The 129,103-nt window shown below is 48.2% G+C and overlaps 3 protein-coding genes across 5 annotated transcripts; 2 read left to right on the top strand and 1 right to left on the bottom strand.

Annotated features, from left to right (window-relative positions):
- Positions 1–15,226: 15,226 nt before the first annotated feature.
- On the top strand, positions 15,227–43,515 carry RNF185 (ring finger protein 185). Of its 2 annotated transcripts, XM_082853777.1 has the most exons (8): positions 15,227–15,332; positions 30,234–30,456; positions 33,240–33,258; positions 34,968–35,080; positions 36,511–36,565; positions 37,425–37,556; positions 39,087–39,204; positions 41,125–43,515. In XM_082853777.1, the coding sequence occupies exons 2-8, from the start codon at positions 30,281–30,283 to the stop codon at positions 41,220–41,222; spliced, it is 711 nt and encodes a 236-aa protein (XP_082709903.1). In that variant the 5' UTR covers positions 15,227–15,332; positions 30,234–30,280; the 3' UTR covers positions 41,223–43,515. The 2 variants fall into 2 exon arrangements, with proteins under 2 accessions (XP_082709903.1, XP_082709904.1); XM_082853778.1 differs by lacking the exon at positions 37,425–37,556.
- Positions 43,516–47,499: 3,984 nt separating this feature from the next.
- LIMK2 (LIM domain kinase 2) lies at positions 47,500–102,856 on the top strand. Of its 2 annotated transcripts, XM_082853765.1 has the most exons (16): positions 47,500–47,594; positions 60,044–60,143; positions 87,412–87,547; positions 88,075–88,184; positions 88,747–88,935; positions 90,119–90,224; positions 90,530–90,726; positions 91,725–91,911; positions 92,746–92,832; positions 93,480–93,611; positions 93,856–93,912; positions 96,023–96,088; positions 97,025–97,199; positions 97,936–97,991; positions 99,058–99,215; positions 101,388–102,856. In XM_082853765.1, the coding sequence occupies exons 1-16, from the start codon at positions 47,579–47,581 to the stop codon at positions 101,530–101,532; spliced, it is 1,917 nt and encodes a 638-aa protein (XP_082709891.1). In that variant the 5' UTR covers positions 47,500–47,578; the 3' UTR covers positions 101,533–102,856. The 2 variants fall into 2 exon arrangements, with proteins under 2 accessions (XP_082709891.1, XP_082709892.1); XM_082853766.1 differs by lacking the exons at positions 47,500–47,594; positions 60,044–60,143 and adding an exon at positions 78,548–78,751.
- A 2,935-nt stretch (positions 102,857–105,791) lies between these two features.
- On the bottom strand, positions 105,792–115,365 carry PIK3IP1 (phosphoinositide-3-kinase interacting protein 1; the record flags this gene model as incomplete). The annotated part of the gene is made up of 6 exons (XM_082852637.1): positions 114,959–115,365; positions 113,902–114,018; positions 113,692–113,811; positions 112,604–112,804; positions 112,425–112,503; positions 105,792–105,996 (listed from the first exon to the last, which is right to left on the bottom strand). Exons 1-6 carry the CDS (start codon positions 115,029–115,031, stop codon positions 105,792–105,794), a joined length of 795 nt encoding a protein of 264 aa, XP_082708763.1. The 5' UTR covers positions 115,032–115,365.
- Positions 115,366–129,103: the final 13,738 nt, after the last annotated feature.

The raw sequence follows: 129,103 nt of genomic DNA, 5'->3' as shown, positions 1-129,103 counted from the left end.
CCAGGAAAATCCCACATGCCGTGGAGCAACTAAGCCTGTGCACCTCAGCTACTGAGCCTGCGCTCTAGAGCCCACGTGCTGCAACTACTGAGCCTGCGTGCTGCAGGTACTGAAGCCTGTGCACCTAGAGCCTGTGCTCCGCAACAAAAGAAGCCACCGCAATGAGAAGCCTGCTCACTGCAACAAAGAGTAGCCCCCGCTCGCCGCAACTAGAGAAAGCCCGTGCACAGCAACGAAGACCCAACACAGCAAAAAATAAAAATAATTAATTAATTTTTAAAAAAGAAAGCAACACTGGGCAGGGCTGATGCTCTGGGCGTGAAGGGACTGTGGTCCCCAGAGGAGCAGAGGTGGCCTAGGGGGCTGTGTCTGCAGCCACCTCCATCCTTGGACTGCAGTCACCTGGGGGACACAGCAGGCACCATGTGTACCTCAAGAGACAGGGGTGGTCTGTCCAACAGGGAGGGGTTACACCCAGACACTTGTTCCTGTGTCTCAGAGCTGATGTATTACTCACCTTCCAACCATCTGGGGAAGCTGGGTACTTACAACTCAACTTCCCACCTCTGCCCTCCTTTTCCATATTACAGGGCCCTTTCCTGCTGGTGAACAACCCAGGGAGGCTGGGAGGTGCCACAGCAGGAACCCAACTTTCAAGGTCGGATGGACCTAGCTTGGGTCCTGGCACAGTGTGACTTCAGGCCTAGAAGTCTCAACTTCTCTGAGCCTCAGTCTCTTCATCTGTATAATGGGCATACTCACAGCAGCCACTTCACAGGACTCTCAGCACAGTGCCTGGCATTCGAAACACTGTTACGGCTCAGGACACCCCTGGGCAGGAAGCAATTTACGCAGAAGAAAGCAAGTCTCAAAGGTTTGGGGGCCATAGCATCTGTGACAGCAAGTCCTGGTTAGGCCACTGCCTGGCTGTGTGACTGCAGGTTTGTCCCTGCCTTTCTTGGAGCACGGTTTCCTCCTCTGTACAGTGAGGGGTACAGTGGAGCTGACCTTTGAGGTCTCTTCCTGCCTGGGCCCCAAAGGGAGGCAGGCTGGGGCCTGCCCGGGCCTCAGGGGAGGGTGTCACTGGGTTTTCCCTTCAGATTAACCAGTGGCCACGTCAGTGAGCCTACAGGACAGGCTCCAGAGCCCTGCCTCCCAGTGGGGTGCCCCTCAGCGGCCTCAGAACGGAGGATGTCGGGATCCAAACCAGCAGGACAGGACAGGGCCAGCTGAGCCCTACAGACAGAGGGGCCGAGGCTTTTCTCTGGGTCCCCACACGTCTGGGCTGGGGCAGGGTGCACAGTGGGTGACAGTGGGGAGTGCAGGGTCAGGGTCCATGGGAGAAGGCGTTCCCTTCTCACTCCTTCCCTGTCAGATTGTTTCTCCCTGTCTGTCTCCATCCGACCCCATAACCCTTTGTCTCCTGTCTCCTCACCCATCCCTCTCTGGCTGTTAGTTGTTTTCCCTCTCTGACACTGATTCTCATTTCTTTCTGTCTCCTCCATCCCCCTCTTCCATCTTTCTCTCTGTCTCTAACTCCCCATCTTATTTTCTCTCTCCATTTCTTTCTCTATCTTTCTCTCCTCTGTCTCTCTTTACAGTTTTTCACTGAAGCCCCCCTTTTATCGTCTCTCTCTCTCTCACTCGTTCCCTCTTTCTCTGTCTCTCGCATTTTTCTGTTCTTTGTTCCTGTGTGTGTGTGTGTGTGCGCGCGCGCGTGCACGTGTGTCTCCCTCTCTCCTAATCTTTTCTCTTCCTCCCTTCTCTGTCCCTCTCCCCCTCCACACCCTGACCCCAGGCCTAGGACCCAGCGAACCCCACTCTTTCCTGTTCACATTTTCCCAGCCATGATCTCATCTGATGCTCACAACCCCTGCCCCTCCCTGGGGAGACAGGCAAGGCAGGGCTTCTCATCCCATTGTCGAGATGGATGGAGTGAAGCCCCAGAAGAGAGGTGACTTGCCCATAGTCACTTAGTGGATTGGGGAGAAGCCAGGTCAGATGTCCTCTGGCCTGTGGGGAGGGCCTCTCCTGGCTCTGGGAGATTCCCAGCTCCACAAGAGCCTCTCCACCACACGGCCTTCCTCGCCACTGCCTGGAGGGCACCCTCCCTCTGCCCAGTGGAGCTGGCTTCCTGGCCCCACCTGGAGGGCTCTCTGAAGCTCTCTGTGCCAGGAGAATGGTGCAGGCAGTGCCTAGCTCCAGAGCATTCTGTATTCGTTCAAAAACAAATAGTAACTGAGAGTCTACTATGTGCCAGACACAGGGCAAGGCCCTGGACAGAGAGAGGAGGGGAGGGGGCACAGAGGATGCTAGTGTCGCGGGATGGAGATGGAAGGCATCCCTGGGGGTAAGGGGTCTGGCAGTTCGAAGGAGCCAGGGCCTGGGTGTCGGTTGTGTACTCTAGGAAGCTGCCACCATGATGGAGTTAGAAGTGCAAGGGATTTATGTCCATGGACATTTAGGTTGCTTCCATGTCTTGGCTATTGTAAATATTGCTGCTATGAACATTGGGGTACATGTATCTTTTTGAGTTAGAGTTCCCTCCAGATACAAGCCCGGGAGTGGAATTGCTGGATCATATGGCAACTCTATTTTTAGTTTTTTAATCAACAACTTAGTAAAATATGAATAAAAGAGAGAGGGGAGAGATGGGGACTCAGAGACACTATGGAAGCCATTCTACCTAATCAAGCAACATTAGAAACTGTGGTGGTTTGAAGATGTGCACAGTTTTTTTGATACTCTTCCCTTCACGTGGTGGAGCCTACCACCCCACCCCTCCGGTGTGAGCTGTACCTAGTCACTTGCCTCTAACAAAATGTGGCAGAAGTGACATTACTTCCTAGACTAAGTCACAAAAGACATTATGGCTCCCTCCTTGCTCTCTCCTGGACCACTCTCTCTGGGGAGGTGGGTGACATGTCATGAGGACATTAATGAAGAGGCCTACATGGTGAGGAACTGAGGCCTCCTGTCAATAGCCATATGAGCAAATCACTTGGAAGCAGATCCTTAGGCCCTAGTTAAGCCTTAGGATGAGTACACCCCCACCTGACCTTTTTCTTTTTTTGGTAACAGTTTATTGAGATATAATTCACATGCCATATAATCCACCCATTTAAAGCATACAATTTAATGGCTTTAAGTACATTCATAGTTGTACAACCATCACCACTACCTAATTCCAAACATTTTGATCATTCCAAAAAGCGATCCTATAACCAGTAACAGTCATTCCATCTTCCTCCCTCCCCCAGCCCCAAGTAGCCACTCATCTACTCTATGTCTCTATAGAGTCGTCTGTTCTGTACATGTCATATAAAAGGGATCATGCAATATATGGCTGTTTGTGACTAGCTTCTTTCTCTTAGCATAATGTTTTCAAGGTTCATCTGTGTTGTAGCATGTATCAGTACTTCATTCCTTTTTATGACTGGATAATATTCCATTGTATGGATAGACCACATTTTGTTTATCCATTGTTCAAGCTGAGGGACATTTGTACTGTTTCCACTTTTTAGCTATGATGAATAATGCTTCTATAAACATTCATGTAAAAGTTTTTCTGTGGACATATGTTTTCATTTCTCTTGGGCACACCTAAGAGTGGAATTGCTGGGTCATGTGATGACTCTAACCATTTGAGGAACTGCCAGACTGTTTCCAAAGTGGCTGCACCATTTCACATTCTCACCAGCAGTGTATGAGAATTCTGATTTCTCCACGTCCTTGCCATCCTAGTGGGTGTGAAGTGGTACCACATTGCAGTTTTTGTTTTTATTTCCCTGATGGCTAATGATGTTGAACATGTTTTCATGTGCTTATTGGCCATTTGCATATTTTCTTTGAAGAAATTGGCAGACATTTTTGCTGTAACCTGGTGAGACCCTGAGCCAGAACCACTCAATTAATAAGCTACTCTTGAATTTCTAACCTTCAGAAATTATGTGAGATAATAAATGTTTGTTGTTTTGAGACACTAAGTTTGAGGATATTTATTACACAGCAATACATAACTAACACAGAAGCACTCAGGAACATGTCATGAGTGGCTACTATTAATGGTACTGAAAGTCCCAGCCAATGCAATAACACAAGAAAAAGAAATACAAATTGTCAAGTTTGGAAAGGAAGAAACAAAACTGTCATTGTTTATAGATTGATTTTTCTACCTAGAATTTCCAGGTGTATCCAATACCTGGGGAAAGCAGTGTAGTGGAATATAATAAGCCCAAGCCAGACCCAGATTGGAGTCCTAGCTTTTCCCTTACTTTCTCTGTCATCTTGGGTAAGTCTTTTTCCTCTTTTGGCCTCACTGGTAAAATGGAGATAAGAATAGTACCTATGCCATGAGGATTAATGTGAGTGTATATAAAGTGTTTAGGGACTGACATATAATAGCCTTTGACAAGTGAGATCTCCATTTAGGAGGGGATTTGAAGGCAGGAGCCAGGCAGAATTGCAATGTGATTGATTTGATGCCCAGTTCTTAAGCTGCAGAATGTGGGCTCTTTCCATTCCCCCAACTGACTCCAGCCTGCTAGTAGGGTCCTAAGAGCCTCAGCAGGTCCTTATCCACACCCTGGGTTCAACCCCTGGTTCCACTTGCCCTCACTGGGCAGCTTTGGGCAAATCACTTACCTTGGCTGAATACCCATGACATCATCTACTGATTGGAATGCTCATGCATCCCTACTTACTCACCTTTCTTACTTCTCAGGGGGTGTGGTGAGGATCAGAGAATGGAAAAGGAGCTCACTGAGGGGAAAACCTCACAATAGGCTGCAAATAGCCCAAATGAGTCCTTCATGCAGCATGAGACCCCATCTCCAGAACTGTAGGGAAACCCGACAGCAACAAGGGGGTAGAATGGGCCCTGAAAGCCCTGTCTAGCTAGACATGGGGGCCACAACAGGCCTTGGGGTTTGAGAGAATGATGCTGAGTGCAAGAGTCACACCCTTCCTGTTCAGAATGTGCTTGACATTTATATTCTCACCAAGCCCAAGTGGTAGAATTGCCTAATAAATTGTAGATGCCCAGTTAAATATGAATTTTAGAAATCAGGGAATCATTTTTACTGTAAGTATGTGCCCCAAACACTGCAGTTATTTTTTTTTGGTTATCTGACATTCTAATTTAACTGGGTGTCTTGTGTTTTTACCTACTATACCTGGTAACCTTACCCAGCAGTGGGGTGAGGAGAAGCAGGGCAGCAATTCTTCACCCCACTTCACACTGGAGACACAGGGAGGCTCTGCTGATTACCCACCCTTCCATCCCACCCAGGGCTCTTTGGCTGAGGTTGAAACCTGGGTTGTTTGTTGGCTGTAACTCAGAGAACTTAGCTCACATCACCTCCTTCCGTTTTGGGACTGGCCTGGCCCTTGGGGCCTGGGGAGGCCCTGGGAGTCTAACTCACTCAACAGGATGAAGAGGGCAGGTCAAGAGGCCCAGAGGGAGGTCTGACAGAAGAATTTGGCCCCTGGTAGACTAAGTAATAAATCTCCATTTTTCCAGCCAAGAACCCAAGTTTTCAAGCACTGTTTTATTTATTTATTTATTTATCTAAAAATTTTGGCTATGTTGGGTCTCTGTTGCTGTGTGCTGGCTTTATCTAGCTGCAGTGAGCGGGGGCTGCTCTTTGTTGAGGTGCACGGGCTTCTCATTGTGGTGGCTTCTCTTGTTGCAGAGCACAGGCTCTAGGCGAACGGGCTTCGGCAGTTATGGCACGCGGGCTCAGTAGTTGTGGCTCGCGGGCTCTAGAGTGCAGGCTCACTAGTTGTGGCGCATGGGCTTAGTTGCTTTGCAGCATGTGGGATCCTCCTGGACCAGGGCTCAAACCCGTGTGCCCTGCATTGGCAGGCGGGTTCCTAACCACTGCACCACCAGGGAAGCCCTCAAGCACTGTTTTATATGTGAATTTGCCCAAGGACAGCAGCAGAGGGGAGTTAGAGCTAGGACCAGACCTTGAGCTTCTTGACACCAAGGCTCTCCTTGTTGGTCTGGGATCTGGACGAGAGGGCCCAGGGAGGAGCCCTCTCACGCCCAGACCAGAGAGATGGGAGCAGAAAGGCCTGTGGGACAGCAGAGAGGACGCTCCCAGAAGCCCCCGATTTTGGTCCCTCCACTGCTGTCACCTAGTGGGCATCTAAAGCCAGTGCCTCCTAGGGAAACTCCTCAACAAGGAAGGCTGTCTTTGTGCCTTTCCCGTCCCTTCTGGTACCTGCCTGGTCACACTCACTGTGTGATGCTGAAAAGCCCTTTGCCTCTCTGGCTTTCATTTTCTCTCTTAGAATAAGGATTCTCCAAATGGCAGCAGGCCTAATCTTTCTAAAACACAAGACTGGAATTCCCCAGGCGGGGGGTTGGGGGGGTCTCCATTAGTTAGGACTTGGCACTTTCACTGCCCAGGCCAGGGTTCAATCCCTAGTTGGGGAACTAAGATCCCGAAAGGGCACGACCAAAAAAGAAAACTGCACACAACCACATACAAGCCTGGCCAGGTCAGTCCCCTGACCCTCTCTGGCCTTCAAGTTGAAGCTTTTCATGACCTGCAGAATCTGGGCCTGGCTGACCTCACCAGATCCCCACTTCTCTGCTCCAGCCACACAGAACTACTTTCATTTCTTCAATCACCAGGCCCTCTTAGGACCTTTGCACATACTGTTCCCTTTACCTAAAATACTTCCCTCTTCTTCACCTGGGCTTGTTCCTACTCATCTTTCAAGTGTTGGTTTAATCACCTCCTCCAGGAAGCCCCTCCCTGACTCCCGCAACCCAGGATGGGTTCACAGCAGGGAGGGGGTATGCTGCTGGAGTCTGGGGCACCCAAACACTGCTCAACACCCCACAGCAGCACCCCCATTCAGGACAGGGGACTGGGGGGGCAGGCACTGTGGAAACTATGGGCTCAGGGTTCAAATTGACCCCATTTCCCATCCCACTCTGCCATGGTTAGGCAGTGTAAACATCAGCCAATGATTCCACCTCTCCAAATCCCAATTTTATTTTGTTTTATCTTATTTATTTATTGGCCGAGCCGCACCGCACACCACTGGACAGCCAGGTAAGTCTCGAAGAGTTGTATTTTCTTTTTTGGCCATGCCATGCAGTTTGCGGAATCTTAGTTCCCCGAACAGGGATTGAACCCCGGGCTCCCTGCAGTGGAAGCATGGATTCCTAACCACTAGATCATCAGGAAATTCCCTGAGTCCCAATTTTACAGGTGAATAAGTCAGATCTGTCTACACCAGTGCTGAACAATAAAACTCTAATGCAAGCGATGAATGTAATTTAAAATTTTCTAGCCACAGTTTAAAAAAATAAAAGAAACAGGTAAGCTTAATTTTAATGATACATTTTATGTAATCCATGTGCAAAATATTATTTCAGCATGTAATCAATACTTTTAAATTATTAACGAACTATTTTACATTCTTTGTTCATATTAAGTCTTTGAAATCAGTGTGTATTTTATATTTACAGCGCATCTAAATTTGGATTCCACATTTCAAGCGCTCAGTAGCCACATGTGGCTAGAGGGCTCTGAATTGGACAGCACGGCTCTGTCTTGATCTGTGTGGTGGTTACACAAGTGTGTTCATATGTAAACATTCTTGCAGGGAAACACTTAAGACTTTTAACCTTTTTTTGTATTCAAATTATATCTAGTCTTGAGAAAATAATAATTCCCGGGTTTCTGGCCTGATCGTGGATGGACAAAGGGTGGAGCGATTTCCTGGGGTGTGGGAGCCAAGGTGACAGATGGGGTGCAGGGTGGGGGAAAATGAGAGTCTGAGGATCTTGGTCCCTTTAGGTCTTTGTTGCTCCCGGGCCCTGGGAAAGTTTCCAGTCACCCAAGCAGGAGCTGTGCAAACTTCGGCTGCCCCCTGGTGGCCAGGTAGCAGGTGGCAGGCAATTGTTGACCTTGGTGCCTGGGCCTCCTCCCCACACCTGAGAGGGGGTCATGGTGTCACTCAAACTTCTCTCCTAGACCTCACAGTCCTGGCTATGGGCATCCCTTGTATCTAGGATTGCTTGATTAGCAAAAAATAAAAGTCACCATGTTAAATTTGTATTTCAGATAAATGACAAATAATTTTTTGTATAAATATGTACCATTCATTGTTTATGTAAAATTCAGATTTAACTGAGCATCCTGCATTTTATTTGGTCACCCAACTTCTAGCTCATCCTCCAGGACTCGGAAGCACAAAATACAGTTCTACTTTGCTGTGTAACATTCGTCATATTCCTTCAGTTTCCTCCTCTGTAAAATGGCCGATAATTCTTTCCTCAATGAACTATTAAGAGGACTCACTGAGATGGGAATTTCCTGGCTGTCCAGTGGTTAGGACTCGGCGCTTTCACTGCTGGGGAGCTGGGGTTCGATCCCTGGTCGGGGAACTAAGATCCCACAAGCCATGTGGCACAGCCAAAAAAAACCCCAAAACAAACAAACAAAAAAACAGGACTCACTGATAAAAATGTAAGAAAAAAAGTCTCCTCATAATGCCTGGCACATGGTACACCCTAAGTGAATATTCCTCCCTTCCTTCCTGGGCTCCCAGAGGTGCAGGTCAGAGATGGGCTGCCAGATGAGTACCCCACCTCCCTCCCCACACTGCCCAGGGTTTGGACCATGATTTCTTGGTGCCTTCTTGATTTTCCTCTCCTTCACTAGGAAACCTTCCTTGGTTTCCTAGACTTTTGTCCAAGCCTCATCTGTGTTGGGAATATTACAGAATCCTCTGGGAAGAGCCTAACTCCCAGGAATAGGGTCCTCCTTGCCCAGTTCTCAGAAGATTCCAGAATATAGTCCTGATACCATCTAGTGGCCATGTCCCTAAACAAATAATACCATCCAGACTTCAACCTGAGAAGTCAGGCTGGTTCACTCTGCCCTCGACCCAAGTGAGACGCTGTCCTCGGCCAGCAGGGCTGCCATGTTGCAGCACCCTAGGCCAGGCCTTGGCAGAAGGCAGAAGAAACAGACTGTGAGCTGTCCTGGGGCAGAAGTATTGATGGCAGGGGTGCAGTGGACTTCAGCCCAACCTTAGAACCCATGCACAGAGAATGAGAGGAGCCTGAGGCTCAAGGTTAGGTGACATGCCTGAAGGTACACAGCAAGGATTTGCACATTTGCTCTGGGTTGGGTAACCAATGAGGCCATGCTTCTAACAGGCCCACCTCCTCCGAGGAACGGTTGGAGTTGAGGAGGACTGGGGGTGCTTCCTCTGGCTTATTCTCCATTCTGTTTGCATACATGGTCTTTCTCTCTGAGTCTCCTGGACCCATGGCGGGAGACTAACCTGAGCCTGGGGTTTGGATGGGGATGGGCCAGGCTCAGGGAACCTTCTTTCCCATGTCAGGTGAGGAGACCAAAGGAAAAAGTGATGCCATTTCCTCACCACCTACCCAAGCTGGGCTGGTTCCTGGGATCCTGGAATCTTCTCTCCCTGCATTGAACAGAGGAAACACTGAGGCCCAGAGAAGGGCAGGGATCTGTGAGCCTTAACAGATCACATAGGTCAGAAGGTCCCCTAGAATCCTTGCCTCTCCTCACCTGGCAGTTATACACCTGTGAGGCCTCAGGTCCTGAATCACACTTTTCTCCTTCACAATAACTTGCCCTTCCCCACTATTCAACCTTCCTGGCCCCCCAAAACCCTTGACACAAGTCCCCACTCCCTCTGAGGCTCTGCAATGGCCTCCTACTTGTCTTGTGCTCCTAATCTCCACCCCTTCCCTCTGCACTCTGGAGAAGATCTGATTGCCTCTGCATGGACCCCCGCTCCCCCTTGCCCCTGCCCTTTCTTTCTTTCCAGGCCCATCCCTCCCTCTGTCGCTTCATAGACCCTACTCGCTGGCCCAGGGTGGCAAGGCAGCATTTTAACAGGAGGAGGTTTGTTGTCAGATTCCAAATGAACCTGATTCTTACCAGCTGTGTGGCCTTGGATATGCTGCTTAACTTCTCTGGGCCTCTAGCTCCTCTTGTGTAATAATACTTGTTTCGAAATTTGGGGGTAAGGATTAAACTGCATAAAGCCCTTAGCACTGTGTGTGACACATTAATAAACATTCAGTAAATATTAGCTGCCATTATTCGTATGTGTGTTATTATTAGTCGGAGGAATAACTGGAGAGGAGGTGAGGGGGCGGGGGAAGGTTAGGGCTATTAACATGAGAACCCTTGGGATGCTCAGAGCAAGCAGAGGAAGACATCAGAACATTTCTATTTATTTTATTCTTCCCAACAGGAATGAATATTTTTTATTTAGCACAGTTTGCTGTAGGCATCAAATACTATTAAATCCATGCTGGGTCCTAGCAGCATAAATGCAAACATCACCAACAGGGCTTCTGGGGTCTGTAAGTACCTTAATGTGATAAGCAGAGAAGATATTACTTGATATATTTTTGAAGCTGAAGTGCTTCCAAGTTTGGTAGTTCCAATTCTGTTATGTCTTGGGAACATTTTTAATAGCAAGAACATGAAGAAATAAACAGTGCTGGTTCCCTTACGTTAAAGTTTCAGGAACGTTTCCAGAAGAGACCATGAGAATGACCTCATTTCTGACAAAGGAAAAGTTGAACTCTCGCCTTTAGTCTGCCTCCTGAACCCAAGAAAAGAACAAAGGGGAATACAATCAGCACGCTGTCTTAATTGCAGCTGTTGGCTTCAATATCTTTTCATAATGATGGTGCTCTGTGACTTTTCAAAGGAGGTAGCAGCTCAAGCAGGAATTTTATTTTATTTTTATTGTAGTATAGTTGATTTACAATGTTGAGTTAATTTCTGCTGTACAGCAAAGTGATTCATTTATACATATATATTATTTTTCATATTCTTTTCCGTTATACTTTAGAACAGGGTATTGAATACAGTTCCCTGTGCTATATAGTAGGACCTTGTTGTTTATCTGTCCTATATATAATAGTTTGCATCTCAAGCAGGAATTTTTCAAAGTACACTGAGAGCTCTCAGTGCTCAGCCTGTTCCATATCCTCACAACAACCTTCTGAGGTAGGAATAAATCTTTGCATTTCAACAGGTGAGGAAATGGGGGCTTCTGTAGGTGAAACTGATGTCTGAATTCACATAGCTAGTGAGCAAGGGATCTTTGAATGCTCTCCAATCAGAGACCACCAGAAGCACACCCGTGGTTGAACAAGTTGAGTTTATTATTTGTTACAGCAAAGTGGGGGATGTGAACTAGGAGGAATGATAGGGCATCTCAGTAACAGAGGCTTAGGAAGGACATTTAGGATTTGGGCTTGTGTGTGATAATTTGGGGGTGGGCTTAAGGAAGCAGTGTTTCCAATTAAGAAATGGGCAGAAGACCTAAATAGACATTTCTCCAAAGAAGACATACAGATGGCCAAGTGGCACATGAAAAGATGCTCCACATCGCTAATTATTAGAGAAATGCCAATCAAAACTACAATGAGGTATCACCTCACATCAGTTAGAATGGCCATCATTAAACAGTCTACAAATAATACACGCTGGGGAGGGTGTGCAGAAAAGGGAACCCTCCTACACTGTTGGTGGGAATGTAAGTTGGTGCAGCCACTATGGAAGACAGTTTGGAGGTTCCTCAAAAACCTAAAAATAGAGTTACCATATAATCCAGAAATCCCACTCCTGGGCATATATCTGGAAAAGACAAAAACTCTAATTGAAAAGATATATGCACCTCAGTGTTCATGTCAGCACTATTCACAATAGCCAAGACATGGAAGCAACCTAAATGTCCATCAACAGATGAATGGATAAAGATGTGATATATATATATATATACACAATAGAATATTACTCAGACATTAAAAAGAATGAAATATTGCCATTTGCAGAAACATGGATGGACCTAGAGATTATTATATTAAGTGAAGTAAGTCAGGCAGAGAAAGACAAATATTATATGCTATCACTTATACCTGGAATCCAAACAAATAATACAGATCAACTTAATGAAACTGAAAGACTTACAGACAAAGAAAATAAACTTATGGTTACCAAAGGGGAAAGGGGAGGGCGAGGGATAAATTAGGAGTATGGGATTAATAGATACACACGACTATATATAAAATAGATAGGGAATTCCCTGGCAGTCCAGTGGTTAGGACTCCGTGCTTTCACTGCCGAGGGCCCGGGTTTGATTCCTGGTTGAGGAACTAAGATCCCACAAGCCTCGCAGTGCAGCCAAAAAAATAAATAAATTCTAAAGATTTTTAAAATAAAATAAAATAAACAAAAAGGATTTACTGTATAGCACATGGAACTATATTCAATACCTTGTAATAACCTATAATGGAAAAGAATCTAAAAATAAATTAATTAATTTTAAAAGAAAGAATCTGAAACTGTACATTTGAAACTAACACAATATGGTAAATCAACTATAGTTAAATAAATAAGGAAGCCGGGTTTTATCTGGATCAGATGCTGTCTATGACGGGTACCTTGGTAAATCTTATCTAGAACGAGGGAAGACTAGACTGAGACTAAAGCTGTAATTGGTGAAGAAGCAGCAATCTCTATATGAGCTAGGTTAGGGAAATACTTGGTCATTTTTGTGCTTTGGACAATGCTCTTGCTTTGTCTGGTTCATACATGATTATGGCGAGGTCTTTATATTGTCCTGATCCATCAGAGTCACAGAGCAGCCTTGTCTGATGTTGATGTTCTGTGTTTTGTTTTTATGCTCAACAGGAGAACACCAAGGCCTTCCTGTAAGTGCCAGGCTAGCTCCTGGGTATCAGGGGCTGCTTTTCTATTTCTCAGAGCCTGGACTCAAATCCAGGTTCATGTGACTAGAAACATCCCTGTGTCCACAGGAATTTGAAGAGAAGTCTGGCAGATGAGGAATTTCATCTATGAGTTTATTTCATCTACTACCTTCACCCCCTACTCAGACCCAACCCCTAAGACAGTCCCTGGGATAATTGCAGGTACTTAATAAATGCTTGTTGAATTCATGAAACAACGAAGATGGGTGTTAAGCACTCCAGAGAACGGGACTTCCCTGGTGGCACAGTGGTTAAGAATCTGCCTGCCAGTGCAGGGGACACGGGTTCGATCCCTGGTTGGGGAAGATCTCACATGCTGCGGAGCAATCAAGCCCGTGCACCACAACTACCGAACCTGCACTCTAGAGCCCACGAGCCACAACTACTGAAGCCTGTGCACCTGGATCCCATGCTCCGCAGCAAGAGAAGCCATTGCATTAAGAAGCCCGTGCACCACAATGAAGGGTAGCCCCCGCTCATCCCAACTAGGGAAAGCCCACGTGCAGCGACAAAGACACAGCCAAAAATAAATTAAAAAAAAAAAAAGAAGAACTCCAGAGAACAATGTCTGGGTGCAAATTGCAGCTCTTTCACCTATCAGTATGTCATCTGAAAACTGTTAATTAAAGGATAAAATTGCATAAAATTTTAAAAGTTTTCCTTTACCCATTTGTAAAGCAGAGGTAATGATCAAAACCATTTGCAGGGCTGCTGTGAGGATCAAATTAACCATTGTTTGGTGTGTGCTTAGGTACGCTCGGTAAATGTTAGCTATTAATATTTTTAAGCCAAGTAGCCCATTAGTTTTGTGATTGTATGTTTGATATTTCTCCTGCTAGGCATGAAAGCAAATATCTTGTCTCGTTTCCTACTGCATCACCAGTGCTCAGCACATAAATTAATGTTTGATAGGTAAATAAGTAAATTGGCTAGAACCAAGGCACTCCCCTCATTCTGGGGGTAAATTTTAATTTTTATATCATTGTCCACTGAAATAAAAATGCACAATGTGAGAGCTGTTTCAGTTTTATTTGGGGACTTACTGATGACTATAGCCCAGGGGGAAACAGCCTCTTAGATAGCTTTGAGGAACTGCTCCAAAGAGGTGGGTGAGGTTGGTTTATATGTGATTTTGGAGAATGGGTATGAGCAATCAAGCGCACATCTCAGTAGAAGGTTGCTGTGAGTCACGAGGAACACATATCTCAGTTAATGACATTAGTGTCTTTCTAGGTATGAAAATATGCAAGAAATTGGGCTCCTAAAATTTTCTCCTGAAAATATCTAACCATCTGAAGACCTGTTCTGCCAGTTTTCCCAGAACAGAGAGTGCCTCATTCCTGATCTTCGCCCCTGAACTCCTTTCATTGTGTGTTGAAGGTCAGAGACTACCGTGGCTAATGACTCAATCCTTGTAGAACCAGGTGTCAAGAGACCTTCTTTAGTTGGCATCTGAAACTTAAAGAAAAGTTGCAAAAATTATGTAAGGAACTTCCATATACCTTTCACCTAGATTCACCACTTGCTTACATTTTGCCTCATTTCCTTAAATCATGCTCTCAATTTTTATACACCTGAATTTTTTTCTGAATCATTTGAAATTAAGTTGGAGACATTGTGCCCTTTTACCCCTAAATACTTCAGTGAATATTTCCTAAGAACAAGGGTGTTCTCTTAACATAACCACAATAGAAATTTTAACATTGATACCCAACCCCTAAACCACGATCCATATCCAAATTTCATCCCTTCCAGGAGGCACATAATCTTTACTTGACCTATAACTGGTGATGTTAACTCTGATCATTTTGATTCACTTGTTCTGCGAGGTTACATCTCTGTGAAATTCCTATTTTCCCTTTGCAATCAATAAGTAATTTATGGGAGACCCTTTACTGTGTAACCATCCTGTTCCTCTAGCTTTACCGTCCATTACTGATTTTCTAACTCCGTCATATCTGCTAGTTGTCATTCTACTAAAAGGAAGAATTTCCCCTTCTCCCCCATTTATTAATCACTTCTTTATTTATATCAGTAAAGAGTCATTGGGTTATAATTTTATTCAGTTATATTCTGTTACTATCATTATGTATTTTGCTCAAATTGCCCAGATTTGGCCAGTGGGATCTCCTTCAAGTTAGCTCCTGTGTCCTATGACATATTCCCATCATTCTGATTCCCATCATCCTTACACTCTGTTCCAACAAAAATGTTCCAAGCACGTCTGGGGCTTTCCATGCCCGGACTTAGGCTTTTTAAAAAGCTGCTAAACGGTCCCTGTGTTTTTCCGCTTCCTGCCAGCAGGCGGAACCTTAGAGCCCAGTATCTGGGGCTGAAGCACAGCGGCGCGGACCAACCTTTTCCGGTTGTGGCCGGAAGTCCCCGGAGAGCGGCGGCTCTGAGTCAGCTGACCAGCGTACGCGTAGGAGGAATCTGAAGTCCGGCCGGCCGGACTGACCCACCTAAGGGGCTGGCTGGACGGCCGACGGACGGACAGGCTGGGGCGCCCTCGGCGGCGTTAGCTGAGCAGAGGCAGGTACATGAGGGGTTGGGGCGGCAGGTGGGGGCCGTCCAGGTTGAGGGACGCGGGCGGGGACCGGGTTCCGCCTTCAGCAGGCCCACGGGCTGCGACATCTGAGCCCAGCAGCACAGAGACAAGTCCAGCCCTGGCCCGGGCCATTCGCCCCAGAAGGGAGGTCAGGCTTGTATTGTGGTCTTTCGTCCAGTGATTACAGTTTGGGGAAACTGAGGCCCCAAGTAGGGAAAAGGCCCCCACAAGCTCTCCTTTCCAGGCAGAGACTCACTCTAACTCTGACTTCCAGTCGAGGCCGCCTCTCTCATGCGGAGGTGGTTTTAATGAGTTTGCCCCGAGTGGAGAGGCCGAGGCCCGGAAGCGCGCTGAATAGAGTTGGGCTTGGGAGTAAGAGGCCCGACTCTGAGACTTCGTCGCCGACAGCCAGTTGTGCTTCATGGGCCAAATCCTTTCCCTGTGTCGGGCCTCAGTTTCCTCATTTGTGAAACAAGGCAGTGTATCTCTAAATATGGTTCTCACAGCCTCTGCTTTGAAATACCCTACGGTGCATACTTCACAGTGCAGGACTCAAATAAGACTCATTTAGAATCTGGGTCGGAACCAGGGAAACTATATTTTGAACATGCCCCTCGGGGGTCCTCTGCATACCGATGTTTGAAGCCCACTGATCTTAAGTGTTTTCTTGCTGTGAATTCTAGATATGCATTCTTTGCTTTGAGGCAGCTGGAACTCTTTGGGGGGCGAGGGGGGTGGCTGGCGAGAATGTTTAGCCCAGAAAAGAGAGCAATGGAAGGGAAAATAAAACAATCTCATCAAAAACAGAAAAGATTGTTATGGTGAAGAGGGCTTCCACTTCATCTTTGCGGTTGAAAGAGGCAGAAACTAGGATCAATAGGTGGATTCTACAGGAAGACAAAATTTTGATTTAATAGAAGAACTTAATGCTGGCCACAGGTGACCAGCAATGGAATGGATTGCCTCCAGAGTTAGTGAACTCCCTGTCAAAGGAGTTATTAGATGGAGGTCCTTTTCAACTTGAAAGTGTCTAATTCTGAGTAGTTACTTTGAGTCTTTCTGGTGCTGTCTTCTTTTTCTGCCCTCTTTTCTTGACATCTCCATCCCCCCAGCCTACATCTCTAGAAGTGAGGCCAGTGGGTTTGAACTTTTGTCATCTCTTCCTTGTCCTGTGTACCATCCTTCTTTTCAAGGACTTTGGAATGGCCCATCTGATAAGGGCTCCTTAAATGTTTGTTGAATGAATAACTAAGCAGGGTCCCCACCCCATCAGTTTGTAGCTTACTTTCTTAGAATAACTTGGAAATGAATCTGAAGACTTTGATGAGGAGAAGCCAGTGAACTCTTTGGACTCACAGAGCTGAAGAGTATGGGTTGGAAGGAGGCTGTTCAAGCCAGCCTCCCCCAGCTCCAGGACATGAATCCCTCTTTAATCCTCTCTCCAGCAGTTTGTTGTTATAGATGTTGTGTCTACTGAGAGAGTTTTTGCAATCTGTTGGCTAATTTCATCAACATTTAAAACCAATCCTGTGATGGACTTGACTTGCCAGTTCATCCTCACATGTAATCTGCAGATAATGCTTCTAGCATATCTTTAGTTTTCTAATTAAACATCAGAGCTCCTTATTTTGTGATTTACAAAACTCCAAGCAGATCACTTTTTAGAAACCTGTTAGAATGCTTACATTGCCCTATAGAACAGAGGTTCCATATTGACCCAATCCTGCTGGAATGCCAAAAAAAGGTTGGGTTTGAGCCAAGACTTCCTGCCTGTGTTTATCTTCCTCCCTTTTTTGTTTGTGTTTCCTAGGTTGTAAAAAAAGTTGTGAAATGCTTATTCAGATATTATCCAGGCGTTGAGTAAAATGATTGTAATTTAATGGTGTCTTTAAAACTTCTCAATCTGAAATTTTCCTCTTAAAAAAGTACCTAAATCAGCATTTTAGGAAAATCGAACCAAGTAAATAAGGTTTTATTGGAACACAGCCACACCCTTTAATTTACGTACTGTTTTTGGCAACAGAGTTGCCCCAAAGACCATATGGTCTGCAAAGTCTAAGGTATTTAATGTACAGTGCTTTTCAGAAAAAAAATTGCCAACCCCCTGACCTGCTCCATGTACTTTCTTTTTTACTTTTTATTTTGAAATAATTTTAGACTTCCAGAAATAATACACAAACTTCCTGTATACTCTTTACCCAGCTTTCCCTAATGTTAACATTTACATAACCATAATAACATTGTCTAATAAATTTAACGTAAATACAGTACTACTAACTAAGCTATAGGCTTTATTTAAGTTTTGCCATTTGTCCCACTAATGTCCTTTTTCTGTTCCAGGATCCAGTCCAGTTTCCCGCATTGCATTTAGTATCAAGTCTCCTTAGTCTCTTAAATCTGAGACAGTTCCTCAGCCTTTTTTGTCTTTCATGACTAAACTTTTGAAGAGAACTGGCCAATCATTTTGTAGACTGTTGCTCAAATTTATTTTTTTGAGGTAGAATTCACATATCATAAAATTCACCATTTTAAAGTGTGAATGTTCACAAAGTTATGCAACCATCACCACTGTCTTAATTCCAGAACATTTTCATCTTCCGAAGAAGCCCTGTACATGTTAGCAGTTTCTCCCTAGTCTCCCCTCTTCCCATCCCCTGGCAACCACTAATCTGGAATCACATGTATGTGGCCTTTTATGTCTGGCTTCTTTCATTAAGTGTAATGTTTTTGGGGTTCATCCATGTCATAGCATGTGTCAGTACTTCAGTCCTTTTTATGGCTGAGTACTATTCCACTGTAGGGATATACTGTGTTTTGTTTATCCATTTGTCAGTTGATTGACATTTAAGTTGTTTCTGTCTTTTAGTTGTTATGACGTGCTGCTCTGAACATTCATGTACAAATTTTTGTTTGAACATATTTTCAGTTCTCTTAAATGTGTTTACGTAGGAGTGAACTTGCTGGGTCAATGGCAACTCTATTTTTAACTTTTTGCCTGCCGAACTGTTTTCCACAGCAGCTCACCATTTTACATTTTCTTTTAAAAAAAATTTATTTATTTTTGGCTGTGTTGGGTCTTTGTTGCAGAGCACTGGTTCTAGGTACGCGGGCTTCAGTAGTTGTGGCACACAGGCTTAATTGCTCCACGGCATGTGGGATCTTCCTGGACCAGGGATTGAACCCATGTCCCCTGCATTGGCAGGCGGATTCTTAACCACTGTGCTACCAGGGAAGTCCACCATTTTACATTTTCATTAGCAATAAATGAGGATTCCATTTTCTCCACACCCTCTTCAACATTTGTTATTGTCCTTTATTATTATTATTATTTTCCACCGTAGTGGGTGTGAAGTGGCATCTCATTGTAGTTTTATTTGCATTTCCCTAAGGCTAGATGGTGTTGAACAGCTTTTCACGTGCACGTTGGTCATTTCTTCTTTGGAGAAAATGTCTATTCAAATCCTTTGCCCTTTTGTAATTGAGTTACTTGTCATCATGTATAATTTTACATGTAAATATTCAGAGTTTGCAGATCCCCTGAAGCCCCTTGAAGTAATTCATTGAGAGCTGAACTGCAAAATCTGAGGCAGTGCCAGTAACTCCGTGACCTGATGGCAGTTGGATTTGGACATGTTGAAGTGCAGAGTGAGTTGTACGTCTGACCACTCAGAGGTTGGTTCAGCCCCAACCACTGCTGACCATGCAGAGCTGGGGCGGCCATGTCAAGTGAAAGGGGTAGTACAGCATCATCCCGGATGTGATAAGACCACTAGGAGATCCTGTAATTTGGGAGCTACTCTTGTGTTTGGTCACAGGCAGGGAGTCGAGGAGTCAGTGGTAGTTGGAAATGCTCAGGACTGGTGATGGCCTTGGGCAGCTGCCTGAGGTGGCAAAGCTACCAGTGCACCCACGCTTCTCTTGACCCCAGAGCATTTGGCTCTAACTAGACTATCTTGAAGACACACATAGTCAGACACACACACCCCAGTAATTCTAATTGTGAAAGTTATATGTGCTCATATTAGACATTTTGGAAAATACAGGAACTGCCCTAGAATTTTCTGCAGCAGCTGAATCATTTTACATTCCCACCAAAAGTGCACAAGGGTTCTGATTTTTCCACCTCCTCACCAACACTTGTTTTCTGTTTGTTTGTTTTTTAAATAGTAGCCATCCTAATGGGTATGAGATGGTATCTCATAGTTTTGATTTGCATTTCCCTAATAATTAGTGATGTTGAGCATCTTTTCATGTTGTTGGCCATTCGTATATGTTCTTTGGGGAAATGTCTATTCAAGTCCTTTGCCCGTTTTTGAATTGGATTGTTCATTTTTTTGTTGTTGAGTTTTTGTTGTTGAGTTCTCTATGTATTCAGGATATTGATCCCTCTGATATATGATTGGCAGATATTTTCTCCCATTCTGTGAGTTGCCTTCTTACTCTGTTCATAGTGTCTTTTTTTTTTGGCTGCGAGGCTTGCAGGATCTCAGTTCCCCAATCAGGGATTGAACCCGGGTCACAGCAGTGAAAGTGCCAAATCCTAACCGCTAGACCACCAGGGAACTCCGCTGGTCTATCTTATAAATGCTCTCTTGATGGTCCTCCTTGGGACCTCCTATTGAAAGGAGAAGTGAGATCACATTGTTTTTGTCAAGTATATGCTGATGTTATTAAAACTGTTAGAAAGTTTTCTCCTTAGTTGGTTAAACCTTGTCGACCTTATTCATTTTCTTGATACTCTACCTTTAGAGTATTTCAGAGGTCTTCAGCTCAGCCGCAAATAAAATTTGAATTAATAAGATTTTATAGAATCTGAATTTAATAAGAATTTACTGACTGTGTGAAAACAAAAGCAAAACTCTCACTTTGAAAATTTCTCTGATGACAAAGGAAGGACAGACACAATTACCCCATTTGCAGGTGAGGACCCTGGCTTAGTTGAGTTGGCAGAGCTGAGCATCAGACTAGGTCCTCTGGCTCCAGTTTTGTCCTCTCACTGTATTATACTCGAAATTTACAGCCCTTAACTAGGATCTGTCCAGTCTGAAGAGCTTCCTTTAATACAGTATTTTATCCAGTTATATTGGTTTGAATTGAAATTGGCAAATTCCCATCATTTATTGACATACATTTATTGAACATGTACTCTGTGTCAGGCACTGTGCATGTGACTCCAGGAGGTGTCTAACTAGAGTGAGCAAGACAGTTCAGTGAATAATTAATCCTCTGTGTGAGTAGCATAATCTCTAATACAGGTCGGTACTAATTTGGGGAAACCTGAACTTTTTCTGGTTGCATATCCCCGATCTTTTTTTTTCATTTGTTTAAGAGTTTTGGACAATACTTAAGAAAAAATTACTCTGAAACAGTTATGTAACATTTCCAGTTCTGAAAAACATCACTGAAGAATGTCTTGTTCTTTTAGGACACTGATTTTCTACAACTTTAGTTGGCTACATTGACTCATCTTGAGTTGTACGCTTCTAAGCACTCCTGGGCATCAGAGCCATCAGCCCATGCACATTTATGAGGTGTTCTTGAGGTGTCTAGCCCTGTGCTGAGCAAGGCACCTGGAAGCTGGGTCTGGGCTTGAGAAGATAGACACACAGACAGATCACTGAGGTACTTAAGCACATTGGCTTAGGAATTGAAAACTTTGCCTCTGACTGGCTCTGTGACCATGGGCAAGTGACCTAACTACTCTGCGCCTTAATCTAACATCCCAGGGGATGCTGAAGATGGTAAGCAGTGTTTACCTCAAAGGCAGGTTGTAACGATTAAATGAGATGATTCATGTAAAGGGCTGAGCAGAGTGTTAGCTGATGTTATTTATAGTGATAATAGATACAACAAGTGCCTCCTGATTTTGACACTTTTGGGGAAAATCTGATTTTGCCCAGATCAAACTGTGTCCTGTTCTGGATTTCCTCATACACAGTTCTGATGTCTCACCTACAATGCCTTCAAGGAGCGATGCTCATTCAGAAAGGGAGGTTGTGACTCATTCATTCAGCAAGTTAACCAAATACCTGCTGATTGCATAGCTCCCTGGGGAGTATAAAGAAGCAGTTACACCTTCATTGTACTCTGTGAGACCTCACAGTGGAGGAGCAATTAACATTTCTTGAACACTTAACTATGTGCCAGGCACTGTGCTAGTCCCTTACTGTTTTACTCTTTAATCCCTACAACTATCTTGTGAGGAAGGTAATTGCCCCATTTTAACAGATGAGTAAAAAAAGTCTTGGAGAGAAAATAATGACTGAAGTCACAGAGTAAGTAGTGGAGCTGAGATTTGAACCCAGAGCCATTATATTCGTCTGTGCCATGATAATTTTTTTTAATGTAGTTAATTAATTAATTTATTTTTGGCTGCATTGGATCTTCATTGCTGCACGCGGCTCTCTCTAGTTGCGGCGAGCAGGGGCTACTCTTCATTGCGGTGCGCATGCTCATTGCAGTGACTTCTGTTGTTGCCGAGCATGGGCTCTAGGCATGCAGGCTTCAGTAGTTGTGGCACGAGGGCTCAGTAGTTGTGGCTTGCGGGCTCTAGAGCGCAGGCTCAGTAGTTGTGGCACACAGGCTTAGTTGCTCCGCGGCACGTGGGATCTTCCCGGGCCAGGGATCAAACCTGTGTCCCCTCCATTGACCGGTGAATTCTTAACCACTGTGCCACCAGGGAAGTCCCTGTGCCATGATAATTTTTTTTTTAATGTTTATTTGTTTGCTTATTTTGGTTGCGCCAGGTCTTAGTTGCGGCAGGCGGGCTCCTTAGTTGCGGCTCCAAGATTCCTCATTTGTGGCTCCCTGGCTCCTTATTTGCGGCACATGGGCTCCTTAGTTGTGGCATGCAAACTCTTAGTTGTGGCACGCATGTGGGATCTAGTTCCCTGACCAGGGATCGAACGCAGGGCCCCTGCATTGGAAGCACAGTCTTATCCCCTGTGCCACCAGGGAAGTCCCTGTGCCATGATAATTTTTAAGGACAAAAGTCCATAAAAGGTTAAGGAACATTTTAAGACAGTGATACAAGGAATGACAGAAGGCAGCCTCTTGGATGACCCTTGAAAGTTTGTGCTGGGGTAATCCGAATCCTACTTCACCCTTACTTATGAAACCTGGTAAACTTTAAGAAAAATCATTGAAGCTTAAAACAAAAGAAACAAAAACACTTTTGATTTAGAAATAATGGAAAATGGGACTTCCCTGGTGGTCCAGTTGTTGAGATTCCGCACTTCCACTGCAAGGGGCTCGGGTTCCATCCCTGGTGAGGAAGTAAGATCCTGTGTGCTGCGTGCTCACGCGCACACACGCACACGCACACGCACACGCGCACACACACACACACACACACACACACACACACAAGAAAAAAGAAATAATGGAAGACAATGCGAAGAAGTAGGAACAGCTGAGCCTAGAATTCCCACTCAGATATGTGTTACGTTTGGAAATTGTTATCTCTAGGGCCTAGCATAGTGCATGGAACATAATGGATTTTAATAACTAATTAGCGAGTGAATTAGTGAATTTAAAATATCTTCCCAAACTGCCAAAATTACCCTATGTTTCTCATGCTACTTATGCGTTCTCTTTTGAAAACATACATATAATTGGCAAAGATGGGGGTAACAAGCACTCTTATGTATTTTTCATGGGACTAAAAATTGGCACATCCTTTTTGGAGGGTGTTTGATACAGAATTACAAATACAGATACCCTCTGACCCAGTAGTTCTACTTCTGGAATGTGTCCTAAAGATATAGTCTAGTACCATTGGTCTCCAAGGCAGGGAGCAGGATGACTAGGTTCCAGGGATGGGAGAGAGAGACTTCTCAGTCTATATCCTTTTGTACCTTTTGAATTGAGCCATGTGAATGTGTTACTTATTAAAAATATGACTCAATAAAATTTAAAAATGTGAAAATTTCTGAGAGAATTATTATACTAAGGTTCATCACACCTTAGTGTAGATTTCTTTAATCAGATTGCTTTCCTTTTTGTCCCCTACTGAGATCTGACGATCTGGGACCTTTAACATTGTCCCATATTTTTTCTGAATCTTAATAACATAGTACTTACTATGGAAAAAGTGGAAAGTACAGTTAAGTGTGAAAAAAAGCTTTAAAAATCTGCCCATGATTCCGTTATCCAAAGACCACTACAGTTAATATTTGGGCCCCTTCCAATTTTTTTCTGTATCTTTTAACCTGTTAATATCATACAGTATGTTCAATTTGGTATACAATTTTCTATCCTGCTATTTTCATTTAACATTATTTTATATAATTAAAATTCCCATATAGGCAAAATCCTTACAGAAGCATAATTTTTAGTGGCCTTGTAATCTGTCATGTGAATTTACTAGTTTACTTAGCAGGGGATGGGAACTGGATGGGGAGAGAAAGAGACATTGGAATCATGGAACCATTTGGACGGTTAGGCGGGTCTGGGTTAGGTGGTGCAGCAGGCAATGTGAGCCCGACAGGCAGGGGCTGAAGGCATGAGGATTTCCAGGCCTTTCTTCCTGCCTCAATTGCAGCCCTTGCTGCCCTACCACCCCCACATGTTCTCTGGGCTCCAGCCACACTGAACTTGGCAAATTGAGTTATCCACTTGTCCTGTGTGCTGTGTCTCTGTCCTCCCCAGCAAGCCCTGCCCTCAGGCACTCTGTACACACTACTGTCAGCACGCAGCACACTGGGCTGCCTTGTTGGTTTACTTACCTCTATCCCCCTTAGGCTGAAACCCTTTATATTTGTGTCTTGAATGCCTGGCAAATAGGGTCATTAATAAATCTTCGAAGGTAGGTGTGGGGTTAGTTGTACAGATAGAGAGATTAGAGGATACCAGAGAAAAAGACCAGTGCAGCCCTAAGGAAAAGAGGCCATTTGCTCAGCCTCTTCTGTCCTTCTGGACCTGAAAGGCTGTTCAGGTCCTTGGTCCTATACTTGAGGGCCAGGCCTCTGTGAGATATAGCCTAGGGACGGAAACTCCATTTAGACTCCAAAATTTTAGAGCCTGGGTTCTGTGTGTTCCAAGTTCCAATCAACTTACTCAGATTTCCTGCCACTCTAACCTTCTGTGAGTGTGATGTAGACATTCTTAGAATGCAAGTCCCATCTCTGCCTACTGTGATCAGTGAGCAGTGAAGACAGGCTGGGGCTCGCCACCGTTCCGGCAGAAAGCTTCTGTATGAACACGCATGTGCCCACAGGAACAAGACTTCTGCTGGGTCACCTCTCACATCATGCCAGTTATTTATCATCCAAATTTGTAATCTTTATAATTAGAATCACCATTTCCAGATGCCTCTATACACCCCGGTCCAGGAATTCTTAGAGCTGAAGGGGCAGAGAAGGCAGATTATGCATACCTGCGGTTCTCTAGAACCTGAGAACTGAACACAAGAATACTACAAAGAGATGTCCTCGTGAGATCACGTTCCCTGGTGATTCCTTGAGGAATATGCAAGTCTCATTTTCTCTCCCTTGCTCAGTTCCTGTGAGGTGGGCCAGGCTAGCTCTGGGAAGGTAATAGGAGTGTGGATGCTGGGTCAAGCAACTTCAGCTGCCAGGTTCTGTGTTCCTAAGGGATCATTAACTATCACAAATCTGCCAATCTGCCTTCGTTCCAGCACCAAATGTGCTGCCTTGGACATCTCAACTTTTTTTTTTTGCGGTACGCGGGCCTCTCACTGTTGTGGCCTCTCCCGTTGCGGAGCACAGGCTCCGGACGCACAGGCTCAGTGGCCATGGCTTACGGGCCCAGCCATTCCGCGGCATGTGGGATCTTCCCAGACCGGGGCACGAACCCGTGTCCCCTGCATCGGCAGGTGGACTCTCAACCACTGCACCACCAGGGAAGCCCTGAACATCTCAACTTTAGGGATGTTTTTCAAAACAAGCTGTGAACTTGTTTTATAAATGATCAGCTTTGTCCCAGATGGACCAGGTGCTGGGTGGTCTGAGATCTCAGCAGACTTGTCCCCCACCCCCCAAGTTTATCTGACCTCTTCATAGTCCCTGTGGGCTATAGTTGGGGGTTGGGTATTCTGAAGGACAAGACCTATGGTTACTGTCCCTCCCAAACTCTGTGCTGTGCTGTATTGCTTTGTGCTTGGTAGAGTCTCCCCTTAAGAGCTGATTTTCCAAAACTCTTCATCAGAGAATCTTCTGGAGTGGAAGGTGGGACACTTATTTAAAAATATAGATTCTTAGGCTGTAGCCAGTTACAGGTCCTATTTAAAACACCGAGGTGGTCTAGGAACCAGATCTCTGGGAGGGTGCCTTGTTTAGGAAAAACAGGCAAGTTTGATGGAGCTCCTTGTTAAGGATTCTTATAATTAGCTCCTATTCTAGACTCCAGGGGTTCAATGTGGTCTTGCTCTTTTTTACCCACTTCACCCCAGTTGGTAGCACCAGGCGTCAATTGTAGTTGGTACTAGAGATCCTTTGGTTTCACGCATAAATGGATGAGTGGTGAGTTTGCTTTGCACTCACTTCAAAGAACACAGAAGTTAAGAGCATTGCACTGTGAATTTGAGGGAAAACAAAGACCAGGTATTTAATTTTGTAAAGCTGCATGTTAAAGGGGTAACAGGTAAGAGTGAAAAGAGTGTTGATGTGTTGGAAAGTCTGAATTGGGCACAGAATTACATGTATGATGGCCTGGCCTTGGGTAAGTCCTCTAACATCCCTGGCCTGATGTCCTCTGTAAAATGGAGTGAGGGTCAGAAGTGGTAGTAGGTGTGAATGTGCTTTGAAAACTAGAAAGTGAATTCAGCTCAGGAGTGAAGAATGGTCAGGGTAGGGACAGGGGCACAGAACCAGCCACAAGAAGGCTACTGTGTGGTCAGGTCCAAATCTATAGGCCCTACGGGGAGCAGGAGAGCTTTTAACAGGATGGCAGCTCACATAGGCTCAGGGCCAGCTTCCTTTCTACTCTGTCCAGTTTCTGAGCCGACTAGGGCCCTCTGTTCTCTAGGGCAGTGTCCCAGTCCTACTGGGCCCATGAGGCTGTGTCCACATTTTGTTGTTCTGTAGGTGCTCAGTGGACAGTCCCCAGGGAAGGCTGCTCATTTCTGCCTTGCTGCCCTGGCGTGGTGAGGTTCCTGTGTGTGAGGGAAGGTAGGAGGTGAGGAGAGGAGGCTCCAGTGACAGGGCCCAGGATATGTAAAAGAGAGGTTATATGAGCAGCCGGCCTGGGAGTTGACCAAAACCAGTCACACATGCCTGCACCCACTCACTCAGAAAATATTTGCGTGCCTACCAGGATGAAGCTCTAGAGCTCGGGTAGGGACCACGTGGTCAGTCTGCTAAGAATTAGAATGAGAGTGATATGGTCTGCCTAGAGTTGGGACCTGCAGGCCTGTCCCAGTGCCTGGCCTGATGCATGACTGCTATTCCCTGCAAACTCTGAGTTGACCAATTACTGTCCCCTGGCCATTCCTACCCTGACACCTACCATGACCCTGATTGTCCCCTTAGGCCTGTGTGTAGGAAAATGCACTGTGCAGAGCCTTGTTGGGCCAGTGAGTGGAGAGGGCAGTGAACCAGGGTAAGTGCATGTATGTGCATCTCCCCTGCAGCAGTGGCCCCCTCCTACCTTGGTGGGTCCTCCAGGTCACTGTGTTATCGCATATGGCCACCTTAGCAGCCCTGTAGGAGGTATGACATTCTCATTTTTCAGGTGAGAAAAGATACTCAGGCCATTAAGGGATTTCCCAGAGCTACATGGCTAGTCAGTGGTGGAGCCAGGATTTCAATACAGAACCTTTCAGGATTGGGGAGAACTAGAACATCAGGGGAAAAAAGTTTTTAAATGTACTGTTACTCTTTTGTCTGATTTTAGAATTAATACAGGTAAAAATGTCAGCTTTATAAACAAGGAGGACCTCTGAGCCCCCAGAGATAGTACAGAGATAATCACTATTAATAGTTTGGTATGTTCTTCCACATTTTTTTTTTTTTTTTTTTTTTTTTTGTGGTACGCGGGCCCCTCACTGTTGTGGCCTCTCCCATTGCGGAGCACAGGCTCCGGACGTGCGGGCTCAGTGGCCATGGCTCACGGGCCCAGCCGCTCCACGGCATGTGGGATCTTCCTGGACCGGGGCACGAACCCGTGTCCCCTGCATTGGCAGGCGGACTCTCAACCACTGCGCCACCAGGGAAGCCCTTCCACATTTTAAAAGACATTTTCTAATATTTATATTCATTATTGTTGTAACAAATGTAATATTGTACATACATTTTACAGTTTACTTTTTCAAAAATGTTATTGTAAAAGTAATATCTATCTGCTTGTCATAAAACACTGAAACAGGATAGGAATATAAAATTCAAAGTTCCCCAGCCCTCCCAATCCCAAAAATAACTGTTGATAGTTTAGTGTGTGCCTTGTAGACATTTTCTTTGCAAAATATATACTCATTTGTGTACTTTATTCTCACCTAAATAAATTCATACACATACTGTTCTGCAACCTGACCTTTTTAAAAAGTATCTTTTATAATGGAAAATTTTCAAGCACACAAAAATAAACTGATGGAATGAACCTCCATTCATCATCCAGCTCCAACAACTATCAACTTCCTTGTTCTTGTTTCTTTTCTCTTTACTTTCACTTTTCCCCCTGGGGTATTTTAAAGCAGATCCCAAACATCTTATCATTCCTTCATAAATACTTAAGCATACATATATAACAGATGAAAAAATTTTAAATATGCCACTATCATACCCAATAAATCTAACAGTAATTCTTTAATATAAACTAATACCCAGGCTAAATCAGTTTTTGTCATTCATCTCACAAATGTCTTTTCCAGTTGGGTTGTGTGAATCTGGTTCCAGTGAGATCCACATACTGCCAGTGGTTGGTATGTCTCAAGTCTCAATTTGTAACTCCACACCCCACCCATGCTGTTTATTTTTTGGAGAATTTTGATTATTTGTCCCATAGAAAGTCCCACATTCTGGATTTGCTGATTGCATCTTCCTGGAGTTGTTTAATACATGGATCTATGCCCATATTTTCTGTAAATGGATAATTTGTTTTAGAGACTTGATTAGAGCTATGTTTTAGGGTGAGGATGCTTTGTTGTTGTTGCTGTATGCTTCCAAATCATGATATCAGGGGACTGTCATTAAGATCCATCAGTGAACCTGACTTATGGTTGTCTTTCCACATCTATACACATAGTCCTTAATTTAAAAAAAAAATTATTATTTTTTAAAAGAAACGTGTTGGGTTCTTGAGCTGGAATGACAAAGAAAGGCCATAATGTGGCCCTCACAAGCAGGCTCCACCCTACGAAGACAAGACCAGATGTATATGGAGAGGATGAAGCACTGGATCATGGGGAAGGTCTTGGAACTGAGGCCAACAAGGCACAGTGCTGCTGGCAGCCAGCTGCTCTTCTGGGACACTATGTAAAATGATGTAACTGAGTGAAAAAGTGGTGGTGAGCTGGCCTCCTCTCCCTGCTTATGTCACTGAGCTGCTGTCGTGGTGGGGGATGCTCATGAATCTAGAGTTCTGAGTCTGTTGTGTAGAGAGGCTTCTGGGTCTAAAAGGACTGTGGCTTTTTGGTCCTTATCTCCTGGTACTTTGGAAGCTGAAATCAGGGTGGTCTTCTGGTGCTCCACTGGTGAGTCCCAGACTTGTGGTGGGGCTGCCTGCTTTGGAGAGAGCAGGTGAGATGACCTGGTGCAGCCGCAGAGCTGGAAGGGGGCACCCGGAGACCATGGAGTCCAGTGCCTCAGTTTACAGATGAGAAAACTGTGGCCAGAGAGGAGAGAGGAGGTTTCCAAGACCAGCTAGCAAGCTGGAGGCTCAACTGTGACCAGCATCCAAGCCTCCGATTCTCTGACTGGTAGCCACCTAGCATTTCCCATTTGGAATCTCTGAGGTGGTGAGGGTGGCCAGATCAGGCTCTTGATAGATTCTTACTCTGCACCCAGAATTTCTGAGTATCTTTTGGTGGTGTTCTCGTGCTCGTTCTTGTTCAACTCCTGGTGGGTTCTTTGACCTGGAGGTGGTAGTGAACAGTGGTCTGTTTCAGTATTTGGTGACCAGCTTGGTCTGTGGTGGTACAATGGTGGTTTAACTACAAACTGTGTCACGAGTCCCAGCCTCAGCTCCACATTCATCAGTCAGCCGAGAGGTCTCGGGCTGCAGTTTCCTAAGGGATAAAAGCTCTTCCTTCATTATGTTTGTATTTATCTTTCACTTATGGTAGGTACTACTGGTTTTCTGTTTTCAGCGGTGATACAAGCCTCCTCTTAAATGTTGATAGATTTAGACAAAATCAGGTATGTAGTATTCTAACCTGGCAGAAGGGGAAATGCAAAAGATTGCAGTATGGAAGACGTTGGACCAGATGACCTTTCTGGTCCTTCCTAGCTTCCTGGGAAGCTTTCATGGTTACAGGGTTTTCTTTGTATTCTGGCGTGCACTGGTCACGACTTTCTGGCCTGAGCAGACTCGATCGCCAACATAGAGGCCGTCCAAAGTTAGAAGACAGCCTGTGAACTTTCATTCTGATTGAGCATGTATTTATTTATCACCTGGGCAGTTATCCTGGGAGAATGGAAAGACAGTGAGACAGGGTCCTAGTTCCTGTGGAGAGCTGTTCCGTGGAGGCTGCTCTCTATTTGTGCGGTTCGTTATTTGTGTGGTCTATTCTGGGCCATGTTCATGGGAAGTTTCTGAGTCGTTTCTCTCTGGGCAGTGCCCCACGACTGTCATCCTCTGCAGCCTCTGGGAAGTCTACTCAGAGGTTCAGTCATAGTCTGAACTTCCAGACCTGAGAGAATATGGGGGTATTGGCATGGAGACTGGGGGGAGTGGCCTGCAGAAATGGGCAGTCATGGGCTCTCTGCCTTTCAGGATTTCCCTGGGGAGAATCTTCACTCAGAGCTTGCTGACAGCCAAGGATGGCAAGCAAAGGGCCCTCGGCCTCTGCATCTCCTGAGAACTCTAGTGCAGGGGGGCCCAGTGGCAGCAGCAATGGCGCTGGTGAGAGCGGAGGGCAGGACAGCACCTTCGAGTGCAACATCTGCCTGGACACAGCCAAGGACGCCGTCATCAGCCTGTGTGGCCACCTCTTCTGGTCAGTACCCCTTCCACTGCCCCAGAGGACACATGCCATGTTTAGAAAGCTTGTGGCCCTGGACAGCTTTGGAGCAGGTTTTCCACCCATTTGGGGTCCTGATACACTCAGGTACAAAGGCAGGAGACCTGGGTTCTCATCCCAGCTCTGCTGCTGATAAGCTGAGTGAACTTGGGCAGATCCTGTCCCCACCTTGGGCTCCCTATCCCCATTTCTAAAGTGACAATACTCACCATTTAGTGAGCACTACTCCATGCCACTTGCTGCGCTGAGCCAAGAGGCAGTTACAGCACGATGGTTCTGAGCAAGGACTTGGCTCCAGACTGCCTTGCTCTGAATCCTGACTCTGCCACTTCCCCCCTGGATAACCTTGGGCAAGGTGCTTCCACACATAGTGCTTCATTTTTTAGGGTTGTTTGGGAGCATTAAATGACTCAGGATATGTAAGAGACTTAGAAGAGCACGTAGCACATAGCAAATGTTACATGAGCTATGATCCTAATATTTGTTACCATATTTTATATATATCAAAATGAAGGGGCTGAGTCAGTGTCCATTCCACCCTTGATGGTTACAGAAGCCCCTTCTGGCTCTGAAAACCTGGGTGAATGTTGAGATTTTTTTTTTTTCCCTCTTGATTTTGAGTTGGACCTTGAAGGGCAAATTGGGGTAACTAGAGGGATGAGAATGCCAGCTAGGTGAGGTGAAGAGTGTGTGCCACCCCAAGGCAGGCAATTTCTAGGGACAGGCAAATGTGCTGCTGGGTTCATCTGAGACCTGAAGCTGCTATATCCCTCTAACAGCACTCTGGATGGGTATTATGGGCTGGGGAGTATTAGGAAACAAGATTGTTAAAGGAGGATTGGGCCAGATTATCAAACCCAGATTTAACTGAGTAGAACATGGAGCTATTGAATATTTTTGAGCAGGGAAGCGGTGTGAAGAAAGGGTCATTTAAATAATATCTCAGGGAGTTTAAATTGGCAACAGTGAAAAAGATAAATTTATTGGTGAATGAGTAGAATGGGGCAGAGGTGTTTTTTTTTTTTCTGGAGGCTCTTGCCCTAATTTTGAAGTTTTGTGCAAAAACTGTTGTCATCAGGACTTCCCTGGTGGTCCAGTGGTTAAGACTCTGTGCTTCCATTGTAGGGGGCATGGGTTTGATCCCTGATAGGCCAAGTTCCACGTGCCGCGAGGTGCAGCCAAAAATAAAAATAAACAAAAACTGTTGTCATCAGCCCTCTCCTAGAAATTGGAAATACTCTAGTTTTGTGATTGAGGTATCATAAAACCAGGATTTGAAAGAATGAAGAATTCAGTCAGGGTACCATTGGAAAGAACACAGGTTCTAAAATGAAAGAGATGCTTCCAATCTGAGTGGTTTGTCCCTAAGCAAATCTACTTTCCTCTCTGAACCCCAGTTTCCTTATCTGTGAAACAGAGATAATTGCAGTTGCTCAAAGGTTAGTGTGATGACCATTATGTGACATTGACAAATGAAAAGCTATTTAGCCACAGCTCAGCACAGCACACAGTCATTGTTTAATGAATGGGAGTAACTGTCATCATTGTTATAATCCGGAACTTTTCCCAGAGGAAAAGCACCCCCACTTCTCCCCCATAGCTTTTGAGGGAAGTTGCCACTGGAGAGCTGCTGTGATTTGGAGTGACCTCTGCTCAGTTTAGAATGGAATTGCAAGGTTAATGTTGGCGGCAGGTGTCTGTTATGTCCAAGGAGATTGTGTGTCTGGATTGTGAGGCTAAACTGTGGTTCAGTAATTGGGAAAGGAATTATCCTCTGAGTCCAAATTTTACTCAGGTTGAGAAGATACATTATGTGAGCGTCAGAAGCCATGTCTACATTTTCCACTGTCCTGGCATTTGGTAGGCGTGCAGTAGATATTTGTTAGTTGAATGGATGAATGTAGAGAGAAAGAAAAAATTTAAATCTGGAGTTAGAGTAACTTTTCCTTCAATTCTGTAGATGTCATTTTTTGCACCCAGTGCTGGGTAATAGAGGGACAGTAAAATGGAAGTCAGAAGACTTCTGTTTTAGTCCTGGTGCTGCAGGCAAGTCGTTTGATGTTTCTGAGTTTTGTTTCCTCATTTGTAAAATGCGAAACTGAGCAGCAATCTCTGTAGTGTAAGTCACTAAGCTGGAGGTAGCCCTTTCTGCCAAGCAGCTTCCCCATCTTTCTATTACCTAAAGATGTTTTTACGGTAGACTTGAACTTTTAAGCTGCTTCCTGCCAGCAGAGCTCTCAGGGCTGAGGACAGCCTGAAGATTTTGTAAAACTGGATCTAGATCCACACCTTCCCTGTGAGCCTGAGGAGGCTGTGAACCCACTGAAGTTGAGTCTAAAATAGTGCGTGTGTGCATGTGCATGAGTATGCCCCTGTGAATTTATCTGCACAGAGGATCCTTAACTTTTATTGGATTCCTTGAGAGGCCATAACCCCTCAAAGGTCAAGTTGTAGAGTAGCTGGGTCTGGGATGGTCTGGGACCTGGGGGTCTTCACAAGTAGTGGGATCCTGGAGGTGGAGACTGGTGTCTTGTCTCCATTGCTTCATTTTTCCTGTGATTTTAGCTCAGTCTTTTCTAATTTCTGATAACAGTGATCCCCACAGACCCTCAGTGGGGTTGCAGTGCTCCACAGTTCAATCCTGTTTTCCCATTTTTCTCCTCCTACCTTACCCAGTGTTTCTGTTAATGAAATAATTTTTCTTCCTTTTCCCCTTTCTCTTTCTCCTTGATGACTGGTTGCCTTGGGGACTCTGGCAGTTGGCCATGTTTACATCAGGTAAGATGCATTTCATTTTACTTTGTCTTTCATCAGCTGTGGTTGCACAGGACACCCCTAGTCTCAGGAGACTACTGTCAGAAGCTGCAGTCTTCCCTGCTTGTGGACTCATTTGCTTGCTTTCCCCCCAATCCTCTTTATACACCTGCCCACTGATAGGCAGTTGATGAAACAAGAGGTCAGTGTTGTACCCAGGAGGGATGCTCCTGACTCTGCTGTTGATGGCCTTTGTGGCCTTGGCAAGCTACACCTCTCTGGGTCTCACTTCCTCATTTGTAAATTGGGTTGGATGTGATCGTATGTTAGGTTTTTATTGTTGAGACTGTGCCTCTATAAAAAGCACCTCCCATCATATCAACAATCCCCCCTACCCTTATAGGTCTTGAAAATGTTAGGCAGGGGGAAACTTTTTTGGTCTCAACAGAGAGCTTTTATGAGAGGGAAAAAGTCTGTTTTTCCAGCTTCTTATTATTATGAAAACTAGTTAGTAAGTTTTCTCCAAGACCTAGGCGCCTGCTTGGTGGGACAGAGCTGAGTCTGGCACTGACAATTGGCTGTTAATAATCGCTGCCAGCTGTCTCCATGGTTGTTGTCATTGGAGCCCCACACTTGTAGGTGGCTTGGAAATGTGGAGGGGAGGAGAAAAGTTCCAGGCTGCTAAAGCCTCAGAATCTTGATGGGAGAAAGAAGCAGAGAAAGTGAGAGGGGTTTCCACTACATTTCAGGGCGGTGCATTCTGACCCCAGTGGAACCTCTAGAACATGTCTGTTCTAAATCTGTAAAGAGCACATAATACTTAAGTTTTCAAGCTTTTGACAGTAAGATAAAGGAAATAGGATATAAAAATCATTAAATGCTGCCTTCTCCTTGGCCCTGAAGTCCTAGATTCACATATGATAAACTACATATCACTGGGTCTAAAGATATAATTTATGCTCTCAGATAAATGTTGAATGTGTGTGTGTGTATAAAATATTTATTTAATGTCTACAGGGACACTAAGGTAATATGTTTTTATCATTTTAATTTTGTTTTTAAGAAAGTTAAAATGATTTTAATACAACCAGTGAAAGGGCCTGAAAAACCCAAAGCAGGACTGTTGTTTTTAATTTTGAAAGAAATAGTTGAATGCAAAAATCATTGAAAGTACATAAAAAACACTAAACAAGTTTAGATAATAAGAAAAATCTATCCTTTAGCACATAGTAAATCACCAGAAAATGGTCAGCTTATTTCCAGATGGCTGATGTCTAAGACACGTAGTTGTTGAGGAAATACTGTAAAAATGAGAAACACAGAAAGAAAAATCTGACTGCCAGGGTCATACAATTGATCCGTCAGGGAAGATGGAGATTTAAAGTTTGTTCTACCTGCAGCCTGACCTGTGACTGGATCTGTCAGACCTCTTGACACAGCTGCAGGCCTGCAGTTCTTTCCTGCTGTATTGCTGGCAAGCCCCTGAGAGAACGAAGCATTAAGAAGCCTGTTTAATTTAATGACGGCATCTAAAGGCAATTTTGATTTCACCACTAGTAAATATTTATTGAGTGCCAGGAGCAAGAATCAGAGAGTTGGGTTCCTTGAGGTGTTCACTGCTGGTGCTGGTGTTTGCAGTTTGAGGGCGCTGGTCCCTGTAGTTCTCCTACTGGCTCTGACTGACCACCCTGATGGGCTTGTGCCATTCACGTGGTTTTCTCTCCTGCTTGCAGTGGTTGGAGACGAGACCTAACAGACAGGTGTGTCCAGTTTGCAAAGCTGGCATCAGCCGCGACAAGGTGATTCCCCTCTATGGCAGGGGCAGTACTGGGCAGCAGGACCCCAGGTGAGGCCATGGGGCCCCTCTCACACACACTCCTCCCCTTGGACACGAATTCACTTCTATTCAGCACCTCCTCACCCCACCCTTTAGTTAGTGTTTACAGACCCTCCGTTTCAAGGCACTTGGCATCCAGATGGGAGTCAGCCAGGAGGGGAGGGCAACCAGGTTGCCATTTGCGGGACTGTGATACAGATGTGCTGTGAGCATCTGCCAATGGGCAGGCACTATGCTAGGCAGCGCACAAGACACCACCATTGCAAGTATGCAGAGTGCTGTGAAGGAGCCTGGGAAGCAGGGTGTCCAGCAGGAGAGTCTGCAGGGTGGGAGGTGGGAGGTGGGTGCTGTAGCAGTGATGTCTAAAGTCTGGGGGGAGGAAATGGGGGTCTGGGAGGCTTTGTGGAGTTTGAGATTTCTGGAAATGGAGGCATTCTGTTGAGAACCTTCATGGTGTGGTGCTCGAGTGTGCACATAACACACCCACGCACACTTTTCCCAAACTCCCAACAGTGTCTCTTACCTTCTTCCACCCCACTCCAGCATACCCTGTACCCAGACATATTGGACTTCTCTTAAAGGGACTTATTTATGCTTTCACCTTCATGAGCCTTTGTATTTGTTGTCCATTTGCCTCTTCTGCCCTCTCCAGTCCTGCTCAACCCCCTTCTCCTCCTCTAACTTCTGCCGTCTTTTATGAGCAACCCTAAAGTTACCTCCTCCTTAAAGTGGCCTTTCTTCCCCACATTAGTTGCTTTCACCCATGCCCCCACTCCATTTAGTTGACACCTCTTTTAAAGAAGTCCCTTCCACGCTGTAGTGTGATTGGTTGTAGCCCCCTTTAAACCACGAGCACCTCAAGAGTAGGATCTATCTTCAGTCTTGGTAGCATCCTGCCTAGCGCCTGATGGATAACAAGCCCTCAGTCCAGTATTTGTGGGATGAGTGATGGAAGGGGCTAGGACCCAGAGGTCCTAGAGAGAAAGAATAGTGTAAAGTATTTGCTCAAGAGTAGTGGGAGGTAAACCTGAAGGTAATGGGGCAGAGCAGAGAGACCCTGAATCTCAGCCCTCTCTGCTGACAGGCTATCTTCTGTTTGAATTTGGATTTGGGGTTTTTGACATCTGTGACCCAGGTCCAGGAAGGTGCCTGGCTGACAGTTGTAACCAATCTGGGTATGGCTCTCTGTGAGAAGAATAAGCTGAGTGCAGTCTGATGAGCATCTTGTAACAAATGGATTTTCTCCCTAGTTTTCTACACACTAGGGAAAAGCAATTGCATGTAGAACAGAATTAGTATTTGGTTTAATTTGGCATAAGTTCATGTGCCGGGCATGAAAGGGGGCCATGGCCCTGACCCTGTTGGTGAAGAGCTCCCCCACTCAGGGAACAGGTCAAAGCATTTTGTAATAGACTTATTTTACACCGTTTCTGTTTCAGAGAGAAGACTCCTCCCCGTCCTCAAGGACAGAGGCCAGAACCGGAGAACAGAGGGGTGAGGAAAATTCTAGGAGAAGGCTTCTAGAACTGAGCCCATGGCTTTAGAAGTTTCCCTCTCGGCCCTACATTTTTTCTCCTTGATTATAAAAGTAAAGGAAAATTTGCAAAATACAGAAAGGAAAAGAGGGGAGAAAATAACTTATAATCACACCATCCAGAGATAACCAATGGAAACACATTGGTCTATTTTCTTTTCTATTTTTCTATGATTATCTATACACACACAAATTTTATAGATCTATTTGTGTGTGTGTGTTTTATAGATAGATGTTTGTGTATACATATATTTTTATTTTTACAATATTTAGCTCCTGTTTTGTAACTCTCTTTTAAGATTTTATTCTTTCTATATTTAGTGCCCTCTGTGTGCTGGGCCTCATTCTAAGCACTGGTAATATATCAGTGAACATAGTTAAAGATCCCTGCCCTTATGGAGTTCACAGGCAGACCTTGGAGATGCTTCAGGTTTAGTTCCAGACCGCCACAATAAAGCAAATATCACAGTAAAGCAAGTCACACAATTTTTTTGGTTTCTGAGTGCATATAAAAGTTATGTTTACGCTATAGTCTTATTAAATTAGCAATAAATAGCATTATGTCTAAAAAAAAGTGCATACTTTAATTAAAAAATACTTTATTGAGGACTTCCCTAGTGGTCCAATGGACAAGACTATGTACTTCCCAGGCTCTGGTTCCCAGTGGAGCATTAGCTCCTAACCCAGGAATCCGAGGCCCCAGGAAGCCAGAGGCCCTGACTGTGAAGACTGCACATCAGATGTACACGCCAGTGCACATCTCTGGCGTTTACAAGCACCCACAGCCACCGGTGATGTTTTTTGCCTACTCTGCCCCAGGAACATAAACCTACCAAATGTGAGGACTTGTGGGATTGTACAGGTGTTGCTGGAAGGGAGGCCGGAGGGCCAGTCCTCGGATTTGCACTGAATGAAGTGGTGGTTCCTGATGAAACAGTTGCACCTTCCTGGGTAAGGCAGCCTTGATCTCAGGAGCCCTCAGACTCAACCAGGCTAGCTCTTAGTTGGAGGCTTTTCTGCACTGAGGAGATGGAAACCAGTTTTCCTTCCCTGTAGGTCTGCCCTCTTAATAGCTGTTAGGCTTTATAGGTAGTGCTGCCCGTCAAGAAGTTTGGAGCTGGGTGCCAGGCTATGCTCAGTAGGGATAGGGAGCAGCCACTTGCATGATTTGCAAGAGACTCACAAATGAAGGCCTATCAGCTCTTCGTGGAGAGCAGTTAGCCCAATAATTTTTCTTTTCTTTAATTATTTTTTAATCAGTTGTTCTAAGGATCTACCCAGGGATGCAGAGGAGAAGAGGAATTTTTTTAAGATGTTCACAGTAATTAAGAGCATGGGTTTTCGGACCATACTGATCTAGTTCCAGATCTAAACTCTACCCCTTACCAGCTGTGTGACCTTGGTCAAGTTATTTCACCTCTCTGAGCCTTGGTTTGGTCATCTGTAAATGTGGGTGATCCTAATGTAAGAATTAAATGCGATTTGAGTGTACTAGTGCTTAGCACAGTGCCCAGCACAGAGTTGGCACTTAGAAAATAGGAGTTAACCTATTTACAATATTATGATTCCTTCCGAATCTTTTCATGTGAAAGATGATGCAGTGTAGAACATATTGGGCTGGCCAAAAAGTTCGTTTCCACCATCTTATGGGAAAATCTGAATGAACTTTTTGGCCAACCCAACATTATAGGGAAAAAAGGCTGAGGATGATACCAAACTGCTGACAGTGGTCATTGGAGGGAGGGGTTATGAGGTGGAGGGTGAACAAGGAGACCTCTGATTTTCTGTGTTATTTATTCCTGTAATGTGTTAATTTCTCATAGCAAGCATATATTACTTTTGTAATCAGGAAAGAAAGTGTTTTGAATTTTTAAAATTCTCTGTAACAATATTAAAAGAAAAATCTTAGGGAAAATACTTATCCATGTCTTTTCTACCTACATACATATTGTCACATACTTGTGACCATGGTGTTCAAACAATTTTGTCTGAAAGCTTGGTCATAAGAGTTTTTCTGTGTTGCTGCATAGTCAGCGTAATGTATCGAAATTTTGATCATGACCTCCATTGTTGGCCAATTAGAGTTCCACTTTTTTTGCTCTTATAGATAATGTGTAGCTTCTTCTATGTTCCCTTGTAATTGGGTATAAGAGTTGTTGACACTTTGGCTGTTATAAAGCATGTAGAAAGTTTTATTGGCTAGTGTGGGACTCTGGGAAGGAACCTGGAGCTCTGAGAACACTTACTTGCATCAGCAGAGAGTTTTACTTTGGGTCAGAGCCAGTCCTTTCTGGCATTCATAGCTCCTTAGCTGGGACCCCTGGATGACCAGGAGGGCGGAGGAGCCGCCAGGGTTCCTCTGCCTTGAGATCTAGATGGGAGGAAAAGCGGGTGGGGAAGAAATGCGGGTGCCACACCTAAGGTGACGTGTGACAGGTGAGGAGAAACCTGCCTGTTCTGAATTGCATTTCTTCTACACAGGGATTTCAAGGGTTTGGATTTGGAGATGGTGGCTTCCAGATGTCTTTTGGAATTGGGGCATTTCCCTTTGGCATATTTGCCACAGCATTTAACATAAACGATGGGCGGCCTCCTCCAGGTAAGACCCTATTCTCTTGGTGATTTTGCTTGAAGACTCCTAGGAATTCAGCAATATGTAGGATAATCAGCCTTTTCAAAATGTGCTAAACTCTTTTCCGATTACTGGTAGTCATGGTAATGATATTGCACACTTACCAAGTATTAGGCACAAGCAGGTTCAGAGTGCTTTCCATTATAAACCTGAGATCCCCACGATGAGTCTGTGGGATAGATGTGCAGTTAACTCCATTTTACAATTCAGAAAATGCTTAGTAATGTTTTCCAAGACATAACCCATGCCCATAAAATGAAAAAGTATATACTCTACCCAGCTGAGTAAAAGCCTAGTCCTGGGCATATACCCCTGACTTTGACCATTGGGGGCGGGGAGGGGCCAGGTGACTGCAAGGAGTCTGGGCCTCCCTATTTTCTGGCATCTCTGGCCAGCTTCCCTCAGGACACACGTAGGGCTGGTCCTAAGCCCCAGCCCTTTGGGAACCATGCCTAGGTCTGCCACCTGCTTCTACCTTTCTCCCTCCAGCCAGCTTGAGAGTGCTGGCTGCAGTTGGTGTAGGGCAGGGCAGTGAGGTAGGTGGCCTGGGCTCTATCGCAATCTGACGCCCAGGCCCAGATCCTGACCATGGAGCTGCAGAGCTGCTGAAGGCGGTTGAGCTCTGCTTGCACTCAATGGGGCCTCGTGTGCTGGGCACAGTGTGAGGTACAGAAGGGACCAGTGCGTGGCTCCTGGCCAGGAGCTTAGGCTCTAGGGACAGTAACCTCTCCTGAGCCATCCATTTGTCCCCTGTCCCCGGACCCAGGTGCTTGGCACATAGCAGACAATCGGTAAGTCTTTGTTGACTGCCGGCCTGCTTGATTCCATCAGTGCGCCTAACTGGGGCGTAATATAGCACCAAGCGATCTTGGGACTGCCCTTCCTTACTTCATCTGCCTCAAAAGTTTCTCCTCTGTTCGCATGCTGTTTTATCAGAGGAAAGAGACCCCAAAGGGCCAGGCGTGCTCTGCTCTGAAGGAGGGACAGGGCCCCGTGGAAGGAGCATGCACCTGCCTGCTAGTTTATTTCCATCCATCCTGGTCCAGGGCTCACCCGGGTTCCCCAGGTAAAGAGAGTTCACAGCCAGGCTGTGAACTCTCTTTATCCCCTTGGCACACTCAGACAGTTTTCCCTTGTTGTGTGTGTTTGGTACAGTTTGCCCATCTGGGATGTAGTTTCTCTTAACTCTCCTTGCCCCACAGTCAGGACAAGGAGCTCTATGGAGTAGCTTTTCTCAAAGCAGAGAGGAGTGGAGATCCAGGTTCTCAGCCCACTTCTGCCCCTAGTTTGCTATGGATTGAGGGAGACAGGTCGTTTTTGCCTCTCTGGGCTCTAGTTCTCATGTCTGGAAAAGGAAGGCACCTCACGCGGGGCTCCCTGAGACCCCTCTTGACTCATCAGTGCCAGAATCTAGAAACTCCATGACTCGAGAGGCAGTGTGTGGAGAGGCTGAGAGCACAACTGTGGGCTCTCCGCCAGCTCATGAACCTTGAGATCTTAGGCAGGTCACCTCATACCTGTGCTTCAGTTTCTTTTTACACAGAATGGGATAATAATGCCCAACAGGCAATAATGTGTATACACAACAGCACACACAAGATGCTTAACAAATAGTAGCTTTTATTTTTCCCTCCAAGACTTTCCTGGTTTATTTGCACCTGGAGACAAAACCCTCTTAGGACGAATTGGAGACTTTGTCCTCATTGTTAAATTTTTATAATTTGAATTTTGTTTTGCCTAATATTATTTGGGGTTTGGAAATATTTTTAGTGTGCAGGATTCTGTTGTAAAGAGATGAAGGTTGATGCTCTCGACTTCTGACTCCAGTGGGCAGGGTGTGCAGCTGCAGCATTCTCACAGCCTCCCTCCTCCCTCCTGTCCCTCCAGCTGTCCCCGGAACGCCCCAGTACGTGGACGAGCAGTTCCTGTCACGCCTGTTCCTGTTTGTGGCCCTGGTGATCATGTTCTGGCTATTGATTGCCTAATGCTGGGCTCCCGGCCTACATCCATGCAGGGCCTCTGGACTGGTGACATGCCACCCCCACTCTTGATGTTTGGCTTCCTGGCTAATCCTGACCTCTGGAATCAGTGGGGTCAGTGACACATCAAGGAGTTTTGCTTCTCCATCAGAGCTTTGGGACTCAAGACCAGTTGTTGAGGACCCTGGAGTGAGGCCACTGCTGTAAACACCTCAGGCCTTGGCATTGAGTCATCTCTTATGGATTACACCGTGAAATCCTGTCCCAGCCAGCTCAGCAGGTCCTGACTCTGCACAGGAAAGAGGCAGGAGAAGAGGAATTGTCAGTACAATTTCACCTGAATTTAATATTAAAAAAACAAAGGGACGAACCAAATATGGAAACTTTTTTACATCTCTTTAAATACCCCTTGGTAAGTGGCCTCTGAAGTCAGTGGGACTCCTCGTATAGAGAGGTTCCCCTTCCAGATCACAGTGCTATTCTGTCCTATTTCCTCTTCAGCAGAGATGCAAGAAATCGCTGTCCTATTAAGATCATAATTGCCGCAGCTGGAGCTGGAGTCAATTCATGAATTCACCAGGGACCCAAAGATCTGTTGCCTCTGGGCTGTGCTCAATGTCTTTGGCTCCAGAGTGGCTTGAATGACCTCCTGGTTTCCTGGCGTAGATTATCCCCAGAGACATGTGGTTTCCCATCAGTTTTCCCCCAAAACTATGCACATCTGCCTCCCTGCCAGAGGGTACCCATTCTAGATTACTGTTGAAGCCAGGACGGACTGCATGTTAGGAAAGACCTGCAGTTGGGACTCAGGTGGGATTCGGAGCTCAGATGCAGGAACGACTGAACAAGCAGCCTTGTCCCTAAGGCCGCAGAAGCTCCAGGTGCATCCTTTCCCAGACCCCACAAAGGAAACTGGGAGCCTTGTTGAGTCACCCCAGCTGCATGTTGAAGACCAGACCTCAGAAGCCAAATTGTCCTTAAAGAAGAGGCAGGGAAAGGGGAGACCCAGCATGTGACTCTGATTTTGGTATGGTTTGAAGACCTCTTGTGTGTGTGCTAAAACCAGAGAAGCACGCTACTCCAGAGCAGGCAACCCCTGGTGGTTTGTAAAGCCGGGCGCAGAGCCCAGGGAGCCTCAGCACAAAGATAGGATGTGGTCTGCCTGTGGAAGTCTTCCCCTGGAAACTTTCAGGGAAGTCATTCTTCCCAAGCCCTTGATTTGTTTTTCAACTTCACAAGCTGCTTCTTCCGAATTTGACTGAGGGAGTGTGTTGCCAGCAGGAGAACAGTTCACCTGGTGGAATGGTTCTCGCTCTGCCAGTCTGGCATCTTCCTAGAAATCCAGGCTCTTCCAGGAGACCCTTAGGGTAGGGGGAGATGGACTTACTCTGAGGGCCTCTCTGTCACTTCACCAGTCCACACTGCTCCTGAGTTTACCCGCAGCAATAGCCAACAAGTGGTTGAAAGCTCCACCTAGTGTTTGTTCCAGATATGGTTCTGCATAGCGTGTGGAAACCAAGACCTTGAGGAAGATGAGGGAAGCCCTTCTCCTCTCTCCATTGCACCCCCCGCTTCCCCTCTTACCTTTCAGTGCCAGAGTTCAGTGTTTAAACAGACAAAATACAAGTATTGAATATTGTATTGAGTATTGAGTATTGGTTCATTTGCCGAATCCATTTGGTAGGAATAAGCCACCTGCTTTACGGTGTGCCTGATGGATTTTAAAGATTCTCTGGGCACCCACTCAAAAGTGCTCATTTTATCACCTGGAAATCCCAGGTCTGACGGGCCTTGGTTTCTCAGTGCAATGGCCCCACCTAGTGATGGGAGAGAGGACTTCAGTCAGATGGATCGAACAGAAATGGGTTTCCAGAAGAAAGGTTAAAAAAAGAAGGGTTGTAGGTAGGAAGACAAATAACTTTGACCCTTTAACGAAGAGGAGTGAGCCCAGGAGAGCTCCACCAGCAAAGGCATCCCAGGAACCTGTTAGCAAAGCCAGGTTGGCCATGTGCCCTTTGATTTTGAACCTTGCAGGTCCCCACTCATGCTCTGCCAGGAGCTGGGGCAGGAGAGCCGACTTGGGACTGCTGGCCCAGCCCCGACAGGGAGGCCCCTTCCCAATGCCCCCGCAGGCTCACCACCTCACCCCTCTGCTGAGGCATTTTTCCTTTCTTTGTGTGTGTTTTCTATGTTCTTGGCCCCCAACCCCTCCTGCCACCTTTGTGGATTAGGACCAGGTCCCAACCACAGTCAGAAAATAATACTGTGTACACCTTGACCAGTCACTAATTTTCACAGTTGTAAAAGTGATTTGATTTAGAATTAAACAAATGGTTTTACATAACTGTGAGCTGTGGACTTACTGTGTCAGGGGAGTGGGGGGGAATGGGTTGAGGACTGGTCTGGCCTCCGCGAAGATTGAGGATGAAAGTCTTCAAACACCCATGGATAATTAGAAATGAGAAGCATAGGCTGGAGGCCTGGCTTCATACACAGCCCCACCCAAGGTGTGACCTGTCTGACAGGCAGACCCAGTCCTTATAAGTGTATGGAATTCTGAAGGTTGTGGGCTGCCACCCTGGAGCTTAGCTTGTGGCCAAAAAGAGCCTTGAGGAGAAGCAGGTTGTTCCGTGTCAGCATCTCTCCCCACGTTCTTTGACAAGGCAAGCTGGCCTCCAGCCAAGCCCTCTACCTGTAATGGGGCGTGCTGCTCCATAAGGTTCCGTGAGGTTCTCAGCAGAATGTGAGATGGAAGATGGTGATATTACAAACCTGGCCCAGCCTTGGGCTCCCCAGCACATCAGAGCTACAGGTCATCCGTCTGAAAGGAGTTCTTTTCTCCCTCTTAAACTTTGACCTAACAGTTATCAAATTGAATAGTGCCAAGACATAGTAGGAAATGCAAAGGTAAGGGAACTCCAGGAATTCATAAGCCCAGTAAGAAAAGGAAACAAGACACAGAAGTAGAACAGGACAATAAGGCCTCCATGTACCAGTTGTTCAACCCCAATAGCCATCAACTCAGGTCCAGTCTTGTTTCATCCCCACCCTGACACTGTTCCTTTCCCGTACCTGCACTGTTTTGAAGCAAATTCTAGTCATATCTCACCTATGAAGTATTTCAATATGCATCTCAAGGATTTTTAAAAATATAACCAAGATACTCTTTTATGTACCTTTAAAAATTGATGGTAATTTCTTAATATCATGTATCCAATCATTGTTCAAATTTTCCTAGTTGTCTCATAACTCTTGTACAGTTTGAGTTGAGATCCAGATTAGATCCATACGTTGCTATTGGATGTCTCTTAAGTCTGTTACATCTGTAGGATCCTCTTCTGTCTCTTTTCTTTCCCTTGCAGTTAGTTTGTCCTGTTCAGTTTCCTACAACTTCACTTTTGCTATTTGCATCACTGTGGTATTAACAAACTCTTCTCACTCTTATATTTCCTGTAAATTCGTTGTTAAATCTAGAGGCTTGGCCAGATTCAGGCTTGATTTTTTTTTTTTTTTTTTTTTTGGTAAGACTATGTCATGAGTGGTAGTGTATACTTCTTGTTGCATCATATCAGGAGACACAATGTCTGGTAGTCCCTCTTTGTGATGTTAGCAGCCCTTACTGATCATTGTTGAGAACAGCACTGTCCAATAGAATTTTCTGCAGTCGTGGAGATGTTCTCCGTCTGCACTGTGCAACACAGTAACCACTAGCCACATGGGGCTATCAGGCACCTGAAATGTGGCTAGAGTACTGAAGAACTGAATTTTTTGTTTTATCTCATTTTAATTTAAATAACCACATATGGCTAGTGGCTACCATATTGGACTATGCAGATTTAGGTTAGTTCACAGGGGTTGCAAAATGATATAATTGAAAATAACAATGTGTTAAGGGTTTAGAAACAAGACTGCACTTCTGGCAGAATGGGACAACAAAATTACAGAGAACATGGGGAGCAGTGGGGTTGTGGGGGACAGCTGGTGGTTGTAGGAATGGCAGAATGTTACAAGGGCAGAAGGTATTCAGGAAAAAGCAGAGTCCTGGAGCGAAGGGAGTAGGGAGAGAAGGCTGTAGGGTGAGATGTGGTTAGTTCTTGAGGGCCAGGTTTGGCTGTTATTTTGTAGGCAATAGGGAGCTATTCGTTTTTGAGCACAGAGGTGACAGAAACATAATTTTGGAAGATTAATCAGTCCATTTTAGGTAGGATGATTCAGGGAGAGGAGAAATTAGAGGTCCAAGACTGGCTTGGTCTGAGGCACATGGAAGTGACACTGGGAGTATCTGGCCGTGGACCAGTAGACCAGTTCCCTCAGGATGGCAGAGCCAGACCTTAAGGTGTTTGTCAGGGCCCAGGTCCTCATTTCTGTAGGCCCAGAGAGTTGATTGTGAGTCAGTCAGCAGGATCTGGCCTCAAGGACTGACCGAGCCATGGTCAGGTAATCAAACTGCAGACAGGTGACCTGGTACTAGAAACCCAGGAGGCTTTCTCCCTGCGCAGGCCTTTTCTGCCCTCCAGAACTCCCTTTGAGTTCACAAGCGATTTTGGAATGTTCTTTGTATCCATGTTGAAAAGGTATCTCTGGGTTTTATCATTTCTATAGACTGCTGTTCTCTTCCTTTACATTTCAACTTTTCATTTCTCAAAGTTACCTGAACTTCCCTGGGAGCAACTTGGGGGGAGTTGTTTATCCTCCCACTCCCTGCTGGTGAAGACCATGAGGCTGGAGGTGGGAAAGAAGTGTAGTGAGAGTGAGGAGGGAGAAGAGACAGACCTGGGTGCCTTGCTGTGGGGCAGAGGGAGAGGGAAGACTCCCAGGGGCCTTGGTTCCAAGGCTGCCAGTGTCTGGGAAAATACAGTGTAAGCTCTTTCCATGTGCAGGGCAAATAAAAGCCTCACCCCTTTTTGCTAGCCACTCTCCTTGTCAGGAGAGTCCCCTGGATCACCATCACTTTAATTCAATACACAGTTTTGTCTTTACTATAATCAGAGCAGAGATAGCCTCAGAAAGTAAAGCCGACTGCTGAAGAGGGTTCCCAGGAATGAACAGAAGTGAGGCACATTGCCCACACTGCCCCTCAGCACTTTCTTCACACTCAGGACTTCAGGGGCCACCTGCCACACCCAGAGGAGAAAAATCTGACCTGCATCTGGTTTGGAGTACACGGTCAGAGCAGGAAGGAAGAGGATTGTGCTCACCTTTGTGTACTTGAGTGCTGGGTTGAACTTCGTCCTTGGTGGGAGTGTTGTGATCCATTTCCTTGGGCCCCATCCCTGTCCCTTCCTGGTCATTTGTACACTTTTCTCATGACCTATATCTGATCTAAGGAAATAACAGTTGCCAAAGACCCAGCACAAGAGAATCAGATGGGAGGGACCTCAGGGACCGGCTGATGTGGCCGAACCTTAGTCACACAGAGGACCCAAAGCCCCTCCCAAACCAAGTGAGGGGAAGTGGTTCTCTCAAGGCCCCTCAGCCACCTAGCGGCTGCGAGAAACCAGTCTGCTGTCCTAAATCCTGGTCCAGGGCTCTTCTCTACAAAGAAGAGTCCGAAGGGCAAATCCAGACCACTGGTACATTTCCTTTGACCTACATGGCATTTTTAGAATTTGAATGTTACCAACATTTTTAAAAGAGGGAAATTTCACCTAAATACCTGGATTTTTGGCTTATCTTGAAAAATTGGAAGATCTGGTGTTCGGGGTTCATTTATATACCTACTTGGCCTGCTAAGGATCTGCCACTGAGTGTCAGCTTGCTTATAGTGGCACAGACAAGTGGCTTCTCTGAGCTGGAAGCTTCTAAGAAAAGCCCACCCTCAACCCTCCCGCCCAAAGCTATTTGTGGGTAAACCTGGTTTCTCCATATTCATATTCTTGATTCCAGACACTACTGGAAAGAGCTTTCGACTGGGGATTAAGAGCCAGCGTTCCCATCCCAGCTCATCTCCTAATAAGCTGAGCCATTTTGAGGTTCGAACTTGTCCCCTCTGGTCCTCAGCTGTCCCCATCGGTAAAATGGGCAGAGCGCCCCCTGTGTTGAGATCTCCAGCCTGCGCAGAATCACCCTCACCAGTTCGGGCACCCACAGAGGGCGCAGAGTCTAGCGGGCACCAGGGCCAACGCAGAGCCCGAACCAGGGGGCGGGGCTAGGCCCAGGGGCGGGGCCTTGCGTCGGCTGGGCGGGGCGTAGGCGGGCGGGCCCCCGTGCCAGGTGCGGTTTGGTCCTCCCCGGGCGCCGTAGGCGGCGCATCTCGCTCGCGCCCCGGGCAGAGGTCCTCGCGCGTCTGAGGCGGCGGCAGGAGCTGAGCGGAGACGGCGCTGTAGCGGCCTCCTCTTCCCCATTTCCGCGCTTCTGGGACCATGGCCGAGCAGGCGGGTAAGGAAGGGCTGCGCCGTCCTGTCCCGGCCCCGGGGCGCCTGAGGGGAGCTGGCGGCCTCTCGGGGGTTTCGGGCTGAGTGGACCCTCGTGGGTACCGGCTCCTTAGAGAGAGAATTTGGGGAGTGAGCACAGCGCTCCCCGAAGACTCGGAGGTTGTGGGGAGCGGGGATAGAGGGCTCGCGGGGAGGTGGGGCAGGCGGGGTTGGCGGCTTCCCGCGAGTCGAGGTCCTTGGGAGGAAGGGATGTTGGGGGGGCACCTTTTTTTGTGGACCTGGAGACTGCAGGTCCTCAAATTAAAACTCTAAGGAAGCTGAGGGGACCGGTTTCCGTTGGAGTCACAGTTTGGGGGAATATGGGGAGTACGGCATCCTCAGAGTTTGGGTAGGTTCTGAGGGTATGGAGAGTTACCCCGTGTTCTGGATTTTCTGTGGAAAATTGAGGAGAGTATGAGTTTCCCACGGGATCGAAGCCTTCTGGAGGGTATCTTGGTGCCTGCGGTCTCCTGGGTCTTGGGGTTCTTTGCAGGAAGTAGGGCATTGTGGGCTCCCTTGGGGTTTAGGACACGACTGGGGGTAGGGAGAGATTGGAGCTTCTTCCTGAGGCAGGTAGGGCCCCTGGGGCTCTGGGCCCTCCCATGGCCCCTCTGAGACCAGAAAGGAATGTGGCCAAACACCTCCTGGAAGGAAGAGTGTCTAAGGGTGAAGGGTAGCTTCAGGGTTAGGTTGGCTGGGCCTGTGGTCCCCTCCCTCCCAGTCATTTCACACCACCCTGCAGCTTCCTGCCCTCCTTGCCTGTCCCCCAGTACCAGGAACTTTCTGTTTCCCAGAAAGTTGTGGGAAACACCCACCTGTGTGGGTGGCCCAGCCTCTGGGTCGACCAGGGTCAGCGTCCAGAAGCTTTCTAGAGCTGGCAGGAGGGAATAGTGGAGGAGGGAGGCTGTCCTGGATATCTGCCCCCGCTTCCTGGCTTTCAGCCTGTGGACAGTCACTTCCTCCATCCTGAATAAAAGGACCAGGCCACCAGTGGGTCACTTCCTCACCATGGGAGCATGGGATTTTCTCCTCATTCTTAATAATAGGCTTTTAGAGAAAAAGGGTTAGGGGTAGACATTCTCCGTCCCTTCCTATTTTATTTTTTTTTTAGTTTCCAGAATTCTTTGTCTCAAATGATTTCTAATGATTTTTTCTAACCTTTGAGTAACATAGGTTCCCTGTCTTGAACCTTGATTCTCAGAAACTTGCGAAAGATCTTAGAGTGCAATAGTGTTTATTAGATCTTTCTCTGAGTGAACCAAAAAGCTGTCTAGAGGCATCAGTGCCTCTAGATGCATTCGTTTGTACATTCTTCCATAAGAATATTTGTTGGATACTTCTGGGCCACACGCTAAGCCAAGCGCTGAGGAGTATAATGATGAGCAAAACGACACAGTTCTTGGCCTTTGTGGTGCTTACAGCCCTAGCGATGTACAGTAAATAATTGAGGTGACAATTGAGATAAATGCCATAATAACTGAGATAAGCAGTTGAGATATGTGCCATAAGATTGCACCAGGGGCAACGGAAGTGGATAGGGAACACATTCCTTTATGAAGCAAGTTTATGCTGAGCCCTGAGGATAAGTAGAAGCTAGTCCAGCTAAGAAAGGGTGAAGAACTTTTCAGGCAGAGGGAACATAAAAAAGCCCTGAGGCAGAAAGGCATGTGGTGCCTTTGAAGACTGAGAGAAGGCCAGTACAGCTTTTTCATGGATGAGGAGACTAAGGTTCAGAAATTACTTGTTCAAGGTTCCATAGCCAAAAAAATAGCAGTGGTCAGAGTTCATATTTTCTAGCTTCAAATTTGGTGCATCATCCTCTCTGAATCACAAACACTAGAATGAGGTTGCCCGTGGAGTCAGAGAAGGAAGCGGGACTTAAACTTTTACTTGTTCTTGAACACAGTCAGAGCTGTGTTCCGAGACAACTCAGATTCCTGTGTAACAGAAGAATCAACAGAGAAATCAAATATTTGCTGAGTACCGGTGATGTCTAAGGCACTGGGCTGGGCCAAGTGTTACCTGTTATAAATTTTAACAGATGCTAGAGATAATGTAACTCTCCTCGTTTTACATGTTAAGAAACTGAGGACTAGGGAGGAAAATGGATTTGTCTAGGGTTACTCAACTAGCGGTAGAGCCAGGTCTAACCTAGAACTTGTTCAGTGCTCTTTCCAATATTTCAGGGTCCTTGAGGCATACAGGGTCTGGCACACAGTATTTGTGGAAATGAATAATATGTGGTTTGTGCCTTTGAGAAATTCACTATTTAGAGTAATTGAGGAAAAAATGAACAAATCAAGGCAAGCTATTATAAGGCCTATAGGTGATAACATAAGGGAATTTCAAAGATGAGGGAGAACTTTATTCATACATTTATCCCACAAGTATATATTGAGTTCCTGCTGTGTGCCAAGCACTTCTAGGCCCTGGGGGATACAACAGGGAGCAAAATAGATCAAATCCCTTCCCTCGTGGAGACAGACAATAAGTAAATACATGAATATCATATGTCAGGGATAAATGCTCTGAAGAGAGATGAAGTATGATAAGGGCATAGGTGCAGTGGGAGGTCAGGGGAACCTCTCTTCGATGACATCTGAGCAGAGAAATGAAGCAAGGGAGTGAGCCATTTGCATATCTGGGGGTAGAACATTCTGGACAAGGAATAAAAGAGAATGAGCAAAGACCCTGAGCCAGGAATGTGCTTGGCATGTTTGAAGAACAGCAGGGTGTCCAGGGTGGCTACCAGATTTGGTCAGGGAATGCTTGACGGAGGTAAGATTTGAGAGATCTCAGGTAGGTTAAAAAAAAGGGCAGGGGGGTTTAAGGGGTAAGGAATAAAACTGTGGGAGTAGGATTGCAAAGGCAGGTGAGTTTCAGGATCTTCACAAGGGGTGGGGAATTAATATGTGTGGTGGAGGCAAAGATTGGGAGGTGTGGGAAGTGGAAGATACGGCTGAGAGGGTGAGTGAAGCCAGACTGCAGAGGGTTTAATGCCAGGCTTGTAGACTTTTCTGATCTGCAGCAGAGACCATACGTTTAGAGGCAGGGAGAGTCATGATGTGGGCATTTTGTGTTTATGCTATCAATCTGGCTTTGGTGGGCAGGATGAATTGGACAAGGGTAAGGAAGAGCACCAGTCTGGAGGTGGGTACATACAATGGACCCTGAGCTGAGGTTGTTACTGATAGGAATGGAGAAGGAGGCACTGACCAGAGGAAAATGCCTCATGTCATGGGCAGGGTTGGGTGACTTGAATGGCTCTGGATATGGGATGGAGGGAGCAAGGTAGGGTCCAAGAAGACCACAAGGTTTTAGAGCTGAATAGAAACCCATCATGTTCAAGAGGCAGTATTAGGCTTTCCACATTCCTGGTGGGTTGTCTGCCTCTTCTGGAGACTATGCTGATTTCCAGCCCAGGGCTGGCCTCTGATCAGTGCAACCTGGGGTTGGGGGCTTGGGCTCAGGCATACTAGGGAGGGGTGGAGCCCACCCCCAGGTATCATTTCGGCATTTCAGTGAGAGGGTGTGGAGCTGTAGCAGTCTCTTACAAGTCTATATTCTTTCCCACTCTTGACGTTTCCTTATACAGTAGCAAGAATTAGATTCTTACCTATTAATTCACATCCAACAGTAGCTAAAACACGAAACCATTGCTTGGTTCTATTAAAGTACACCTTGAGCGTCCATCCTGGGATTCTATTTTGTCAGATCTCTCTACTTGTAATTTATTTTTCCAGTAAAGAAAGTCTAAAATGTAGTTGAAGACAGACTTTGGAGTAAGCAGACCTGTGGTCTAATCCCAGCTCTAACACTTGTTAGTTGAGCAGTTCAGTTTCCTTTTCATTAAAATGGGAACAATAATAGTCCTTTGATACTAGTCCTTATTTCATGGAATCTTTATATTCAATTAGTTCATGCTTGCCTAGTGCTTAGGACACTGCCTGGCATATAATAAGGACTCAAAGAATTTTTTCCCTGCCATTGACAATGGGTTGAGAACTGCCATCTGAGAATGTATGAATTGGTTAACCAGTTCTCTGATAAAGAGATTCTTTGTAGGCCTTCCCCTAGATAAGAAAATGCCTACTCATTCACAGCTAAGTAAACTTATGGTTGGAAGTGAGAACCTGAGTGCCTGAAAGCCGAAAGTGGCAAGAACCATCTGTCTTGTTTGTTTCTCTACCAAGTGTCTTATTACTCCACCAAGCTTGCCTTGCCCCCAGTACCTGGTTTGTCCCTCTCTGACATGTGTTAGTTTTTTACATATCCTTGCCCCTCATACCCATGAGCACTCGCCAAGGACCCCATAAGTTTGTGGCCTACTCTCTGTCTTGCACATGGACACATAGAAGACATTTGCTGAATTTGTTTTGAAAACATTCCCATCAGATTTTAGAGGCTAATGTATTTAATAGCTCAGCTTTTTCCCCAGCCAGTCCCCTAGATATACATGAAAGAAAGAAGAAAAGGTACTCACAATTCAGTTGCCAACTAAGTGCCAGGCACTGTGGGAGGTATTTTCAGGTAATATTATGTTATTTCTCTTAATCCTCTTGGTAATGCTGTAAGGTGAGTGATATTCTCTTTTTAAAGATTAAGAGACAAGGGGGTGAAATAGGTAAAGGGGATTAAGAGGTACAAACCTCCAGTTATAAATAAGCCACAGGGATATAATATACAGCATAAGGAATAAGGTCAATAATATTGTAATAACTTTGTATGGGGACAGGTGGTTACTAGACTTTTTGTGGTGATCATTTTATAATGTATGCAAACATCAAATCACTATGCAGTACACCTGAAACTAACATAAAGTATGTCAACTATATTTCAGTTATTAAAAATTACTGATAGGAGCTGGGGGAGAAAGTTATTTGTTTACTTTCTTAAAAAAAGTAAAGATTAATAGTCAGGCTCAGGGCTTCCCTGGTGGCGCAGTGGTTGACAGTCTGCCTGCTGATGCAAAAAAAAAAAAAAAAGTCAGGCTCAGAGAGGTTAAATAATTTGCACAAGGACACAGAGCCAGGTTTCAAACCCAGATCTAACTCCGGTTCTTCTGCTTGACCCTTACAAATTTTTCCTAATAAACTAAGGAGAGGCAGAAGAGAACAACAGCAAGAATAAAACCTCTGAGATGCCTGTGTCTGTGCCTTGACCTGAAAAATGAGAGGCCCCTGTTTTAGTGTCACAGACTCTCAGAGTTAGGAGTAATTTGATCCCTCCTTTTTTCTTTTTTTTTTTTTTTGTGGTACGTAGGCCTCTCACTGTTGTGGCTTCTCCCATTGCAGAGCACAGGCTCCAGACGCGCAGGCTCAGCGGCCATGGCTCACGGGCCCAGGCGCTCTGCGGCATGTGGGATCTTCCCAGACCGGGGAATGAACCCGTGTCCCCTGCATCAGCAGGCGGACTCTCAACCACTGTGCCACCAGGGAAGCCCATGATCCCTCCTTTTATGAAGGAAGAATCTAAGGTCCAGAGAAGTCCAGGAGCGCCTTTAAAAATCATCTAATCTTTCTTCCTTAGACACTCCTTTGGTAATATTTGATAAGCTAGTGAGGAGGAAAACTCTTTGGGATACAGGGGAGAATATCTAGAGGAATGTTAATCATTACTGTTAATCTTGTTAGTAGTCACTTCATTCAAATGTGATCTCTTCTCTCTTGGTTGTTCCATACCAGTTGCTGCCCTGCCCCTCTGCTTCCTGCTTTATCCTGGAACAAGTTGGATTTATATACCTGACCTGCCAGCTCCCAGGGGGCACAACAGTTACCATACTTGTTTTGTGCTGCACTGAATTGGCTGGGTTTTGTTCCAGGTTCTCATAGTCTAGTGGAACATGAGAAGCACCAACGATTTTTTTTCTCAAGTGAAAGGATAGGATCTGTGCATGTTGGTTCAGGCCAGGCTTTATGGTCTCACAAGCTCTCAGTGCTTGGGGATTTCGCACCACTTTGAAGTTGAAAAGGACTAGTTTGCAGAAACCAAGTTCTTAGACCAAGATTAAGGTGAATGTTAGTGTCTTGCGGGAAACTCACTGGCCCTGAGCTGGGGTACCAGGCTGAGCCCTTCCATGGAATAACTGAGCCCTTCCAAGTCTCAACTTGTCTGAGGCTGCTTAGGATCATAAAAATGCAACAGGTCTGGTAGTCTCAGAACTTGGGTTTGAGCCCCTTCTGGACCAGCTTTCTGATGGTTAGACAACTCAATTCTTCTCCAAGCCCATTTTTCTTTCAGAAAAATGAAAGGCTTAGGTTTGAGTAGATGATTTTTAAAGGCCCTTCCATCCTGCTACCCTAGTGCCTACCCCAGTAGTCACAGATTGTTTGAGGCTCATGTCACCAGTTATTAAGTTGGGAGAGAGAAGGGTATAGAAGCTGAATATATTTTATACCAGCATTCAAAAGATCCTGAAGGTGAGAAATGTTGTAATGGCCATTTGTTACAATTCTCACCTTGTTTGCATCGCACACTTAGCACTTCCTAAAAGCAACAAATCCCAGTAATAACCATGAAGGCATGGTTTTCTGATTATTAAACACCTGACAAGGGCTCCGTATTGTTTGAAGCTGCTGGGGATATTTACTTAGTCAAGCTCCCTTTCTGGACTCTGACAATCAGTAGCCACTGTTGATAAGTCTGCAAATAGGAGAGGTAAACACAGTTGAGGGAGAGGTGAACAGCCTGGTACAATGAGGTATTTTCCTAGAGGAAGACATTCCCAGCCGGACTGGACCCTAGATTGGTCTTCCACTAGGCCTCACAGAATCTCCAAGACTTTGTATTATTACATTTCTCTTACATTTCCTAGAATGAAGGTTGTAAGAGAGTTAGGATCATTGACTTTTAGGGCTGTGTAAGGGAGCTGAAGAGGCCAAGAGTATTTTTGAAGAAAGTCTGGGTTTGGGAGGCTGAAGGCTCTGCGTGAATAGCGTCCCTCGGGTACAGTGTGACAGACTGAGGCATGTGCGTCTACATGTGACTTTTCCTGGAGGTAGTCACGGGGGAGCCAGGACACATTCCAGGTGAATCATTGCTGCTGACCATTGGAGCTTATCTTTGGAAATTACCTTTATAGCTGAGAGTTGGGTCCAGTTTTTCAGTTGGATTTGCCACACAAAGGAGTGTCAGTTCTGCACCAGACTTCATGCTAGGCCCTGGAGATTTGAAGATGATCAAGATGCAGTCTTTGCCCCTTAGAGCTGGGGGCAGTGGTGCAGAGAGGAAGGGACTAAAGGAGACAGAAACATAATGAACTGTAGTTATAGAACAAATGATATAAAACAGGTAATACACCAAGTGAAACAAACACTTCCTGCCTTTGGGGGACCATCAAGGAAGGATGGAAGTCTGATTAAGGGAGGAAAAGGTGGGTAAATAAATTATCCTAAACACACAGAGTAGCTATAGGTGTGAATGTTAGGATACAAGACCATGCATTTGTGTGGCAGGAATAAAAGATAAATCAAGATGTGACTAGAGCATTCGTTTGTACAAGAGGTTGAAAGATAAAGGTTCTTTGGGGCCACCTTGTGGAGGGCCATCCCTTCTTTCTTTTTTTTTTTTTTTTTTTTTTTTTCGCGGTATGCGGGCCTCTCACTGCTGTGGCCTCTCCCGTTGTGGAGCGCAGGCTCGGGACGCGCAGGCTCAGCGGCCGTGGCTCACAGGCCCAGCCGCTCCGCGGCATGTGGGATCTTCCCGGACCTCACAGGCCCAGCCGCTCCGCGGCATGTGGGATCTTCCCGGACCGGGGAACGAACCCATGTCCCCTGCATCGGCAGGCGGACTCTCAACCACTGCGCCACCAGGGAAGCCCCTATCCCTTCTTTCAATAAATGTTTCTTGAGGGACTGTAGTAGGCCAGGGACTGGTCTTAGTTCCCTAGTCCTTAGGAGCTAACAAGAGCCAGCTTTAGTGATGAGTGAGGAGTTTGTGTTCCTGCCTCAGGACCTTTACACAGATCTCCCCGCCATCCCAGTCTCCAGTGTTACCCTTTCCTCCTCCTTTTGCCTGGTTAATTTCTATTCATCCTTTAGAGCTCAGCTTGGAAATTACTTCCTTAAGGAATATGTTCTTGTTTGCCCTACCCAGCCCCATTTGCTTAGTTATGAACTTGATATCTTCTTCCTACCACTTGCCCCAATTATAATGAAAATAATTATGTTATTGTTTAATATCTGCTGTATGTTTAATCTCTCTCTTGTTTGCTGCTCTTTCCCGAGCATGATGTTAGACACATAGTTGGCATGCAGTAAATACTTGCTAAAAGAATGACTGAAGCGTGTTCATTGAATTTAGCAATAAGCGGTCACTGTTGACCTTGGTGAGACAGTTTCAGAGAAATGGTGGGGGTGGAAGTCAAACTGCAGTGGATTGGGCAGTAAATAGGAAGTGAAGAAATGAAGGCAGTGATGTGTAGACGACTTTTTTTTTTTTAATTGAAGTATAGTTGATATACAATGTATCAGTTTCTGGTATACAACAAAGTGATTCAGTTATATATATATATATTCTTCATATTCTTTTCCATTGTGTTTTATTACAGGATATTGAATATAGTTCCCCATGCTGTACAGTAGCTCCTGTTGTTTATCTGTTTTATATATAGTAGTGTGTATCTGTTAATCCCAAACTCCTAATTTATCCCTCCCTGCCTTTTCTCCTTTGGTAGCCATAAGTTTGTTTTTTATTAGACAACATTTTTTTTTTTTTTTTTTTTTTGCTGCGCCGCATGTCTTGCAGGGTCTTAGTCCCCTGACCAGGGATTGAACCCGCGCCCTTGCAGTAAAAGTGCGGAGTCCTTACCACTGGACCGCCAGGGAATTCCCTGTTAGACAACTTTTAAATATGTGTGGCTGTGACATGGGGAAGCAAGGGTGGTAGCTAGAAGAGAAAGTGGGGTCCAGGTTTTTTTTTTTTTAATGGGAAAAGACTTGAATTTATTTAAATGACAGTTGGAAGGAGCCAGTGGAGAAGAGAGTGGTGGTGGAGACTGTCTTCTGAGAGGTGGGATGGGGTGGAGTCAACAGTTGAGTTCTGTAGACATTGGGGAGTCTGGGTAAGCCAGCTAAGACTGTGCAGCACATCAGGAAAAGAAGCCAAACACCTGAACTCGGGCAGTGCTGAAGGACAGAGAAGGATTGGAGGGACATTTCAAAGGTGGAACCAGGTGGCTATGAGAGGAGGGAGTAGAGGGTCTTGATTTTTGTGCCCCTAGTGCCTAGCACAGAGCACGTGTTACGTAAGTGTTGAATGGTGTTGAGTTTCTCAAGACTGGAGGGGGACTTCTCTGGTGGCGCAGTGGTTAAGAATCCACCTGCCAATGCAGGGGACATGGGTTTGAGCCCTGGTCTGGGAAGATCCCACATGCTGCGGAGCAGCTAAGCCCGTGTGCCACAACTACTGAGCCTGTGCTCTAGGGCCCGCAGGCCACAACTACTGAGCCCACATGCCACAGCTACTGGTGCACGGGCACCCAGAGCCTGCGCTCTGCAACAAGAGAAGCCACTCCAATGAGAAGCCCACACACCGCAACGAAGAGTAGCCCCCCACTCGCCGCAACTAGCGAAAGCCTTTGCGCATCAACAGAGCCCCAATGCAGCCAAAAATAAATAAATAAAATAAATAAATTTATATTAAAAAAAAAGACTGGAGGGCAGGGCAGGCTCTGGAGGGTGTGGCCATAACAAGTTATCTCGAATATCTTCACAGTGGAAAGTCCTGATTCTTTTTGAATTTTGGAAACAACCAGAGGTCACTCAGAGCCAAGATGTTGAATTGTTGAGTAAGTGGGTGGTCGGGTCAGAGACTATTCCTTGCTGGTTAAAAAGTAAAAGCAAGAAACAAGGTGCGGCTTAAAATAATGAGATTTGCTGGTGGCAGCCTGAAAGCCCTTTCATGTAAGAGTTCCCAAACTCTGGTACTTCCAGAATTTGGAAGATTCATTTGGATATCTGTATTCATTAAAAACCCTCTCACTAAAGGGAACCCTCTTGCACTGTTGGTGGGAATGTAAATTGATACAGCCACTATGGAAAACAGTATGGAGGTTCCTTTAAAAAACTAAAAACAGAACTACCATATGACCCAGCAATCCTACTACTGGGCATATACCCTGAGAAAACCATAATTCAAAAAGAGACATGTGCCACCACAGTGTTCACTGCAGTACTATTTACAACAGCCAGGACATGAAAGCAACCTAAGTGTCCATCGACAGGTGAATGGATAAAGAAGATGTGGCACATATATACAGTGGAATATTAGCCATAAAAAGAAACGAAATTGAGTTATTTGTAGTGAGGGAGATGGACCTAGAGTCTGTCATACATAGTGAAGTAAGTCAGAAAGAGAAAAACAAATACCGCACGCTAACACACATATATGGAATCTAAAAAAATGGTTCTGATGAACCTAGGGGCAGGACAGGAATAAAGATGCAGACATAGAGAATGGACTTGAGGACACGGGGAGGGTAAGCTGGGATGAAGTGAGAGAGTAACATTCACATATATACACTACCAAATGTAAAATAGATAGCTAGTGAGAAGTAGCTGCATAGCACAGGGAGATCAGCTCGGTGCTTTGTGACCACCTAGAGGGGTGGGATAGGGAGGGTGGGAGGGAGGCGCAAGAGGGAGGGGATATGGGGATATATGTATATGTGTAGCTGATTCACTTTGTTATACAGCAGAAACTAACACAACATTGTAAAGCAATTACACTCCAATAAAGATGTAAAAATAATAATAATATTTAAAAAAAAACCTCACTAATTCACTGTCTCACCCATAAACCAGTTTGAATGAGTGTCTCAGACTTTTCTGCCTTGGAGTTTGTGAGGTTGATGGTGCACTGTCCAACCACTACCACCCAAAACCACAAAGGCCCCTCCCTCTTGAGAGTCTAGGAAGTTTAGATCCAGGAGGTGATACATGTATGGGAGAGGAGCAGGTGGGTCGGGCTTTAAAGCCTTCTGCCAGCTCATTTAACTCTCCTCTGGGCTATGAGGACAGCTGTCTGTGCCCTGGCTGCCCCAGAATGCCGCCAAGCAATCCTGAAGTGCCCGAAGCCGTGCATTGTCTATTCATGGCCCCTGTGCCTGTAAAACAGGGTCCGGTGACTGTCACTGTGCCTGTGGCAGTCTGGAGTTACCCAGAGAGAACAAAGCCACACACACGGGGCGCACAAGGGAGTCTTGTAACAACCTTGTCCCGCTTTCTAGGGCTGAGTCAGGTACCACAACTTGATCTCAGCTGCCCTTTTATTTCAACAAGTTAACATCTGAGCCACACCAGGAGTATTGTGCTCTGTCCCTTTTGGAGGGATGTGGACTGACTCTGTGCTACTGCCCATGCTAATCTCTCAGCCTACACAGCTCTTCCCCATACTTTTTCAGCCTGTAGTAAATCTTGCCCATCTTTCAAGGCTCAGCTTCCCCTGCAAAGACTATCCTGGCTCCCCTGAGTGGAATGGGCAGGAACTAGAAAGAGCACAGGCTTTAGAATGGGGCAGACCTGAGTTGGGATGCTAACTCTGCCGCTTGGCCTTTCACCCCCGGCCCCAAGCTTCAGTTCTCTTATCCGTTAAATGAATATAATAATACCTGTCTCACAGGATTGTTTTGAGAATTAAATGAGATTGGGTCTGTGAAAGCATCTAGCACAGTTCTTGGCATATAGGAGGGATTAAATGTTTGTTCTTTCCCTTCTACCCTTGTAATTTCTTTCTCTGAACTAAGATAGCACTTTGCTTCTACCCCTGAAATAACATCTTAATGAAAGAGTACAATATGGAAGAATGTTTCTTTTCCAGTGGATTTCCTCTTTGAGGAGCAGGGGTAATTTATCCAACAGTCTCCAATGTAGAGCTTGGACCCATGGGTCCAACAAGAGGACCCATGATGTTGGTTGAATGAATGATGGAACCATTGGGGTGATGGAAAATCTGCACAACCAGGGCTTTTGAAGAGTAGGGAAAGGCAGCAACACGTGTAACCTAGAGAGGAGAAATTTCTGGGTGCTTGCTGGGGACCATTGTAGGAAAGGCTGACCCGAAAATAAAGAGACTTTGTTCATTTCATCTACTCAGAACTATAAGCAAGGGCTGAAGGAAAGGAGAAGGCAGGTTTTGTTTCAGTAGAAAAAGGAACAACCAGAACCGTTTTTTTAAAAGTCTCATTTTAAAAAATGAGGCTACTTTTGAGGCCAGGAATTCCCTGTGGTGGGGAGATGAACAACTGGATGAGCGCTCCCCAGGGATCTTGTGGAGGAGGGAACTGTGCATCTAGCAGAGCATCGCCCAGCCTTTTCAGTATGAGAGTCCGTTAACTTGGTCGTCTTCTACATGGTAGGAATCCCATCCCTGCACCCCTGCTTCTTTGGCCTCTGAGCCCCTTGGTTTTGTGTGCAGGTGAAGATGCCTGGAGGTGTCGGGGCTGTGGAGACCATGTCGCTCTGAACCAGAGGCTGTACAGGACTGTCAGCGAAGCCTGGCACAGCTCCTGCTTCCGGTAAGTGGGTCCACACCCCTGTCTTTGCCAGTGCGCTACAGGCCAGGCACTATTTCATCTTCTGGAAAATACAAAACAAGCTTCCTACTAGAGAGTTTCCATTTTGGGGGAGCTCAGGGAGCAAAGGGATATGCCCAGGAAGGGCATGTGAGCAAACACCAGGTGAAAGTGGAAGAGCCACACATGGGCCAGGTGCAGCTAGAGGTGGGGGGTTTGGGATGGGAGGAGACCTTTCCGGGGTGTCCCAGCACCCTCACTTTATAGGTGAGGAGACCAAGGCCGAGAAAGAGTGACTTTCCCACGCCTGCACTGCTGATTACACGGTTGCCTCAAGGGTTGTTTGTAGTGCAGCTGGCAGAGCCAGCTCTTCTTCACCACGGGATGCCTCCCTAGTTTCCTGCTTTTTGTTATTAACTTTATTATAGCTCTTAGATTATTGTTTGGAGGCAGCTCGGTTTCTTGAAAATAACAGACTTTAATGTCAGATTTGTTCCTCTTCTCTGAGACTCTGTTTCCTCATCAGGAAAATAAAGGTGTTAATCATCTCTGTCACAGACTTGTTGAAATTGAATGAAGTCATATATGCCAAGGGTCCAGCTCATGGTAGGCACCCACTGAATGGTTGGAATCCTTGAGAGTGGGAGCTTGTCTTTGTATTCTCCAGAGCATAACACAGCGCCTGACCTGCGGTCATTCCTCGTTGGAGGCTGGGTGGGCATTTGTGGTCCCCTGTGGTCTGAAGTGGCAGGGCTGTGCTGAGATCTGAGAATGAGACAGACCGTAGCCGGGCACCATGTGCTGTAAACTCCAGCTCCCGCACACAGCTCATGTTGCAAAGCATCCCCTGTGCTGATATCAAGAAATTTAATTGACCTTTAAGCACTTGTCTCCACCCAGGGAATTACGTGGGGGGTTGGCCTGGAGAGCTCTGGCCTCTGGAAGAGTTGGAACATTTTTCTGCCCTTTCAGCTCTAACTCAGAGCTCTCCAGTCTTCTCTGTGGATCTGATTGCTTTGGTTACTCCTCCTTGGTTACCCTCAGGGAATTTGATTCCACTTTTACTTTGCCTTTTAGTAAGATAGGAGCAGAGTATCATAGCTGCAGGGGCCTCTGGCTAGTCTTTTCATTTTACAACTGAGGCAAACGAGCATCATCAGAACCCAAAGAGTTCCCAGACTGAGGCTCTCCTTGGCCTCCAACCCATACGGTCTTATTTGTTCCTGCCGTTTTCCTATTTGTATGAATATCTTCTAACCAAAATAAGCAGGAATGGGTAGAACAAGCTAATCTTTGGGATTTCTGGATTCTCCTGTAACTAGAAGAACCACCTACTATATGATATAACTCCTTCATATCACAGATGCAAGGCCTGAAACCAAAAAGTTAGGCCATGGATGAAAAGAGCTGGCCCTAGAACTGAAGATGCTACTTGTTAGAGTGCACTGTGTGTGTGTGTGTGTGTGTATAAAAGAGACAGACACACAAATACATGCTCATAAAGAAGTAAGACACGTTATCCTTGTGGGAAAGAGTTCAGGCTATGGAAGAGACTGGTTTCAAATCCTGGCTTTGCAGTTTATTAACTGACCGTAGGTGACTTCCCTGAACTTCAGGTACCTCATCTGTAAAATAGGGATAAGAATAGTACTCATCCCACAAGGTTGTTCAGGAGGATTAAATGTGATAACCTATGTAAAGTCCCTAGCATAGCATCTGACACATAGAAAACCTTTAATAATCAGCAGTTGTCACTTTATGTTATATTGTGAATGTGTGTCTATATATACCTGCATGCATATGTGTATTTCTCTTAACACACTCATTGGTCATCTGATGTGGAGCCTTGGGGATTAAGGTTAACTTTGAACCACCCTGGCACAGTTAAGTCAAAGATCACGCCTGTGGGGGAAGCAGAGCATCTCGGTTCAGTCTCTTATTTGCAGCTTTGCCTCAAGGATGGAGTCTTTCTGATCCAGCTCTACTGAAAGGATGCATCTCCTGACTCCTGAGCTTTCCCACGAAAACTGGATGGCATGGAGCCCTCAGATGGAGCCTGGTGATTTGCCCTGGGGAGGTTGGCTGCTTTGGAGCCAATTCGATTTTTTCCCAAATTGGAGGAATATCTTCAGGGCTGGGAAGTATTGTACTTGTCTGGCCCCAGAAGCGACCTGGGTTATGAGGAGCCTGAGGCATTAGCCTGAATAGTCTTTTAAGGTCTCTTCTACCTCAGCTTATCTGTGATTCTCTGATGAATTCACAGTGTCTGGGTGCAGGCCTGCTAGAAGCAGGACCCTCCTTCCGTGCTACCCAAAGTAATTCATTCTTCCTGACTCCATTCCAGCCTCACTCTTACCCAGCTGGGCTCCAGTTACAATAAAGGAAATGACTTTTCTTCTACCCTTCCCCCATACCTTTGTTTTCCTAGTCACAGGGTGGGGCTGGATATTGAATGGAGAAATTGCTGGGGTTTGGTTCAAACTCCTCCCCTCGGGGCTTCCCTGGTGGCGCGGTGGTTGCGAGTCCGCCTGCTGATGCAGGGGACATGGGTTCGTGCCCTGGTCTGGGAAGATCCCACATGCCGCGGAGTGACTGGGCCCGTGAGCCATGGCCGCTGAGCCTGCGCGTCCGGAGCCTGTGCTCCACAATGGGAGAGGCCACAACAGTGAGAGGCCCACGTACCACAAAAAAACAAAACAAAACAAAAAAAACTCCTCCCCTTGCCTTCTCCTTACACTAGCCCATCCCCTGTCTGCAGCCACATACATAATCTTGCCTCTTGCCTCCGCCAGATTCTCAGGTGCCCAGACAATAGGAAACCACTTACGGCTGGGACCTGGGGCTGTACTTTGGAGGCCAGTTAACGTACTTCCTGGAAGTCCGTAATTGTGCTGCTGCAGTTGGGGCGCCCAGCCAGGATCTCTCTGATCTCTGGATGCTTGGCTGACCAGCCCTCCCGTTTCCTCTCCTCAGCCTTCGCAGCGGGCCTGTTTGGACTCCGTACCTCTGACCTTCCTTCTTGAGCAGTGCCATTGGTTCTAGAGCTGGGGACATTCTCTCTGAAGCTCTCAGGAACTGGCTCCCTCTCTCTGGGGGAGGCCAGGAAAGCAGCCAGACTGCACATTGTTTGTAGTTGAGGTTAAAATGAGAAGCTATGAATGGTGACCTGGTCTCTTGGCATGTTGGCAAACCAGGGAAACTTGAGTTTTCTGACGATTGTCCTTGATTGTCCTTTCCCCCTAGTCAGAGGTGTTTGGCCAAGGAGGAGAGATTGTGGGAGGAGGGAAAAACTGCCTCTTTATGGCCCCTACCTGGAACTCTGTTGTTTGACCCGATTCCTGACAGCATTATCACAGGGGAAACTCCACCATTCTTAAGGCTCCTGGGAACTTTCAGGGTCTCCTTTCTCAGGATCGCGAACAGCTTTCTCTTTGGAGAAGTGTTGCCTAATGGCGGTGCTCTGGAAAAGGGATGATGCAGATAGAAAGCTGTTGTCACTTCATCAAGCTACAGACCATTTCCTCTAAATTTGTGACTCCAGGAAAGGCCGGTGAAGAAATCACACATGTAGCGACCGAGACTGTGGTATAATGGGCTGGCTGACGACAGTGTTTTCTGCAGTGCTGAAAGCTGTGCTCATTTTCTCACCCACACCCCCATCCAAACAAGCGCAGTAGAATGATAGTTACAGTAACAGGTACCACTTATTGAGTGCTTACTCTGCACCAGACACTGTCCTAAGTGTATGTCACGTACATTATCTCATTTAATTCGTACAACAACCTAATGTGGTACTGGTCTTACTTATTTTACAAATATAGGGAAATGGAGGTTACTTGCTACAGTCACAGAGCTAGTAACTGGCATAGTTGGGATTTGAACCCAGGCACCCTGACTCCTTGCTTACCAGAGTCTTTGCATTCCTGACTAGGGCAGTCATTTACCCTCCCTGAGGCTCAGTTTCCTCTTCTGTGCCTTCAGGGTGAAAAGAAATCACCCTCCACACACTGGTGGTGTCAGATAGCACTGAAGGACATTGGTTCAAAGGCTTCATGAACTCTAGTGTCAGTAAAAGTGCTGTTAAATTTCTCCTGGGTCTCTGGCTCCTGGCGTGAGAGTCAGTGGGGCAACCCTGCCCTCTGCTGTTGTACTGTTGGTGTTGCTGTCCTGTTTATTGACCCAAAAGCCTTTGATTCTAGTTTGTCTAGTTTATCTCTAAGGAAACAGCCAGCCAGCAGGTCATTAAGGCTGGCTGCTGGATAGATGCCTGGGGCCTGGGGCTTGCCCCGCAGGGAAGGGGAAGGACAAACACCTGGGCCTTCTTCTGCCCCGACAAGGGACTCCAGCATGAACAGAGTGGGACTTCTAATATGTAGCAGCAGCTTGTGACCTTCAATGTGCCTTAATCCTGCTCTGTTCTTTGGAAAAACAAAAATAAGACCCCGTAGAAGCCCCACATTGGCTGTCCAGGGCAGAGATGGAGGGGGTGGGGGTGGGGCCAGGGATGGACGACTGATAATTTACTAAGCATTGTATTGGGAGTTTCACTTAGATTATCTGATTCAACCCTCATGGTAACCCTACAACCCCATTTTATACAGGAAGGCCCAGAAAGGTAGAGTAACTTGCCCAGGGTCACACAGAGCTGACACTCGAAGTTAGGTCTCTCTGGCTCCAAAGAAGGGTCTTCTTTCCACTGTGACTCCCACGAAAGAACATTAGACCTGGAGTCAGAAGACCTGGATTTGAGCCTTAGCTGAGCCAGGCCAGCTGTGTAACTGTGGGCAAGTTCCTTAGCTGTGATGAGTCTCAGTTTCCTATCTCTAAGATGTGGTGAAAGTAACCCACCTCATGAAGTCGTTGTGAGGATCACGGAGGTAACACATCAGAGAGCACTCGGAAAACATTAGGATGGGGTGATGTAAAGGGTCAGCAGCAGGACGTAGCAACACTGTGCTCCTGAGCCGTTCTCATTTCATTTTGAGCATCATCTACTGTATTAAAGCACCCAGTTAGCTGCTGTCAGGGACACAGATTGGACCTACTGGTCATATCTCCCAGTTGGTTCCCTCAGACAGCTGAAAAACAGGCCAAAACTTGGAGTGTTCCTAATAATGGGCTGTAGTCTGGCTTCCATCCTGTCTCTCCCTTGGAACATTCCCTTGGGGGTGTCCCAGAGGATAGACTCAGTGGTCCGTCTGCTGGCCACTCTTCAGTCCTCATCTTGTATGGCCTCCCGAGCTGCCCTGGAGGTAGTCAGGTGAATCAGAGTTTGCAGTCAGGCTGCTTGAGTTTCCATCCCAGCTCCTCATGAGTCACCGCCTTAACCTTTCTTTGCCACAGTTTCCTCATCTATAAAAGAGTGAAATGGTTCCCACCTCAAAAGGTTGTTGTGCAGACTAAATTTGAACATGTATTCAAAGCCCTCAGCAGAGTGCCTGGCTGTAATTAAGACTTAATATATGTTAGCGTTTATTATTAGTGTCTCGGTCACTCTTGAAACGTTTCCTTCCCTTGGCTTCCCTGACATTCCATGCCCCCTTTGTTTCCTCCCACTTCTCTGGTCATTCCAGTTTGCTTACCCCCCTCTATCCAGCTCTGAAACATTGCCGTTCCTCCAGGTGGGCTCACTGTTCCCTCCCTGGGCAGTCTTACCCACCCCCATGGCTCCTGTCCTCCACATGCTGATGACCACATACTCCACATACTGATGGAATCGGTGTGCAGTCCAGACCTCTCCACTGAGTTCTAGACTAGTATCCTGCTGTTAACTTCACGTGTCCATTCGGAGGTCTTGCAGGCATCTCAGACCCAGCTGGGCCTTCAGTCTTCCCCCCAGAACTGGCTCCTTTTCCATCGTAACCTGTCCTGTTGAATGGCACCACCATCCACCCACTGCCCAAGCCAGAACCCAGGTGTCCTTCACGATACCTCTTCTTTCTCATCCTTATATCCAAGCCTGTCAGTTTTATCTCCAGATTATACTTTGAATGCGTTCACGTCTTTCCATTTCTCCTATCACCACCGTGTTCCAGTTTACCATCATCCCTCACCTGATGACCACAGTAGCCTTCTAACTGTCCATGGTCACTCTGGACCCCCAATACATTCTCCACAGAGCCACCAGAGTGAGTGATCTTTAAAAAGAAAAAAAATCTGGGCTTCCCTGGTGGCGCAGTGGTTGAGAGTCCGCCTGCCGATGCAGGGGACACGGGTTTGTGCCCCGGTCCGGGAAGATCCCACATGCCGCGGAGCGCCTGGGCCCTTGAGCCATGGCCACTGAACCTGCGCGTCCGGAGCCTGTGCTCTGCAATGGGAGAGGCCACAACAGTGAGAGGCCCACGTGCCGCAAAAAAAAAGAAAAAGAAAAAAATCTGACCACGTCACACTCTGTCATCTCTCTGTCCTCATACACTTCAGCGACTCTCCAGCATTCTTGGATAAAGGCCAAAGTCCTTTCTGTGGCCTGTAGAGTTCCCCATGGTCTGGCCTCACCCCATAGCCTCCCGTTTCCTCTACTTTAGCCTTGCTGCTCTTCACAGGTCCAAAACTCACCCTTCTTCCTTTTGACAAGGCCTTTGATCCTGCTGCCTCTGCCTGGAATGCTCTCTCACCCTCTTTTCGCCTAGTTAACACCTGCTCATCCTTCAGGTCTTTACCTGGATGAGGAACGGATGTCTCAGGGAAACAGTTACAGAATAGGTTGTGGCCCCTGTTTTATGCTTTCATAGACCTTCCCTTGAAGCTTTTTTTGTGGGTTTAATCTCACATTTATTCATTTGCTCATCTCCTTAGTGACATCCTGAGGTCTCTAATATGCTAGCATAACTTGGTCAGGGACCACAGGGTTTTTTGCCCTTTATGTGTCACCACTGAGCACATGTTGGCATGGGAGGGATATTTGTTGAATGAATTGCCTGGGGTGGCCAAGTGATGTGATGAAAGTGAGGCCTTTCCCTGCCCTTCCCCTTCCCCACATACTTCCCTTAGCAGCCACCGTGGCTGCAGTTACTGTAAATGGCAGGGAGGAACTGGTTCCAGACATTGGGTTATTTGGGACAATTGCCTACAAGTGTCGAGTGAAAAGTGAATGATTTGTCTTCTGCCCCCAAAGGAGCCAAAGAGGCTGACCCAGGAGTCCTCCTGTCCAGCAGCAGGTCTTGAGCTGTACTCTGTAGGTACAGTCCAGACAAGAGCAAGCCCTGGAGAGAGAAAGAGAAATGTTCAACTATGGCCCAAACTAGTTATGAACTGTCCTGAAATCTGACAAATCCCAATTCTAATCGCAAGTTTTTTAATGTATTTGTTTTTCAAATTTTTAGAAATCTTTGAAGGATGGCATTAGCTAAAGATGCCCATTGAGTATAAAGTGGGGAAAAAAAGTATCTTTTACTTGTGGGTGATTTATGGCAGGGAGGGGGTGGATGGTTTGGCGATTCCCCAAGAACTTGGAAATGAAGTTTGTCCTCTGGGAGTTAAACTAGTTGGATCTGTGTGTAACAAGAGCAGTATTGTGTGGTAGTTAAGAAAGACTCTAGAACCAGATTGCTTGGGTTAGAATCCTGGTCCTGCCATTTATTAGCTGTGCACCTTTGGCAAGTTACTTACCCTTTCTGTGCTTTGTTTCCTCATCTATGAAATGGAGAAAGTAGCCTAGTGCCTGCCTCGTCATGTTATTGTGAGGGGTGAGTGAGTGAAGCCATGCGTGGCCCTGGTGGGACCAGGGCTTGCAGAGTGAGTGCCCATGACTGGTAGCCATTTGTTAGTAGCTCCCAGGGAGCCCAGTGTCTGCCAGGGCTGAATAGTACGTGAATTGGTGATTGTTACATATCTAAAGAAGTAATGATTTTTTTTCAATTAAAAATTAGTTTAAAAACCAGTAGAATAATGAGTGGCCAACAGTGAAACAGTAAGTGAAAAGTCCGGCAAAACTAGAAGTATGCAAAACTAGAAGTATGTCCACATAGAGATACTGAATCTGGGTTTAGTCACCAGAAGGGTGTTCTTTGTTGTAGGCGGGGCTGGTTTGGCTAGCTCATGGCTGCCAGAACGAAATTTCTCTCCATGGCTCCTCATTTCCCTGTATTTTAAGTCCATGCTCACAGTGCAGCCTTCTGATGCCTAACTCGGCTTCCTGGGATTCTTGATGACAGGAAGGATCAGGGAGCAGCACCTGTACAGGGGATGTGGTGTTCTGATTTCAAGGGCCAATTCATAAATGGACAGAGGTCAATAAATGGTTAGGATAGACACATCCTAGAATGTCTGCACCTCTCTGGATACTATGAAGTCCTGTTCCTGGACCTAAAAGGTCAAAAATGAGGCCTGAATTAGGGTCCTGGATTCACCAAGGTGACCCTAGCCTTGGAGAGGTCTCTGGGTGTTCAGCCAGTCAGCGTTTCTCTGACCACAGCCCTTCAGCATTGACCTACTGGTGTAGAATGTTTTGCTCACCTAACTCCTTCCTCTTACAGAGGAAGAAATGGAAGCCCAGAGATGTTTAATGGCTTGCCTTAGATCACACAGCAAGTTTGTTGTCAGCCAGGTTAGATTTTCAGGTCTTCTCTGCCAGACATTTCCCGGAGATTTGTCAAGGTATCCAAAGCACTCTTTCCCCGTGCAGTCAGGGGAAGAATGTGTAAACACAGCATTTGACACTGAATGTTAAACATTCAGCTTTCTAATATTAGTGTTACAGAGCAACAGTGGATAATTATCTACAAAGGGGTTGTGACCCTGTTCTTTTACAGCTCATGCAGGCAAATCTCAGGTGTTAAAAGGACCACCTCGGTGGAGACGTGGCCTGAGGATGAAGCCGTGGTCTGCTGTTAGAGAACACTGGTTGGCCAGCAGGCTTCAGTGGATGTACACACAGCCAGCTGTGGACTTGAGACAAATGCCTGTTCAGGGAGAGGAACTGGCAGCTAAGGACCAGCGCTCTCTTTGGTGTTTCAGGCTTTGTGTTTTCTTCATTGGGAGCCTCTGCTTGCTTAAATACCTCTGATAACTCCTCACCACCTGTGGGTGACCTGACTCTTGGTGGTCTGCCGTGCCCTCTTCCCCCATCCCAGCCTCCCCTCTGCTCGCTCTTCACATGCGCCCTGTGCTGCGGCGGATGGACCTTCCCCTGTTCCGCCTCAGTGCTTTTGCACATGTTGTTCCTTCAGGTGGAATGCCTCTTGTCTGCCTGGCGATCAGCCTGTTAGACTCAGCCGATGCAGCCAGTCCTCTGTGGAGGAGCCTCCCCGAATGCACCCACACTCCTCCCCACCAATCAGAGGAGCCTTTTTCTCTGTCTTTGTTACTCTCCTTGTATAACCTCAGTCGTGGCCCTGTCAGTATCTGTTTACACATCTAACATCAGTCTCGGAGTATGAAATTCTCTGAGTCCGGAGCCACATCCAGTTCATCTTTGTTTCCCAGAGCTCGGCAGAGTGCCAAGAACGCAGCGGGCACTCAGTGCTTGTTGGGCGAATCATGTTTTTATCGAACAACCATCTTTCTCTTTTGACACTTGGATAAAGCCCTTCCAGTGCACGTCATCCCCATATCTTTGTTCTGCAGTATTCTCCCAGGCAAGAGCTCTTCTTCTGAAATGGGGGCATAGAATAAGATCTCTGTCTATAAATGTCATTCTGGAGTCTAAAACCAGCAATGCTGCAGCCTTGAAGGATGGCATGCCTTCTGCACTGCCCAGCCCACTGTGCTAATTTGCCTTGTAGTTTTCCCGCAAGGGCTAGAATCCCTCCTCACTTGGGCAGTGCTGGAAGAGTGCTAACAAGCTCTCTGTCCACACTCCTCCCTATTACCAGGAAAAACCTCCCAGTACCTCAAGCCAGGTTTCAGGTTTGAATTAGGGTGGTTTTCTCTTACGTGTCAGTCACCTTCTGGTCCTGCCTCGCTGAGGCGGCCCGGTGGTGATCCTGGTTAGAACAGGGGGTGCCCCACTCCACTCCCATCAGTAGCACTGACTCTTGCAGCAGCACCGGCTGTTTTTGTTTTTGTCAGCCCTTGCGTTTTGTTTTGTTAACTTGTTTCAGTTCCAAAGGCTGCCTTTTCATGAGAAGACCCTATATTCTGGAGTCACCTTTTCCCACTGTACCTTGAGCAACACTGCGGTGTCAGTGAGGAAAAGACAGAGGCATGGGCTTCCCTGGTGGCGCAGTGGTTGAGAGTCCGCCTGCTGATGCAAGGGGACACAGGTTCGTGCCCCGGTCCGGGAAGATCCCACATGCCGCGGAGCGGCTAGGCCCGTGAGCCATGGCCACTGAGCCTGCATGTCCGGAGCCTGTGCTCTGCAACGGGAGAGGCCACAGCAGTGAGAGGCCCGCGTACCGCAAAAAAAAAAAAAAAAAGACAGAGGCAGCTACTGTGTGTTACACATGAGTAAGAACAGCGCCAGGAGGGTGGAAGTCCCCAGCAAGCCAAGGCTGTACAGAATGTCAACCACCAAACATTTCTGTACTTAAGCTGCATCCAGAACGAGAAGATGAACAAGCTGCCTTGCAGTCATTTCCTCATTTGTAACAAGGGGTTGCTAGTGATTTGTGCTGCCTGCTTCTCAGGGTTCGTGTGAGAGTAGAGTGGAATCAAGTGGAAGAGCACACAGGAAAGAGGAAAGCGGTGGTTTCAGCTTTCAGTCTGCATCAGAAACACCGGGGCTTCTATAAAATGCAATACTTGGGCTCGCTCTCAGCAATTATTATTATATCAGCCTGGGGTAGGTCCAGGAAACATCACTTTCAACAAGCTGCCCAGGGGTGTCCGATGCTGCAGTTCTTTCGACCAAACTTTAAAACACCACTGTAAATCAAATAGCAAGTATAAAATAGTTATTTGAGGCAACTTTAGTGTCTTGGACCTGGAATCCAAAGTCTTGGGTTAAATCCCAACTCTGCCAATTCCTAGACCTGTAACCTTGAATGACCTTCTATTAGGACTTCAGTTCTTCATACATAACAAGGAGATGACATCCCAACCTCACAGGGTTATGAGAATTAAATGAAAGTGTATGAGAACAAGCCCACCCCAGTGTGGGACTCATGGAGCTCGGTCAGTGTTTTACAGAAAGGGAGCCAAGTGTCCACGACTTCTGGAACGTGGTGTCGTGTTAACAAACACAGGGCAAAAGACAGTCCTTGGCATCCAGCTTAATCAGGTATCCTGGAAATCTGGAGAGAACCTTAGAGATATAGTCCAGTCCCTTGAAACTCGGAAGGGAGTATAGAAAGCCCAAGGTGTATGAGGGTACCCAGCCACATGAAATGTGTTTAGATTTTCAGACTGGAAAAATTATTTCCTAATATTTTGAAGGAAGAAAAAGCGGGGATACCTTATTGGCACAGCAACAGTTACTTTTGAAAAACCGTGGAGATCGGGTAATACCCCAAGTATAGTTTGTTCCATACCTGCCGTGTACCAGGCGTTGGGGATCTAATAGTGAAATAAGAATGGAGGTCGCTAACTGGCCCAGTTTTCAAAAAGGAGGAAAAAAGGAGATCCTGGAAAAAGTGAACTTAGAATTCTTCTGACTTGACTCCTTCACAGAATTCTGAATGGGATTTTGTGGACAAATTCTGGTGGAATTCTGTGGAATTTTGCAGATGATGGAATAGGTAGACAGTGAGCATTTAGGAAGGGGGCTGATCACGAGGATTCAGCAGTGGTGGATCAGTCATGACTTGTTAGACCTGACTTCATGTTTTCACTGGGTTGTTGGTCACAAGACCCTCTTGATTCCCACAAGGCAGTTGCTTTCATGATATCCTGACAATAAGAATGTGGGCAGAAAATCTAGAGAAATCAGATGGAGGAGTTCAGCATACCCAGCACTTCGGGGCCCTGGGTAGGTGTTGGAGAGGCTGGATTCCTGAATGCCTCATTAGGGTTCCTGTTGAGGAAGGGGCATGGGATTGGAGGTCAGCAAACCAGGCTTTTAATCTCAGTCCTGCACTTCCCCGCAGTAACCTTGGATGGATTACCTAACATCCCTCGGCTTCCCTTGCCCTGTCTGTGCTGTATGTACTCCTTTTGAGGTTATTGCAGGGACTAACCTGGATGATGAGCATAAAAGCCCTTTGTAAATTGAAAACGCATTGTAAACCTTAGTTATCACCACTCTAGAAGTTGCTCGTAATGGGGGTCCTGAATCATTTACTAGGCATCTGCAAATGTCAGGGGTGGGCCTCATGTATTCGATCTGGAGGTAAACAGGTATGGGCTCCGAGCCCCTCCTGTGTGTGACATGCTTGGGGATGTGTCAGGGAAACCCTTTCCAGAGGACACTGAGTGCTCTTTTGGAGGTGGGCCTGGAAAAAGGAGGAGACAGAGACTTCCCTGGTGGCGCAGTGGTTAAGAATCGCCTGCCAATACAGGGACACGAGTTTGAGCCCTGGTCCGGGAAGATCCCACATGCCGCGGGGCAACTAAGCCTATGTGCCACAACTACTGAGCCTGTGCTCTAGAGCCCGCGAGCCACAACTGCTGAGCCCATGCTCTGCAACAAGAGAAGCTACCGCAATGAGAAGCCCGCACACCACAACAAAGAGTAGCCCCCACTCACCGCAACTAGAGAAAGCCTGCGTTCAGCAACGAAGACCCAACGCAGCCAAAAATAAATTAATTAATTTTTAAAAAAAGGAGGAGACAGTCACCAGCTGGAGGTGGAAGAGGCTACAGGAGCTAAGGGAGCAAAGGCTTGGGACTGCCCAGGGAGAGCCTACGTGGCCAGGTCAGGAAGTAGAGTGGGGCAGGAGGTGGCCAGAGTGGTGACCCCAGGAGGGAAGCTGGAGAGACAGCCCTGGGGGTCCTGAGTGCAGGGCACCCAAGCAGCCTTTGCCTCTGGACAGGAGCACTAGGAAAAACACGTGAGAAGGTGTTTACTCTAAACCATGGGACTTTTGTGTTTTTTGGCTGCGCTGGGTCTTTGTTGTGGCACGTGGGTTTCTTTTCCTTGCGGTGAGCTGGCTTCTCTAGTTGCGGTTCACGGGCTTCTGTAGGTGTGGCGCACGGGCTCCAGAGTTCACGGGCTCAGTAGTTGCGGTGCACAGGCTTAGTTGCCCCACAGCATGTGGGATCTTAGTTCCCTGACCAGGGATCGAACCCGTATCCCCTGCATTGGAAGGTGGATTCTTTTTGTTTGCTTTTTTTTCTTCCCCTCTTCGTTGCTGTGCGCGGGCTTTCTCTAGTTGCGGTGAGCAGGGACTACTCTTCGTTGCAATGCACGGGCTTCTTATTGTTGTGGCTTCTCTTGTTGCAGAGCACAGGCTCTAGGCACGCAGGCTTCGTAGTTATGGCAAGTGGGCTCAGTAGTTGTGGCTTGCGGGCTCTAGAGCTCAGGCTCAGTAGTTGTGGCGCATGGGCTTAGTTGCTCCGCGGCATGTAGAATCTTCCTGGGCCAGGGCTCGAACGTGTGTCCCTTGCATTGGCAGGCAGGTTCTTAACCACTGCACCAGAGAAGCCCGGAAGGTGGATTCTTAATCACTGGACCACCAGGGAGGTCCCAGGACTCCTGTTTGTTTTTGTCCTTTATCGTTTTAAAAAGCAGCACTTAAGTGTAAGAAAAAATGTAAGCAGTATTAAAAGGTAGAAAATGAATGCTGTTTCCTCCGTGCTGCTTGTCTCACTACCCTGAAGAGAAACCAACAGCCACATGGTAGAGTCCGCCAGGTGGTCTCTAAGGATTACGCGCATAGACTTTTGAAATGGTGGGATCATACTGCACACTCTCTCTGATGCCTGGATTTTTCACGTAACCCTTTACCCAGGACAGTTTCTGTTTCAGGACCCTAGGATCTACCTCATTATTATTATTTTTTAAAACATTAATTAATTTATTTTTTGGCTGCATTGGGTCTTTGTTGCTGAATGAGGGCTTTCTCTAGTTGTGGCGAGCGGGGGCTACTCGTTGTTGCAGTGTGCGGGCTTCTCATTGCAGTGACTTCTGTTGTTGCGGAGCACAGGCTCTAGGCGTGGGCTTCAGTAGTTGTGGCACATGGGCTCGGTAGTTGTGGCTCATGAGCTCTAGAGCGCAGGCTCAGTAGTTGTGACACATGGGCTTAGTTGCTCCACAGCCTGTGGGGTCTTCCCAGACCAAGGCTTGAACCAGTATCCCCTGCATTGGCAGGCGGATTCTTAACCACTGCACCATGAGGGAGGCCCCTACCTCATTATTCTTAACATCTGTGTAGTATTCTGTCACGTGGAAGTGAGATTGCATGTAGCCCATCCCTGCTGATGGGCACATGGATTATTCCTCATCTTTCAGCATGAAACCATGCTGGACACAGGTCTTGGCACGTTTGTAGGAATATTTCTCTGGGCAAAATTTCTAGCAGTAGACTTGCTGGGACCCTCATCTGACTGCTGCTTTAGTATGGAAAGTGAACTGGAATTGAGGGGGAGCAGAGGCAAGAAAAACAGCAGATGAGGATGACGCCGCTCCCCTTCCAAGGTCTCCGAGCTCCCATCCCTGGATGGAGTCCTCCCGGCCAGTAGAGGGCCCCACACGGACACAGTTCCTTGGGCTTCAGGTTATCTGACCAGAGCTGCCTTCTGAGAAGAGGTTGGGGTGATTCATTCATTCACCACTGCTCCCTAGAGCACTCACTTGCGGCCACTGGCCCTGAAGGCTGTCCTTGCCAGCTTCGCAGCCGCCTTGAAGCCCAGTGTCTCAGCTGGTTCCGAGGAGTCAGTTTGCTGGGCTCTCCTCCAGGTTTCCAACTTGTGAAATGTGCAGGAGATTAGTACCTCCCCTGCCATCTTATCCCGTCCGTCACTGCCAGTCCAAGGATCCCTGCAGTTGCCTCTGGCAGCCGCAGCCTCTGAATCCTGTGCCAGCTGCTCTGGTACCTAGAAGAGCAGCTTTCCACCCAGAACCAGTATCCAGGGGCAGGGGGTGGAAGTACAGCCTCCATTGTGACCTCCCGCCTCCCAGTTCTGGGGGGGTTGGAGGCCTTTGAAGTTGGCCCTGAGGAGCCACACGCTTGGGTCTCATCAGCCAGCGGCTTCTCACGTCTGGTGGTTTCGCGTCCTTCATGGTTCCTCCTGCAGTCTGGATTTATAGGGGTCAAGTGGACTCCACCTTGGAGGGGCCTCCGCTTCAGGTCAGCACTGGGGGAGGCAGCCACACCTCTTCCAGGGGGAGGCAGTTTTATGGCATTGAGAGGTCCTTACACTAGTTCCCCACACACCCACCCACCCACTGAGTCCTTTGTGAGGGGAGTAGGGGGGATGGAGAGCGCCTGCAGCCTCCTGCTCGCATTCCTAGACACCGACTCACTGCACCCGCCGCCGCTGGAACAGCAGAGCTGTGTGAAATGTCAAGAGGAGTTATGCTCATGGGCTCCCTGGCCCCGTCTCTTTGTGGCTTGCATTTTCTTCCATCCGCACTCTGTTCATCAGATGGAAATCAGAGGGTGCAATTAGAAGATAATTTGCTAGTTCCAGACTTAATTTGGGGCCCCCTTCTTGCCTGATCGAATTACAGGGGAACATAATAGATTTTTGGTGAGAAATAGTTGGCTCTGTCACTGGAAGAAAGAGAGCTCCCAGCTCTCATCTGGGCCGGCCTTTTGGTATACTGTGTGTTGTTCCCCCCACCCTTCCACTCTGCCCCACCTCCTCTGTGGCTCTTGTGTGGCCCCCAGGCAAGGATCCTGATCCCCTCAGGGCCAGCTCAAGAGGTTTAAACTCAACTTGAGACCCAAGGAAAACAAGGAGCCCTCTGCAACCTCATAGGGCTGAAAAACATTGAAGCTGGCAGCTATTTAGAGACCTCACCAAGGCTGAGACAGGGGCAGCAACTTGCTGAAGGCCACATAGCTAGCCCATAGTGGTAGTAACAATAGTCTTAATGATATTAGCAGCTAACATTTATCAACCCTTAATGTGTTCCAGACTCTGTGCCAAGGGCTTATGTGCAGTGCCTTGTCGTACTCAAACCCAGACAGTCTGGCTGCGGGCCCAGGCTGGGCTCCAACATAGCAATGGTAGAGCTCAAGTTCGACAGCCTGGGTTCAAATCCTGGCTTCACCTCTCATGTGTACAACTGGGTGACCTCAGTCAAGGGATTTAAACTCTCTGTACCTCTGTTCCTTCCTCTGTAAAAAGGGGGCGATCACAGGACTGCCAGCTGGTGTGGGTTAAAATTCACTTATGCTTGTAAGTGCTGCACGTAGGGCTTGGGACAGGGTGAGTGAGGGTGAACCCTCGTCCAGTGCTCACTGCCTGCTGGCTGCCTCTGGGGCTGGAGTGTGGGGTCTGTGTGCCAGGAGATGGACGTGGCTGAGTTCTGCAATAATGCCAAAGGCTGGTCTTCATGATTAGAGGCCGGAAATGGTGTGGTTGAGTGTGCTGCCTGTGGAGCAGTGGTCAGCAGACTAGCCCACCGCCTGTTTTTGTATGGCCTGTGATTTTTACATTTTTAAGTGGTTATGGGGGGAAAGCAAAAGAATACTTTGTGGCACATGAAAGTAACATGAAATTCAAATTTCAGTGTCCATAAATAAAGTTTTATTGGAACAGAGCCACATCCATTTGTTTACATTTTATATATGGCCACTTTCGTGCTGCAGTGACAGTGTCTGTATTCGTGTAGGCCTGCAAAGCCTAAAATGTTTGCTGTCTGGCCCTTTACAGAAAAAGTGTCCTAACCCCGGCTCTTACTGGATTTGAAACCCAGCTCCCCCACTTACCAGCTGTTTGTCTTCAGGCTAGTGACACAACCATTCAAAACCTCAGTTCCATCATCTGTTAAGTGGGGGTGATAACATCTACCCTGTAGATTGGCCATTTAAGTATGATAGATAACAGATGCAGAGCACTTAACACAGGGCCTGGAACGTCCTAAGTGCTCGATAAATGCCAGCTTATAACAGGGTGCAAACACCCTCTCTTATCACACTCGTTATCTCTGTGCCCAGTCAGTAGAGGAATGGGAAAAGCCTCCCTTGACACACAGCCACCACCTTCGCCACAGGCTTTCCTGTCATAGTGACAGGGTGACTTCAGTGGAGAGGAGTGTGTGCCTGGTGGGAAGGAGCTGGTGTCGCTCCCTCAAGTCCAGCAATGAGTTCTGGACGTGCCTACGTCTTCTGGGGGCTCTCCCAGTGGTGGGCCCTCGTTTGGTCAGTCCTGCAGCTGGGGCTCTTGAGGCAGGCCCCACTCCAGATACCTGGCCAATCATCCCCACAGACACCATGGGCCTTGTCCTCCATCGTGCCCTGTTTTTCAGTTTGAGAAGCCTGGTTACCATGGTCACCGTGGAAGAAGCACCACTGCCTGCTGAGGCCGATGGCTGGCATTCTAGGAATGAATGAATGAAAGAAAGAAAGAAAGAAAGAGGGGACAGGTGACCTGGGATACAGGCTCTGTGCTCCTCCTACTTGCAGGAGGGCTTTGAAAGAGATCTTTCCCCTTGAAGAGGCAGAATGAAGCTCAGGGCTGAGACCTTCAGCTCTAGAGTCACATGAGTCTGCATTTAAATCCCAGCCCTGCCACTGACTAGTTTTTTGGCCTCGGGTAAGTTACCTAATCTCTCTGTACCTCACTTTCTTTGTGTATACCATGGAGATAACTCCCATGTCAGAGAAATAAGACAGTGTCATACAGGTGCTTGCCACACGGAGAAACAGCAGGCGTCAGTTAACACCCTGGGCCTTGTTTCCTCATCCACAGTGCAGCTCTGCCCAGAAGTGGAGTGGCAGTCTCCAGGCCAGGCAGAGGGAAGGAATGAATGGGGACCCTAGTGCCAGCACCAAGTAGATGCCAGTCCAGAGCAGACAGCCCAGAGGGCAGCTCTCTGGACCTGGGTCTCTGGACCAACCTCTCCTGCCAGAGGGCACCCCCCCCCCCCCCCCCCCGCTTTAGGGGGTGGGTGTGGCTTGGCCTGGAGCTGGTCTTCTGTGTTTTTCTTCACCTCCGAGCAGAGTTACCATCCTTTGGGCGGCTCTTCAGGTTGGGGACACTTGGGGCAGATGTGCTCACCCCCTCTCCTGCCCTGCCCTTCCCCGAGCTCAGGGACGGACACCCAGCCATTCCTGGTTATTGTCTGCGGCGCCAGCCTGCAGCCTCCCTCCCGCTCAGCTCCACCCCTTGCCTGCAAGGTCTGTTTCCTAATAGCTGCTCCAACCACACACCTCGTTCCGCGCGGAGCCCCTCCCCTTCCTCCCTCCTTCCCCCGGCAGGGGTGGGGCTGGAGAAGAAGGCTAACTTGACAGCAGCGCCTCTTTCCTGGCTAGTCACCGGCCCTTGCCCAAGAATCCTTGTGTGCGTGTAGCCTCCGCAGAGAGGTACTTCTCCCGAGTCCTGAGGGGCCATCCAGCCTCCAAGAACTGGGGGGCAGCATCCCAGCCATGAGCCCCTGCGGGTCTCTGCTGGGGGGCAAGGGGCCCAGAGCGCTCACACCTCTCCGGCCCTTCCAGAGGGAGAGGTGAGCCGGGCAGCCAGCCCACAGCCAGCGGTGCCGGAGCCCCGGGCCTGTCATGGTGGCCGTCTGCCGGCTAGAGGCCCTCCCAGACGGGTTTGCAGCTGAGCTTGTGTATCTGATGTGGGAAGAAGATGGGGAGTTACTTGTCCGTCCAGGCTTACTTCACCTCCAGAGACCCCTTCCGGTGAGTTGGGCTCCGAGTCCTCTTCCCATCTCCTCTTTGGGCCCCTTGTCCTGAGGGGAGGGCAGATGCCTCCCTGAATCTGCTTCTCAGATTTCACTTGTCCTTTGACCGTGTGTCAGGCAGAAGCCAGTGGAAGCTGCTTCCAAGCAGAACCAGGCTGGCGAAGGCTTCCCCCATGTGCTGGGAATGGGAGGTGAGGGGTGGGCCCAGAAGGCAGCTCCTGGGGAGCTCGGCCTCTCCTTCCTTCCCAGACACACCTGGAAGAGCCTCTGAAAGGTGCCGCCAACCCGGCCTGCTCTTGGTGTTACTGCTTCCAGGGGAAGAGCACAGCTAGGGTGCTGTTCTTCCAGCTCTCACACGTCTCACCTGCCTGCAGGCTGTGCCGCCTGCCCAGGAATTTGTCCCAACAAGCAGGATGGGCAGGTTTTGCCAAACAGCATGGAAGCTGGCGAGGCCTGGGTGTGGGCAGCCCGGTCCACGGTAGGCACTCTCATTATACACGTTTGTTCTCTTAATGGCAGGCACCTTTGCCTCTGGCCTTTAAGGGCTCCTGTGCTCCCTATGAGTACAGTTGCTGGGGAAAGGCCTGGGCAAGTGAGACTGGGGCAGCTGGCTTTGGAGTATCCTGAGCTGTGGGGCTGGCCCTCGTGCCTGCCAGGTCCCCAGGCCTGAGCTTCTGTGGGGCTTTTCAAAGGGAGATGTGGAAACTTCCTCTCTACCTCTGACCTGCCTTTCTCTGCTCTCTGCCCCACCCCCCCTCCAACAGAAACTCCCCAGGGGGGTTCTGGCCCTCTGGGTCCCTCCAGAATGGAGCCATTCCTGGCTGGGGTGGGGCTTGTTTTCATTCTTTGGGAGCAGCCTGTTGTTCCAAGGTCTGCCTCCCCCTCACCCATGGTCCTGGTCGTCTGGCTTCCCCAACCCAGCCCCTTGCCCCTAACTCGCTGCTGGGATACATAGTCAGGTGGCTGTGCCCTGGGCAGAAAAACAGAACACCATGCGGTTTCTGGGAATTACTAGACCCTGGTAGAGTGGTGGGAAACCCCTGGATTTGAGGGAGGGGGGAGGGAACTGGTCCTCAGGGCTAACTCTTCCAGGCATCCTGCTATGTACTTTATCCTTTGATCTCTCAACAGCCTCAAGACGTTTTGTATCCCCATTTTACAGATGTGGCAACTGGTTTCAACATAGTTAACTTGTGGGGTCTCTCTGGCCCGCCTCATCTGTCTTCCTGAGTTTCTTCTCTCATCCTCAGGAGGCTGCACCTCCCCCTACATGTATCCCCCACAGGATCGTTCTCAGGTTTGCTTTCCTCTTGAAGCAGAGAGATTCGAGCAGAAAAAGGGTCCCCATAGTGTGCCTGGCATATGAAGGGATGGCAGAGATTCTCCTCTGCAGAGCCAGTGGGAATTGATCTTGAGTTGTACCATGTGGAATCAAGATGCCAAGTGTTTGAAGTAGCCACTGGGTTAAGCCAGGGCCTTATTAATCCCTCTTACTCTTAATCCTGGATAGGCAGCTTGGGGGAGGGGTCGTTCCCTTAGAAGCAGGAACATGTGCCCCTTTTAATCTCCAGGGACAAGACACAACTTCTGAGGAGCTAGAGCAGATAATGAACTCTCATCCTGGACCTCTGAGGGCCAGGCCACTGAAACCACCCAGGTCTGCCTGTCCTTTATCTTTTTCTGCCCCAGCCCCTCTGGGCAACCTGACAGCCCTCCCCCCAACTCTGTTTGGCCAGCTGGAGCGGGGCGGGAACGACTGGCTGGCCATAGACCCTCTCCGCTGCCCCCTCCCCCAAATGGGAGGCCACATTCCTGAAGCCACTTCTGAAGAGCTAGCCACACATGGGGCTGTGTGCCCCACAGGAGGGACCACCCAGACCCTCCACTCTCCCAGGTAGCAGTCTCATCAGTCACCACTGTCCCTGCCTGGTCAGAAAGATGCTTCTGCCATCAGCCCTCTCCTTTACTACAGGATGTCCTCATGGCAGTCCTCTGACGCCTCCCTGGGCCTCAGTTTCCTCCTCTGCAGAGCATAGGGACTGGACTTCCTGGGCTCCTGAACACGACCCTTAGATAGATAGAAGATTCATGGAACAAATTAAGTCCTTGACCCTAGGCCTTGAACACACAGGAGTTCTGGGGCTCTGGTTGCAAGGAGAGTGACGCAACCAAATTCCACGGGGACATGATCTGGCGTGACAGTGCGCAGGGGAGGGAAGAGGGAGCCGGGGATGAAAGATGTGATTTCTGTACCCCCGGCACCCCTGCCTGGCAGGTCGCACTCAGCAGAGGGCACTGTCCTCCGCTGCCGGTGCCACCAGCTTGGGGGGTGAGATGCAGTTACAAGTGTCCTCCCAAGTAAGAAAACACCTCAAATTGGAATTTACAAAAGAGGTAAATTAGGGAGTGACTTTTGTCTGACATCTTTAAAGGATTTTTCTTTTTATAGCTTTTCTGTTTAATGCCCAACATTGATTTAATGGGTTTGGTTTACACATTGTCTCTTAAAGAAAACAAGTTCATCTTTGTATTCTAAAGCAACCCATGTTTAAAGGGAGAAACTGTTCTTAACCCAGCCCAGCTTAGCAGTAACATTTGGCAGCCACCTTGGGACTCTTTTTCTCCTCATCTGAAAAATGAAGGACTTGATGAGGTGAATGGTTCCCAACTCCGCAACCTATGTACCTCCTCAGAGACACACAAGCTCTTTTCCACTTTTTCCAAATACCGGAGGCTCTACCCTTAACTGCAGCACGACGGCACAAATTGCTTGAAACTATTACAGCCTTCCTGGCTTTTGGTTGGAACTGAATCAATGCACTCTGGCAGCACTTATTTCTTGCTGATCAGAGGCTCATTATGTGTTTGGTTAATTTTTTCAAACAGGATATCAACATATCCATAATAATTACAGCTTAATTGACAGCCTGTTTCAGTCTACAGGGTCTGCAGGAAGGAGGAGTAATAAAGGGGTCTGTGGTGGTAGAACACTGGGCTCTGATGGACCGGAGTCTATAGGCCCCTGTTCTCTCTGCAGCCCCTGGGCCTGGGGGAGGCGTAGCATCCCCAGTTGTGACTCTCAGGCAGGGGCAGAGAGAGTGCCCACTCTCCCGTCCACCCCGGTCACAGCTCAGAGGTAGGGGCTGGAAGAAGCTTCTTCCCAACAGTTTCCTGCTCATTCAGAGGCTAAGGATGAGCATCCAACCAGGCCCTCAACCAGGACATGGGAGGGCTTGTTCTTTAACCTATGTAAATCCACTGTAATTGTGGCTGTGTTCTGCTTTTACCACATAAGGTTGAAATTTTACCTGTAAACATTTGGTCTGGAGAATTTGCATGTGACTGAGGGCCAGGCCTCTGTCTTATCGCACTTGGCTTCTCCCAGCATCTTGCCTATTTGGTCTTGCACACCCTAGATGCACAGTAACTATTTCCTAATTGGTAGGAATTGATTATAATCAATTGATTTCTAATGGGCTAGATGAATAATTCATTTGGGAACCGTCTCTATTTCCAGAAATCTATTTGGTTCTGGGCCAAGAAACAGGTCCGTATTGCTTGGGTATGGCAGGGCAAGGGGTCTGTCTCCTTTTGCCCTTGGTGTTCTCAAATTAAAGATGGAGGTGGGGAAGTGAACGCTTCATGGGCACCAGCTGTGGGCCAGGCTCGTGCTAGGCATTTGTACGTGATTTAATTCTCATCATCACCGGTGTGCAAATGAGGACACTGAGGCTCAAGAGTCATGAAGTAACTGGCTTTATGTGACACAGATAGTAAATGGCAAAGAAGGAATATGGACCCAGATCTTGAAAAAAGTTATTTGTGAGACTCTAAGTATTATTTTTTTTAACTGGTGTGTTCCCTGCTGACTCAAAAGGCCTCAGCTTGGATCTGAGCTGCCCACTGAACTGACCATCAGGGTTTGGTCCACTTTGTACCCACCCAGGCTCTCCGTAGTGCTCGGGAAAAGTTCTGGAGGTCAAGGCGTGTGGGCGGGAGGGTTTCAGCTCCGCTCACTGACCGGGAGAGTGTGGTGGCTGATGCCTCCACCCCAGGTCTGGACTCCACCATCAACCCCACCACCTCTGAGATGGATGCCCTCTGGCCTGCAGCCAGGACAGATGTTAACTTTCACTTGAAACTTTAAAAAATTGAAAGCTGGGAAAAAGCCTTGGCTTTGGGGAGAGCATATTGTGGCCATAGCCCCTGAGAACCTGAGGTGGGATTCTTTTGAGTAGGACCTTACTTTCCCAGAGTGTGTTTTGGATTCTTTTCTTAAAAGGCAGAGTCTCCTGGGGACCAGCCTGCTGTGGACTCAGCGGAGGAGGAGAGTCGCTGTGCCATTTAACTGTTGGGTCCTTGGGCTTAAGGAGGAGTGTCAGCAAGTGTTAACACTAGAAGGAACGCGAGCTCTCAGGGCTCCAGCCTCTGTGTTTTCAAAGATGCAAACCCCGACGCCCAGCTTAGTGGACGTGCTGCATCGTCAGGTGCAAGTGCACATTGGTTCAGATCCCAGCTCCGTCATGTGTGTACCGGGCAACTTCGCAGAAGTGACTTGACCCTGCTTTTCAGTTTCCTAGTCTGTGAAACAGGGATAATCCTATCACCTTGCAGGGTGTGGTCAGGGTTAGAGATCATGTAAGGCACCTCATAATAGCACCCAGAGTATGGTTAGCATTCCTGTAACAGGTCACCATAGCTGCTGTTAATGTCTAAGCTAGGACTCTAAGTCTACCCTGGCAACTTCCCCGGTGGCCTGGAACCACTTGTGTTGTGTGACAAAGCAGCTTGGGGACCCACAACCAGTCCTCCTATCAGCTGTTCACCTTCCTGTTCTTCAGAGACACCTGTGGTGACTGACTTTGGCCATGCAGCTGGCTGTGCCCGTCAAAGGCATTCCTTGACACAGATGTATGCATCGGTGGTGTTGCTCTCTGGCCAGGTGTTCTTCCCAGGAGGCTGGCGTGGCTGTCTCCTGCGTGCCTGCACTCGCTTCTCTCCCTGCCTCCTCTCCTGGGCCTGGCCAGGGCTACTTGCGGCAAACAAAAGCAGGATATTGGCAATGGAGAGAAGGACGTGTCTGGTGCTCCTGTGCCCCGCGGCACACATACCATTGCGAGGGTGTGACAGGGCCCAGGCCTGCAGCTGGGTGCAAATTTGTCTGCACCAGCTTTTCTCCCCTGCAGACAGGAGAGTGGTAGGGCCTGGTGACCGTGAGCCCTGGAACTCTTGTGCTCCCACCTGGACTGCGGGTTCTTGCCACTCCCACCGTTTTCACTTTGGAAACATTTGCTAAGGGCTTACTCTGCCAGCCCTTTGCAAGGTGCTGAGTCTACCAGGAGTAAGTGGGACACTGTTCCTATCCAGTGAAGGAGGAAAGCAGATACCCAGAAACTTTACATCAGCAGGTGGCAGCAGGAAGGAAGCCCCTGCTTCTGGTGCTGGCCCTGTGCTAGGCACCTCACAGCCGTCCAGAACCTAGTTTAATCCTCACTGTTACCCCGAAAGTAGGTGGTGATGTTGCCATTTCACAAATGAGTCAAAGCAGCTGGCCCTAGGCCACTTAGGGGGAAAGTGGTGCTGAGACTTGAACCTTCAATCATCTAGGGAAAAGTCTAATCCCCTCATTTTACAGGTGGGGAAACTGAGCCCAGAGAGAGAAAGGGGCTTTTCCAAGGGCAGGTGGTCTCTCCTCCCAATTCAGAGCTCATCCAATGTGCCCTTTTTTTTTTTTTTTTGGCTGTGTTGGGTCTCCGTTGCTGCACGTCAGCTTTCTCTAGTTGTGGCGAGCGGGGGGCTACTTGTCGATGCAGTGCGCAGGCTTCAGTAGTTGCGGCATGCAGGCTCTAGAGCGCAGGCTCAGTAGTTGTGGCACACAGGCTTAGTTGCTCCGTGGCATGTGGGATCTTTCCAGGCCAGGGATCAAACCCATGTCCCCGGTATTGGCAGGTGGATTCTTAACCACTCCGCCACCAGGGAAGTCCCCCAGCATGCCTTTTACATTGAGAGGAGTTGGAGCTGCAAGCCCAGAACAGGGTCTTCTCCTTTACCTCCTGTAATTTGTGGTCCTCACTGAGCCATTCTGGGCACTTCATATCCTTACTGTTCACACCAGACCCAGCTCTCAGGACCCTGAAGTTCAGCATCCAAAGGACAAGTAGGAAATGCTGAAGGTGGGAATGGCTGGTGGCAGAAGCCCCCATCGTGGCCTCTCACCCTGCACTGTTAATCAAGTTTTGATTAGAATTTCTCTTCCCCAACTCATTATAAAGCTCTTGGAAAGCGGAGTAGGAAACCTTGTATATCTATCTTTTCTATCTACAGTGCTTGCCAATTTACTCCCAAGTTACTGTAATACACTTGCCTTGCCCTTCATAGTTTGCAAAAGGCTTTCCTGTTGCGTTAACTTATTTAGTCTTCATAGTGGGTCTCTGTAATAGTTGCCGTGAGTCACATTTTGTCAATGAGGAAAAGCTACTGAGAGAAGTTGTCCAAAAGCCACCCAGCTGATGGCAGTAAGGGGCTGATAACGTGAGCTTCCATTATCATCATTATCTTTAACAGCAGTGAACACTTACTGAGTTCCTACTGCACTAGACCTTTTATAGAAACTGTGTATACTTTATTTTTTTTTATTTTTTAATTTTATTTTTGGCCCTACCACGCAGCTTGCGGGATCCTAGTTCCCCACCGGGGATTGAACCCGTGCCCCCTGCAGTGGAAGCACGGAACCCCAACCACTGAACTGCCAGGGAAGTCCCAAACTGTCTACACTTTAATACAGATTATTTTATTTTCGCAGCAGTCTATTTTACAGATAAGGAAGCTGGGTCAGAGAAGTGAAGTCACTTGCCCAAGATGACATAACTAGTAAGCAGCAGGGTTAGGATTCAAACCAAGAGGCAGCTCCACCCTGCCTCTCAGAAAGCAAGGATGCGGCCAGTGTGGGTGGTGTGAGGCCTCCATGACAAGAACAGAGAGTCTATTAACTAGGGAGAAAGAGGTGGGGTGGGCTTGTCAGGCCGAGGGGCTCTTAGCACTGGGCGCCAGGATCAGACGTGAGGACGAGCATGTCTGTACAGACATGGCCCGAGAACACCCCCCCGGCCTGACCAAAGGTGGAATGTCACGGTGACTGGAGCAGAAAGGAGGCCTGGGGCTAACATGCATGTATTACACAGCGCCGATGGGGTTTTGGTTTTATCCCCCCAATATTTTATTTTGAAAATTTTCAAATATATAGAAAAGTTGGAAGAATAGTTCAAAGAACACTCATGTGTCCATCACCTAGACTCATCATTTGCTAACTTTTTTTTTTTTTTTTTTTTTTTTTTTGCGGTACGCGGGCCTCTCACTGTTGTGGCCTCTCCCATTGTGGAGCATAGGCTCCGGACGCGCAGGCTCAGCGGCCATGGCTCACAGGCCCAGCTGCTCCGCGGCATGTGGGATCCTCCCGGACCGGGGCACGAACCCGTGTCCCCTGCATTGGCAGGTGGACTCTCAACCACTGCGCCACCAGGGAAGCCCCATCATTTGCTAACTTTAAGCCACTTTATTTGTCTGTACACACACACAATGTTTTATTTATTTTTTTTTACTTAACTATTTAAAAGTCAGTTGAAGTTTCCCCTTAATTATTACTTTACTATTTTTTCTTCTACAAATTTTTCTATATAGCCAAAGTATCATCACATCTAAGAAAATTGACAGTAATTTTACAATATAATCTAATGTATAGTCCAAATTCAGATTTCCTCAGTTGTTCCAAAAATGTCACTCTCGTCTGTTTTCTTTTTCAGTCCAGATTCAAATACAAGGTTTAGGTATCACATTTGGTTTCTGTGTCTCTAGGCTTTTTTAATCCCTGGGCCTTAACTTTTTGGAAGAGTAAAGAGCAGTTGTCTTATAGAATGACCTCCCCTTTCTGGATTTGCCTGACTGTTTCTTTATGCTTAACATAATTTTCTCAAGCATGCTACATCATAAAGTGTTATATATAGGATGGATAAACAACAGGTTCCTACTGCATAGCACAGGGAACTATATTCGATATCCTGTGACAAACCATCATGGAAAAGAATATTTTTTTAAAAAATGTCTATATGTGTATAACTGAGTCACTTTGCTATACTGCAGAGATTGGCACAACATTGTAAATCAATTATACGTCAATTTAAAAAAATTTTTTAATTAAAAAAAGAATGCTACATCAGTGATGCTGTTGGTAATGGGTGGGTTTTTGAGCTTCTTTGATTTGTCGAGATAGCTGTCTAGACCAGAGGTTCTTAACAGGGTCCGTGAGTAGGCTTCAACCCTTGATACACATGTACCCCATACCTAAATTCTATGCACATTTTCCTCCTATGCGCATTTTGCCAGGAGAGGCTTCTTGGCTCTATCAGATTCTCCAAGGGCTTCAAGACCCAGAAAGGTTGAGGTCCCCCAGCGGAGGCAGGTCATACAGAGCTGGTTTCTGGGGTCCTGTTCACTCAGACTGGCTTCCGTTGGGAAGATAGCAGCAAACTGTAACATTCCCTTGTCCTGGCTCTGGATCAAAGAGGTCCCTCCATTTTGTTCTTACACCTGGGAGCCAGGGGCGGCCCGTGTAGCCTAGTTCCAAGGATCCGGGAGAGTTTCTGTTCTCATCTTGCCTTTCAGGTGTTCTGAATGCCAGGATTCCCTCACCAACTGGTACTACGAGAAGGATGGGAAGCTATACTGCCACAAGGACTACTGGGGGAAGTTTGGGGAGTTCTGCCATGGATGCTCTCTGCTGATGACGGGACCTGTCATGGTGCGTGAATCCCTCCATCTCTGCCCCTCTTGGTCATCAGAGTCCATTGTCAGTACCTCCAGTTCCCCGTGGCCATTCATCTTCTGGTCTTCCCATCAGCCAAGGCCTCTCCCTTTATTTATTCAGTCATTTAACAGATTTTTTTTTAGTACCCATTAAGTGCCAGGTAAGGTCCTTCCCTCAAAGACTTAACAGTCCAGTGTTGGGCAGGGAGGGAGGAGACACAGTATGATGGGATGAGGGCCTTAAAGGAGAATATGAGGCTTTCTAGTGGGGATGATTACTTCTGGGAACCTGTTCTCATGGCTGAGACCGAAAGAGTTTTTTGCAGTCTCCGAAATGACAGGGAGGCACCCATCTGACCCTTTCTCTGGAAGTGCGAGGGAGGGGAGTGCCAAGGTAGATTATGACTGGGGTCTGTAGATCCTTGATGGAAGGTCCCTCGCCCATCCCTACCTTCACTCCAGCAGCAGTGACAACTCACTTCCTCCCCATGTCTGTCTACCCTTTTCCCCACCTGCTAACAGGTGGCCGGGGAGTTCAAGTACCACCCAGAGTGCTTTGCCTGTATGAGCTGCAAGGTGATCATTGAGGATGGGGATGCGTACGCCCTGGTGCAGCATGCCACCCTCTACTGGTAAGATGATGGCCCCGTGTCCATCCTTCCCTACAAGAGTGGCCAAGAGAGAGGGACAAGTGGCACTGTGAGTTAGGCAGAAAGTTTACAGGGGTATCAGCATGCTGGATTCCTATCACAGCAATGCTCTTAACCAGGTCTGAAAGCTGTGAGCAAGATGATTAACGTCTCTGCCCTCTGTCCTTACCTACTGGGAGAATAACCACACTGCCCTGCAAGCCTCCCAGAGGAAGAGAGTGCCTGGGAGGGCGCTCTCGGAGAAGGATCCCAGAACATTAAAGGCAAAGACCCCTTAGAACTCACTCAGTCCAACTGCCTCTGTCGATAAAAGAAGTCAGGCTGAGGCCCAGTGCTTAATTTGAGTCAGAGGCAGAGTGAAGAGAACCCAGGCCGTCTCTCCCCCAGTCCCAGCCCACCCCAGAGAACCCAGGCTGCTTATTCTTGTCAGCTGGAATCGGGCAAGGGCAGTGAACATGGGGCTATGGATATTGTTACTTGAAGCCACGTGGGGGCTTCCAGGTGGGGCTGCGGGTCCTCAGCCCCCTTTCTGCTCCTCCCGCAGTGGGAAGTGCCACAACGAGGTGGTGCTGGCACCCATGTTTGAGAGGCTCTCCACAGAGTCTGTCCAGGACCAGCTGCCCTATTCCGTCACACACATCTCCATGCCGGCCACCACCGAGGGCAGGCGGGGCTTCTCCGTGTCCGTGGAGAGTGCCTGCTCCAACTACGCCACCACCGTGCAAGTAAAAGAGTGAGTGTCTGGGGCAGGGGTTCTTGAGCAGAGCCCACAGATGGGCCTTGAGGGGATCGGAACCCCAGAGTCATAGCAGAGCTCCCCACATCTTCATCTCGTCTCTTCCTCCTGGGCTCACTGTACTGTCACCGTGCCTGGGCCTTGGCAGTTACTGTTCTCCCTGCCTAGGTTCCTCCCCACCAGATACTTAACGCCAGAATTGCTCACCTTTCACGTGTCAAGTTTCAGATCATGTTTGCTCTTTGAAATTATCTGCCTTGGTTATGTTTGTTTATCATGTGTCCTCCTCACGAGTTCCTTCTGGAACTTAGTCTTGTTCAACGCTGCATGTCCAGGGCCTGGAACAGTGCCTGGCACATAGTGGGTGTGCATGGATTATTGTTTCGTTGGTTGAGTGAGTGAATGGAGGAAGGAGGAGAAAGAGGTTAAGACTCCATCCTAGGTCCAGGCCAGCGACCAGATGGGGGAAGAGTCTGTCTGCCTAATAACAGTAATGAGGCACTGTGTCTGCCAACCCTGCAGATGGTGACTGTGCACTTACTGTGTGCTGGGCACTGGGTGCTCACAGCAGAGGGGGGAGGTCCTGGGGTTGGGGGAGTGAGGTGAAGTCTGCTCTAAGCCTAGAACTGTGTTCAGGGCTGAGGTGGGAGTCTGTGGCTGTGTCTGGTGTAGATTGAGTGGTTGGGACTAGCCAGAGGGGGTCTGTTAAGTCATGGAGGGCCTGGATTATGGAGACTCAGCAGGTCTATTGAGGGATTTAAGCAACTAGGTGACACAACCAGGTGAGCATTTTAGAAGGATGGCTGCCGTGGAAGTGGGACGGGAGAGGAGCAGGCCTAGAGGTGCAGAGACCAGTTAGGAGGCTGGTGCAAGATCCAGGCAGGGGATGTTGGTCACTATGGTGATGGAGGATTCTTCAGGATGGTGAGGGTTGGAGGGCAGTGAGGGAACCCCACATGGGGAGGGTGCCGTCCAAGTTTCTGGCTTAGGCCTCTGGGTGAGTGGGGGTGCTCTTTACTGAGACGGGGCACCCTGTGAAAGGTGTGGCCTTTCGCTGTGAGTGGCCTGGGCCTTGGGGGCCAGTAGGGGCCTGGGGCCTGGTGAGCCATCCCTGCACAAGAGAAATTGGTCAGACACTTTAAAGATGCCTTCACCCCATCTCAACTCTTGTCTGGCCCAGGGTCAACCGGATGCACATCAGTCCCAACAACCGCAATGCCATCCACCCTGGGGACCGCATCCTGGAGATCAATGGGACCCCCGTCCGCACACTCCGAGTGGAAGAGGTACAGTGTGTCCTGTGGGAGTGGGACATGGAACAGACCCTCCGGGAGACCAGGCCATGGCCTTTACCTTTTCCTACCCCCAGTCTATCTCTTTGTCTTGCCAGTGAGCCTGTGACCACTAGTGACCTCCTGTGTCAGCCTGGCACGTTACCAGGGCAGCAGGGATGGCCTGCCAGACTGTCAGAGGGCACTGTGTGGCTAGTGGCAGCTGGAGGCCACACTGGGCTTGGGTCATCTGGGCTGACAGTGGGTGGCCTGCAGTGGGACAGCCTGTGGAGCCAGCCTTACACTGCTCTTGGCCACAGGTAGAAGATGCAATTAGCCAGACGAGCGAGACGCTTCAGCTTTTGATTGAACATGACCCTGTCTCCCAGCGCCTGGACCAGCTGCGGCTGGATGCACGGCTCTCTCCCCACATGCAGAATGCCAGACACTCGGACACCCTCATCCCCCTGGACACCAAGGAGAATCTGGAAGGGACACTGAGGAGACGCTCCCTGAGGTGCCACTTCCCGCCCCGGCTCTGCGCTGTCCCATGCCGGCCCTCAGACGAGGTGGAGCCGGCTCTCAGAGGCCAGCAGAGTTAGGAAGGGAACCAGCTGGCCAGGGACGGGCTATGAGGATTGTGCTGACCCAGTTCCCCCGCCTCAGGGATCACAGTTCATAGCCGGGACCCAGCTGTCTGCCAGGTTTCCCTAGAAACCAGAGGGTCAGGCTCTGTCCACTGAACTGAGCTGGACAGGAGGCAGCAGTGCTGGACCCCAAAGGATAGCATGGCCTGTGGGGGAAGCGTGGGGCTCAGAGGCTGGAGAAGGGGCACAGATAGGGTTAATAAGTGTAAAGACGTTGAAAACTAGAAAGCAAAAGGTGAATTAAAGTTGTTTTAGGTTTTCAAGAAGGGACAGGGAACCCTGGCGGTCCAGTGATTAGGACTCCGAGCTTTCACTGCTGAGGGCCCGGGTTCAATCCCTGGTTGGTGAACTAAGATCCCACAAGCTGCGAGGCGTGGCCAAAAAAAAAAAATGTCATAAACATAGTGGCTTTATTGCTCTAAAAATCATACACACTTATTATTTTAAAATTCGGGAAATGCAAACGGGTACTACAAAGATGTGCAAAATATCCGAAATCCCGTTTGCTTGTTTGGGGTGGTACTAGGCTGTTGCTCTAAGCCAGTCAGGGCTTAAATCAGGCAGGCATGGAAGGCGGTGGACTTCCATCAACAGTGCTGTCAGCTAGTAGAGTCTAATCCATCGTTCCAGGTGAGAGATACTTAGGATTCCCACTTTGAATGTGATTTTACCATGCTTAAATGGGCTGCAGATGTCTGCAGCCCCTAGATGACACATCTGTCTGATGTTAGAGTCCCCTCCCGCATCACAGCACCCTAACTACAGACATTGGAACGGACAGGGCGGACCTGAGGTTCCTGCCTCTAGGCTTTCCTGGCGGGTCTCTGAGGACTGCCCTGTCCCTACCCTCATCCTTCCTCATCCTCAGGCGCAGTAACAGCATCTCCAAGTCCCCTGGCCCCAGCTCCCCAAAGGAGCCCCTCTTGCTCAGCCGTGACATCAGCCGCTCAGAATCCCTCCGCTGTTCCAGCAGCTACTCGCAGCAGATCTTCCGGCCATGTGACCTGATCCACGGGGAGGTCCTGGGAAAGGGCTTCTTTGGGCAGGCCATCAAGGTGAGCACTGGTGGCAGCTGTGCCACCTCTCTGCCCCCCAGCCCTCTCACCTTCTTTTGGGGATTTCTTATCACATGGCCTCCCTGATGCCCTGCAGGATACCAGACCTCACTCCTGGCTGGAGGTGATGGTGTGAGGGCCGCACCCCTTCCCTCCCAGGCCACCGAAGAGCAGCATTGCTGCTGAAGTGAGCTTGGTGGACCTGGAGCCCCGGGTGGGGACGAGCTCTCCCGTGGCCCTCCTGCCTCCAGTCAGTGGGTGTCTTTAGGTGCCCAGAGGCCTCGGTGCTGGGAGTGGCTCCTGCCTCCCTGCTGAACAGTCTCGGGGACTAACCTCTCTTTCTCTCCTCCTCCTCTGCTGAGAGCTGGGAGGGGGGGGTCAGGTAAGCCATGTGTCTCAGCCTTCGGGGCATTGGGGCTGGAGAGCTCACTCCCAACCCACCCAGCTCCCTGGTGCATGTCTGTGGCACTGACCCTCCTGCCCCTAGACTCCTTTTCCCCCAGGGGACATGCTTCTGTGTCAGGTGACCAGAGACCCTGCTTGGCTTGGCAGCAGCCCCCACCCCCCACCCCACCCCGCCGCCTCCTCCTACATGTCCCTTTTCTGGATTCTTGCTTCTCCTTTGTGCATGCCCAGCTCTCCAGGGAGGAGGGTGTGCTCCCCTCTTTGTCCCCCGGGGCCCATGCTGTGTGTTCTACACATGAGCTCTGTCAGTTTTATCCGGTTACTTCAGTGTGTCCTCCAGGGGATGGGATGGCCAGTTACATCGATTTTCACACAGTTCCCCAGAACCACCTCTGGTCTCTGCACCAGTAACAGTCACCCTCCTTTTAGGTGACACACAAAGCCACTGGCAAAGTGATGGTCATGAAGGAGTTGATTCGGTGTGACGAGGAGACACAGAAGACTTTTCTGACTGAGGTAAGAAGGGGAGTGTGGGGGTTAGGAGTTTGATGTCAGTGTTGGAAGACGGAAGTTGTTACTAAATAATGATTTCAATCCCGGCTTTTGGCACCAAAAAAAAAAAAAAAAAAAAGATTTCAAGAGGAAACTTAGTTTGGAATCACTTTCTTAAGGCAGAAAAAATCATTTAGAGGAACGTCCCTGCCCCCTCTAAATTACAGCATAATTATTTGTGCAACAAACACTAAAGACAGCATGAGCTGGGTACCGCGAGATGTGGTTCAGAGGAGCTCGTGGAGTGTGGGGTGATGGACATGAACACAGACCAGTTCACTGCAGCTCGATGCTGTGACCCCACCTGAACGCCGTGCCCGGGGAGCCTGGCACCTTGAATGTTGACACGGTTCTCCCACCTCTCTCCATTGCTCCACTGGGTGCTGCCCTCCAGGCCTTGGGTCCTCCTACTCCAGTTCCCCCGATGCAGCTCCTAGAAAGGCAGGCTCCCAGGGGTGAGGCCTGGGAGACCATCCCCGTCCACCTGGGGCCTTCTTCCACAGCACATGAGATAGGAGGTGGGAGATGCAGGTCACATTTGTCAAGCTGACTCCCTGGAGGGAAGGGGTGAGAAAGAAACCACCCACCCTCCTTGGCCTCCCCTCCTTCAGGTGAAGGTGATGCGCAGCCTGGACCACCCCAACGTGCTCAAGTTCATCGGCGTGCTGTACAAGGACAAGAAGCTGAACCTGCTGACGGAGTACATCGAGGGGGGCACGCTGAAGGACTTTCTGCGCAGCGTGGTGAGCATGCCACCCCCAAAGTTCCCAAGAGCCTTGGTGGGTTGTCTGTGGGACACCTCTGTCACCACTACTCTGGAACCATGATGGCCAGAGAGGCCCACTGCTTTGCCTACAAAGGGCCGTGCTGGGCGGGACTGGGCACAGGCAGGGAGGGTTTGCTGGCAGATCATGTTGACCCACAGGGCCCGGACCACAAGTGGGACAGGGCCCAGAAGCCTCTGATGGGCATTCCTTCATCCTGTAGGACCCGTTCCCCTGGCAGCAGAAGGTCAGCTTTGCCAAAGGCATCGCCTCTGGAATGGTGAGTCCTGCCAACAGCCCTGCCAGCGGAGCAGGGGTATTGGGAGTGGGGGGTCAGGAGAGGTGCAGGGATGGCAGGCAGGCACTGAAAGGCAGAGACCCTGTCCTGGGCAGCCTGCATGGGCTGGGTCCTTCAGCACCTGTTTATCAAGCTTCTCTCTGTGCCAGTGAAAATTGCCCACCGCTGGCTGTTCTCAACTTACAACTCTACTCTCAAAGAATTCCCAATCTTCAAGAGCAAACAGGGTATGGGCAAGGCGAACTGGAGAAGCAAACTAGCACGAGGCAGCCTGGCCCTGCTGTCACAGGGGCATCCAGGTGCTGAGGGCCCTTAGAGAGAGCAGAGAACCTCACTGCCTAGGAAATCAGAGAATTGGGAATTGTGTTCTAGTTGAGCCCTGAAGGATGGGTCAGAATTGCATGAAAGTTCCTCTTGGCAGAGAGGCCCCAAGGTTGGGGTGATGAGAGCAGCAAAGAGCTGGGAGGAGAGAGGAGGAAATAGTCTGTTTCACTGGGAAAGAATGGTGCCAGTCACAGCGACAGGGACAGTGACAACTGCCGAGTGCTTTCTCCAAGCCGGGCACTGAGCTGAGGGACTAGCACCTCTCATGACAGCCCTGGTTCCAGATGAGAAGCTGAGCTACACAGGGACGGAGCTAGGAGCTTGGGTCAGTTGGTCTGACCCCCAAGCCCGAGATTTTAATGCCTGCTGTTCTATGTGGGGTCCATGAAGACAGTATTAGACAGGGGGGACATTAAAATCCCTGCGTTTAAGCTAAGGAGTCCAGACTTTATTTAGGAAGCCAAAAAGACACACATATAAGATTTTTAAGCAAGAACATTTCGTGACCAGAGCTGTGCTGTTTTGAAGGTGACTCTGGTGTGGTCAGTAGGTTGGCGGGGAGTTGGGAGAACTCAGGGCAGGGAGACCTGGGTTGGGAGTCATGAAACCTTTCAGGTTTCTGAATTACAGTGGGACCAGGAGACTGGGAGGCAGGGTGGAGTCAGAATGGAGACTGGTTGGTAGTGAGGGAGCAGGGGTGGGGGGAGGTGGGCCCGGGGTGCCTTGAGGTGCCTAGAAGAACAGTGGTGTCGTCTACCAGACTGCCGGGGGCGGGGGGTGGGGGGGAGTGATGGTCGGGAAACGGGTTTGGGAAGAGCTAGGATAGGATAGGCATCTGCTGAGGCTGATGTGCTGGTGGTTCGTGGGGGTCAGCAGTGAAGAGAAGGTGGCTTTGAGAGGCGCTGACATTGAGGAGGCCGGAAGGAAAAGGCAGGCGTCTCGAGGGCAGGTGTCTCGGGAGAGGCATGGGCAGCCTCGGAGGAGGGGTGGCAGGCAGGTCAGGAAGAGCTCCCTGGGCATGTGAGCAGCTCCAGGAGCCCAGCGGCCGGAAGCAGTGCTGTGGGGGCTGCAGGGGGCTGGGGGGTGGCTCCTTCCCCTCTTGCTGGGGAAGGGAAGGGAAAGGAAGTGGCTCCAGGATGACAAGAGCCAGAGGCGGAGGCCTGGAGGGGGGAAATAGCAAGTAGAGACCAGTTTGGAAACATTTGGGTAGGAAGAGGGAGAGGTCAAAGTGAGAGCACCGAATCCTCACCACTAGACCACAGGGAGTGGGGAGGGTGCTGAGTCTCAGGGGAGGGGGATGTTGGGAGCACAGAGCCAGCTGGACCAGGAGGAGGCCACTTGCCCTTTCACAGCAGGAAGGATCCAGAGTGGCTGAAGCCAGAGACTGGGGTGAGGGTGAGGGTGTGAAGGGGCAGGAGCAATGCACCCAGGTGGGGCATCTAAGTAAAGTGGGTAGAGGGGATGGAGGCTTGCAAGGGCCAGGGCCCAGTGGAGTCAGAGACTTGAGGAGACAGCATCCACTGGGTTGGGTCAGTGAACAGAGGATGGGCAGGAAATGGCGTCAGGGAGAGGGGAAGCCCCGGCGGCCTTTGGCTTTCTGTTGTCGGTGGGACAAGGGAGTGACAGCAGGAGGGCTCTGGAGTCCGGGTTGGTTCCGAAGCTGGGTGGGGATGACCTGGGAGAAGAGCAGGTTCTGTGGCCCCCAGTTTCAGAGTCACCATCTGGTTGATTAACTGCCCATTGGCCTCAGCTCATACTTCTGTTCCAGGCCTATTTGCATTCGATGTGTATCATCCACCGGGATCTGAACTCGCACAACTGCCTCATCAAGCTGGTATGTCCCACCACTCTGGGCCTCCCCAGGGCGGTCCACCTGGCCTCCTTGTCACCAGGGAGACTGTCCCCTATTGCTTTAGACCAGAGGTATCACCTAGGGCTCCTGTCTTGCCCCTCCTGCTGCCTCCAGTGCCCTCCTCTGTCTTCCAGGGGCTTCCTAACACATGCCGACGAATCCCACCTCCTCCCAGTAGCAGCTTTGAAATCCTTTGGTTAAAAGGGACTTGAGAAGTTCCTTAACTGTACATAGAGCCCTGTCGCTTTTCCTGGTTTTGCCCTGTGATGGTGAAAGCAACTCACTGAGGACCCAGTTTTACAGCCTTGGCACCTGAAGCCTCAGCCCGAGGCCACAGAGCTAGTAAATTCACAGTGACTGGTTTGGGGCCAGCGTCCGTCCTCGTTGCTGGTCAGCTTTGGCTGTTACAATGTTACTACTCCTGTTGACTTCCAGTGTGGCTTCCTGGGTGTCCACTTACTGGCCCTGGCTGTGCCCTCTGGACTTACACCAAACAGTCTTAATCCCTTTTCCACATGACTGCCTTGTAGCTGTTTGAAGAGCTTATCTCCCCTACGTCCCCCCACTGAATGCCTCCACCTTGTCTTTTTCTGTCTTATCCTGGTTCTAGCCACGGCCTTAAATCTTTCTGGGAACAAGGCAGGATGAGAAAAACACAAAACAAAAGAAATCCTCTGTCCTGCCTCTGAGTTCCACTCTCCGGGTCCCAGAGCCTTACCCCTCCAGGCTCCAGCGCCTCTGCTGAGAACACCCCCAGGCCTGGGGAACCTGCTCTGTGCAGAGAGCAGACAGTGAAAAAACAAACGCCGAGCCCCATTCGCTAAGACAGCCCTATTGCTACACTCCTTTTCTCCCCTTCCCAGTGGCTGCTTTTGGGAATGTCCCTACCAGGTGCTAACCTGGCCCTTGTCCTCCCAGGACAAGACCGTGGTGGTGGCAGACTTTGGGCTGTCACGGCTCATAGTCGAGGAGAGGAAGAAGCCCCCAGTGGAGAAGGCCACCACCAAGAAGCGTACCTTGCGCAAGAGTGACCGCAAGAAACGCTACACGGTGGTGGGAAACCCCTACTGGATGGCCCCTGAGATGCTGAATGGTGAGTCCTGACGCCCCAGAGGGGAGGTGGGGCCGCATCTCTCAGCAGAGCCCTGGGGGCTTCAGGGGAGGCCTGTGAAGTGTAAGGCCAGGTACCCAGAGCTGAGGGCTAGATGGTTTTTATCCCCTGCCAGGCTGGACCTCATAAACCCCTCCCTCCCTGAGCTCAGTCCTGCGAGCTGGCCAGTGCCCCATTCTGGGCCCACGCTGCGGTCTGACTGTGGCTTTTGAGCACCAAGGGTAGCTGAGAGCTCAGGCTGTTTATTGCCTTTTCTTCTCTCTCCGTGCTGAGAACTGAAGTGTGGCGCCCCCTTGTGGATAATGCTCTAACCAGCCAGAGATGCTCATTGGATTCTTGAACCACACAGGGCTGTGAGGCCTCAGAAATGGTCCGATACACCCTTTCTGGAGTCTGCAGCCCAGAGAGGTTTAGGAATCTTCCCAGGAACGCACAGCAGGCAGTGTCAGGGTCCATATGAACCCTGGTCCAATTCTCTTTCACTATCCCATGCAGTTTCATCCTGGGCAGTGTTGTTTCACAAGATTTCTCCAAGGCAGCCCACCCAGGACTGAGGAAAGGTGATTTTCAGATGGTGTCTATCCAGGGCAGCCTTTGGGGCATCCCCACAGAACCTATTCTAACCCTGTTTCTTGGCTGTGGCCTGACCTGGCTCTAGACTCAGTGCAGAGCAGAGAAGGGACTAAACCTAATAGCCTGCTCTCCTGTGTTCCCCAAGGAAAGAGCTACGATGAGACCGTGGATGTCTTCTCTTTTGGGATTGTCCTCTGTGAGGTGAGCTCCTGCATGGAGGCCGGGACTGAGGCAGCAGGCCCAGCAGCTCGGCCCCCCTAGTCAGAACTGGGGCTCCTCCTCCTCCTAAGATGAGTAGCTTGCCATAAAATCAACACCAGTGGAGGGTTGTGTAGTTTATCACAGATCTGTTGACACCTTCGAGTCTCATTGGTGCCATGAGAAGGATTGGGCCGGGCTTATTCAGGTGAGGAAGCTGAGGCTCAGAAAGGGGCAGTGGCTTGCTCTTGGTCACATGGCCAGTAAGGGGGTGGGCGGGACACGAAACTTCACCAGGAAGGGCAGGAGGTTGTCCTTCTAGCTCTTGGGCCAGATGTAGCCTTTCCCTCTGTGCCACCTTCCCCAGGCACTCGTGCTGCCCCCACCCTCAGCCCAACAAGGAGCAGCAGACACTCCAGGAAGCGCTGGCCCGTGTGGCACAGCGCTAGGCTCTGTGGGGTACAGAGTGAGTCACGGAAAGAGTCCTGCCCTCAGGAGCTTAGCTCAGTCTGTCTTGAAGCACTGAGTCGAGTACATACATTCAAAGGCTTCTGTGCTTCCCACGGAGTGAGATGTGGTAGAGGAGACAAGAGGGATGATTGGAATAATGAAGGAAGGTTTTTAAAAATATTGTTCTCTAACAGAGATCACTTGAGCACCTACTGCGTACAAAGCACTGGTCTGGCGCCAAAGGGTTTCAGACTTGAATCAGACCCAGCGCCAACCTTCTCAGGGCCTAAACTCTGTCAGGGGACACAGACAGAAGGGTACAGAGCAGGGCAGGGTCGGGTGGGTGGAAGCTGCCCCTCCAGAGGCCAGTTGGGAATATTGTGCTTCTGCTGCAGTGAGGCCTCTTCCAAACCCTCCTCAGTAACCACGCTCTCAGTCGAGAGACAAGTCTGGATTAGCAAGATTTGGAGAAACGGGGGAGGTGGAGCCCTCCAAGCACGGGTTTTACCTCCCTCTTCTGACCATCCTTCCTGTCCTGTCCACACACCAGCATGGCCCACCCCTGCCATGCAACTGCACATCAGCAGCCCATTCCTGACCACTGTCTTCCCACCTGCAGATCATCGGGCAGGTGTATGCAGATCCTGATTGCCTGCCCCGAACACTGGACTTCGGCCTCAACGTGAAGCTCTTCTGGGAGAAGTTTGTCCCCACGGACTGCCCCCCAGCCTTCTTCCCCCTGGCCGCCATCTGCTGTAGACTGGAGCCCGAGAGCAGGTTGGTATCCGCTCCTGTCTGCCAACCCGCATGGTCCTGGGATGCTCGCCCCTGCCTTCAGCCATCCCCAAGCCCTTCCCAGGAACTGGGGTGGCAAAAGCCTTGAGTTCGAGGATGGCTGTCGACCACCGAAGCCACCTGACAACCCTGACATGCCAGTCGCGGGGACGGGAGACGAGGGTATCGTAGCAAGTGACCTGGATGTAACCCAGAGACAGCTGTTAAAAGAAACTTTAACAGCAGGAAATTCACCCAAAGCTACACCATGCTAACAGCATAAGTGTCTCCATGTTTCCATATTCCCACGTCCATGTCCAAATACATATGTTTTGTACATTTATAATGTCAAATAGAGAAAAGCTTTACATTTTGCTCTGCATTTTGTCACTACCCAGTATTCCAGATTATCATTTTTGTTGACTATGGAATTCACTAGGAGACTGTATGAACACATAATATACATAATGTAGATGTTCAGGTTTTTCCAGTTTCTCCTTACAATAGGTGTTACTACTGTGAGCATCTTTATGCGTTTAGCCATTTTCTTCCTTTAAAGAAATCTTTTAAAATTACCTTTATTCTTCTCAGGTTATAGCTTTCATTATTACCAAAGTTATTCTGAGTCTTTTTAAGTTTGTGCATTAGAAAACTAGAACCTTTGTGCTTCTGCTATCAAAAATTATGTTTCTTTTAAAAAACAAATTCAAACATTACCAAAATATATAGGACAGGAAGTATACGTTTTCTATAATCTCCTGAGCAGTGTGCCCCTCAGCACTCCCCACTCCCCAGCTCCATCCCCCCCAAGATAACCAGTTGGCACATAACCTTTATTTTTATTTTTTTATTTTTTTAAATAGTTACATTGATTTTGTTTTTTTATTTTTATTATTTTTTTTTAATGTTGAGCCTTCTTTTAATTTATTTATTTTTATTTTTGACTGTGTTGGGTCTTCGTTTCTGTGCAAGGGCTTTCTCTAGTTGTGGCAAGCGGGGGCCACTCTTCATCGCAGTGCACGGGCCTCTCACTGTCGTGGCCTCTCTTGTTGTGGAGCACAGGCTCCAGACGCGCAGGCTCAGTAGTTGTGGCTTACGGGCCCAGTTGCTCTGTGGCATGTGGGATCTTCCCAGATCAGGGCTCGAACCCATGTCCCCTGCATCGGCAGGCAGACTCTCAACTGCTGTGCCACCAGGGAGGCCCCCAACCTTTATTTTTAAATGATTTCCGAAGATCCACTTTAGACTTGGGATTTGCTGGTGGGAGGCTCTGAATCTTGTTCCTTCATGGACCAAAGGACCAAAATCCTTCAGTCACACCAGAACAAGAGCATGAGGAGAAAATGTTAAGCCACACAATATTCGTTTGCTAATATCCCTTCTCAGTCATTGTAAATGTCTGTTTAATTCACACAATATTACTGAGTGCCAGACGCTGCGTTCGTAAGCTCTGGGATGCTGCAGTGAACAAAACCAAGGGGCCTGCCCTCCGGGGACTCATATTCTAACAAGGGGAAGTGATAAACAATAGATATGACAAACTGTGTTGCATATGAGGAAGTGACAGATGCTATGGAAAAAGGGGTCAAGCCGAGGAAAGGATTGTTTAGGGTGCAAGTTATACAGAGTAGGCCTTGCCAAGAAGGTGACAAGATATCTAAGCAGAATCAAGGAGGAGGCGGGAGAGTAAGCCTGAGGTGTCGGGTTCCAGGGCAGCTGAGCTGTCTCCAGGGCACTAGGAGCCAGGCGTTTGCTTTACTCCTTGGGAAGGGCTACCAGAGTCTATGAAATGCCCCTCCCGGGGCAGATCCATTGATGTGGAAACAGTCTGAGAACTGGAAAGGATCTTTAAAAGGGTACTTAGTCCAGTCCCACCTGTGATGGTTGCATTTTCTCCAAGACGTGGGATGGGCTTTTTTTCTCCTGGACTTGCTTTTTTTGAGCTGCCAGACCAGCCTTCTCCCAGTGTTATTATCTCTCATCTTTACAGCAACATCCTACGCAGTTACATGACCCCTGTTTCCCACAGAGGTACACCAAGGTTAAGGGGCTTGCCCAAGGTCAGACACCCAGGAAGCAGTGGAGCCGCAGGCCTGGGTGCCTTCTGTGCCACCCTTTCTCTCCCCCCGCCACCACCCCCGTATCTCACCTGTCTCCAACTCCTTTTCTTTCTAGACCAGCATTCTCCAAATTGGAGGACTCCTTTGAGGCCCTCTCCCTGTACCTTGGGGACCTGGGCATCCCACTGCCTGCAGAGCTGGAGGAGCTGGACCACACAGTGACAGTGCAATATGGCCTGACCCGGGACTCGCCCCCCTAGCCCCGGCCCAGCCCCCTGCGGGGGGGCGTTCCACAGCCAGCACTGCCCCCTCTGCGCCCCATCCCTGCTGTGGGCAGGGCCTTCCGCGCTTCCTGTGGATTGGCAGCTTGTTTAGAAGCAGAACCAGCCATCCCTACTACCTCCCCAGGAGGCGAGCGGGTGCAGCACCAGGGAAGCCACCTCCACAGGTTCTGGGGCCTGGTTACTGTCTGTAAATCCAACACTCGCCTGAAAGCTGTGAAGAAGAAAACAAACTAACAAACAAAAAAAAAAGCCTGGTCCCCGTGCCAGGAGGAATCTGTTACTCATGACCACTCGGGAACTCCCTGGCAGTGGATTCCGGGAGGCTCTTGCTTACACTAATCATTGTGACCTGGACCTGCTGGGCAGGATCCCAGGTGCACCTGCCTGTGGGCTCTGAAGCCTCTGATCCAGCTGGTGCAGAAAGACTTCTCATGAGAGCGTGGCGGAGTGAGCGGCCATCCAAGGATGTGAAGTGACAGTGGTGCTACCCCCTTCCACGCCACATCCTGCCCTCCCCTGGGCAGGGTCAAGGGAGTAGGTTTTGAAGGGTCCCTTAGTCGGTTTGTAGTGTGTCCGGCCAGGAGTCAGGGGAAGGGCTGGTTTCTGTTCACCTCCCGGGCCCAGGGGCCACATCAGCTCGAGGGGGAGCTTCCCCCCGTGTTCTCAAACTGAGCGGCTGGAGACTGGCTGGGAACTTCCTTTCTGCCTCCCACAGGCAGTCAGCCACAAGTGCAGGAAGAGGCTGGGGCTGGAAGGAAAGAGGCCCTGCCTGCTAGAAAGCTCTAGTATCCTGGCTGCTGTCACTCACACCCTGGTAGGCACCTCAGGAGCCTGGGATTTTGCTAGGTGGGTTCTGGAGGACAGTGTGGCTGGTCGCAGGCCCAGTGTTTGGGGCGGGGTGCTGGGAATCTCAGCAGTCTCCCAGCCTTGTCCTCGTGGCAGCCGATGCTCACCCCTCACTGTGCCTGATCCAGGCAGCAGCTTGGGTGGCAAGATGTGGTGGCAGAGTCCCAGAGCGGAGGTGCTGCGGGGGACATCTCCCCGAGCCGGGCTTTCTGGCTTCTACCTCCCATGTTGGCTGGCCCAGCTCATGAGCTCCTGGCCCCAGTCTCCTGAGCCACAGCTCACAGCTGTGGGTGCTGAAAAGCCCAAGGGACACCCTCTACCCTGGCTTCCAGAGCTGGGGTGGGGGTCTTGAATACAAGTAGATTTGCCTCCCCATAAGTGGGACCTTGCACCATATTTAACAGATTAGGAGTGGGTTTGGGATCTTACTGCAATGGTGGTTATATTGGGGGGGGAGGAGGTGGGTGGGAGTGATGCAGGAGAACGGTTGCTGTTCAGACTATCTTGTTATATCTGTGGGGTGTTATGTGAAACGCTGTACATAGACCTGATGAGTTGTGGGACTAGATGTCACCTCTGGCCAGAGTTTCCTTGCTGTCTAGACCATACTTAAGTGTGGAGTGTGCAGGTTTGCTGTAGGGTTGAGCCCTGGGCTCCCGGCAGCGGGAAGGCCAGCATTGTGTGGCTGGTGGTGCCTCAGTGGTCCCCACAAGTGTGGGGGAGTGGGCCCAAGCGGGGCCATTGAGCAGACCAAATAAATTAAGCAGTTAACATAACCGACCATGCTGAGAGTGAGAGAGTGACTTGCGGCCTGGTTCAGGGAGATAGATGCACGTGGAGGGTGTGCTGGCCACTTTGACCCCTCGGCAGGGACTTCTCGTGCCCCCCACCTCTGATTCCCCTCCTTACACAGACACCAGCCTGCTCCAGAGAACATGCACGACCCACCTAAGGCAGCCCCGGCCTTGTAGCAGGTCTGACTTCCACCTCCTGCCTGAGTCATCCCTTCAGGGCCATACGCTGCCGCCCTCTGACATGCGTGCGCTCCCATAGCCAGGCTATCCTGGAGTCCTCTGCAGGGCTGGGTGCCACCTTCATTAAAGGAAGAAATGCATGCAAGTCACCCCCACCCCTGGTGTTTCCCTGCAAGTATTCAGGGGGAGACCTGTTTCTTGCTTCTGCACATGGGGTCTGCCGTGGAGGGTGACGGCTGGGCAAGATGTTGCGATCTGGCTTTGTAGGATCCCGGGCACACTAGGCATCCACATACCCAAAGGTGATTTCTCCAAAAGCTGGAGTCCAACTGAAGGGCAGGATCTGCTTCCTGGAAAAACTGATGCTCTAGGGTGCCCCTTGCTTCTAGAAGTATATAGAGCAGTGTCTGAGTATGGGTAGAGGTCACCCTAAGTGTTCCTAGAGGCTGAGAACCTACTGCTAAGTCCCTGCTAAAAAACCCAACGAACTCCCATTGGTAGCTTCTTCTGGAGCCCTAGGAGCCACCCCCGCAGGGACCTTCCACAGCCCAGAGCTGCTCCTGGGAGCCTGGAGACTCTTCCCCCATCTGCACACCTATCCCTCCTTCGGCTGCTACAGCACCACCACCCACCACCCCGTCTCCAGCCCCTGCCAGGGGCTGCCTGGATGTTCGTTTTAACTATCTCCACCTCGGAAAGAATGCTGACGGGAAGAGGATTTGCAGTGACCAGCCTCCTTTGGGATGCCACATACCATCTTCCCTGCAACTTCGACCTGAAAAGCTCCTGATTGCGACGCCCAAACACGGAGGCTGCGGTTCCCAACCATCCAGCTGCTGCTGCCTCCTAGGTGCAGGGCCCGAGTGAAGGACAGAGAGCTTGCCATGCAGGTGTTGACAAGGTAACCAAAAACTTCCCAACTTTTGGGAGGAGGGTCCTGATACCCCACAAAAACTTGGCAATATGGAGTCGTCCTTTTTTTTAAATTTATATAAGTCGAATGCAGAGCAGTTTCCTGCACTTTATAGGCAGGTGTCAGAATGAGGTATATAAAACATGTACACAGAGAAATGCTTTTATAGAAAAGTAGAAACCAGTAATGTTCTCTTCTGCATCTCTACCAACAAGGGACCCCCTGAGGCCTAGGTCCCCTCAGCAAATCACTTCCAGGAACAGCCTGCCGGAGAGACTGGGCCCCACTAACCCCTCTCCATGTGAGGCAGTGGCAGGGCTTTGGGAAGGAAGCTCTGTGGACGGAAAGCAGTGCTAAGGCCTCCGAGCGTGATATCAGGGCCTCAGGGCTGGCCGTGCTGGTAGCTTCTTCTGTGACCCTGAATGTCAGTTTCCACTTCTGGCCCCTCTGTCCAAAAGGCTTCGGGCACCCTAAGGTCCCTCAATGGTTCTATGATTATTTTACAAGTTAGGGGTCGTGGCCCTCGCCCTATTGACCCCACAGGAAGGCGCTGGCCTGGAGGCTACAGAGCCACCTGCAGATTTGGGCCGAGGCAGGTGCCAAGTCCTGAAGCCCCCTCCATCACCCTGCCTCCGAGTGGGTTTCCAGGTTAACCTCTCAGAAGCAGTTCACAAGGCCTCACCCACAGTGTCATTCCCGTAGGTTAGCTGGCTGCTGTCTCACCCCTGAAGAATGAAAGGTCACTATCCACCCTGAAGAGAGACCGTCTGGGACACCCCAGGTCCACTCGGGTCCTGTGGCCTGAGGCAGCTGCAGATACTTCTTTACCCTCTTCCTAAGTGGAATGTTCAGTGCGCTTCTTCCCTTCCTTTACTTTCAAAACAGGAAGAGTCCCTGGGCCCAGCCCACGGTTGTCAAGGCACATCACTGCCAGCAGCCCCCCCGCCTAGATCCCGTTCTCAACCCACAGTTCTGACTTTCGTACAGACTTATTTCCATTTCTCAGAGGTCTGCAGGGAATTGCATCCCAAATATTTAAAAAACTAAATATCTTTTTTAAATACTGCCTCTCAACCTACATGACCTGAACTGTGAATAACAGTGTGCACCACTCAAGCCCAAGGAGAACACATGGGGAGGCAGAGGCTGAGGCCATCTTGGACAATAAAGCACAGAGGAGCTGGGGGAGCTCCTTGTCCATCCCTGGTTCAGTTCCGGGGCACTGGAAGGCCCTGTTGGCAGCACTGCTGTGGGGACTGCTGCTGCCTCCATCCACGGGCAAAATCCTGCTCCATGGGATGGAGAAACAGCATTGGTAGGACCCCACCCAGCCTCACCCTCAGCCCACAGTACCACCTGCTTGTCTTAGGATTCACCAAAAACAAACCAAAAAAATAAGTGGGGGTTTTTAACCACAACAAAAAGTGTAGATCCTCCCAGCTGTAGGTGGGTAGGCGGTCCTGCACCACTGTCTGCATGGGCTCCTGCCCATCATGGGGGGCTCAGGCGCCTGGAGTGCCCGCCTGGCCCATGAGGGGGGCACTGCCCTCCTGAAGGTCAACTGGAGTCTGGCTGGCGTGGACCACAATGGTCTTCTCATCCACGATCTCACAGTTGGGGTTGGTGAAGGCAGACAAGGGCAGGGTGATTCGTTGCATCTCCCTCTCACACACCTTCCGCTCATGCTGCTCTTTCAGGTCCTTGCCCCTGGCAGGAGAAGAGGGAAGCGTTCAGGCTCTGCCTCCTGCATGGCTCTGCTCCTAAGGTGGCATCTTGAGGTCCAGCAGGGGCAGGGGCTGGCCATGGTCACAGCCAGTCAGTGGCTCATGGCCTAGATTTCTGTTCTGCCAGACTGCCTTAACTCAGCAAGGAGCCCCTAAACCTCATCTGCATGAACCTCACACAGCTGCAGTGGGGCTCAATGAAGATACTGTGTAGGAAAGAGACTCTTACAGCAAGGTGGAGTTTTGCTTTTTCAGCCCAAGGTGCCACAAGACCCAGAGAATTTTCAGCCCTCACCTATAAAATTGTCCAGAAAACTGACCAGACCATCCTGTTCTGAGACATCTTATCCAAAATTTCCAGAAGCTGTGAGCCCTGGCTAGAAACAGGGACCATGCAGGGGCCAAAAAGGACTCTGAGGGCTGCTCAGGTCAATGGAAGACAATGACCATGGGACCCTGAGTTTTCACACGCCTTCCAATTCTCATGGTGCTCAGTGACCCAGTCAGGCCCTGATATTGCCCCATTTCACGCACATGAAGTGCTCGCTCCATGCTAAGAAGTTTACGAGTGTTATCTCACTTCATTCGGAACCCTAACAATTGGGTCTTACCATTCATTTTATAGATGAGGAAGTAAGTCCAGAGAAACTGAACTCTCCGAATGACATGGTGGGCTCAAACCCAAGTCTGTCAGACTCAGGCTGATGCTCAACAGAAGTTCTGACCCGATCAGGGTCACCCCCAAAGAAACAGTGGGGCAGAGACTCACACACCCAGTCTTCCAGCTGCACATGTTCTGCCCACCCCACGGGACCAGGCCACCCCCACTGCAAGCCAAAGGGCTTGGTGTGTGCCTAGCACAATGCACACCAGAACCAGCCCCCAGCACGCAGGTCAGCATCGTCTGACACAGCAACTAGATACGTGGGCTCAGCTGTCAGAGGAAATCTTTCCGGAAGGAGCCCACCCCAAAGAGGCCTTGAAACAAGTAGCCAATGGATGGCTTGGTGCAGCAACACAGGCCTGCTTCAGACTCCCTGGGGAGACGGCCAAGATCAGATGGATTACACAGCCATCACCATGTGAGGTGCGATGACAAAAGTGTCCAGAGACTGGAGAGTAACACTGAGAAAACAGCAGGGGCTGGACAGGGAAAAGCTGGCACAGGTACCTCACAACTGTCTTTAAATAAACCAGTTGTCTGTACTTGGAGCAGCCCAGCCTTGGCTGTGTGACACTTGGCCTCGGGGAGCCTTGGTTTCTTCATCTGTGAAATGGGGATAATATCTGCCTCCAAATAAGATAATGGATGGGAAAGCATTTCAAAAACAGTGGAACTGCTGTAAAACTCATAGGAGGCTGTTATGATTTGCCCTGAAAACGACTTGACTCACCAAGCAACGTTATCTTAATCTGGGTTCCCAAGGGAACTCTCCTACTGCCCAGCCAAGGTGAGTATTATTTGTGTGACCTCAGCCACTCCCCTTCTCTTGGGGCCTTCATTTCATCATCTGTAAAACAGGGAGTTGGACTTGTTAACCTACACGGACCCTAACATTCTGTGAGATCCCACACATGACATGTGCCCTGACTCCCTATTTCTCACTGTAAGGTCACAGAAGGCAAACCTGTAAGCTCATCTCCCTGACTCACCCTGGGTGGCCAAGTTTCTGAATGTGTAAGCCTGCAGCTCCTACCCATCCTCATCAGGCTCTGTACTGGACACCACCAACCCCCGCAGCAGAGGACCTCCCAGAGCACCCAGAGGGGCCATGGAGGGCCATGAGGACAGGGCTGTCTGGACCAAGTGCATTCCCACTCACAGCCTGAGATTCACTTTGCCCCTGGGCACTGCCCATTGGTTACAGCTGCCGCCACATCGAAGAAAACACCTACCTCTGTAATAAAAAAAATGCTAGATTCTTCAAGTCTGCCCATGTAGGGAGAAACTTGGAAGGTCTCGGTTTAATTTTATTAAGGGAGCCCCCAAGCCAGCAGAAGACCAAAAGGCCATTTACAAAAGAAGGAGAGTATCTGCCAAGAGTCTTGGGCCAGGCCTGAATTTCAAAATCTAAGGGGCTGGAGGAAGAGGGAAAGCAGGAACTCATGCTTCCTGAGGACCCACTAAGGTGCCAGGAAATGGCCTTCCCATCATCCAGCATGAGAAGAGCTACCTATGCACCTACTGGATGCCACATACTTTATACATGTACCATCTTTGTTCACTTTCCACCCAACTTTGCAAGACTGCAAATATCACCCACATTTTATAGAACAAAGTGAGGCTCTGGAGTCTGACTCCAAAGCCCTGCTTTCCTCAGCTACCTCCTTTATCAAGCATCCAGCTGTGGTCAGCCGAGCCGTTGATAATGGTCAGGCTGCATCATACACAAATCTTTAGGGCAGGGGTGGGGTCCCCAACCCCCAGGCCGTGGACTGGTATCGGTCTGTGGCCTGTCAGGAACTGGGCCACACAGCAGGAGGTGAGCGGCGGGCAAATGAGCCGAAGCTTCATCTGCCGCTCCCCATCGCTCGCATTACCGCCTGAACCATGCCCCCCCCCTCCACCCCCATCCGTGGAAAAACTGTCTTCCATGAAACTGGTCCCTGGTGCCAAAAAGGTTGGGTACTGCTGCTTTAGGGGGGAAAAATCAATTTGGATTAATGGGGCAGAGCCGGGCTGGAAGAGCAGCCAAGGGTAATGAAGGAAGCAGGTGCTGGGACTCATCTGGATGACAGTCTCTTCCATTTAGAAGCCTCAAAACACACCCAACCCCACGTGCCTCCTGTTAATGGTGCCTGTGAGTCCTGGAGGTGCGGTGGCTGCCCCCAGCCCCTTCTGAGGTCTGAGAGAGGCCAGCAGGCCTGCTGCACTGACCACCAGGCGGCTCAGCCCCTTCTCACCACCTTTTAGGGGTAGGGGGGGCAGCCAGGCTGTTGTCTGGCAGCCAAGAAAGAACAAAAGACTTATTCACTGACTCAGCTCCTCTCTTAAGCAGGCAGAGTGGTGTTGACTTACAGTTTTTCCCTTGCCTTTGTATCAGAAAATAAATACTCCCTCCAGAGCCAGAGCACAGACGCTGCAGGGGCAGTGGCAGGGGCAGGGAGCTGCAGACTGGCCACCTGAACCTCGTGGCCCAGACAACCAGGACAAAGACCCGCCAGGCTGAGCCCTCACGGCCCCCACTTGCTGCCCTGCCTCCCTTGAGAGGAAGCCTGGTACCTGCCTGCCCCTCCTGGCCAGGGGAAAGCTCTCTCCCTGGCCTTTGTGGGGAGGGGGATAGGGGGGCTCATGGCTTGCAGTAATTCTATCCTGACTGCTCTGGGGCCAGGACCGGGAGCTGGGCTGGCCAGAGAGAGCAGGTGTGGACGGAGCTGCTGCCTGTGTCTGACATCCTCTTTCGGGGGTTGATTGGAGGCACCCGAGACCTTCTTCAGGTAACACGGGTTCCTTCAAATTATTATGTAACTCTGAGCCACTGCTCCCTTCTCAGTCAGAAGCAGTGCTGTGCCACACTGCTGCTCAGGACAAGTTTCTCAAGGCAGCTAAGGTTAGGAACACCAACTGTCTGCCCAAACTACACTAATTTCATCCTCACAACAAACCTATGTGGCATCTATTAGGATCTCTGTTTCAGAGATGGGAAGGCAGATGCACAGAGGTTTAATCATTTATTCAAGCAAATGGTGGATTTGGGATTTGAACTCAGTACTGCCTGCAGCCACCACCAGGTAATACCGTCTTTTTTTAGGCAACGTTAGAGCTGGGAGTATCATCACTAATCTCCTGCCCCTATTTTACATATGAGGAGATCAGAGAAGGTAAATGACTTGCCCACTGTCACACCCAGAACTGGGTGTTCCAGAACTAGATCCTGGTTCTTTTAACTTTTAAACCCAGCTATTTTATTTTGAAAGTTCCAATTTTTCCTACTGTCCTATGCAATCCAATGCAAATTGGCATGAAGTTCCTGGGCCTCGCTGGACTTTTGGGAGATACTGGCAATCCTTAGACACACCTTATTGGCTGTGTAGCCTGGACACAGCACTTAACTTCCCTGGCTCTCAGCTTCTCACTGTAAAACGGTGTAAAAGTGATCCTTCTAGTGTGGTCCTGAGGCTTGGGCGTGATCATCAGGGAAGGGCATTCAGTGGGGCCTCGCTTATTAAGAAAGCATGCAATAAATGCTGGCAGCTAGTGGTTATTTAACCTGATTGGTGTTCTACTGTTTACACGTAATACTTAATGGTAATCTGGGGTGGGTATGTGTGTGTGTGTGGAGTGGGGATACAGCCCCACTGAACAGACAAGAAACAAGAAACGGAGGTGCAGGGAAGCAGCAGGACCTGCGCTCAACAGCGCTTTCCAGAACACTGTTTTCTGACTCTGGGGAGAGATAGGGGCTGAGAGCTTGCCTCCAGCCCACATGCGGTTTCCTGTTGTACAGTCTGTGCTCAGAGCACTTTTGCCGAGGGAAGGGGTGGTCCGATGGTTAGTGACGGGGGAGTCTGGTGACTTGGTACCCCGCCCTGAGTTTACAGGAAAATAAACACAAGGCCTTGGGGCAATCCTGTGACAGCCTGAAGGAACAAATCTAGAAGAAAAAGGCTTGGCTTCCTCACTGGGCCTAAGAACTGAGCTTGCAATTAAGGACGTTTAGCAGTCAGTTCACGCACCTGGAGGCCTGGACACTGTCACAGGATTGGAGGAGAGCCAACTGCTATCCAGTGGCTGAAGAAGGAGGAAATATTTCAACAGCTAGACTCAGCCAACACAGTTTGGGTCTGACTACGAACTATAACCAGGGTCTCCCCATCATTTCCTCTGACTCTGTGAAATGACAAGCAGGTGCCCCTGGACCTGCCACGTCAACCATCCCACTGAGGGCAGCAACCTTGCACTGGGAGTCAGGAGACACTTTCAGGTCAATACTTCCCCTCTCTGAACTGTGCTTCCTGAATCACAGACGATCAGAGAAGCATTGGGGCCCAGAGAGTGCTAGTGCAGTACCCACATTTTACAGAAAAGAAAAATAGCTATGGTTTACTGACCACTTACTATGTGCCAGGCAGTCGCATGCCTCAGCTACAGCAGTGCCCTGGAGTAGCAAACAGAAGCAACTTGCCCAAAGTCACACAGATCGCTAGTTAGTGGCAGGGCTAAGACTTAACTCCACCAAATGCTAGGTGTGTGACCTCAAGCAAGGTACATATCCTCTCTTGTCTCCTAATCTGTAAACTGGGGATAATAACAGCATTTACCTCATAAGGGGTGATTGCGAAGATTGAGTTAAAGTGTGCGTATCATTTGAAGCAGTGCCTGGCCTCTGGTAAATGTTCGCTACTGCTGTTATTGTTGTTATTATTCTTACCCAACGCTTCCCCTTTTCCATCTGTAAAATGAGGAGGCTGACTACATTGCCCTAAGGACACCTCAGTTTATTTAATGCTGTGTGACCCACTGGGGCTGTGGGCTCAGACGTGGTCTTCACCACTGGAAAATGCAGGCCACCACATCACTTCCCTTATAGGAGGCCTTCCCAGACCATAGAAAAGAAACATCACACATACTCTGGACTAGAAGTCAAATCCCCTGATTTTGCCCAAGATTTTGCAAATAATTTTCCCAGAGTTAGCTAGTGCTGTAAAAACGGGCATAACTCTGGCTTATCATCATGCATCCGTCACTGGCTTTGAGACCCTTTTCCACATGGCATCTCAGGGGACCTCTCAAAATAAGCATTCCTCCTTCTGCCGTCCCAGCCACAGGTCATGTCCCTGAGTTTCCCAGGTAGCCTCTCTGGCTTTCTCATATGTGGTGTAGAGTAGCTAACAGACTCCCTATCCTCTTACTCACTTCCTTCCTCCTGTCCTAAAGGAGATCCCACTGCTTATGGCTCAGGACATTCAAGCCCCAAATGCAAAAGCAGTGGCTGGGAACTTTTTCTAGTACCAGAATTTTATAACTCACAGAAAGAATTCAATCTCAGGGTCCCTGCAATGAGAGCCCAGCCTGATTTCTGCAGGGCCACTCACTTCCACACGAGGCATGCTGGATTAGACAGCAGGGAATGTGGTGTCAAAAGAGCTGGGTTTGAATCCAGCCACTCCCAGGCAGTATAACCTTGAGCAAGCTTACTTCACCTTTCTGATGAAGGCTTCCTCACTTGTAAAATGGGGAACAAGAACCCCTACCTCAGGAGGCTTTGGGGTGAGGAGTAAAGGCACCAAAGGAAAGGGTTTGTCCAAGGTCACCTGGTAAAGACTAGAACCAAGTCTCTACATCTTGAGCTGGTTTTCCTCTTCCAACACCTCACTTCCTTTATGGGTAAGAATGCCACAAAGGAGTCTGCTTTGACTTTGTGGACCTTCCTCTCCTCTCTCAGAGAGCCCAGAAGAGAAGCTACTGACCTCTTGTAGGTGTAACCGAGGACGATGCCAGCTCCAATGCCAATGATGATCACCATCATGGTAACGCCCAGCACGTAGCCTGCCAAGGACAGGACACAAGGTATACCATTATCTCCACCCCAGATAATCAGCAAACATTTCTCAATAAATCCCACAAGGACAGGGGTTGGCAGTCATACCCAGGGTTCCCAGGTCCTTTTTCTCCTTGGAGTTCACCCGCACCCGCTGGCTGATCCCAATCACTGGCTGCACGGCAGCGGCCTCGCTCTGGGCAGGCAGGGTGTTGGCAGGAGCAAACACCTGCACCTCATCTCCTCCTGGCACTTCAGACACCTCCTCGGTTTCTGTTGTAGAGGTTGGCAGGCCCTGGAAAGTGGTCTCTGGAGGTGAAGTGGGAAACAGCTCTCATCAGAAAGTGCCTTGAGTCTGGGGGGAGACGAGGGGGCCCACCTTAGAACGCACTTATTTCAAGACCTAGGGGCAAGACCAGGCCTAAGGGCTGCACCATAGCTGGGACGAGGCCAAGGTGAGCGGAAGGCTATGAGAAAGGGCCTCTCCTGCCTCCCACGTCTTCATATGCTCAAATCCTTGCCATCTTCCAAGGTCCAGCTCAGCTGCCACCTCCTCCAGGGGTCCCCCCTCTATGCCAGGAAACAATCCATGACTCCTCTGAGCAGCTCAGGTTTGTTGAGCCCAAGCTTTATGCCAATCCCTATGTTATATGTTTACATATCCCATTTAATCCTAGAGAATCGTCTTGCTGCGCCGGGAGCCACAAGTATGGACTATGGAGTCTAAGAAACTTGGATTCAAACCTGGACCCTGTCACTGCCTTTGGTAAATCGCTGAACTTTTCTTTGAGGCTCAGATCCCCCAAACTGGTTCTTGGGGATGGCGGGGGTGCTGTGAGCTGAGTGCCTAGCACACAGCAGACGCTCCACAAGAGGTCCGTAAACGCCCAAGGTCTCACTAAGGGCGTGGACCCGGGACGCGCCACTCTGCGGCTCCCCAGGCGAAGCATGGGGCAGGGAGCTCGGCCGAGGGGCCGGGCCTCGCGGCCCACGGTTGTTTACTAGGCGCTCGCGGAGGATGAGCTCATTCCAGGCGGCGGCGCTGGCCAATGGGCTTCGGGCCCCGCGGCCTGGAGACAGCCCTGGCCAATCGGACGGCGCGGGGCGGGGCGGGGCGGGGCCGGCCGGCGTCGCGCGGTCGCACGTGCGCTGCCGGCTCTCTGGCCCCCCCTGGGCGCGGGGTCCCGAGCGGGTACCTGGGCAGCGCAGGTCCTTGCAAGGCCGCTTCTCGGGAGACCCGGCCTCGCCGCTGACGTAGCACCAGGGCCCACGTGGGTCCTGGTCCGGGTTCCGGCAGTAGCTATGGTTGCCGGCGCCTGGGAGGGGAAAGAAGGCGCCATGGGCCGGGGCCGGGACGCAGCCGCCGCCCGCCCGCCCGAGGCCCGCCTCGCGGGACAGGCACTCACCCGACTCGGGGGCAGATACCGGGCCGCTCTGCGCGTCCAGCCAGTTGAGACAGAGGAGGCCCGGTGCGGGAGACGGCTGGTCAGCCCGGTACAGGTGGCCGTTGTCCCAGAAGCAGCCTGTGAGGAAGAGGAGTCCCCCGGACAGGACACTGAGTGGCGGGCAGGGGAGCCCGGGCCCACCCCAGCTGGGAGACGCTGCCCTCACGTGGAAAACCCCGTCTGCCTCGCAGGGTTGTGAGGCCGGAAAGAGAAGGGAGGGAGAGCGCGTGAAGAGCCCCCCAGCCGGTGCCCGGTGCCCGGCCCCCAACGCTCAGTATTAGCTTTTTTTCTTTTCTTTCTCTTTTGTAAGCCGGAAAGCACCGCACAACCCAAGGGGTTGTCGCTCTGGAACTTGTGCCAGTTTGCAGGAGGGTGCTGGGGAGCCCTGGGTTCAGGTCTCTCTCTGGAGACGATGGGAGTTTTCGGTCGGTGGGCAGCCGGACCCGAAATCCATCCCTGTGTTGTCATTCCATGTTACATAAACTCTTGTGTTCCCTTCTCTGCGGATGTGGCCACACTTCCACAGGCAACACTCCCTCCCAAGAGAATTCTACAAAAGCCTTGATTCAGTCACGGAAAAGGGAGCCTCAGACAGAGGGAACCAGCCTCATCGCTGCCTGGATGTGACTCCAAACTCCCACTCGCCTCAGCAGGAGAGCCGCAGGAAGGGGCTGAGGGAGGAGGGCCTGCGCTCTGGTGACACCGTGCAAAGCCCCTGAAAAGGACAGTACTTAGGAGTAGGGGAGATGAACCCCCAAGTTCCATCCACTCATGAGCCACAGGCAAGGAAAAGGAAAGAGAAAGTGGCTACTTGCCTTTGTTCTTAATGTCAAAGATGGAGCTGCAAGCTCCTGGCAGGGAAAGGAGAAAGGGGAAAAAAAAAAAAAGGCTTTCATGGGACAACAGGAACCTGCTAAAAGCTTCGTTTCCTGTCATCTTCCTTCCTGCTTGGGAAATAGGGAGCTCTACCCTTTCTGCTTCATTAAGTTACTGCAGAAAGGAAAGACAATAATCTCACCTCCAGATCCATAGGCTTTTGCCAGGAGCATGTTGCTGACGACGAGGATTGTTTGCAGCCAGGCCAACAGCATCCTCACCTCCTTCGTCCTGCAGGTGACTGACCAACCAGGGTCCAACCGGGGTCCCCTTGGCGGCGGCTCTGCCTCCCGTTCCCAGCCTTGCAGTCAGACCTGCCCTTGTTATGCTCTTCTGGTAAACAGCCTCTCTTTAGAACTGGGAGCTTCCCAGCCAGCTTGCTGCAGCGAGGTGGTTTTTGTTTTTTTTTTTTTTTCTCTCGGCTGAAAGGCGCCCCCTGGGTCCTAAGCCTCCTATGCCAGGCTCATCACTCTACCCTGAGTCAGGAGAGGAACTCAGCCAAGCGAAGAGAGGCAGAAAAGTTCAGGTTGTGCTTAGCAGTGGTTCAGCTTGAGACCTGCACTGTCTGCATCCCCGGGGCCTTTCATCTCTTCTGTTTCCATTTGTGTGAGTACAGAAAGAATAATTTTGTCAAGAGGCATCATTGGGGGTGGGGGTGGGGGCAGGGAGTTTAGAATCACAGTGACTAAGGCAGAACCACTTAGGGAGAACATGCTAGCTACACAACCAGGAGGAACTTGAGACCGTGGATGGGTCACAAATCAGAGCATCCAGGTGGAAGCAGCTCTTTATACCCATTCTTGAAAAAGGGCCTTTGTAGTTTATACGTGTTTATAAACACTGACTCTTTTTTTTTTAAACAGTGTAACTTTGCCAGGGTCAGATCAGTCACATACCTTTGCTTATATTTGGGGTTTGGGGTGTCATATATAGTAGGAATAAGTAGGAATACAGAAGGGGTCTCTTTAGTTGGAAACACATGTCTTGCAGACACATTGAGATATCTGCTCAGCTATATTTAATAGTCTGGCCTTTCTACCAGCCCCGAGTTCCTATAGAGGAAGTAAAATGTTTGCCTTCCTCCCCCCCACCCCCCGCCACCCCCACCCTGTGGGAATTCCATCTGCAGCCGTTTATATCCATCATTAAACCTCACCACATCCATAGGACTGAGACCTTCTGGAGTTAGGCAACACAGCTCTCTTCCTGTTTGGCTGACAGCTCCAGGTCCCAGGCAGCCTCAGTAAACTAAGAGATAGAGCAGAGTGATTTGCCAAGATTACCTTGTGACTCAGGCAAATCTCAAAATAGAAATGGGAGACTGTTTGGATCTGAGGGCTTGCATCTTGCAGGCAGTAATTTAGGGAGGAGGGAAAAGAAGAAACCTTTACTACATAAATGTCAAAAGTTTTCTCAAGGAAGAAAGCTAATGTCAAACCAACTAATCTGAAGTGAATTTGGATTCACTACACTCAGATTTCAGACATGGAAAGGACAGAAAGATACATTTAGTTTACTCTTTGGAGACGTTTGCTGACAATGTTTGATTCCTTCCATCCATTAAATAAGACATGTTGCTTTGTTTTTGCAATCACTCTCCTAACTCCCCACACAAGCTTGTGATCCTCTGACTCCTGACTTGGTGTCCACTGGGAATCACACCATATGGAGTCTGTAAATTTACTCTCACACCCACACATATATACACAGATACGCCAAAATTTTATAACTTAATAATTCTAACATAATATTCAGGTGTCTTTTTAATGCTTTTATTAATTTTACAAAAATTTTAAGAACCTCCTACAACTACATGCTAGATATAGTTCTTTTTTTTTCTTTTAATTTATTTTATTTATTTATTTTTGGCTGCATTGGGTCTTCGTTGCTGCGTGTGGGCTTTCTCTAGTTGTGGCGAGTGGGGGCTACTCTGTTGTGGTACGCGGCCTTCTCATTGTGGTGGCTTCTCGTTGCGGAGCACGGGCTCTAGGCACGCGGGCTTCAGTAGTTGTAGCATTCAGCCTTAGTAGTTGTGGCTCGCAGGCTCTAGAGCGCAGGCTCAGTAGTTGTGGCGCATGGGCTTAGTTGCTCCGCAGCATGTGGGATCTTCCCGGACCAGGACTCGAACCCATGTCCCCTGCACTGGCAAGCGGATTCTTAACCACTGCACCACCAGGGAAGCCCTAGATATAGTTCTGGATACTGAGATACTGAGAATATATCTGCGAACAAAATATTTTGAAATCTCTGCCTTCATGAAGCTTACATTCTAGTTGAGAAAGACAGATGACAAATCTATAAAATGTCAAGCGGTCTTAAGTGTTATGAAAAAAAGTGAAACAGGGTAAGAGGGAGAGAGTAACAGGGTGGTATTTCACTTGCTAAAGAAAGCTTACACTATTTTCAGGGAACCAGTAGGATATTTCTACAAGGAAAAGACTGAAGGGGAAAGTTCTTTGCACAGTTTTCCTTGCAGGTCCTGAATACTCTTACACCACTGCAAGAGATCTATGATGCATATTTTGTTTCATTACATAAAATACATTGGCTTGAGAAAATGAGAATACAGTTCTAATTTCAGAGAAGCAGGGGGTTCTTTTGGATCCCTCAGCACCTAATCTGTTGCCTTTGTATGCAGTGAGTGCTCAATTATTGTCTGATGAAATGCTCCTCTTTAGACTTTGAACGGCTACTTCTGCTGGATTGTAATACTCTTCCTTCTGATTACAATAGAGACAGGCTGTACTCAGACCAGCACTTGTACTGTTTTCAGTTTATCTACTGTGCCTATGTAGGGGTGCCAGGACTTCCTCCTCAGAAGCCCAAAGCTTCTTTACCTGTTGCTGTTATCATCTAATTTTTCTGTTTAAAAAACTGCTATCTTCCCTAACTTACACACTTTGATATAACAGCAAAACCATATTTTGTGCCATGTGTCTTTTGAGGAACAGCACTGCCTGGAAGAGATATAAGACAGGCCAGAGGAGATTTTTATCAGCCTAGTCATCTCTGCTTTTTCTCCCTTATAACTAAGACATTTATCAGGATGATTTGATTTTTTTCTAGAATGACGGACTTGTTGCTCAATCCTTCAAAGGCATATTCTGTTATAACCGGTTCAGTACCTTCCTTCCTCAAGGAAATCAGATCAAGTTCAGAGATGTGCCTGTCATCATCATTGGTGATGTTTTGGTCTTTTTCTTAGAATACAAATTTGAACTTTGCTTCATGTGTTAGTGCAATATGTCCATATTTTATGGCCTATAGTTATTCTAAACTTCAGATTTCTTCTGAAAATATTCCTATAATAATAATGTGATACAGCACTACCCAAATAGTCACTTTGGATTGTTTATATCCTGAAGACAACGTTGTGAAATATAATCATATTTTACTATTTCAGAGATGTTTAACTGTTGGTTTCATATTAAATCAGTGCTTAATCCAGAGAGACAAAGCTGTACAGTTAATTCAGGAAAGAGCCTCCAGAGCATTTCCCAAGAAAGCTGGACAGTTCATTTTGAACGTAGAAGAGCTCTAAGGAAGCCATAACGCTGTCAAAAGGCTTAAGAATCCTTTTGTCAGCAAAAGGGCCAAGGTGTTGGTAAAAAATTCTTCGTGGTAAGGTCTAATGAGTTGACTCCCGATATTCTCTCCATATTATGTGCTGTGGAAGTGGCCACTGAGATTTTGCTGAGAGATATTTGGGTGTACAATTGCAAACTGAGCAGGAGATGGTTTTATGAAGTTTGTTAAGGAAATCATAGTCCAGTCAAAAGATCTAAACTTCAAGGCCGTTTCTAAAGTATGGCCTTCAGTGAGTTAGATTATGTCCATATTAGTACATAGTTAAGTGTTAATAAATGTTTGCAATAAAGGGAAAAAGCAGAGTATGTGAGGAAAAGAGTCTAAGCTGACAGGGAATAGTAATTTTTTAAGGGTAAGCAATAAAACAGCCAAGAAGGCTTGTGGATCACAGGCTACTTTCAGAAACAAGACATTCCATGTTGGGGAGATGAGGGGCCACGAGAGCAGGGAACTTGGGAACATCAATCACATCACTGGTTTTGGGAAATAAAGGGAAGAGTAAATTCCTGAATGAGAGCTGATTTTGAGTTAGAGGCCAGTCTTAGAAAACAAGGCTTTCACATTGAGGAAAACAGCCTTCAGCGTTGAAGGGAGAGAAGTAGAGACCATAAACTTAATTGGCTGGTACGACTAGGCTGGCGATGTTTAAGGTAAATTAACTCGGTAAGCTACAATTATGCTTCTTTTGGAAGGGAATTTAATATTCTCCAATCTCAGTAAACTGGATCTGCAGCTTTCAAAATTTATCAACACCCAGTATGAGCTTTAGCGCGGTTATTTAAGCAAAAGAAGCAGTGTAATTAAGAGTGCAGGCTTTGGGAAGACCTGGGTCCCAGTCCCAGCACTACAGTATGACCTTGGGTAAATTACTTAACATCGGTAATTCCAAGTTTCCTCAGCCTCTGATTATAGGGGTTGAGAATACAGGCACAAATGTCAGGATTCAAATCCCAGCTCTGTCGCTTACTAGCTGTGTCATCTTAGGGAAGCTACTAAACTCCCTGACTCAGTTTCCTCATATGGAGGGAGAGAGAGAGAAAAATAGTACCTACATCTTTGGATTGTTGACATTCATTGAGCCCTGAATAATTGTTAGTTTTTAATAATGTGTCAGTTTTTGTGTCAGTAACCTCTGACTTAGAAGTACTGAGCACATTTGCTATCTTCCAGAAACTTGCAATCTGGTTATAAAGATCAGGCTAACACATATGAAAATAAAAGCAATATAGGGCATTTATAAGTCGGTGTTAAAGAGTATGACACAAACAATAAAGGTTTATTGATTCACTGATTATTTATTAAATGCTGTACATAGGCAGGCACTAAGCCGAGTACTGAGGATACAACAGTGACCCTAACCAGGTCCTTGTTCTTGAGAAGTTCACAGTCTTGTGATAGAGCAGGTACCAGTGGACAGGAAAAACAACGCAGAGAAATCAATGCTACAGTAGGGATTACCACTGGGGGCTACAGGGGCTCGCAGGAGGGGCATATGGCCTAGTTTCAGGAGGTCAGAAAAGGATTATCAGAAAAAGTAAACTCTGAAGGGCAAAGAGTTAAGTGTCCTTTTTTTTTTTTTGGCTGCGTTGGGTCTTCGTTGCTGCACTCAGGCTTTTTCTAGTTGTGGCGAGCAGGGGCTACTCTTTGTTGCGGTGCGCGGGCTTCTCATTGCAGTGGCTTTTCTTGTTGCAGAGCACGGGCTCTAGGTACACGGGCTTCAGTAGTTGCAGCACGTGGGCTTTAGAGCACTGGCTCAGTAGTTGTGGCGCACGGGCTTAGTTGCTCCGCATCATGTGGGATCTTCCCGGACCAGGGATCAAACCCGTGTTCCCTGCCTTGGCAGGTGGATTCTTAACCACTGCACCGCCAGGGAAGTCCGGAGTTAGTGTTCTTGGCAGATCAGACGATGTGCAGAAGCTTGGCAGTGGAGGCTGTCACCGTGGCTAGTGGAGCTTTCAGGGTGGTGATTAAAGTGAGGCCAAGAAACAAACGCATGAAGCCAAAGAGGGAAATACTTGCTGACCAGGTTACGGAGGTCCCTGAATGTGGACTTATTCTGAACATGCAGATCTAGTAAAGAGTCAGACTGTTGTCTTAGTGAGTTGAGTCAGGCCACAGTGTGGAGGATTAGAGGAAGCCAAGTCAGAGCCAGAAGACCGCAAGGAGACAGCTGCAGTGATCTAGGTGAGAGAACAGTGGGCCTGGATCCAGAATTAGGTCAGGTCACCTGGGTTTGAATCCTGCTCTGCCACTTAGTAGCTGTGTGACCTCATGCAAGTTACTTAAACACCCTGTGTCTCTGTTTCCTAATCTGAAATTGGAGATGATAATAAAATTTACCTTAGAGGCTTGTTGTGAGGATTAAAACACTTAGAACACACCTGTCCAGCTCATAGTCTGTGCTCCGTAAATGTAGGCAGTGAGGCTGAGGAGAGGCAACGCATTGATGAAGAAGAATGAGCAGGACTCTGTGACCGAGGGGGTGTCGGGAACAAGCAGGAAGACCTAAGGAGGCTGGCTTTGGTGTGGGAGCTCGTCAGGTGGTGGTGCCACTCTCTGAGATCAGGAGCCGGAAGAAAAGCAGGCTGGGGGAAGGCTGAGAAAATGTGGCCAAAGGTGCGTAACTGGCAACCAGGAGAGTGTGGGTTCGTGAAGCTGTTTCAGGAAGGAGGGAGGGGCCCACATCGCTAAACGCTGCCAGAAGGGTCAAGTAAGAGAAGAGCTAAAAAGAATACATTGGGGACTTCCCTGGTGGTCCTGTGTCATGGGCCTGGCCTCTGTGGTTTTGAATTTGACATGGGGGCAAGGGGTGCGTGTGGAAGTGCCCAGCAAGCAGTTTGATATGGGACCCGTGTTGGCCAACTAGACAGGAAAACCTGAGTAGGACCCAGGTGAGGGGGGATGAGCTAGGAAGCTACTAGAACAAAGGCAGGCTGGCAAGAAGGCACAAAGGAGCATTGGGTGCAGCCTTAGAATTCATGAGCATGGTGAGGGTGTGTGAACTCCATGAGGCCAGGTGCTGGAGGTAAGGAAAGGCCTTAAATCCAGACTTCAGAGCTTATGAAGAGCATTCGCCATAAACAGGGGAGGTCAGAGGTGGAGCCCAGAAGCTGTAAGCTGTCAGGGAGAGGGAGCGGGAAAGGAAAGGCCTGGGTTTGGAGCTGGAGCCATTGACCTTGGCCAGTTGCTAGGCATAGTCTAGGCAGTCATATGGAGTGATGGGCTCTGTGGGCTGACTTTAGGGAGGCAGCGCTTTTGCCGTAATCTTTGCTGTGTCTTCAAAATGTAATAACATTCATCTGTGTATTTCAGGTGTGCCAAGCCCTGATCGTGGTGTTTGCCATGAATTATTTTTAATTTATATGTGATTGTAGTTAGCATTACAATATGTAAATCAGGTGTTTATCTGTTAAATCTATCCTGGATGTGGGAATAACAAGGCAGCTGGGAAAATATCAAAATTCAAAAGGTGGGGCACTTCCCTGGTGGTCCAGTGGCTAAGACTCCACGCTCCCAATGCAGAGGGCCCAGGTTTGCTTTCTGGTCAGGGAACTGGATCCCGCATGCTGCAACTAAAGATCACGCATGCCGCAGTTAAGCCCCGGTGCAGCCAAATAAATAAATTTTTTTTTTCATCTTTATTGGAGTATAATTGCTTTACACTGGTGTGCTAGTTTCTGCCTTATAACAAAGTGAATCAGTTATACATATACATATGTTCCCATATCTCTTCCCTCTTGCGTCTCCCTCCCTCCCACCCTCCCTATCCCACCCCTCTAGGTGGTCACAAAGCACCAAGCTGATCTCCCTGTGCTATGTGGCTGCTTCCCACCAGCTATCTGTTTTACATTTGGTAGTGTATATATGTCCATGCCACTCTCTCTCTTTGTCACAGCTTACCCTTCCCCCTCCCCATATCCTCAGGTCCATTCTCTAGTAGGTCTGTGTCTTTATTCCTGTCTTATCCCTAAGTTCTTCATGACTTTTTTTTTTCTTAAATTCCATATATATGTGTTAGCATACGGTATTTGTCTTTCTCTTTCTGACTTACTCTGTATGACAGACTCTAGGTCCATCCACCTCATTACAAATAGCTCAATTTCGTTTCTTTTTATGGCTGAGTAATATTCCATTGTATATATGTGCCACATCTTCTTTATCCATTCATCCAATGATGGACACTTAGGTTGTTTCCATCTCCTGGCTATTGTAAATAGAGCTGCAATGAACATTTTGGTACATGACTCTTTCTGAATTATGGTTTTCTCAGGTTATATGCCCAGTAGTGGGATTGCTGGGTCATATGGTAGTTCTATTTGTAGTTTTTTAAGGAACCTCCATACTGTTCTCCATAGTGGCTGTACCAATTTACATTCCCACCAGCAGTGCAAGAGGGTTCCCTTTTCTCCACACCCTCTCCAGCATTTATTGTTTCTAGATTTTTTGATGATGGCCATTCTGACTGGTGTGAGATGATATCTCATTGTAGTTTTGATTTGCATTTCTCTAATGATTAATGATGTTGAGCATTCTTTCATGTGTTTGTTGGCAATCTGTGTATCTTCTATGGAGAAATGTCTGTTTAGATCTTCTGCCCATTTTTGGATTGGGTTGTTTGTTCTTGTGTTATTGAGCTGCAGGAGCTGGTTGTAAATTTTGGAGATTAATCCTTTGTCAGTTGCTTCATTTTCAAATATTTTCTCCCATTCTGACAGTTGTCTTTTGGTCTTGTTTATGGTTTCCTTTGCTGTGCGGAAGCTTTGAAGTTTCATTAGGTCCCATTTGTTTATTTTTGTTTTTATCTCCATTTCTCTAGAAGGTGGGTCAAAAAGGATCTTGCTGTGATTTATGTCACAGAGTGTTCTGCTTATGTTTTCCTCTAAGAGTTTGATAGTTTCTGGCCTTACATTTAGGTCTTTAATCCATTTTGAGCTTATTTTTGTGTATGGTGTTAGGGAGTGATCTAATAAGCCCCAGGGCAGCCAAATAAATAAATAAATATTTTTTTAAAAAAACAAAATGAATATACTACATTTAAAAAAAAATTCAGGGCTTCCCTGGTGGCGCAGTGGTTGAGAGTCCGCCTGCCGATGCAGGGGACACGGGTTCATGCCCCAGTCCAGGAAGATCCCACATGCCGCAGAGTGGCTGGGCCCGTGAACCATGGCCGCTGAGCCTGTGTGTCCAGAGCCTGTGCTCCGCAACCAGAGGCCACAGCGGTGAGAGGCCCGCGTACCGCAAAAAAAAAAAATTCAAGAGGTGGAACAATTTGAATCCTGGTATTTCACTCCACTGTTGCTGTTCATTCTCTCAGTCAGCAAACAGTTGTTGAGCAGCTTCTGTGTCAGGGGCCGCTCTTCCTTTTACCCTCAGTTCCCTCCTTTCCCTCTCCCATTCTACACCATCATACGCACTGTTCTCTTCACCCACCTTTTCCCACAGGTAACTCTATCCCATCTCCTCTTAAGAAATATCCTTTAAAGAATTTTTATGTCCGGAAATATTAAAAAAAAAAGTTGTGATATATAATCTTCAGACTCTTACAGTAAAATGAACCAAGAAGAAGAAAAAATCCCAAACACGATCATAGAGTGACTGTGGCTGGAAGGAAACGCAAGGATGAGGGGAATGAACATCTTACTACTGTGAAGCCCAGATAACAGAAATGTGCGTGTTAGGGGGGAGTCGTAAGTGGACTCGGTTTGGCCCCATCATGGCAAGACCCTGACTTCAACGATAGGAGGTTAAGTACCAGCTTCAAACACTCAATGTGTTCTGTGAGTTTCCAGTGATATTTCTACCTGGCACTTTCTTCTACATTTACCTTAATGGCTCAGCTGGAACTCAGCCATCACTGCTTAATGTTGTTGAGTTTTATGCAGTATTGGCAGCAGCTTCCTTATTGTCCTGATATTAGAAGTAGAAATTCCACCCAGTTGCAGCCAGGCTGTTGCTGCCCAGGCAGTGGAGGGGCATTTCCACTTTCTAGTAGCTTGTCCCTTTCAACACTGAGAGGCCTTTTGTCACCTTCACAGGTCATCAGATTTATGAGAAATCTTCCCATTCCCAGAGTGGTTCTGCCATCAGCCATTTTACTCTGCTTTTTACTCTGACTTTCTTCTCTCTTGGCTATAGTAGGAAAATCTACTCCAATAAACATGACGTTGTTAATATATGTAAAGCATTTAGAAGAATGCTTCATATGTATTAAGAGCTATTATCATTAATATTATTGTTGTTACTGCCACCATCTTGGATTAGAAGCTGAAGCCCAGCCGAGCCTCTGATTTTTCTCTGGTTATGCTGGGTGGCTTAAGAAAATCCAAATTATCTAGGAATGGGGTAGAAGATACTTGGTTTCCTCTCCATTTTTTGGCCATGGTCAACCCAAAGAGCCTTAAAAAGATCAAAGTATTATCACTGTTGGAGCTTTAACATCCCCTCTCTGGATTCCTGACTTGGCAGTGGGACGGATAACCCAGAAATCTCTACATAGAATGATGTACAGCCATCCAGTGTTTACCAAACAGTAGGTCGATGTGGGACAGTAATAAACATCATAACTCACATTACTGAGCACTTTAGTGTGTGCCAAATAGTGTTCTAAGTGCTTTTATATATACTATTTCATCTATTCTTCATAAAAATCCTGTGTGTAGGACTATTATCCTCGTTTTATAAATGAAGAAACAATCATAAAGTGGTTAGGTAACTTGCCTAAAGCCACAAAGATAAGTGGAAGAGCCAGGCTATGTACCCAGGCAGTCTGATCCCATAGCCTTTGCTAATAACCACCTCACTGTGCTGATAGGGAGAACCCTGGATCTGAGACGGCCCAGTTCTGATCTCAGCTCCTCAACTCCATCCTTTAACAAGTCTAATGATCTTGGGGAAATTACTCAACCTTTCTGAACCTGTCTACTCATCTGTAAGATAGGGATGGTACACTACACTGGTGCTCAAGATGGAAGAGGAAATTTGTGTCTCCTTGGGGTCCTAGTCTGGGGTGGAGAAGAGGACTAACATGGGACCAAACCATTACAATATAATATAAGAAATGCCACTGTAGAGGAATGTACAGAGAAAGGAACATCTTCCGAGCTGGGGCAGGGCGAAGTCAGAGGAGCTTCAAGGTGCCAGTAATGTTTGTGTTTGGTATTGAAAGACAAGATGGGAGAGTTCCCTGGCAGTCCAGTGGTTAGGACTTGGCGCTGTCACTGCCAGGGGCTCGGGTTCTATCCCTGGTCAGGGAACTAGGATCCCGCAAGCTGCTCAGTGCGGCCAAAAAAAAAATTTTTTTTTTCTTTTAAAAAAAAAAGAAAGACAAGATGGGATTGAATGAGGTGGACGGAGGGAACAAGTTTCCAGGCAGAAGGAATAGCATGAGTACAGGTGCTGGAGCCTGGAAGAGCTTGGCAGTCTGTGTTCAAGTAACGGCTAGAGGATCGGTTTGCAGCTGGAGATTGAGGATGAGGTAGGAACTGATGGTGGCGAATACATTGCAGAGCGGGGCACACAAGCCTTCAGATGTCAGTATGTCCTGCGCCATCAAGACAGACACATTTTTTTTTTTTGCGGTACGTGGGCCTCTCACTGTTGTGGCCTCTCCCGTTGCAGAGCACAGGCTCCGGACGCGCAGGCTCAGCGGCCCTGGCTCACGGGCGCAGCCGCTCCGCAGCATGTGGGATCTTCCGGGACCGGGGCACAAACTCGTGTCCCCTGCATCGGCAGGCGGACTCTCAACCACTGCGCCACCTGGGAAGCCCCAAGACAGACACATTTAAAAACAAAACTTAATAATGAAATTAAGTAAATTTAACAATAAAAAAATGCTCTACTTTTTTAATTGAACTATAATTCAGGTACCATAAAATTCACCATTTTACAGTGTACAATTCGGCAGTTTTTAGTGTGTTCACAAGGTTGTACACCTCTCTCTAATTCCAGAACATCTTCATCACTCCAAAAAGAAGCCTACTACCTGCTAGCAGTCACCCACCCCACCCCCCATCCTCCCTGGTCCTCATCCTCCGGCAACCCCTGCTCTACTTTCTGTCTCTGTGGATTTGCCTATTCTGGGCATTTCATATCAATCACACTAAGTTTGACCTTTTGTTTCCGGCTTCTTTTACTAGGCATAATGTTTTCGAGATTCATCTATGTTGTAGAGTGTACCAGTATTTCATTCCTTTTTACGGCTGAATAACCTCATTTTGCATGGTTATACCACATTCTGTTTATCCATTCATCAGTTGGTGGACATTTGGGTCGTTTCCACCTTTTGGCTCTTATGGATAATGCTGCCATGAACATTCATGTGCAGGTTTTTGTTTGATACCTGTTTTAAGTTCTTTGGGAGTGTATACCTGGGAGTGGAATTGTGGTTAACTCTGAGTTTAACCATTTGAGGAACCTATCAGACTGTTTCCACAGTGGCTGCACCTCTGCATCCCACCAGCAACACGAGTTCCAACTTCTCCACATCCTTGCTAACACTTGTTATCCCCCCTCCCCTTTTTAAAATTATTGCCATTCTAGTGGGGGAAAGTGATATCTCATTGTGGTTTTGATTTGCATTTTCCTAATGACTAATGAAAAGATGTTGAACATCTTTTCATGTGCTTTTTGGCCATTTGTTTACCTTCTCTGGAGAAACGTTTATTGCAGTCCTTTGCCCATTTTTTAATTGGTTTGTTTGTATTGTAATAGTTCTTTATATATTCTGGATAATAGACTTTTATCAGATATATGAGATATTTTCTTCCCATCTGTGAGTTGTGTTTTTACATTCTTGATAGTCCTTTGATGCACGAAAGTTTTTGATTTTGATGAAGTCTAGTTAATCTGTTTTTTCTTTGGTTGCTTGTGCTTTTGGTGTTATATTTTGTGGGGGTTTTTTTTTTTTTTGGTGTTATATTTTGCATGTGTTTATCTAGCTGTCCCAGCACTATTTGTTGAAAGAGTATCCTTTCCCCACTGAATGGTCTTGGTACCCCTGTCAAAAATCAAATGACCATAGATGTATGAATTTATTTCTGGACTCTCAATTCTGTTCCAGTGATATATATGTTTATCATTATGCCAGCACCATATTATTTTTATTAACATAACTTTGTGAATGCTCTACTTTTATTACCCTAGATGTGCTTCTGATATGTAGTACATTTGTGTATTGTGATTAGTATTTTGTATTTTCTTTTTTTTTTTGGAGCATGTACTTCTGTGTGGATCATTTATATAATTAGTACCCTTGTCATTTAAAATAATTATGAAGTGTTTGTTTTATTGCCTTACTGTGCTGTGCTTGCTTTTGTCAAACTCTTATGTCACGCTGTTTTCTGAGTTGGTTTTTACTCTTTTAGATAGCCTTGTTTGCACTGTTTTTTCTGGACCCAGACTCATTAGCTATCAAGCCTCACCCGCTGGATGTCAGGGAATGCTGGCTGAGTTTTTTAATTCATGCTCCCAGAAACTTGGAGGACCACTCCCACCCCTCAGCCCAGACCCAGTACTTCCTGCCAGTTGTGAATTGAATTTCTGACCTCTTTCTTGAACCAGAGCTCTCCAGAGGTCAGGAGTGGCACCAGCCTTAGGATCTGCTGTATACTTTTTTGTAAATTACTATCCCTGAGTTGTCATACTGCTGAGGAGACACATGGGAAAAAACTATCTTTTGAACTTCTCTCGTGCTGCCAAAACAAGCACCTACAAGTGCTGTTTCCATATGCAATATGTCCCTGTCTTTAGAAAGGAGGAGCTCCCAGAGAGAATGGGACTTGTTCAGGTTGCCCAGTGACCACACAGTGCTACTAGGAACAGAATTCATCCCTCACTCCCATGGATTCTCGTCTTGTCATCCTAACCAAACACTCCTTTCCTATTGGGCAACAGAAGATAGAATTTACATTTCAGTAGTTTCCCCAGGGGAGGTCTTGAGTTTCTTCTTCCCTGCTCTTGTGAATAACCAGGTAAGGAGACCCAGTGAAATGACTTGCACGCATTGTGCTGCTCCTTAACAGATCAAGATCATTGGCTCTGGCAGCAGACCTGTGAGAGGAGGGGCAGGAGAGAAAGTTCACAGCTTCAGGGTGTCCTGAGCTCTTTAGGGTTTTTGGATGAGCAGAGATGCCCAGTTTTCTCCCATAACAAATAGGGTATCTTCTGTGAAACTTGGCTCTAGTGGTTATTGACCAACTTGTTGGTATATATAAACTTTTCCTATGGGAATTTTCAAACAGATGAAAAAGTCGAGAGGATAATGTAATGAATTACCAGGTACCTGTCACCCAGCTTGTGGAATTATCAATACATGGCCAATCGTGTTTCATCTCTACCCCCTTTTGCTCCCTCTCCCCACTGGATTATTTTGAACCAAAATTAGTATATTGATCAAGTTTTCAGTTTCTACTTATTCTTGAAGTGGTTTCCCTCAGATGTTAGGATGTGAGCTCTCATTTAGATTGGTTTTAGCAGCTTCATTGGGCCTGTCGTTCTCTCTCTGGCAGTGTTGTTGTACTGGCAGAATCACAGGAATTTTTTGGCCTCAAACTCTGTTCTTTTGTGCCTCCCACTCCCGGTGTCCTGGGAACCTGTCATACCTCTTCCCTGTGTTCCCAGTGCCTGGACCTCCTCTCATCAGCTCTCCCAGGTCATCAACCCTTACATTGGAGGCTAAGAATTTCTTATATGAGGGTCTAGG

This window comes from Leucopleurus acutus, assembly GCF_964270905.1.
Source record: "Leucopleurus acutus genome assembly, chromosome: 13".
NCBI lineage: Eukaryota > Metazoa > Chordata > Mammalia > Artiodactyla > Delphinidae > Leucopleurus > Leucopleurus acutus.
The sequence above is the reverse complement of the archived record's forward strand: the minus strand, read 5'-3'. Positions and strand labels throughout refer to the sequence as shown.

Excerpts from the sequence above, each read along its gene's own strand:
- RNF185 (XM_082853777.1), top strand. The coding sequence starts at position 30,281 with ATGGCAAGCAAAGGGCCCTCGGCCTCTGCATCTCCTGAGAACTCTAGT. Across the intron at positions 36,566-37,424 it reads CAGAACCGGAGAACAGAGGG|GAACATAAACCTACCAAATG; the intron begins GTGAGGAAAATT and ends ACTCTGCCCCAG. Across the intron at positions 39,205-41,124 it reads CGATGGGCGGCCTCCTCCAG|CTGTCCCCGGAACGCCCCAG; the intron begins GTAAGACCCTAT and ends CTGTCCCTCCAG.
- LIMK2 (XM_082853765.1), top strand. Across the intron at positions 60,144-87,411 it reads TGGCACAGCTCCTGCTTCCG|GTGTTCTGAATGCCAGGATT; the intron begins GTAAGTGGGTCC and ends CTTGCCTTTCAG. Across the intron at positions 99,216-101,387 it reads AGACTGGAGCCCGAGAGCAG|ACCAGCATTCTCCAAATTGG; the intron begins GTTGGTATCCGC and ends TTTTCTTTCTAG.